Source organism: Lichenostomus cassidix, chromosome 2 (assembly GCF_008360975.1).
Source record: "Lichenostomus cassidix isolate B80296 chromosome 2, HeHo_3.0, whole genome shotgun sequence".
NCBI lineage: Eukaryota > Metazoa > Chordata > Aves > Passeriformes > Meliphagidae > Lichenostomus > Lichenostomus cassidix.
In genome coordinates, this window is record NC_139482.1 from 105,339,403 (window position 1) to 105,483,581 (window position 144,179).

General features: G+C 40.7%; 4 protein-coding genes across 6 annotated transcripts; 3 read left to right on the forward strand and 1 right to left on the reverse strand.

Annotated features, from left to right (window-relative positions):
• Positions 1-5,513: 5,513 nt before the first annotated feature.
• On the reverse strand, positions 5,514-82,154 carry OSBPL1A (oxysterol binding protein like 1A). Its single transcript, XM_085052706.1, has 28 exons — positions 81,725-82,154; positions 76,284-76,406; positions 71,558-71,643; positions 69,831-69,905; positions 68,956-69,067; positions 67,750-67,835; positions 64,429-64,573; positions 63,631-63,698; positions 63,506-63,550; positions 62,392-62,465; positions 62,243-62,306; positions 61,204-61,305; positions 59,636-59,758; positions 57,747-57,828; positions 55,008-55,114; positions 34,935-35,097; positions 27,691-27,847; positions 22,657-22,732; positions 21,004-21,138; positions 18,329-18,426; positions 17,459-17,641; positions 16,863-16,970; positions 16,682-16,771; positions 16,313-16,439; positions 13,023-13,139; positions 12,127-12,250; positions 10,335-10,425; positions 5,514-6,682 (listed from the first exon to the last, which is right to left on the reverse strand). The coding sequence occupies exons 2-28, from the start codon at positions 76,402-76,404 to the stop codon at positions 6,580-6,582; spliced, it is 2,862 nt and encodes a 953-aa protein (XP_084908832.1). The 5' UTR covers positions 76,405-76,406; positions 81,725-82,154; the 3' UTR covers positions 5,514-6,579.
• A 9,657-nt stretch (positions 82,155-91,811) lies between these two features.
• Positions 91,812-103,956, forward strand: IMPACT (impact RWD domain protein). Of its 3 annotated transcripts, none has more exons than XM_085052708.1 (11): positions 91,812-91,965; positions 92,818-92,946; positions 93,679-93,731; positions 94,023-94,085; positions 96,200-96,285; positions 97,915-98,043; positions 98,321-98,415; positions 99,500-99,573; positions 101,148-101,238; positions 103,383-103,517; positions 103,750-103,956. In XM_085052708.1, exons 1-11 carry the CDS (start codon positions 91,930-91,932, stop codon positions 103,819-103,821), a joined length of 963 nt encoding a protein of 320 aa, XP_084908834.1. In that variant the 5' UTR covers positions 91,812-91,929; the 3' UTR covers positions 103,822-103,956. The 3 variants fall into 3 exon arrangements, 2 of the variants coding, with proteins under 2 accessions (XP_084908834.1, XP_084908833.1); XM_085052707.1 differs by lacking the exon at positions 91,812-91,965 and adding an exon at positions 91,999-92,352; XR_014850075.1 differs by lacking the exons at positions 91,812-91,965; positions 101,148-101,238; positions 103,383-103,517; positions 103,750-103,956 and adding an exon at positions 91,990-92,352 and having other exon boundaries at positions 98,259-98,415; positions 99,500-99,554.
• A 135-nt stretch (positions 103,957-104,091) lies between these two features.
• LOC146441915 (histamine H3 receptor-like) lies at positions 104,092-115,808 on the forward strand. Its single transcript, XM_085052709.1, has 3 exons — positions 104,092-107,041; positions 109,493-109,659; positions 112,306-115,808. The coding sequence occupies exons 1-3, from the start codon at positions 106,795-106,797 to the stop codon at positions 113,095-113,097; spliced, it is 1,206 nt and encodes a 401-aa protein (XP_084908835.1). The 5' UTR covers positions 104,092-106,794; the 3' UTR covers positions 113,098-115,808.
• A 2,526-nt stretch (positions 115,809-118,334) lies between these two features.
• Positions 118,335-123,590, forward strand: LOC146441916 (histamine H3 receptor-like). The gene is made up of 3 exons (XM_085052711.1): positions 118,335-118,632; positions 121,243-121,409; positions 122,588-123,590. The coding sequence occupies exons 1-3, from the start codon at positions 118,386-118,388 to the stop codon at positions 123,410-123,412; spliced, it is 1,239 nt and encodes a 412-aa protein (XP_084908837.1). The 5' UTR covers positions 118,335-118,385; the 3' UTR covers positions 123,413-123,590.
• Positions 123,591-144,179: the final 20,589 nt, after the last annotated feature.

Genomic DNA, 144,179 nt, shown 5'->3' on the forward strand with positions numbered 1-144,179 from the left:
ACAGTGGGAACCTTAAAAATACAGCACTGCATGGTGACCTTTTTTGTGCTTGTTTTATTGGAACAGAAAATGACATGCTACTAATGTGTGCTGAGAAGCAAATGTCACCAGCCTCTATCATCTGGGGCAGATGAGGTTTGTTTCAGGGTTTGCCCTTGCAATCAAGGTTCTGTAGTACAAATGAAGCCATTATTAAGGAAAAACCTTGTTCCTCTTGGGGTGTAGCTGCTGTGGCTGAGGAGGTTACAGTTCCCAGCTGCATCCTTTGAGCCCCTGCCAGAGGCCACCAAGGAACATTGCTTCTCAGGTGCTGTATTTTGCAGTTTGTTGGTTTAAAGTCCTTGGGTTTCATATGTCACCTGTCCTAAAAGGCCAGGCTGTAAGCAGGTGATGGGTCTCCACCACAGCTGGCAGAGGGGTGGGATGTGGCCCCATCCTTTCTGCTTTCTTCAGGTTGCAGCATTAGATTGTGTGATGGCATCAACCTGAGGCTGAGGGAAAAGTTACCTTCATCCTGTGCTGGGGAGAAATATCTGCTTTGGCTGCTAGTGAGGAAAAAGAATTTTGGGAAAGGCCGTTCCTGTGGAGGGTTCTGCCTGTGTTGTGCATTAGGCAAGTCAGCGGCAGAAAGCAGATTTCATGGTAGCATGGGAAGGAGAGAAGGCAGCAGCTCATGGGAATGTCTGAATGCCATGGGCAGGTGCAGGACCTTGCACTTGGCCTTGGCTGAACTTCATGAGGTTTGTGTGGGCCCAATCCTCAAACCTGTCCAGAGGTCCCTTTGGATGGCATCCCTTTGCTCTTGTAAATCAACTGCACCACACTCAGCTTGGTGTCATCTGCAAACTTACTTGATCCCGCTGTCATTGAAGAGATCAAATAGTTGTGGTCCCAGTACAGACCCTTGAGGGTCCACTTACTGCTGATTTCCACCCATCTAGCCACTTCCTTACCCATCAAACCCATGTATCTCCAATTTAGCAGCCAGAAAGTTGGAAGGGACTGTTAAAGACCTTGCAGATGTCCAGGTGGATGACATCCATAGCTCATCTCTTGTCCATTAAAGCAGTCACTCCATCATCCAAAGCCACTAGATCAGTCAGGCACAACTTGCCCTTAGAGAAGCTCCAGCTCATGCTGGTGCTGACTGTCTTTAACCGTCTCTCTGTCTTCCTTATGTTTTGATGTGTCTTCCAGGAGAATCTGTACTGTGATCTTACCAGGCACAGAGGTAAGGCTGGCTGGTTGGTGGCTCCCACAGTCCTCCTTATCAGCTTTTCTTAAAAATAGGTGTGACACTCCATTTTTTCCAGTCACTGGGGACTTTACCTGCTATGACTTTTCAAATATGGTGAGTGAGTGGCCGCGCAATTCAGAAATTGTCATCTGAATGCCTGTGTTAAGGAAATGTTCCTGTCTGACCATTCAGGAGGCACACAGGCAGTGACACAGCGCCTGGGCTAGGAGCAAGGTTTCCTCTTGAGTCTCTCCTCCCAGCATGGGATTTGGCACTTGTGTACCAGTGGGGAGCTAACTGAATTTAAAGCTGCAAGGCAGCAATTCCTTTCTGTGGCATTGCCCAATAGTGACAGGTTATAAATGGGTCTGACTTAGCTTGGGCTGGCAGGCAGAATAATGTTTTTTCAGAGAGGATTTAGCTCTGCAATGCTTTAAATAATGTCTCTCATAATTTCTGATGTCATTCAGAAAGCAGCTCAGTGCTGAGCTGTGATGATGTATTGAAGACTTGCCTTCTCTTCTGTTACTGTGCTGGTTTTACAGAGAATTACAGAATGTTAAAGGGCTGGAATTGATCTCAGAGATAGGTAGTCCCAACCCTGCTGCCATGGGCAGGAACACCTCCCACTTGACCTGGTTGTTCAAGGCCTTATCAAATCTGGTTTTGATGACTGCCAGGACTGGGGCATCCATGGCCTCTTTGGGCAACCTGTTGCAGTGTCTAGCCACCCCCTCCCAGTAAAGCATTTCTTCCTAATGTCTAAACTAAATTTCCCATCTTTTAGTTTGTACCTGTGGCCAACACTTGCTAATCATGCTGGAAACCAGACTGATTGGTTGGGGTTTGTTTTGGTTTTTTTTTTTTTTTTTGGTGCTGAGGGTTTTATTAACCATGGGATGGGATGCAGTTTTCATCCCACAGTCTCTTGTGTTCTTCCCTCGAACCCATTTTTTGCTCTGTATCAAAAACTTGTTCATGTCTTACCCTGTTCGTCACTTGGATACTTGTCAGTTCAACTAATCAAGATTCTTGAGGAAGCTAAAATGTCACCATCTCTGCATTTAAAATAGCTTGTATGAATACAGAGTTCTGAGTTGTTGGAAAGAGGAGGCATGGTTGTTTAGCTGACCTGTCTGATGTGCGTAATGTAAAAGGTTTAGTTATAGGATTGTTAACATTGGAAAAGACCTCCAAGGTCACCAATTCCAAATGTCTGCTGTAGTTGGAAAATCAGGGCCCCCAGATGGACAGGCTGATGTCTCAACAAGTGATGTAGCTGAAGCTTTCTCAGTCTCCTTGTGGGAAGAACCATCACCTTTCACCTCCACCATCACCTGCTCCTAAAGATCCATTACAGGTTGTACATTCCTACAATGAAGCTAAAGTTATGTCAACCAGTGATGTGTACCACTGTGTTGGAATGAGCTGATTATGGATGTGGAGGTTCCATCTTTTGTAGAGCAGTTTCTAGAGTAATTCCCTTTGTAGACCAAACAGATTATCTGTTAAAGATGAAGCAGCCATTAAATCAGGCCAGGCCTCAAGTATTACAACCTTCGGGCCATCTGGTAATGATTTAATTACCATCCTGAGAGAAGGGAATCTACAACCCTAGTGGAATCAGCTGAGCAAGTTCATCTTGTCAGGTAAGAAAGTTTGGGCATTTGTATCATCTTCCTGTTCCAGCTTCCAGCTCTACAGCTTCAGCAGTGGCAAGTAAATGGATGATCACTTCTGTCAGTGCAATGCAGGGTTAGAGGTAACTTCTAAGAAACTACTGAACCAACACTCTCTGCCTGGCCCCAGTACATGTATTAGATTTCACTGCCATCTACTCCAAGAGATGTGGCTCACTCTGGGCAGGACTCTGTACTCCTGAGGGCAAAGAGGCAGGTAAGAGTGATGTTGCTGAAAACCTGTATTTTCTGAAGCAGGTATTGGAGACCTGAGGTGTAATCCATGAGTTTTGGAAAAAGAATTTTGGGAAAGTTGGGAAATTTTGGGAAACTTTGGCTTAGGAGGGTGACTAGTTGGAGCCTTAGTTTTGATGGTCCTTGCCTAAAAGATCATTTATTCCAGCAGAGACCTAAGTTTTCCCACTTAGAAAAAAAAAGATGGTGTTTGCCTCTGGTGGACTTGGTGAGTTTCTGCAGCTGGATTGAGTGGGCTAAACACTGGTCATCCTTCCACAAGGAGCAAGAGAGCTGATGCTCATCTTTCTGGGTGAGGCCTCCACCATCATCTCTGCCTTGTGGTGGCATGTGCCCAGCTGGAGAAACCCTCCAGGGTGGAGCTGTCCTGCCCCCACTCTCCCTGGAAAAGCAGAGCCTTTTGTAGAGAAGAGTTGAGCTTAGGTAGATTTATAAATTAGCAGTGCCTTTTTGTAAAAAACCTCAAACTTTTAGGCAAGTTTATTAAAGTTCAGTTTTAGACGTACCAGTCAAAAGAGCCTCTGCTCTGATGATGAACATTTTATTTTTTCTAGGTTGCAGGTGTTTGTCACCCACATAATCAGTGTTTACTGTCCCAGATCCCTTCTGTCTCATGCTTGTTTTTGCTAAGTGTAGGTGTGTTTATTTAAGACATGAGGATACAATGTGACTGGAACTCACTGCTCCCGATTCCAACAATTATATTTGTCTTTTTAGCCACAGCCTCAGGTGGCCAGGGCAGCCACTGCCACATTGCAATGTAGGGACCTTCTCTTGTCTAACGTACTTGAGACAAGGTCAAAAATCACCACAAAGCCTTCCTCCTGCTGCAGGTGGGGTTCCTTATTCCTGGGCAATGCTCAGCCTTTCCAGGGGAAAAGACCAACATGGGGAAATGCTCTGCCTTTTGTTCTAGGGGGCTCTGATGTTCAGAATGCACAGCTCTGGAAGCCTGTTTCTACCCATGCCATCTTTGGATGGCCAGATGCCAGTGCTAGGAGATCCACTACATTCCCAGGTGCCAGGCCACCTGATGAGAAATCACCAAGCCCTGGTTCTACTGCAGATAAAAGCCATGCACAAACTGTTTTCCCAGTTGCCATCCCTCTGGCTGATATGATGTCTACAACAAAATGGTCACCAGCTGGCAGTAGCACACAATAGTCAGTGCTCTGGCAGAAAGTTAAAGTTCTGCAAGGACAGGCTACTGTTACATCAGACCCCACGCCCAGAGCAGGGTCCTGAAGAAGCAAATTTGCTTCTTGCATAGGAACATGCTACTGTTTGGATTTTGCTACTACAAGCTTAATTTAACATTTTTCAAAATAAAATACTGTTTGAAATTATTGGTTAAACTAGTTGTCCTATAAAACCCACTGCCTACCTGTGCTACTCTTTGCAAGTAGCATTAGTCCTGCTCTGGTTTTAGTCTTAAGAAACAAAGTTTTTAATCCCACATTTATATACATCTTTTTGCCTGTAGCTGAATTTACAGCATTTGTGTAATATTCAGAGTATTACATATTTCTGTAATATTCAAGATACCCTCCCCCTGGAGTGCATTTGGGCAGCACTTAATGTTAAGCAAATGCTCAAGCGCCCCCCCCAAAAAAAAAAGCCAGCAATTAGAACTACATTTCAGTGTTGATCATCCCAAATGTTAGCTTTGTGTGAACTTTGCCCACTGACACATCTGCTGGAGATGTTCCAGTGAGGAGCCACCCAGCCTCTCACTGTGTTGACGAGGTGTACAAAAGGCGGGCAGGCAGGAACTAAATGCTTTGCTTTTCATAGCACTGAGTGTTCAGTGCTGTGTGATCTGCACCAACCCAACAGCCAGGCTGCTTTTACAGATCTCAGACTCACCCCTGGAAGTTGCACAGCAGTTAAGACAGATTTCAAGAAGTGCTGGCCAGAGTAGAGGCTTCCTACAGCTAGAACAGGTATTAAACTCCTGCAACTGCAGGGCACTGTGAGAGCTGGGCCCTCACAGGAAAGGCTGCCAAGGAAAAGACTTCCCCTTATCTATGCAAATATGTCTCAGCATCAGGACCTGGGTAATTCGAGTAGTGGCTAGAATAAAAATAGAAAGCATCTCATTGCCTTACTAACAGTTTGAGTAGTCTGCTCATAAAGCTCAAGCTGATGGAAGCTCTCAGTTCACCAGTCCTCTCCACCCCCCAGAAGGAGACTGCTTAGGAGACTGCTTTCTCCTGCTAAGGGAGAAAATAGGTCCCTGGAGCACAGGGAAACACTACCAAAACCCATCATTGAAGCAGGTTTTGGACTAGGCTTGCTCAGAAGGGGCCAGCACTGTTGAACATCACTCACTTTAGACTAGATGCAAGAAGTTTTGAAGCCTTTATTTAGTAGCAATTAAATTATTCAATTAACACTAACCTCCAGACAGCAGTTAAAATATTGTACAAAGAGCAGCTCGCCCTCTAGAAGCTCTGTACACAGTTCAATATAAACAGACTAAGATTGAATGCACCCCACTGAAAAGGGGTAAAGCAGCTGTGCACAGGAGGCCTCACTGAGGTGCTGTACTACCTTTGAAATGCACAAGACTTCCTCCCAGGGAGTTTGCACAGTACAGACACAGTCCTGTCCCCCCTGCCATGTTCCACCAGGTCATTCCTGGACTGATTAGGTTCTTGCAGTGGTGCTGGGCACCAGAACTTCTAGTGCATGAAACAGATTCTTTTAAAACCTGTTACTAGTGTGCAGTTCAAATCAAATCTGTAGATATTTAATGGCTCTTAATTCCTCAAACCATAAGGTTGGTAGCAAAACAGGAGAGCAAAATTCAAAACACACTGCACAAAACATTGAATAAATAACCTCTGAGTAATGTTACCAGCTTAAACAACTGCATTACTGCTTCAGAGATGGGAACACTTCTGGAATCTCCTGAGCAGAGCTCAGGCTTCAAGGGAATTACTTTAGTAAAAGAAAAGTCACTTTATGAAAAATTACATCTTTACAGAAGTGACACACCCTTTTCTTCATTTAAGAATAGAATATTGCAATTACTTTGTGTGCTTTTTAAACATTCCCATGTCACAATAAATAAAACCAGTTTTACTTGTGCCAATGTTATCTACAAAATAAAGTATTCACAGAACAGCTGAAGGTGTTCTATTCCTCATACACCACAACCTAATATAGGTGTACTCAGGGCAGCTTGAAACCACAGCGATTTTGTCCATGCAGGACCCACCATCAGCCAGAGAAATTATTCCCCTACCTTTAGGACTGCAGATCATGTACCACCAGATTTATTGCAGAGATGCTTAATATTCTGTTTGATAACATGTCAGTATTTTCAGGAGATAAGTAGAACAAGGGAAAACATTAAAATGGATTAAGACTTATTTGTATCAGTCAGAGGCTCCTTACTGCATTTTAATAAATATCAGGCAAGTTAAAGTAGTTTCTGTCCCAGTAGTTGCCAGAGTAAAGCCAGTCCTGTGTACCAGTGTGGGGATTGGGGCCTTGGTGGAACCATCTGCAAGGAAACATACAGCATGTTAGTGAAGCTATTAGCATCCACTTGTATACGTTCAGAACTGCTTTGCTGCATCTTCAGCAGTTTATTGCACAAAATAATTATTGCAGGAGTCCTCTTGGTTTTAAATTAATCAGTTTAAAGACATCTTCAGTGACTACATTTCCCCATTTGCTACACTGCTTAAACATCTCTGAGGTGGAATTACTGACACCAATGTTTTGCCATTTAAAGCTGCCATGATTATTACCTAAAAAAAGACAGGTACAGCTTTACTTCAAAGCAGTTGTGAACAACCATTCTGGCATGCACAAGCAGTAAGAGTTTTTGCAAGACATGTAAACACCACAAGCACTGCAGTCCTGAAAAAAACTCCAGAACATTATTTCCCTGGATCTAGGTTACCTCTTGTTTTTAAAGCCTTGTTTTGCAATGCACTTCATCATAGAATCATACAGTGACCTGGGTTGGAAAGCACCTCAAAAATCATCACCTTCCTTGGCCCTTCTTTTCTGGTTAACATAATGTGAAGAAGCCCTTTGTGTTATTTTTTGCATCCCTTGCCAAGTTCCTTACCCCATCCCTACACAACTTATCTCTCTACTCTTTACAGGTGACTTCTCCTTGTTTCCACTGCCTATGCATTTGTTCCCTTCCAGTCTGACCAGCAGTTAACTCAGAAGAGGTGTGCCAGCTACCCTGAGTGTAGATGAAACATGTCTGACAGGCTGCAGGGAAAGTCCTGGATTATTACAATTGAACTATGTTGTGTTGCACTGTTGGCAGCGGGAGACTCATATGAATGCCCAGAAAGCTGATTCCATCTGCATGGAGCTACTGCAAGCTTTTACTAAGCTGGTTATTAATAGAAACACTGAAGTTGAGCACCTGCTTTCTTCCCTTTCTTCTCCCTTCCTGCCTGATATGAGGCATCATATAGCACACAGTGAATACCACTTGCTGTTCGGCCCAGTTACTCAATCTTCTGCCTCAACAGCACACAGTACCAGACCTCAAGCATTTTAACTTCCTTCTTTATTTTGCCAAGCCACATTTATGGCACGAGCCAGCTTGGTAGATGCTGCTTCTGTGGTTAATGTGCTCCACAGTTTCCTTTCACCTCCTCACTGACCACAGAAGCCAGTTGTTTCTTTCTGTGACTCACTGCAGTGACCACACTCACTTAAGTAAATCATCTGTGTGCAAGGCAGCCTGTTTAACTCTGCTGTCTTCTCCTCCAGCACCATAAGATTTCAGAAGAGAAAAAGCACATTCAAACCAAATATGACTTGATCCTTAAAAGGCAAATGCACAAAGGCCACTAGTACTGCAGGGCTATGTTACAAAGCAGGCAAGTTTTGCTTGGATCAAAGGACTTGAGAGATATGTGTTGGAAGAAATGCCTTGTGCTGCCTTCTTGGGAGTAACTGAACAGGTGAACACTCCAGTGCTTCTCCTGCTGTTCTGTTTAAGTGAACTGAAGTCAACAGAAGTCATTCACCCCTAGTACTATACTTAGCTCACTGTACCTCCTGCTTCTCCACACAGGAGTCAGCTCTTCCCAAGTAAGAGGTGTATGGATGGGCTCAGGTGTCCAGTTCACTGGTGACAGCAGCTCATTCCAGAGCTAAAGCCAAATATTTGCTGTGAGACAGGGCTATAAACACAGTGACCTCACCTCTCAGATTAAGGAATTCTACCACCCCACAGCTCACTAGTGTGTCCTCAACTTGCACAGGTCAGGACAGTGTGCCCCTTCACCAGTGTCCACCTACTTCAACAGGAAGAGGAAAGGCAATGGGAAGAACTAAGTTTGAGAGACATGTAAGACCTAAACCAATCAGTGACATGGGAAAGATGGCACAGATTTCACCAAAATCAACAGACCGCTGCTGCATTTTGGAACTGAATTCAGTATTTTTATTCAAGACTTAAGATTACTGGTCAGCATCTAAAATATTAAGTGCTGAACATTATTCACCTTAAGAAACACCAAGACCCCAGTCCACTTCCAAAGTGGATTCAGAATAATATTAAAAATATCACTCGGCACTTTGGAGAACTGTCTTAGGAGGGAGGAATTCTACTAGTAAAAGCAAGAAATCTGTTTTTCTGTGGCAAGGAAATGGCAGTAGTTTAGGTCTGAGTTCATAATGCATTGCAGAATAAGACCTACAGATGACCTGGGAACAGGTAGGAGAGTTTTTCACAGCATGCATTTCTTCCCCCCATAGCACAACTCTCCCTAACACTTAATGTTCATCCTTTATAGGTAGCCACACCTGGTATTCCTACAAAAGAGATCAGACACCAGGAATTTCCTGCTGAAGCTTTAGAAACATCCTGGAAAGCAAAGAGTTCCTGAAGGGTATCCCAGACTTGTGCTGAACAGGTCTACAGAATCTGCACAACAGCAGTTGAAGAACCTTGTGAATGGTGTCTGCACTAATTACATAACCGAAAAACCACAGCTCCATGGGAATTCCCCAATTTTCAATGCCAGCCTCAGTCACTTTGAGCTATATTTAAGCTACTTCAGGAACCTGGAAGAACACAATATAACTATCCTGTCCTTTGAAAACACCTGGTGAGAGCTAGAGCCACTCTGAATTCAGGAAAGGAAGCAAGAGGTGCAAGGCTGTCCAGCACTTAGAAGCTTTACAGAGATTTTATTCTCCATCACTCTATGCAAACAAACCCAAACACTTCAGGAGAGCAGGCACAGGGAAAAGACAAAGGCAGACATGTTCAAACCTGGGATTTTGGGATGATGGGTGACTTCATTAGAAAAAAAAAAGAAAAATGTGATTTATAGTTACAAACATTTTAAAGATATTTAATCCAGTGTCTGCGTATATTAATAATCAAGAAGAGAGGAACCTTTCTTACTTAAAATTTAGCTCTACTCGGTTTTTTTCTGCGAAGACAGTGCCAGTTTATTACTATGCTTTTAAACAGACCTCGTCTGTTCAAACCAGATTCATCTGGTCAGGTTTTCACAGTTTCTTCTTAGCTTGTGTGTAAGAGCTCCCAGCTGACCCCTCATAGTTTAAAGTAAACCCAGAAAAACCCCCAAAACATCCTGGCAGATCCCTTGTATGCTAACTTTTCCCTTAGCTCTTCTCCCTTTTGCAGTTAGGGGCCCCTCCACAAGAAGGCAGTGTCTTGGATAGCTGAGTGATAAACTATGAGAACACAGCAATATCATTATTCACAGAGCCCCTGCGCTGAGAAGTCATGGGCAAGATCACAAGGGGGGAGCATTTCCTTCTCTGCTTGGCCAGGCATGCAAATTTGAGGCAATTATAAATTAAACATCAAACACAGTCCTTAAAAGCAGCCGTCAGAGGCAACATCTTTTTCGTGTCAGAACCAAGAGGTGCTCAGAGAAGATGACACAGCTTGTATTTGGGTATGGGTGTGCAAGTGAGAGGGAAGGAACCGAGAACAAGTCCGACGCTTCCCTCTGGAAGTGCTAAATCCCACCAGGACTGAATCTGCAAACACAACAGCAGCACTGCCAGACCTGCTGCTGTCTGTCTGCTCTTCATTCTGACACAACACTCACTGCATGTCACCAGTGGAGACTGTCACTTAACCTGAATGTTCAAAGCCTTTACATAACTACACACACACACACAGAGGTACCGACCTCGTCTTCCAGTCTTCCTCTGACTTTGAACGATTTTTGCGGGCAGTCCTCTGTTTTTCTTCTAGCCTCTTCTTTTCTTCACTAGCCAGATCTTGAAGGAATAAAAATATACAAAAATACAGAAGATGTTAAAGCATAATATAAAAGACAGGGACATTACTTCATCTGACCCAGAAAATAAAAAGGGAAGTAGTAGAAATTGTCCAGTTAAAAAGCCTTCCACATAACACTGAAGGCTACTGGTTTAGTCTAAGAGTGAAGCCAGGCCACAGGATCAGCCAGTGGCATCCTAGTCTTTAAGACTGCTAAATATATATTTATCCATGGCCTGAGGACCCTGGAAAGGTATCTATGTGACAGCAAATGTGAGCTAAGGGAGGCAGCATACGTAGAATTTATTTCAGTAGGGAAACTGAAGATATACTGGATTTATTTCAGAAGTCTGGCCACCTGCTTCTTGTTGAATTTTGGGTTAAGTTGCTACTGGGGTCTAGTTCCTCATCACCAGAGATTTAGAATATTCATTTCCAAACCACAAAGAATTGTCTTTCTGCAGCATCCCTTCACTTTTTTTGTTAGTGCACTAATGTAGCATCCCAAACAAGCAGAACAGTTCTTCTCTTTGGCAGGAAGGATGATCAGAAGGTCTGAGGAGTAAGTCAGACTCAGAAGCATATTAGATGGAAGTCAATCTCATACCTGAATCCTCAAAAAGCATTTCACACATACACATTCCAAGAATTATTTCCTTAACTATTTCTATCAGCCATTCTCTGTCAGCTACTAACTCACTGTGTATTACTACCTCCTATACAAGCTTCATGCCACTAGTATATCATGAAGGAATATAGTCTGTTGCTAACAGCATAGTTATTTGCAATTTAAATTTAAACACACAAATCACTGGGGATGCTCAGAACCAAATATATCCATCCTCTTGCCCACAGAAGAGTTGTCCAGGCAGGACAGAGTGGCTGTGGGAATTCACTGATCTGCTTTTTTAAATGCCTCAAAGAAATGATTATCAACTTCTGAGAAAAAAAACAAAAGTGCACAACTGCATTGTATTGCACTGTGATACTGGTTTTCATTGCTAGATCTCAGACTATTTATCAGAAGTAGTCACAGTTGTTGCCCTGTTATACATATGAAATGGAATCAGGGTTTCATGACACCCCAATCAATTAGCAATCCAGAGAAAGCAAGAGACCCTATGTTTTTAGTCTGCAAAGCTGGCCATCCTGCTTTAATATTCTAAAAAGCACACAACTTCTACTTACTGGAAGTCTCATTATGTATTTCTAATTCAGTATGCTAGGACAGCAGAAGTGTTCAACTCCCAGTGAAGTATAATTTTGAATCAAGTGTATGATTTAGCACTGCAGTTTCATTTAAATAGTTTTGACTGCATTTCTCAGAACTGGCACATCAAAACACTCCCTCTGCATCAGGCTGATGGAAACAGATGAACTGAAAAGTTCAGAAATATTTCCTTAACACTGTGCAGATACTGTTTATCAACACTGCTTTGCTCACCAATCTAAACCACAGCAGCAGATATGGGCAGCTACGAAGACTAACTCCATCCCAAGCATCCTCTGTACAGGTGGGTGACACCTTTCACCAGGAGCTCAACACAATCTGCAGAAGGTTGTGTTAAAGAGTTGCTGCCAGGCATCATAGAGGAATGCATGGATAGCTACTTACACTAGCTGTTCATGTAACAACTTTTTTTCCAGTCCCCCAGTTTTAAGAAGAAATAAAAACAGCCTTTGCCCATAAGTGAAGTTACCTATTTCTCCATTTTCCATAGCTCTGATATCTGGTCGTAGCCGGCAGTCAGTTTTAGGAATGACACTCTCCATTTCTTTGTCCAGCTCATTCAAAGCCATAGCAAAGCTTGTAAAATTATACATCTGAAATTCAGAGACGAAGATAAAAGGTGACTTTACGATGCCTCTAGCTGTTGTCTTAATACAGAAGGAAACTACTGTCTAAAACAAACATCCAAGTGCTCTTGTATTATTTAATCACTCAATATAGGACTGCTCAAGATACCAGCAAAACTGCACTGTCAGGCAGTGCAGGTGATCCTTGGTGTTTAAGGAGGCCAGCATCCAATTACTCAGTGCACTATTTCTCTCTTATCTTCTTTTTCCAGTCCTGCTGGTATTTTCTGTATCTCTGTAGAAAGATTTCCCCCTTGATTAATGCAGAGAGGGCATCTTTTCTGTGCCAATTCTTTGTCTTCTCAGTTGCACATAATACCCTTGTATTCAGCATAATGGTTCTCCAGCTTCACGTCCCTTCACACACAACTTGTGCCACGCAGGTCTGTCTTTGGAAGTGTCTGGCATCTAATAAAGCCCTTCAGTGAGATTTCTTACCAGGCTGGTGCCTCAGTGGGGAAAGCAGGGTGGAGAGAAGAGATGGGGAAACACCCCATGCCACTATCTACATGAAGCATCCTATTTTTCAGAGAAATTCCAGTAATTCTAGATTCATGCCTGTGGCAGTTATCCTTCCAACCACACATTTTAAAGTTACAGTTGTGGTGGGGAGGCTTGTTGCAATAAACAGGAAAATCCAGACTTGCTAATGACAAAGAAAACAAATGGATGTGCCTTGTGTAAACCATACAGAGTAACAGGATAGCACACACTTTCAATAAGGAGAAGCATAGCTGACCTGTGCTGAATTTGGAGGTCTTGGAGTTATCTTCCATAGCAAAACACTTCCAGGAATAACATACACACTCTCAGAGTCTGGCAATGGCATCTCATCGGATTCCTCAGTATTGCCCACCTAAAGGCAGCACACAAAGAAAAGAGTAGTTCTTTGAAGTCACAAATCATTTACACCTGATCATTCCAATACTGGAACTTACAGAAAATTATTTCCTTGATCAAAGGTGAATAATTTCAGCAAAAAAACTTTTCTGGATGCTTGTCAACAAGGATTGAGGCATTAACATAGCACACATACTCCCAATTCTCTCCCAGTAGAACACTACCAAGTTGCTTGCATCAACATCTTTGTAGATGTAAGCTAGATGTTCAAGCGTTGAAAAATGTCAATTTTTCCACCTCAGAGATGTCCTGTTTCCTCAAGTACAAGCATTTTCATGCCTGATACTTGACTGCATTACTGCTTCATTAAAGGTGAAGAATAGAAGTCACATTCCTCATCCTTCCACAACAAAGAAACGCCAGCACATAACGCAGATGCTGCCCAGTTTGTGCACAACAGAAAACCCTTCTTACTGCTCTGTGCCCAGAGGAACCTTCTTTCCATTAACCACTGCACTACTGAAATGGTAAACTGCAAATGTGAAATGAATATCCTAAATTAGCTACATCTTCTGGGACAGGTATGAAGGCTGACATGTACGGGCCTGAGGCTGCTGTAGCCACAGGACTGTGAAATGCTTTTCCCAGAAAGGAAAAAACTCCACAGAGGGTTACTGGGGCAGTAGAGAGTAACTGGTGATCACAGTGTAGATGTGACCTGAACTGGTTCTAAGCCATTCCCTGTTTTACACACAGCTTTAAAGCAGCTAGGCTGTGATGCTGCTGACATTAATTCCACCACAGAAGCGGATGTTGGAAAATCGAACTAAAGCCAAGCTGGACAATGAGTAAGGCTCTCCCAAGAAAACCTGATGTCACAATCACAGCTAAAAACAGCAGCACGTTTCAGAGATCATCAGAGATTAAAGCCAAACTTAAGGGCAATTAATGCTTTAAATACTTTGGCTACAGGCCAGCAGCTTTAATCCTGCTGCTAATAAGCTTTGCTCTCCCATGGTTTGCTTCAGATATCACCGAAAACATCCAGTACCCAATGTTCACTCAGTTGCCCTCTGACATGATTCACGTGTTACCCTCCCAAGAAAATCAGTAGTAGTAAGATTCTGCTTCACTGAGGAGCCCTTCACTGTGCTTTTAATAATGAACAGTCAGCAGAACAATGCGCAGACCAGGTTCAGCCCCTCAGCTCTCAGACAAAGAATGTTTTTAGTTGACTACATCTGAACTGTGCTGGCAACCTATCATTCTGATCTTTAAATCAATCCTTCAGAAACTGGGAATTTGAAGCAGAACACAACAGTTATCCTTGTATCAAAACAAAGACAATTCAGTATCAGACTGTCAAACTCCAAGCTTTTACAGAAAGGCTACAGTACACAATGCAATTTCTGCCTTGTTGGATAGAAGACCTTAAAACAGCATAATGTTGTCATTATTTTGTCAATATTGCTGTCAATATTGTCAATATTTTATCAATATTGCTGTGAGGATAGTTAACAGACCTGCCAAAGCAAGACCTCTGTAAATGAGGTGTCTGTAAATGAGGCACATGTGAGGGCAGATGCTGTAGCTCGCATTACTCTCTTCCATGTATTTGCACTGAAAAGTCAGCACAAAAGGCTTCATCTTGATTAAAAAACACTCCATTCAAAGCAGAACCACCCTAGTCTACCTGCAGGTCTACTCTAACTCTTCTGATGTTAGTAAAATATCGCCTTTGCACACATGAAGGCTTGTCTAGTTCCCTGAAAAATTATTTTTCCTTGAAGTTTTATTCCTATAAGTAAAGGGATTCAGGGGAAAATCTGCGCTAAGTTGCGAAAGGATTCTCATCTGAGCAAGTTCCCTCAAGGGAGGCAGAAGCATTTCTTGATTAGTAGCAATGCAGCATGAAGTAACTGGTGGAAAACTTCTAATCAGAAGTTTAAAAAGCCATGGACTTTCGTGCCTGAATGAATCCTTCACTACCATGAAGGGACAAACCACATCCAGACATTATACGTGAGACTTGGCTCACCTGAATGCTCCAAAAACATGGAAAATATCAGCTCCTCAGACACAAGAGGCAGTGGGAATACAAACTCAACATAGACTGCCTGCTTCACATCTAGCACTACAAAACCTTCAGTTTTCTACTTTCTTCTTTCTAATAGAAAGAGTTCTGCTAATTAAGTAGGAAAAACATTTCTCTAGAGTCAGAGCAACACTGCAGCTTTAGCTTTATGCAACAGGATGCTCTACTTCAAAGTGAAAACAATTATCATCTTGAGCATTGCTGGAAAATGCAAACATATAGTTAAACAAAGACACAGGGTGTGTTTTTGTTCCTTCTCCCTAGAGCTCTCTGGATCAGACTCCCAGAGAAGCAGCAATCCCCAATGCTTTACTACTCTCCTGATGACAAGCACTGGAGCAACCTCAGCTACAGCAACAATCTGAACCTGCACGGGCACAACTGCTTTCAGAGTTTTCCATCTCTTTTCTTCCTAAGTTTCTTCAAAAACTATCAACACTCAAACAAAAAAAATCTGACTGCAGTCACCAAAGGGGAACAATCTCTGTTTTAAGCTACTATGTGAGTGACTGTTCTTCATCAAGCTCTATGTTGTCACCACTCAGCCTAAACAAAAGGCTTACAGCTGACCAGAAATTTGGAAGAATTATGAACGAGGTTTTTTCACAAAAGAAAAAAAAATCAATTGTGAAGAAAAAATTTAAAAATGCCAGCAGTTCTACAGTTGTGAAAATTTAATAGAAATCAATAAAAAGTTCTGTGTAAAAGCTGGAAAATATGATATTCTATCAAGTAAAGTAACTAATCTGTCCTGCCTCTAAGAATCAAAAACCTCCCGCTAGAATATACATGTTATCATATATGATCAGAAATGGTCCAACTAATGGATATGTTATTTCCTCCATGGAACTTGGGAGGAAGAGGCAGGCAGTGAACTAGACAGTATTTAGACCACACCAAGTTTTGGGAGGTTTGAATACAAATCCAAGAGAAAAAAAACCATTTTATCCCTTAATATTGGTACTCATCCAATCAGTTTTGTATCCTACTACGAAAGAGAAGATAAGGGAAGGAAATCTTAATGCTCTTAAATGCTACTAAAATATTTAGCTGTCTTATCTTTTGAGATCCCACTTCTTTCCATGATTAAATACCTGTTTACTGCTTTTCTTCTCTTCTGTATTTTTCTTGTCATTTTTCTTGTAAGCTTCGAATGTAGCTGGGTCAACACTGTACAAACACTCAGTCCACTTCCCATACAACGCACAAAGCTTCTTTTTGCTGTCAAAAAAAAGACTAAGTTTACAAAGGAGCTTAAAGAGATTTATTTCACCATTTCAGACAAAAATATGCGAAAGAAGAACTTTTGAGGGCAACTTTAAAACTCCTTGGTATTGCAGAATTCATAACCCTGCTGTTGCAGGTTCATGCCCTTGACAGACTCTGTTAAAGGCATTCAGTTCTACAGCTCCCCAAAGAAACAAGGGCAGGCATTTGTTCCCCATTTAGAATTAAGCTGTTACCTTTTGTCCTGAATGTAGCCTTCAACTTTGTGCAACTCCTTCCCAAAGAGGCCGCAGGGCTTGAAGCTTAGTACACATTTCTCACCAGTTCTAAAGGCAGAACAAGAAAGCACTAATTACTTCCAAATGCTTTTCCTTTTCAAACTTGCAGGAAATGAAAGCACTCGGACTTTTAACTTACTTATGGTTAGTTATTTCCACGTTTCCATACTGCTCAATCCAAAGTTTGCCCACAATAATGTTATGCACACAGCATGTAGGATTTGTCCATGTGTAGGCTTCATTATGCCTAAATGAGGGGAATAAAAATTGAAATACTGTATCTTTGTACTGGATGTCACTCATTCAACAAGCCACCATCTATCAATAGTTCCAAGTCTTGAAATGGACCTGGCAATAAATCAGTAAACCCAAGAAATTCATTGCTACTGATTTTATCAATTCCTTAAAACAGTCACCTCAGTGCAGTCACTGTTAGCATGAAAAGACACGATGAAATCCAACAGGACTCAGGCATGCTGGCTTTAGCAGGACTGATATCCAGGCACTTGCACAACATACAGGGCCAGGTCCTCACTGGTGCTATTAGCAGCATGTATGGGGAAACAATGGCAGTGCCTTTCATCTTCCCACCCCCTCCTCCCCACAAAGTGATCTGCCATCAGACTCGGGGCTGTGGGTGTTGGACACGTCCATTCCTAAGCCGTGAGACTTTAATGCACACTAATCATCAAGGATGAGGCACTGTGCCTGTTCAGTTATTACTGGTCAACTTACTCAAGAAGCTCCAAAGTCATCGTTCCTTTTGGTTCTGCTTCCACACTCTTGCCCCAGAATTTGAGTTTAGGATAAATTGATCCATGAAACACAAAATCATTATTTAAACCTTCAGCATAGAAAGCACTGATTGGTGGGTGATGGCTAACTTGCTCTGAGAGAAGTCTAAATCCAAGATCATCTCTGCAAAATAAAGATAACCAAAACCATGTATCTATGTATCAAGTGTAGTGAAACTGCAGTAGTTTTTCCTGAGGTGAAAGGGATAGTTGGACTCATGCATAGTTGCTGTACTCAACGCAAGACTTAGGTAAAAGCCTAGGCTAAACTGAAAGATGAACTAAAACATAGAACATCCTCATTTTAAATAACTAAGGACTTGATACAGAAAAGAAACAAGAACAACCAGATCCGATGAGTAAATATAGTTACTTTTGATACTGATTTTTTTCTCAGATTTCACTTAAACACAGGCCAAAACATTAGCTGAAAGAAAAATCTGCCTTAGGTGCAGCTACAGAAATAGACTCATGTTGCTCATTAGGTACTCTGAACAGTCCTGTACACCTTCCTTATGTACCATGCACATTCTTCATTCATAAGGTTTCGGGCGAAAAAAAATTGCAAATAAAACTTGCTTTTAAACCTGGCAAATTTCATTTGCCTGTTCTGAATTTAAAAGTTAAGCAGTTTCCCTTCGCTGAAAGGTGCATTGGTGAACACCAACACGCATTGCAAGCACCTGCAGCAGCTGCTAGGAGAATGGCTGGAAGCTTATGAGCTGAAGTGCAGTCTGCAAGCCACCTGACAAACCTAATGAAAGATCTCTTACACTGAATATCACCCTCCAGTGCAGCTCCTGTTCATTACCTGATCAATTCATAGGTCTCTCCAAGCAATGGGTTGAATGGCTTTCCTGTACGTTCCCACTGCGAGGCTACAGCAGACACAGCAAATGCAGCAACACACTGTTCAGAAAAGTAAGAGCACACAGTTAATAAACAGCAGCCATGGTGTCACAGAATACCAAAATATTTCCCTAGACAAATGTCCTGGTTTCTGCTGGGATAGAGTGAGTTTTCTTCCTAGTAGTTGGTGTAGTGCTGTTTTGGATTTAGAATGAGAATAATGCTGGTAACTCACTGATGTTTTAGTTGTTGCTAAGCAATGTTTAGCAACAAAGCCAAGGCCTTTTCAGTTTCTTGTACCGCCCCACCAGGCTGGGGGGGAATAAGAAGGTGTGAGGGGACACAGCAAGGAGAGCTGACACATTGATCAAGGGGTTATTCCATGCCATATGACATCATGCTCAGTATGTAACTTTGGGGGAAAGCTGGGGCTGGGCGCTGCTGCTGCTTGGAAACTGCCTGGGCATTGGTCAGTGGGCAGTGAGTGACTACACTGTGCATCACTTGTTTTGTACATTCAAATGATTATTTCCTCCCCACCTCTGCACAGTTCTATCCCCCATCCCATGGAGGAGGTGGGGAGGATTAGGGTAAGTAGCTGTCTGGTATTGAAGCTGCCTGCTGGCTTAAACCATGACAGTCCTGGTTCCAGACAGACTTCCACCACATGGGTCACATGCACCTGACTTAATGTGCATCTCTGGATAATTGCTTGTTGTCCAGGTCATCATAAATCACCTCCAGCAGGGCTATTTCCCCCAGGTACTGACACCTTTCTCCAAGGTGTCCACTTGTCTGGGTGACATAAAACATCTGCCTGGAAGGAATATCTTTCCTTCACACCTGACATGAGTCACCTCCACAGTGACTTGTGTCACTTTTCCAATCACTCTGTCACTGCTCCCTGTCGTAGAAAGGGATCCTACCTACTGGCCCTGCTATTACCCCAACATTGGAGCAGGCTGGTGATGTGTTCACCCGGATGACAGCCAAAATGTTTTGGTGTATCTCACAGCTCAGGGTCGGCTCTTTGGCTCAGCAGCAGTGCCAGTCACAGGAGTTGGAGTAGCTCCAGTGTCTTTTATTTTGCTGTCAGATCCAGAGAACTTCTCTTCCCCTTGAGGGTACTGAATGGTGTTGAACTGGGGCCAAGCCCCAGCACCTTGCAGTGATTTCTGTCACTCTCGAATTGCCAGGGTGACAGCATAATTTTTCCAAACGTTTTATTAATTTTTCAGGATTCTGGACTTGCTTAGGAGTGAAATTCCAAAATGTTGGAGATGCCCACTATCCTAGTACTTGCCCATACTATCCCACACACCCGGCCACTCATAACTATCCAGCCTTGGGGCAGATCTCTGGGTGATATCCATAAACTGCCGTTTTACTGAAAAAAAGACCTGAGACACATTCAGGAGATGCAGCAAAATGAACAAGCAGATTTGAATATCCTGATGCTATTTGAAATTCTCAAGAGCTAATTAGTCTGGAGAAGAAGGGGATGGTGGAAGAAGGTATTTCCCCTGTGGATTTGCTCTCTGATTAGAAAAGGCAAAAAGTGTAACTATGAATAGTTTCCTATAGATGGCTCTCAAAGTATGGCAATGATGGCAATGCTGAGTGGAAATACCAGCTCAGACACACCACCAGGAATTCTATCATATCATATCATAAGACAGTGTTACAAAGTACAACAAAATGCTAACCTTAACCCAACCCCCAGAGGAGATAAACAGGCAGCAGGGAACATATACAGTAAGTCAGATGTTGCATAACACAATTCTGAGAATATTCACAGCAGCTCTGAGAGCAAATATATCAACATTGTGACCAGAGACTATCAAACTAATATCATAAATACTTATAGTGAATTTTATTTATTATGCTCTGGTCAGATCTGTTGTTATCTCAACCCTTCATGCTCTGCTCCTTGTGGGTTGCCATAAAAGATCGTTGTGGTTTAAGCCAGCAGGATAAACACCATACATCTCCTCACTCATCCCCCTCCTCCAACCCAAATGGGACGGGGGATAGACTGGGGGGATAAAATAGGTGTGATCAGTGGGTTGAGAAAAAGGCAGTTTAATAGGGCAGAAAAGCAAGGGAAAATAATAATGATAAAGTAATGGCAACCATCAAAACAAGTAATGCACAGCACAATGGCTCACCACCCACCAACTGATGCCCCATCAGTTCCTGAGCAGCAGCCCTCAGACAGCTTCCTGCTTGGTTTACGTACTGAACACAACACCATATGGTATGGAATATCCCTCTGGAAGCTGGGGTCAGCTGTCCCAGCTCTGTCCCCATCCCAGCTTCTTGTGCCCCCCAGTCTCCTCACAGGTGGGGTGGCACAAGGAGCAGAGTCTTTAACTTACTGCAAACACAGGTTAGGCACAACTAAAACATCTGTGTGCTACCAACATTATTTTCATTCTAAATCCAAAATATAGCACTGTAATAGGAAGAAAATGAGCTCCATCCCTGCTGAAACCAGGACAATAAACAAAACTGGATAATGAATAAGGGAACCCAACATGCAGCAAATTACAGGAGTTTCTCTTACAATGAGACCCAAAGAAAAAGGATTCCATGACATTCACCATGAGCTCACATAAACTAGGAAAACCAACGTACCTGCATTCGCTCGGTTGTGCTGGAAAGCGAGCTGGCTTTGTGGATGAGATATGTGTGCTCCATGTACTCCGTGAGCCGCTGTAGGAAGCTCAGTGGCTCGTTGAATATAACCGGCATTGTGATCTTCGACAGCTCCTGGTGCACAAATGAAATTTGTGTTAAAAGTTGAATGATTAGATACACTGACCTGCAGTAACCCAAGTGTAATTGGCTTATTACAAAAATAAATTATGCTCTTAGTGCTAATGCAATGTGCTTGACCTGGCTCTGCTAATACTGAAAGGACAAAACGCTTATAAGCTCAATAAGCAGAGCTGTGCTGGTGTTGAGGCTACTTTTAAAACAAAAAGAAAACCAAACATCAAACAAACTTCCTATCAATGAACACATTCAGGTGAGATGAAACAATGGAATGAAATATTAAGGAGCCTTTTAAAAATTAAGTTATTTATTATTCCTTAAATAGATACAGACCATCTAATTACTTAAACATTATCTTTTTTTGGAGGCAGGTGGGCAAGCGGGGGTGGGAGGAGAATGAGAAAACAGGGAAACATGGTGGTACAAGAGTAAAAACAGGGATTCTATATTCTGAGGAAAAAAGGGGTTTTGTAATAGGAATAAAAATTTGAAGGAAGCCCTACCGTTTGGATACTCTTTGTTCTCTCCCCATTTTTAAAAAGCATGCCCTCTGCATGCATAACACAGCAGTGGTTTAAACTGCCTGCAGCAGCAAATTAAAAGGGTGAAAGTATGACTGCTGGCCAAGTGTGCGGCAAACAGCACCATCCTCAGCCATAACAGCAGCACCTGACACCAGGAGCCTTGGCAGACGCTTTGGTACAATTCATTACAAGTTCTGCTGTTCCCCACAATTACAACTTCTGTGCAGCAATTGCTGTAAAGCAGAATTAAGACCCCCTTTTCCCCACACACGCCTTATGCAAGACAGGCTTTCAATCTGTTCTTTGTATTTTATAACACTTTTCCACTAAACCCACTGTGAGAAGCCTCAGACACTTCACAACAACTTGGGAGAAGCATTCCCCAGCATTTCCACACCTCATTGTCTGGTGCTGCTCCCAACTATACCGAGGAGGAGAAAACAACAGCAACTAAAACCACAGACCTTCCCTTCTGAAGACTACTGCTAGAGACTGATAGAGGTTTGTCAAAAGCACGTATTTTCAGCCCACTGTAGGATCTAATAGAGAGAAGAACTATTCTCAATTCACACTTAGCTGGAAGTTGATTAGGTGCCAACCAGCTAACTCTGATCTGGCCACCGTCTGGTCAGTAACACCAGGGAAGAGGGAAGACTCAGATACTAAGGGGAAGGGAGAAGAGCAAAATGAAAGTGGTTGGGTTTTTTTGGTTTTTTCACAGTCAAAAAAAAATTGCTACCACAAAGTACTTAGAGGGTTAAAGTCAAGAGAAGATGCTTATACTGAAAGAATATTGCTCTGACCAAGTCTTGCCTTCTCAAGTTGTGAGAGCAAATAAAGTATAAGCAGCAAATTAAAAATAAAGTAAAACAAACAAACCAACTCCATAAACAAACACAAAAGACATCTTCTCCCAAACAAGTTTTCATTTGGGCCTCAAATAAAACAACCACTCCACATTTTTTATCATAGCTTTCTGATTACTTACCATGCCAATGCATTTTCTTAAGATACTCCAGATACTGAAGTCATTTCTGGAAAACATCGGAGATGGCAAGCTTGTTCTGTAGAAAGGAAGAGGGGAAAAAAGCAGAAGTAAGAAAAGTTTTCCAATACTAACCATGACGAAGAATCGCAAATGCTCATTCATGAAACAGTTTCCTGATTTTAAAATTAAAAACCCAGGGAGAATGACTGTGCTACTTTGAAGCACTTAAACTGTTTTACCTGCACAGAAACATGAATTTCTCCAAAATCCATATAACTAATTTTGCATAACACCAGGGGAAGAGAATGTCTATAGCAGTCATCACAACAGTGCTTTCAGAATGGCACCATTAAGATATTGAGTTGTATCTTTGTGAAAAAATAGAAGTTAAATCTGAATAGATATATAAGTATGTTCACTACATCTGAACAGATCTGAGGGTTAAACAATGGGGTTGTTTTGGGGTTTTTTTTGCTAGTCACCTTTATACTGACAATGAAGGGCCACAACATTTATGGCCTATATTAAAATCAGCCCTCAGAAACAACAGAAAAAAGCAGCTTCATTTAAGAAGAGAAAACAGAGCAGCCTGTTCTACAGGGGGCTGACATATGCTGAAACAAGTCATAAGCATATTTTCAAGGACCAACATTTAGGCCGAGAACACAGTGTGTGTTTCTCAGCCTTATGGGAAATCGGGCACAGAGTTTGTTCAGCTTTGTTACAGCTACTGACCAGCTTAACTGTTAATCCAATTTATTTCTAGAAAGGCATAAATATTGGTCAAGTCCTTTGTCCACAATACTAAAATTCACTTTTGGATCATGAAGCCATTGCCAATGAGCAAAATTCACAATTTTTCTGTTCTTATCAGTAGATAAAAATTACCTAGAGCTCACTCAAACTGCATGAACTACTGAAGTTTCAAAGTTTAGTTAACTCTAAATGATTGTGCTGCCCTCCTAACCAAGGCTGTCTTGACTCTGCTCAAGGTAGCTAAAGCAATCTTTTTTAGAGAGTGTGAACAGGCTGTACCTTCCACTTTTCTGATTAACAGAAGCACTGCCAAGAGAAAAAAAAAATACTCAGGCTGAATTGTTTGTTTCAGTAGCCCTACTTGCTGTGCTACCTCCTCTGCTTACCTGCCACTGAAACCTTTACCAGGGCTGATGCTTCAGTCTTCAGAAAGAACAAAACCATAAAATGTTCCTTAAAATAAAACAAACCCCATCCCATCAAAACCCCAGTCATATGTCTGAACTCATGGTAGCAAACTATTGTGTTAGCAAGTAGCTACAAGGCCAACACTGACTTGTTTTACTCAGCTCCCCGGCAGAGGATGAGTGGGTAGGAGAACCAACATATTGTCACTCACTCCCTACTCCAACTTTTCACTGAGACAAAAACGTTTTGTCAAACAGATCACCCTGAATAATATTAATTATAAAATATTTCTGTAGATGCTTTGATACAAATGTCCAGGAGAGGACAGTGTCCACCAACTACTCAGTCTTGTCTTCACTTGTACTGTTTACTTGTTTTTCCTGTGTATTCTTTAATGCAGGCAGTCAGCAGAGTGGATACTGGTGTTTAAGCAAGCCCTTCTGCATGTTAAAAACATTAAACCTTAGTTTGCTGAAGTATACACAAGGATTGCTTTCTTTACATACTAAAACTTACATTTTCATTAAAGTTAACCTGCCCTTTTGTTCAATCCCCTAAAACTTGGAATTCAGTTTCAGCCACTCATCTGTATTTGTTGCCTGTATCAGTCAAACCTGCTATGGGAGTCAGTTCTCTCCTCCCTTGAACACACATACATATACTGAAAAAACAAAGCAGTTTAAAGCTACCAAAGAAAATCCCAGGGACAAGTAAGGACATATGGAAAAATTACAGGCAGCCAAGACTTGAGGCCTACTAACCTTGACATACTCCCTGTGATTAAACAAAAGGGTTTTGAATGCAAAAATTTCCTTCCAGATGTCAATTTTAAAAACAACTCAGGAAGTTAATTTTAGCTTTAAGTGACAAAAAACATCTGCTGGAATTTCTGTGCAGTAGAAAGATGAGATATAATTAGGATCCTTTACATTAATGAAAACACTTGTCCAAAGCATTAGCTATTACAGATCAACTACTACAGGAATTGTGTGGGGAAGGAGACAGATGGAGTGAAAAAGGCATGTATAGCTTGCTCTTCATGCCAGCCTGAACAAACAACCTCCTGGCTCCTATGAAGTTGAGCACCAACATGCTTGCATTCTGAAAGGCCCCCAATGCAGGGACCAAAAGGAAAGCTGACCACAAAACCCAGCAGTAACAGGGAAATAGCATTGACAAATGGATATAAAATGTTGGCACTTATTACAGAACACTTGTGCAATGGAGTTTTTGGCAGTTTGTTTGCAATTTTTTGAGGGGTGGTTTGGGTTTTTTTTGCCCCCCCCTTTTTTTTTTTTTGAGTTTGGCTCAAATTAAAATTTCCTGTAAAAAAAAGTGATATGAATGCTTCCAGATTATTCACTGTACTGTTCTATCTCTCAAATCCTCTTCCAAGAATTGTAACAAAAGTTAAGTCTACACTCAAAACACTCTGTGAACAATCAGTCTGATGCAAACGACATTAAAAAAAAAAACAGAATAAAACCAGAATAAACCAGCAGATTATACGTGGTATTGGCTTCATCTATCTGCATATGTACTTCCCAACACTTTTAATTCCTTGGAACCAACAGATTTATTCCTACATTTCCAAACTCAAAGCATGTATGCTCCCCCCGCCAAGCAAAAACTGACTTCTACGTCTGTGTGGAAAACCAGCAACCACTCAAGTAATATTTGAGGTGCAGATTAGAAGTCAGGTTTTCTGTATGAAGACAGGAAATATTTATACTGAGTTAAGCAGTGTTAGGTACTCTCATATGCAACCTAAAGGCAACTTTACTGATCTGAAGGTATCAGGATTTTAAGGAAAATAAATTAATCTGGTCTATTTTCTAAGTGACTTCTTTCCATGTGGTTAACACAAATGGAAGTTTAAAAAAGCTACAAGCAAATCCAACGGTGTAAGGATGGAATTAAGTGCTGTCAAAACATTGTGAACCCCTCACTTCATGTAGCATCAAGAAGTTACAGTTTTCGCTCTCAAAAGAACACAGATGGCATCACTGACAGTGCCTATACGGCCACATGCATGTTGTTAGAACTAGCCCTGGACAAAAAGAGGTACAAATTGGAGCCAGCAGCTCTAGGCAGGTAACAGAGTTCTGAAGTCACATGAAACAGATGCTGTACTAGGCCAAACATTGCTACTACCAACAGCATCAGAAAAGAGCTAAATATACCACCTGTCTTCCGTCCCTTGAGAAGGTTCTCTTGGAGGTAAAGTTTCAATTGTCTGAGCTTCTAGGGAGAAAAAGTTTGCATCAATGTATTTGGGGACAACTCCCAGTGTGACACTGAAGTGCCTGGTAAAAAAGCCTAACATTACAGCTCAACCTATGATGTTGTTATGCTCATTTAATCCTGTAAAATACAGCCATATATTCTATAGCCATTCAATCACATAAAATATGGCCGTACTTTCTGATCCAAATGCAAAACATATTCAAAAAACTTTCCACTTTTCTTTAGCAGTAAATTATTAGCTGATTTATGCACTCATTTTACTCCAACATCCTGTGCACTCTTTACTACTAAAAAACACACAGCTCAGAGAAAACACCTGATGCAGGCATATTTGTTTACTACTCTTCATAACTCTTTATAAAATCAGGAGATCTGAAGTGCTCCTCCCTGCAGTTCTGACAGCACAGTACAGCATCATGAGAACTTGCCCACTAACTTTTTTTATAGTAAACAGAAGATCAATTCCCGTTAAAACTCCTCAAGACAATGCAAGTCAACGCGCACCATCATTTTCATGTTGATTATGAACTCCATCCTTTCTCCTCATTGTTTCCAGGGCAGTGAAGGCAATTCAGATGTCGACCTTTACCTACTGCTTTTTCCCCCACTCCTGAACTTCCTGCTCTAATTAGGGAAGGCACTTAGCCAAGGCCATAAATACCATCTTGCTAACACCACAAGAGCAAAGCAACATGCTTAGTCAGCTGCTTTATGTTATCTCCCCAAAACACCCATTACTCCACCCAAGCCGTCATCTGCCTTAGTCTTTGCCTAGTATGAGACATGCACAGGTTGACCCTTGAAACATCAGGTCTGACGCTCCCACTCACTTCAACAGTTACTGCAATTTAACTATTTAAGATACCAAGTAATTAAAGCCTATCTTGCTTTCGTCTGTAAAATTAAATATTAGTTTCCTGTTTCTACAGAAATCTGGTGTCCCCATCATCATCCTGCACATCAAAACACTTCCAACATAGTCAAACAGTCTCTTTTAAACATGCTGAAGTCTGGCTTTATCTGTAGCACAAATGTTATATTGCCCTTTCACTGAAACTGGAGAATAGTGGTGTCTGTTACATCTCATTAACTCCAGACCTATTGTCCTCCTTTATCGGCAAGGAAACAAACAAAAATAGATCATTTGACAACACAAAATAAGCACATAAAACATGGATGAGACTTTTAGAATAAGACTCCCTTTGTTCACATTTGAGTTTCTGATGCCAGGCTAGCAATATTTTTCATTCATTCCTGATACCAACAGAAGGATCAAATGACTCGAAATTAAAGAGGCAATAGGAGGTATAGGTCATTAAAGATACATGAAGGAATTAAAATCCACATGGATTTCAATAAGATCTAATAAAAAACAAGTGTGTCCATTTTTAAACAGCACATTATATTTTGTTTTTACTTATTCAGATTGGATCATCAAAAACCAAGATGCAAGGAAGCACATGAGCCTTGGAAAAACATTCTTTATAAAACCACAGCACAACCAATTACTTGTCAATCATCCCTAACAAAGTTTTCAAAGTTTTCTGTTAGCTTTTCAGAGATTCCTGTGGTCTCTTATCATTAATGCATATTATAAAGCTTCAAGAATGGACAACATCCTACCTGTGTTTTTTTATTCCATTTGACAGCGACTCCCCACTGCCACACACCTTTTCTTCAGACATGCTTGAAGGTATTGTATCTTTTGAATCCATGCCGTCCTCTAATGAGTAGGCTGCTGTTGTTTCAAACCCACTTAATGATTTTTCAGATTCCGAATCTGCAAAAGAGCAGGTGCATGTTAATGAATGTACTGCCTGTGCTAGACTTCAGTCACTAACAGATCTCCCCTCCTTGTACAAAACTGAAACCTAAGTAGGCTGCTGTGTCCTGATGACAGCATCCATTTGGTAAGTAACTAGTAGTGCCAGAGACTGCTGCAGCCCAGCATCTAGATAGAAAGAAACTGCACAATAAAGCAAGACCACAATACATTAAAAATCCTCTATCAAACTGAGCCAAAATCTGGCATTTTTATTAAACTGAAGCTATTAGACCTTGCTAAGGACAAGTGCCAGTGCCATATAGATGCCAGTACCCTACCAAACAAACAGGTACCTTGAGTAATGACTCCTTCAGTTAGGTCTAAATTCTTAAGGCACTCAGTGCTGCTCACCAACCTTCATTTCCCAACTCACTGAACAAGTATCAACGAACTGGAGGATGTATCATACAGCTAACAGGAACCACGTAAGTTCCAGCAAAGTCTAGATGATAAACTCACCAATCAACAAGATAAACTTCGTACTGTGGAAGCCAGTTCAATAGGACAATCCACATCACATCTGAAACTAAACACAACACCAACACCTTCTTTCCAGCCAGTGTTTTAGTCAGACACAGCTTGTCCAGCTCTGAAGAACAGACAGTCTTGTCCCCAACCAGAAAGTAAAAATTTCGTGGCAAAGGCTGTATTTTTTGTGTTAGGTTTTCTTTCAAACCTGAAAAGATTGTCAAAGGATTATCCAATTGCAAGTTTCAGGAAGTGATGTAAAAGCTCAAGACACCAACATCTTTCTGATTTGAAAAATCCTTTAGCAGAAACCAGGTATCACACTGAATGGTAAACAGCTTAATGCAAGCCTCACTACTTCTGAAAAAAGTAGACCCAAACTATTGTAGACACTATTCCTGCCATGTACTTTTTCCAGCATATGCTATTGCTCTTGGCTGCAAAATCCCAGAGAAATAATTGCAAAATCAGCCATTCTCTCACACACTCGTTCTAATTCAAAACCAGTAATCAAAACCTGCTGAAGAAGCAGCCCATCTAAAAGAATATTTCACTCACAGCTGTCTACTGCCAGGTGCTTTCTTTTTTCTCTTTAAAAATCTATGCCAGTAGCTTCTCCAGAACATGTAAATTGTATATTGCTTTGCTGATGGGTGTGTGTATATATACACACACACACACACGTATGTATATAGCGACAAGAGAACTTTCTACCACATTCAGATTACAGAAGGGTCAGAAACAGGATAAATCCCGATGAATGGATGGGCTGTGTCAAAATGTCTTCATCCTTTCTAGAGATCTAGAAGCATGAAGATCTTTCATTTAAAACATCTATGCCTATCCTCATCAAGACGATACTGAAATTAAGACAGTTGCTAGGGAATGAAAAGAACTGCCAGCTGGTGCTGAGGATATGTTAAAAAAGTGGACTGGCACTCCAGAGAATCTTCTCACAATTTTCCCCAAATTTGTCAGTCTAGTTCTGTGCCAAATTATGATATAACATATCAAAGCATTAGTTTGGTGGGTACTATATATAACAAGTAGGGTAAGGAAAAGCATTTTCACTTGGGACGAGTCTGTTACATAAAATACAGATTTGTCCAGAGATCCTAAGCCCAGGTAGCCAGGAAAACACAGTTTTCTTGCATATCCAAATATTGTACAGGAAAAGACACTTTAGGAGTGTAACACAACTTGGGCCTCAGCTACCTGATCACACAACAAGTTATAAATCCCCTTCAGGTATGTATTCCATCTCTCCTTTGAAAGAGCTGCTCAACTGTGCTGACAGTTATGATGACTAGAAGAACATGAAGCCAACCCAGTAACATAAAGAATTCTGGCTCCTGTAGGGTCCTTTCATCTCTCGTACCATCCAGGACTGTCTTGCTTTCAGCCAAGAGTCATGATGTGCAAATTCCCTCAGAGCTTCTGCAAGACTTAGGACTCCAGAGGCAGAAAGGAAAGAACAGGTGTCACCAGAACAGCCCATTGCTCATGGATATGCTTCTCAGTACAACAAGGATTTTTAAATACCACACACGTTCAGTTCTCCTCATGCTGGCCTTAGTGCCCAGAGACGATTCTGCTGGACTGAGCTCTGCACCTGCAAACCTCTCCAGAGCTGTAGTCACTGGCCAGACAGCCTTCTCCAGGGCATGTACCTTACCTAATGCAACATGACAATGCTACACAATAAGAAACAGTACAAGAATGAAGCACAACTGTTGTAAGAAATTGCTCTCTAGAGAAACCTCACCCATTTTCCTGAGAAATTGAGAAAGTATGTCAACAGCAGCTGTAGTCAAAGAACTCGGTCTCCAATCCCTGAACCTCGGCTACCTCCTTTAACCGAATGAACTTAGTAAGCCTTGAGAGATTGTTAAGGTGTTACAGTGAATAAGCCTAGTATTGTATTGTGAGCACAGATCAGCAGGCAACTCAAACTGAGCTTTTCCCTGTGCACTTGCAGCGAACTCTTTTCTGAATTAAGATTTGCATACTCCCCCGTCACTGCAAAAAAAGATTTATATTCACAAGTTTCTACAGAGCAGCTGTCAAACAGATGACTAGGAAAAAATGAGGGTTTTTTTATTGAACTTAACGGGTTGTGGGCTGAGGAGGAGGGAGAAGGAATAAGAGTCCCTGTTCAGAAGCCAAAATTTTAAAGTGATCTCTGAGACAAGACCAAGCTGATTAGGAAGCTCTCCAGCTCCTGAAACCTGAAAAATTAACAGTACAAACAGCAGCTACATTCTACAAGAGAGGGGGAGAAAGGGGAAACAGCAGAAGCAAAGACAGAAACTGAACTCAAAGGACCTCATTTCCTATTGCAACAACTGGTAAGTCTTCAGATGCAGATAGAAAAGTTTGGCCAATGTTTTTGATTAATAAATAAATCTGAGAAAGACAGCGTTTAACCATGGGCGCTGTTGGGTTTCAATTCTGACCAGGTGCTTCCCATCCCCCTGAGACACCTGAATTCATTCTTTTAACTCTATTCAAGGCAAGAAGTTATATATATATATATAGGCAGCAGTGTTCTCACAGAGGCTGCAAAGTATTTTTGGTACACATTCAAAAAAAAGCCACTTGACAAACTACGCTAAACATGGAAGGAAGGGCAAGAAAGAAGAGGCTTTTTGTACCATTTTTACTTTTAAGTGATCTGATAACTGCAGACAAACCAGGAGGCAAGCAAAAGCAATGTAGTCTGTTACTTCTTGTATCATTTAGGCGTGTTATTTATAAACACAGCACCCAGCAGTGGTAGATACCAGCAGAAGCTGTATTATGACAGGTTAGCTTCAGTGTATTTAAATGTCCCTGTAGCTAAATAACTGCTTTTGCTGCAAGATTTCATCTATGCAAAATCATCAATAACCCTCTCAACACACACAAAAATCCTGTTTGCAGAAAAAAACCCCACCTCTCAGATAAAAGCTGTTTAAAGAGAAAAATAGAGGCAGATCTAAACTCTTCCCAAATAGGGTGCCAAATTGCATATGAGAATGGAATCTTATCTGCAAGGCAAAAATCAAGTACCATTATCCTTTTATTCTTGCCCTGTTTAGCCACTTTTCAACAATGTGGATGGACTCTGCATTTGTATTCCATTTCTATATACTTCCCAGGTCTGTATTAATCAAAGCTAGTAACTTCTCCAGCTCTCTAGATGGCATTGGTCTTTTTGAAATTTGCTATTTGTTCAGTGCTTCTTCCCTTCCCCAGCGCCCTCCTGCTCCACCCCACCCTGCTTTAAACATAGAAGAGTTTGACACATGTTAAGCATTCAATCCTGAAAGTGAGAGCTGCAGCACTCTGTGTGGTATCGAGTTTAATTACACATTTCCACCACTCCCATGATGAGTGGATCAGCACACTGGGAAGCACTGTTAACTGACCTATGGCTATCAGAGTTCAGATTATTAACACCCTTAACTTTGCTCTTCTTAACACTGGATACCATGCTTTGGTAACACAAACAACTTGCATTTTTCTGTAGGTTCTTCCTTTAATATCTCTCTCATTGCTGGGATTTAGGAACTACTGCAAGTCAAAAAGTACTGACAACACCATATCACTTACATAAAGATGAGATTTTGGAAAATAAACTCCAACTTCACTAAGTTATCTTACCACATTGCAAACATTTTCCTGACCCCAGTTTTGGAAAAGAAAGAGGGTATTTCTGTAACTCTGGCCACAATTTCTACAAACAGAACCACACACCACAGACTTTACAGTGAACAATTCAGTCTGTGCCAACACTAGCAGGTAGCGTGGCTCGGCTGGAGCAGATTTGCAAGTGGAACAGATGGTGCTGAGGACTTGACAGTCGAACCAGATACATTTCTAGTGGTGTTCTCTTCAGATCTGCTCTACTCTGCTGCCATGGACTGAGTGTCCAATAGGAACTGGACTGTATCTTCTGATTCAGCTTCATTCAGGAGCAATTGGATTGCTCTACAACGCGAACCAGAGCATGGCAAATGGGGACAAGTAGCTGCTGCAGTGAATACATGCTTTTTGATACACCTCTTCCTGAAAAACCTGCTTGAAAATTGCTCTGAATTGTACCATTAGTGATACTTCTGTTTAGAGTAAACAAGAAATGTCTTATATACAGACAAAATTCTTTTTAAAAAACAAAACAAAAAAGGAGCAGTGGCATCTTCTTTCAACCTGTCAAGTCAAAACTAACAATTCTTCAGCTCAAAGTACAAGCCTACTTATGCAACACTCTCACTTCTAAACTCACTCCTACAGCAGGAATTTAAAAATTCATAGAACTGCAAGCAGAAAAAGATGGCATCCTGATAGAAAAAAAATACTCCAAGTAGTGGCATTTTCCTACTGACAGACGTTATAACTTGTTATATCACCCTGTTAAAATACACTCAATCTCCTATACAGCCTAGAAATATAATTCATTAATATGGTTATTTGTCCAAAATCAATACAATTTAGCTTAAATGTTATCAGTTTGCAAATCAGGTTAAACAAAAGCTTTGAAGACAGTTGCAGAAATTTAGATTTCCAGAGGAAAAAAATTTTAACTTCTGATGATCAGGCCTAGGCACTGCTCTAAATTATGAAAAATTTATGATCATACCTCCCCTCTCATGAGCCTCAGAAAGAAGACCCACATTCCCAAACTTTGAGCCAGTATCAAATATCCCCAAATTCTCTGCTCTCACTGTATTCTGGTCATACAGAGACAAGAAGCCTTCTAGCTGAGACTCCCTGGACACAGCAGAAAAGCAAGAAGGCTAGAAAGCTTTACCAGGATCCCAGAGATGAATAAAAAACCCTCTCCTCAAACCATACCAACAAAAAACTAATTCCTTTTATGCTTAAAGTGAAAGTAATAATATGCATCCAGCTGTCAGGAAAATACGTCACATTTCCCTTTTTCTAGCCACTTCCCCATCGCCATGCCCTTCAGAAACAGAAAGGACTCTAATCTCTGCAAAGCACTAAATGTGAACAACCTAGAGAAGAGAATCTAACATCAGTCAGATTAAATTGACGGACAGCCAAGAAAGTGAGTCTGTCCCAGAAAATTATTTAAAATGCAATTAGGTTGAATTATGTCAAATAACTTCTCCAAAAGCAGAAAGGAATCATGTAATCATGTGAGGGGTTTTTTTATGTATGTTTGCATATATATGCACTCAGCAAGTTTCACAATTTTACAAATCCACTAGATGCAATTTGTTTGTTGCTTCCAAGGACAAAACCACCACCTCTGACAAGAGAGGTGGCTTTGGCACTTTCATTCAAAAGTACTTAGAGATTGGGTCAGTTATGAGATGTGTTGACTAGCAGCTCTTTTGCTCTCTCATATGCACAAACCAAGCCCAGCTGGAGAGACTACATTCCAACAGCATCAGATAAAGAACTATTTTCTGCTTTGTTGACAATCAAAAGAGCCTGAGGCCTTTCAGCAGAATTGTTCCTTTGGTTCTGGATGAAGAACCTGCTCCTAGTGTTCCTTAATCTATTCTCCTTGAAGGCTTTATAAATTTGCTACTGTGCCAAACAACGAAGTCTGCTTCACAAAGTTGATTCACTGTGTTCCTGGGCATAGACTTCCTTTGCCTGTTTTTTCACTGCTTAAGTTTCTCACTGCAGAACACCTATCAAGGAGTCTGGGAACACTGCTTTTCTCATCTGTCAGAAGCATCAGACAGTTCAGTTCACAGAAAAAAGTAACCCCATACTTGCTACTGAAGTTTGCCATCACAATCCAATTGTCTGCTACAGTTAGAGTACGTTCACCCTCAAGCTTTTCCAGATCCTTCATAGTTGTAGACAGGTGTGTGCTGCTGGATCATCCAGTCAGAGCTACTACTGAACTGCACTATGTACAGTCTCTCTATACAAATGCATGTTGTAATCATCTCAGGCAGTTCAGAATCTTCAAAAAGCACTATTTGCATGTTCTGCGTGTGAAATGACGAAAGATGCTAAACTGAAAGAACTGAAAGAAATTATGAAAGATACTAAACTGAAGAACAGATAGGGAAAAAGACATTCAAGAAATGCATGCAGGATTTTGATTCATCCTTTCACATTTAACACTTCAGTTATACAAAACTGAAATGGAACAAGCCTTTCTTAACACCATTATCCCTCAAAACTAGGGATTTTTATACTCTGATCTTAACAACAGAACAAAGGAGAAAGCACACACCACCACGGACAAAGCAAGTCAGAAGACTACAAGATATAGTTACCTCTACCAAAATAGGAGCCTTATGTTTTGCTGTTTAAGAAAGGGCATAGACACCCAAGCAATCACACCTTTCATTACTGTCCTGTGGTTTCATAACCTTTGGTCACTCTCAGGTGAAACAATACAATTCTACAGGGCAACTCTGGCAAATTTTTAGAGCCCTGCTAATAAAACACATCAAGCATACTCCTAAAATTAGGTCCATGTTAGAAAGGCAGAGATTTCGCTTGAAGTGAGACTGCTCCCACCTTCTTCCCCCTCCCACCCCCAACACATTCACTACACACATGCTGTCTATACACTCACATTCTGGACATCATCACTTACCTGAAACAGCATCATAGAACTGCTCTTCACTGAGGATGCTGAGAGGTGGAGATCCCTTAACCAGAGACTGCTCTAGTTCATGGTGTTCGGTAGCGAGTGTCTCTAATGCTTCTGACAAGATCTTGTTTTTCTCCTGCTCATGCTCCAGTTTCAAATTCCTCACCTATAAGTAGATACATGTATGAATAAAATCTCATCTCTCTGAAGAATGTGTAGCTGGAAGCTATTCAGAAAATAGACCCTAATGAATAAATAACTAGCGAACAGCTGGAGCTGAAACCACATGGATTAATGAGAATATTACAGTGCTTGTCTGATGACAATAAAGTTGTTAGTCAGCATTTTTAGTAGCTGAAAAATCTGGCACAAGATCTGACAGTATCAATCACAATTCCACAAGTGAATTCAAGCGAGATAACTATATCTTAAAAACTTTGGGGAAATATTTACCGCTCTACTTGAATGACCTTAACTATGGAGTCAGTGATCGGTTTCTACATGCACCAAGCTCCTTCTACTAGTCTGCTCCAATTTAGGCCAAGCAGCATCATCTAAATTGAATTACAGAGCAAATGTGAATGCCAGCTACAAATAACTGCAACTGAACTATGAGTCGAAAACATTTAACCCTGAGGATTACAGAAGGAGGTTAAAAAAGAGATTCCTCTGGTAATTGACTTAATGTCAATATAAACAGCCCTCCCTCCACAGTCCCCAAACAGTTTACAGAGGAGCCAGAAGTTGACAAAAAGAGAAGCCCAGCCACCGGATGATGGACCTTTTTTAAAACCCACACATGCAATAGCTCCAGAGCAGATGATGTTATCCATGTTTTGAGTTCAGTACTAGTAATAGGAAAGCAAGATGTCCTTCCTATTTCCTCTTTTTTTTTTTTTTCATTTTGCTGGTGCTTCCCTGCCTCCTCTGTCTGACAGCAGAGGGGAGAGGGCTGTAACTGAAAGCTCAGAAAAGGCCACTTCTCCCAGCCCAGTAAGGTTTCAGTGTGCTACCTCTCCTTCAGTCCCTAAACCATTGAGTCTTTCTCTTTCTCCCTTCCAGTCCCTTTTTAAAAGCATCCCCAACCCCTGCCTCGTCCTCTAGTTCACTCTCAAAGGTCAGTTTACAACACTAATTCCCCCTCCACTAAGAACATGCAAGGACATGACAATTAATCTCTTGGAACAGTTACAGGGACAACTTACACATATACCAACATTACCTTTTTGAATCTAATTTAGGAACTGTTCGTATGTCCTATCTGGTTACAGTTTACATTAAAACTTTACTTTGGAGGCTTCAGTCCCCTCAGTTACAACCCCTTCTCAAATAGTGGACTCAGAACTGGGCACAAAAGAAGCTAGCAAGGAGATATTAAAAGATTTGCCACTTCCAGAGAAGAGCTTCTATGCTGGCAGAAACATATCCTCTGGAGAAAGATTTATAGAAGAAATTTTCACCCCCTCAGTTGTGCCAAATACTAAATCAGCTGGTTTGGCTGCCAGGCTCTGAGTGTTAGGGGGGAATCCAATTAAATTATAATTAAAAGAGTATAAAATTGGGTTGCTAATTGAAAGCAGAAAAACCAGTAAGTCACTTACTGTCTAATAGTTTTACTCTGAATAAAATGAATAAAGTCTGGACTAGTTACTGTCACTTTCATTTAAAGTTCACTCTGACAGTACCAATGAAGCCAATTACTGCAATGCTTCATACAAATCAGACATGCCACTGCAAAAGATCTGTTATTAGGCAGTTTCTCCTAAACAGATTTGGTATGCTACCAAATACTTAAGGAACAACCAGCTTAGAGAAACTGCATCAGTATTTTACTTTCCTGAGACAGGGACAATAGGGGACTGAAAATAAAATGGTACTTTTAATTCTTATTAAAAGCAAAGTAAAACCAGTTGTGAAAATGGTATTTGCAGTAATATTGTTTTTGCAGGACTGAATTAGATGCCATTATGCTCTAATGCTTTGGTTTGGTAAGTCATTTGAGTGATTTAAATCTTTATCTAAAACTTACAGCAAATTGAAGGAAAATTAAAATAATCTAAAAATCCAGATGGACCTTTTTAGCATCCTTTAAAAGCACAGTTGCGTGACTAAAAAAAAAACAACACGTACCGGCCTAAGACACCATGCCTCCTCCAAAGAAGTATTTTCTTGACTTTAAGGTTCCTCTGTCCTGTCATAATGTAGACCTATTCAGAATTGCAGGTGTACTATAAATAAATTCCCCTCTTGTAAAATTAATTTCCAGCTTTACAGTAAGGTTCACTTTTCTGTGTACTGCCAGACTTCCTGGTTGCCAGACTTACTAGTACAGCAATTATACACTAGTAGGTAACAAAAAACCAAAGCTTTTAATCATTTCCATGAGGAACACAATGCTAGCCAGAAGCAAATGAATACAGAAAACCCACTTACGTTTGTTGCCTGCAAACTTTGAGATGCTAATTCATAACTAAATTTACTGGTTTTAGAGCAACCTTATTTCAGTGTTTGGGGGCTTGAGATGAAAAGTTGTAATGCAACATTTTTGTCAACAGTATGGAGCTTATGGGATGGACACACACATTCAGAGAGAGTCCAGAGGTTGCTCAACCAACCTCTGCAGCCTGACACCTCTACACTAGTCACTCCCTAAGGGTTGTTGTCAGGAAATACTCCAACAACTACATCCTTAAGCACGAAACAGTCACACAGTATCAATGTGAGAATGGGAAAAAAATTTAAACGGTTCTACTACCTTTATTTGATTGATCTGACCTGTAGAAAAGCAATGTTGGGAGAGATAAAGCTGGTATAGCCCTGACATACTCAAAAATACAGGAGAAAGAGCCTTGCTTGAAATAAGCAGTTTACTTTTTTTTTTAAACACAAAGCAGCTTTAAGAGAAACCTCCATTTTGTCAATAATAAAAGACAAGGTGATGAGATCCACCTCCTAAAACCTACTTGCAGTAAATTGAATGTGAAGGAAGGATATTGTTGTTTTGCCTTCTCAGAATCACACACTCTCTCCCCAGCTTAACATGAAACACTGGAGGCAGACTGGTGCTGCTTTCAAAGCATAAGTTTATTGAACAATGTAATTGACCGAGTGATAGGTTTTCCCAAAGTGTTAGCAGCAGATTGCCATTATGCATAATTTTGCCATGCTCTATTTCTCATTCACAAGACATGGTCAATGAACAGAATCTGAGGTGAATTAGTCCATCTACCTTGCTACTCCACCACCATTTTTAGAGATGGCATTTCAGCTTTATCCCTTTTAAAAAAGTTGTTTCTTTCTCACTGTCTTTCTTCAGTGTCCCAACACAAAAACATCTGCAAGATCACAGAAGAAACTTCCAGACAAGTTTTAAAAATTGTTATTAACACAAAAACTGTAGGATTCATGTAATAAGCAGGAAGACAAGCACAGAACAACAAAGTTGGGAAGCATTTCAGTCTATTAAACTGGAAGCAGAGCGACCAATATTTTTCAGTGGAGTAACACCTGATTTTGTGAAGTTGCATTAGCTGAATATTAAATCATTTTACAAAGTGACACAAATATTTATATAATGTAGTAAATATCACACCAAAATGATGCAGACACCTGTGTACACGCAGTTCTGGAAATCCAGTCTGAGCATGAGGAATTATTGGAAGAATCATTTTACTGACAGCCTGTGTAAGGCATAGCTTGCAATACAGCCGTGGTTTCTGTAACTTTAGTGGTGGTGCCTGAGCTCAGAAAGAGACAGACGGCAATTCACATCGTACTGGGTTCAGCTCCTCATCTTCCAACTATGGAATGGCTGCCACCTCTTTGATCCCTGTCACTGGTGCCCACAATGCCAGTGTCACCAGCAGCATAAGCTTTCCTCTCAGCTTGACGTAGAAAGTGGCACTGACTGCTCAAGTGAGCCAGCATGAGGCCAGCTGAGTTCTCAAGGCTCAACTGGTCAGGCCTCCTATCTTATCCTTGTCAGGAGCTGTTCTGCACACCAGCAAATCATTATCAAAAAAGCTGGGCTTGCACCTGCATCGTTGGACAATGACACTTTAGATCAATCTTGCTTCCATCTCTAAAGAGAATGGTATTACAGTCAAACTTCAGATTTACTATTTCTGATGGAAACTATCTACCCTTGTTTCACAGAAGTAAACAATCACTCCATCATTATCCTTACAGCTATAGAAACAGTTATAACCTGATACTGAAGTCTTGGTGCTTCTCTGTCAGTGTATCTAGGTCAGTGCAACAATTCATTTTTAAAAACCGGCTGAAGATGTGTGATATCCACGGTCTGGTAACTAGTTTCACTTTTGGTTTAATTTAATGGAAATCTGCTTCCAACAGCTTCCTGTAATATTCCTGTAATGCTCCTGTAACACTTGGTGCTGTGAACACCACATTGTGAGTTTAAATAGTATTAGTGAGTTATTTTAGCAATCAGACATCTCTTTTGTTTGTTAAAGGAAAGTAGCAAACCATTTGCAGACACTCCTACTGCCTTTCCATGTTATCTGAAATCCTGCTAAGCACAAGAGCATGGTTTAAAAGTTAACTTCTTCATCGTGTACTACTGGCAGAAACGTCACATGCTTATTTCAGAACATCAAAAAGCTTATCTGTGTGTAACAAACACTAGCCCCATTCCATTCTGTACCCTCCGTCTTCCTTAGATAGGTGGGAGACCAGTAACACACACCAAACCTCTCTTTTTTCTCTCCTTACTTTTTCTTTTTTAAAGGCTGAAGTCTTAAACTATATCAGCACAGCCTGTAACCAAGGCCTCTCTGTCCATCCTGAAGACATCTTAGTACAATACACAAAATACTTGCTTTGTTTGGTGCTGGATGCTTTTAATTTAAATTAATGCACAACAACAGTGGCACTTTTGTGGGGTAGGAAAGGATCACACCACTCTATGCCCAGCTAATAAATGATCATCTCAGCAACATGCTTTTGCAGCTGCAAATAAATACTAAACCCATCATATAGCAAGGAAGGCATAGAACAAATACAGACACCTCAATAATATGCAGTGCTACTTGCCTTCAACGTTAGAATAGTGAATGAAAAGACAGCATACCTTAGATCTTACTTCTGGACTGAGAGAGAGAGAAAAGACAGACTTCACAATGCCGCAGTGCGATTTAGTTGAATTTTATTTTCAAGCACTCAACTTCACGGTTAGTAACAACTGCCCAAAACATGCAGACTCCGGAGCTGTGCTGAAAGGAAGTACCTTCTCTTTCACAGAGGAGCCAGGAGGGGATCTGAAGGCAGCCTCTGCTGGAATGTCAGAACACTGCGTACCAGCCCTGCTCTGCAGTAAGCTGAGCACGGGAGAGCTGCCCATGACACTGCCTCACCAACGTCTCTGACGACTCAGACAGGAGGTTTTGGTTTTCAAAATGAATGGCTTTGTCCAACTGCCACAGAAACGCCATCATCCCAAAACCGTCATTTCTTATGGTATATTTGCCACAAAGCATAGACATGAGGTGCAAGTTTTCAGTAGGAAGGTAGGGGCTAGTCTAACACCTGGCTGGAAAGTAACACATAACCAAGAATCAGAAAAATGCTCGTATAGTAGAACTGGCATTTTTCTGTGAACATCTCCTGATGCTTTCTGTAATAAAATAAAGCAAATCAAACCTGCCATTTGTTTCACACTACATCTATTCATATGAAACTGATAGTTTCCAGGGTCAGCTACTCCAACAGGACATACTATCCTGGAAGACAGAACTTACAAAGCACTGCATTGTAACACATTACACTACAGAAAACCAGTCACAGAAAGCACTGGGAATCCCAAGTGAGAACTCTGTCCCTTCTTCTGTGACTTTCATACCAAATGAAAACCCCTACCAAAAATCAGAGACTAACCTCAATGCAGAGTTTGATATGTGCACAGTTTGTCTATTCTAACAAGTTCATATAGCTGCAATTTTGCTCTTAGTACAATACAGTACCTATAGTCCCTTCTTGCATAAGCCAGTCTATTGTGATGTCCAGTTTGAACTAGTGCTGGGTAAACCTGTTATTCTTTTACATTTAATGTAGAATGAGAACTAAAAAGTTTCACAAAGAGCCAGGCCTGCCTCCATGTCTTTAACAAAACCTGCCTTTACATTTCATCATGGAAGAAATGTGAAGACTTCAAGTATTTTCCTCTAGGTGTATCTCTCTAGAAATGGAACAGTTGCATATATTTTGCTAGCTAATTCATAACATGCTACCGCAGCACTAGTTCTACAGGATATACTTCTATGAAAAGTGGTGTTAGACTTTTGCTACCTGGAATATTACTGAATTACTCCTTAAGCTGCTACTGAAGTAAAAACTGAAACCAATTGCTCTCAAAGAGAGCTTACTCTGAAAGTTCTCATAGTTTTAATCACACTTGAGCTTCAATACAGGATGCTTTCCAGAAACAAATAAAATTTTAGAAAAGGGTTGATTTTTACCTCTACTCACGGAACTTAACTCTCACTAAGCACACATTAGTATATGATATGAATATGTATAATCCTGCTTTTCTCTTAACCCTCCACCCCCAAAAAGCAGGAGCAGCTCTAGTTTCAGAATGTTTCTTTGCAAGTATGCCTCAGGTATTTGAGGCACTAGACAAAGGAACGAGTGATTTATGAATACTCCTATGGTACATCAAAAAACTGCAAGAGGGACAGCTCACATTAAAGCAACAACGAAGTGCTCCCAGACAGATGCAATCAATTTCATGAACACATCCCTAGATACCTAAAGCATGTAAATATTTTACACAAAATTTTTGGAGTTCTGATCTGTTTACACATAGGACCTTCTACAAAGAAACTCTTGCTGACTCAGTACTCCCCAGCACCATCAAGCACAAGCTACTTGTGACAAATGTCTGCTATGTAAACATATGTTAAAGCCTTGCATCTTAACTCTTCATTTGCTGGAGTAAACTGGCTCTTGTAAATTTCATCACAGCCTTGGCTCACCCCAGGGTACAGAGGGCTGATCCAAAATAGGTCATCTGTTACTTCAGCCGCTGTTTCTTGCTTAGGTTTTCTCTCTCTCTGTGCCATAAGCCTGTCAGTTACCTGGCTTCAAAGATCTATCAGATCTAAACCCAGTGTAGTTAGAAAGCGCAAGTGACTTGAACTACTGCTACTGCAACTACTGCACAGCAAAACAAGGTGTGATCACTTAATCAAGCTGGTAAGCTGAGCTCACTGGTGATAGGCAAAGGGTTATTTACTGTATCACAAGACAGCATCAGCCTTCATCTCCGAAGTCCAGTCAGCTGACACTACAGCATCAGAGTACAACATCTTACTGAGACCATCACATTCAAAAGAGAAAACACTTGGAAGGCAAACGTAACAGCTGGCTTTCTCTCAGACCCATATACAGGAAACATCACCAATACAGTTTCTTTTTGTACAAAGAAAAGACCCACATGCACACCAAACCCCATACATACCAATTTAAAATCCTGGTATTCTATTCTCTTACATCCCAACCCAAAGTCAGTAGAAGAAAGCAAAGACTTTGTAGAACAAGTCATACGACTGCCTCAGTCATTCCCCAGATGAACACAAGAGTTCATTGTTAGTTAACTACGAACATTCACATCAAAAGTTCAAGAGGAGGAGTTTAGCAGGGCTGATTTGGAATGGCTACATTTCATTCTTCTGAGCACAAAGTTGTAGCATTTCCCTATATTTAATTTATTAATATAATTAAATTCTGCTAATGAAGGAAAGGATCAGGTATGATCATAAAACTTAGAAAAATACAGCACAAGCACTAGTAGAAGCAAGAGGCAAGCTATCATCCACACAGAAGAAACTCATATTTTGGCAGGATCATGTCAACTCAGGCAGACATCTAGGCAGTAAGAGAACTGCAATTCAAGAGAAAAGCTGGAGATGCTAAGAGCACACAGCACCCTTCTCCCAGCATACATGTCTAATATAAAAATTCATCATTCAAGACTGCCTGGAATAACAGTTTCTAAACTATCCACATGCTAGGGACAAGGACTGGTTGCCTCCCACCTTTCTCTCCTAAGACACTAACACCTCCTCCTCAACACGGACCTTGTTGCCTTCCTTTCCCTCTCCTGTTTCCACATTTGGCTATGTCAAAGTCTGTTTATTCAGAGGCTGCTGAAGCACTGCAATTTTAACCAGTGGAGAATGTTGCAGTTCTGAGCCAGGAACCTGTCTGAGCAAACTGCATAGACTTAATTTCTGATTGCAGATTAGAAGGCTGGTTTTGCTTAAAAGCTTGGATTTAAGCTTTTCTATCGGAGAAACTGCTTTCTTCAAAGTGTTTCTGCACAGTCAAGACTTAAAAGAGCTTTTCCCGGTTCGCTTCTAAAGTTAAACTCAATGGCAATTCCAAGTCTTCCTTTCAAATGTATTTGTTTTTCACATTTCACTTGAGCAATTTAACTGTTATCTGATAAATCTCATGAAGTCTACTTAGGTTTGAGAGCTGCAGAAGTTGCCAGTTTCCCAAGTGCATTCTGTCCCTACTTGTCTTCCAGTACTATAATACTGATTAGTCAAATATCAGGAGATGAAAGAAAAAGCCTTCTGATTTTGCAATTTTCTGTGAAGTATTGTTTCTATTCTGAGTAATGCTGAAATTAAATATGGCTGCTATTCACTCTTGCCAATACTAATGCCAAAACAAGCTGGGACTCAATGACATCTGCAGTTATGCATACGTTTGGGAAGCACATTTGGAGCTGCAGAGCTACAAGATTACCAGAGAAATACCGCACCCCGAGGATATTTCGCTGCCACAGTGACATTAAGCATTTATGTTCTCAGAGGCATATGCCACAAGTAACCTTACACAAACTAAAGGCCTCATTGAAGCTGATCTATTACACTGATGCCAACAGAACCAGAACAACACACTGGTACATGCTTTCAGATCTGCTAGGGACATTTTTTTTCTTGGTGTGTCTTCTCCCTTTGAGAGACTGGACATCTTTGAAGCTTGCTAGTCTCACAGAGAGACCAGATTTTAAGATGTAAGCGTTCTTAAGAATGCATACAGGAAACATTTCCTTTTCATTCTTAAGGACTGTTTCGAAAATAGATCTTAAGGCAGTTTTGATCTAACTACTTCCCTTAAGTATTCTTCCGTATACACCACTGATTACTTTGATCAACCCCTTTGTAATCTCTCCCCCACACTTCTTCCCTGCTGGAGTATGGCAAACACATGCAATGTTTTCTCTTTTGAAGGAACTGTCATGTTTTTGCCATGTTTTTGTTGGCTCCTACTGGCTTACTAGTGCTGCTGGAGTCAGTTGGTGACTCAGAGTGAAAACAGCTTCCTATTAAAAAAAAAAATTAACACTTCTGAAGCTGTCTCTCTGTTCTACAAGCTCTGCATTGGGAATCTTGTTAATTATTCATTATTCATGAAGACTAACTGACAGGTATTTTTAAAAAGCAATTCCAAAACAAACATGCATGTTGTACAGTTGTTTTGCATTTCTGAAAAACTCAAATACCTCAATTGCATTTGATTTTGGACACTAACCAAATTAATGTCGAAAATGTTACATAGGCCAGAAATCAACAGTGAATTTTACCATGCAATGTTGGAGTTCTAATCTCCAAATGAAATCTACCTTGTAAAGCATTCTTTGCTCTTTCTGCTATAGGCCAGAACAGGCTTTTCCCACATTTCCAATATTAAAGAATCAGACTTCAAAGACTGATACAAATGCAGAAATCCCACTTTTACTTCAGATTTTAGAAGGACTTGGAGCATTAAGAAGATTGCCCCTTCTTAGAGATGATTTTCATCTGAGACACTGTTTTTGTCCTTACTCCTAAGCAGGCAACAGCCAGCAGACACCAGCCAGGCTCTGGGTAGGTTGATAAGACATTTCCTGAAGTTAGAGTATGTCATGCAGCTAGGGCAGACAGATAAATATGCTCTGGAGCATGGAAACACAAAGCAGAACTAGATAATCCCAATATTCTCATTTGGTGGAACAGATCTTTTCTCCTTATGAATGATCTCAAATACTTTTGCCCTTATGTGATAGGGATTTTCTACTGTCACATTTGCTGAGGTTTTTTAAAATTTTTTTCAAGAACACTGAAGAAAAGCTATTCACTGTTAAGTCTCCTATTTATTATTCCCTTATATGCAATCCAGGAGCATCTATAGTTCAGAGGGGGACCCCATATTAAACTTCTAAGAAGCTCTTTTGCAAACTTCTCCAATAAAACTCACTGGCTGCTAAAGGAAAACTTGTAGGTTTGATGAAAATTCTAAGTTCTCCCCACCCTATGCAGAAACAGAATCTGACATCCTAGAATGACACGTCATTATTTAGATTAAATTGATTTTGTATGTGGGAAAAAAGACAATAGTAAAAAAGCACTGACCATACACTATCAGCTGATCTTTGACATGTGGTTCCTTGAAGCTGTCTAACATTACTGTACTGGACTGCCCCTTAAGTATTATTTGGATGCCTAAGGATTGTTCAAACTAGAGAAGAGAGTGCTCAGGGCAAGTCTCATCTATATAAATATCGGAAGGGAAGGTGCAAGGCAACTGGAGCCAGGGTCTTCTCTGTAGTGCCCAGTGGCAGAACAGGAAGGAATAGGCACAAGCTGAAAGGCAGTAAATCCCCTCTGATTGTCAAGAAACAGTTTCTCACTGTGGTGGGGTCAGAGCACTGACACAAGGCTGCCCAGAGAGGCTGTAGTGTCTTTACCCTTGGAGGTAGTGAAAAGTCATCTGGACATGGTCCTAAACAACCAGTTCCAGGTGGCCTTGACTGAGCAGGGAAGGTGCACCACAAGAACTCCAGAGGTTCCTTCCAATCTCAACCATTTGTTCTTCTGTGAAATTAGGGTTTAGGCCTTTTCCCAAAATGTCACTTCAGAGGTGGAGGAGATACAGGTCAAACAAAACTAGACTTCTGCTATCCATAGGCACAGATGCCTGCTGTCTAAGGTTTCAAGCTGTCTGAAAGGCTCAGCCAGCTCATTTTAACCTCAATTTGATTTGTCTGACCTTGCAGCAAGGTGTTTCACTGGAAAAACACACAATCCAATTTGGATGCAAAGCAGAGGATACATCCACAATTAATAATGTTCTTGGCATTTCCAGAAGTGTATGAACTACTGACATACATGGATTACCACATTACCTAGAGGAGCTACACTATTATCTTGACAACTCAAGATTATTCCCCACCACAATGATAAAAGCCCTGTTTGTGGGTGTGCCATTAATTTATGTCTATTGGGTCAAACCCATCAAATTCCTGCAGATGCTTGTCTGCTACTGTAGCCCTGCACAAGGCCTGGAGGCTTATGCTCTGACCAATTACACTGAATATTTCCATACAAGACGAGAGTAGTTTTGCTCTCCCTACCCTTTCTCCTGCCATAGTTCTTGACTCAAAAAAGGGACCTGCAATAGCAACACTATTATATTTCAAGATTAACAAGAAGCTGTATTTCTATTTAAAGGTCAAACATATTTGAACAAGCTTTTGTTATGGAGGCAGTGTAGCTTTGGCAACACAAAACTCTCTGAAGCAGATGAAAAATCTTATAATATACTTCTACACTAAAAAGTACCCCTACATTATAAATGTACACTGCAGACCCCCTTCAAATAGGCATGCTCTAAAGCCATTCTCAAAGTCTCCTAGCATACCTATGGATCCAAGAGTTATTGCATTTATGTCCACGTTTTAACATTAATAATGTAGCACTGACAAGCATGAGAGGAGGGAAAGCATTCCTATTCAAAAACACTCAGTCCACATGTACCTTACAAATGGCTTAACATGAAGCTATGCAAGCAAAGTAAGCACATCACAGGTGCCACTCCCAAACACAAGATACTCAGATGAGGGCTATGCTTAGAAAGCCAAGCATCCTCTTATACTGGACTCATCAGGATATTCACAACAAATGGATACACTTCATTTGTAAGAGGGCCTCTACTTACCATTCTTTGCAGCAACATTCAGTTCACTATAAATGGAGCATAATTTGTTTTGTGTCTGCTAATCAACAATCCTAATAGGATAGCATAGGCCTGTATTTCCCATTTGCACATACCAACAAACACATTCATTATTAAAGTGTATTATTGCTGCATTTCAAGGAGAGTGATGGTAAGAACAATACAAGCAATGTAGAGGAAGAGTTTACTAACATTCCTTTATGAACTGGCATGGCATGTACCTTCAAGGAAAGCTACAATACCAGTGATTTATTCTCAGGGTATAAATACTTTCTAACACAGCCCATTTACCAATTCTAGTGATATCCTCAGTGACTCAGCAGCTAGCATTATACTAAGGCATTTCATCACTGGACAGCAGAGCAAGCAGAGATAACATACTTCTGAATACTAATATTACAACAAATAAAGCTTTTAAAGTCACTGGCTGTCGGGGGGGCGTGGGGAGAGAGAGGCCAACAAGTACACATTTGGTCACAAGATTAAAAAAATCAGACCAGAGGTCAAATTCCACATTTATTTACCTTGATTATAAAAATGGCATCAGTTCTAACGAGTCAGAATGAAAAAAAGTGCAAAAGGCAGTTTCAGTTGAAATGCCATGATTGTGACCTGGTAAAGTTTAGGTTAAAAACAAAAAACACAATGGACAACTCATCCTTCCATAAGCACTAATACTGTCAAAATGGGAAATCATCCATTTTATTCCTCATAGCTAGAAGACCCCTGTATTTCATGGAACCAGAAGCGACTAAAATAAGCCATCTAAAAAATCCAGACAGAACAGCAGAAAAGTAAGTTTAGACCCAGTCAGCCTCCTTTATTCAAGGAAAGGCTACACATGGACAGCCTACTAGCCCGTAAGACAAGAGATCAGGTATTGCTGATGTTTAAGGAAGCCAATAAAACCTACCAAAATCCCACCACATGACAAATTTAAGATGATTTGACAACTGTTAAGTGACACAAAGCCTTAAGTTACTTAACACTGCCCAGAAACACTGCTTTTAAAACAGCTCCACACAAAATACATGCATAAAGAAGAGTTAAATATTCTGTCTCCCTTAAAAGCACATGTTAATATCCAGTAGTGGATAGGCTACATGAAATTTATTTTTCCTATGTGTAGGAATTATTTTTTTTATTATTACTCTAAGGAAATAGCTTTTATCAGACTTACACAGAAAAAAAGCCTTAATTTCTTATAAATCAATTTTTATAAATTAAGTTTCAAGAAAGAGAGGTCAAGAATAATAAGACATCTCCAGAGATGTAAATGTGTGTGACCACAGTAACCAAGTTCAGTGTTGTAATGCTTTATACAGCTGAGATACAAAACCAGACCACGCAGCCAGACTGTGACTGCAGAAAATTATCACACACTTGCACGCAAAATCCCAGCAAAAAATGTTAACAGATAGGGTGCTATGCACAGAGGTTCAGCCTTATATCATGGTTTTTTGCTGCTTCACTTTTTTTCCTGAGGTGTTACCAGTCTTTGGCTGACAACACACTGGCTGGCTGGGAGCTAACAAGTTTCAGAACTCCACTGTCCATCCAGTCTTCCAAAACACATCAGGTACAAATTAAGCCGTAACATGGAAAATAAGCTGATCAGTTTTACGTGCCATGATGACATCATGATGACATCACAGTGACATCAGAAGAGTAGAAGTGTACACCCTTCTAACTCCACTTTGTTTTCCAAGCAAGAAAGGAAAACAACAATATTCTCATAGCACTACGTAGTGAGAACACTTAGAGAAAATATCCATTATACATTCCTTTTTCTGTTCATCTCCATCAGCTTGAAAACTCGCATAATTTTGCAAATACATTCATAGAAAACAGAATTCCTAATTCATATTTGAGAACCTTACTCTATCAAGCACTATTCCATCAAACTCGATTCCTGCTTGGGTTTCTCCCCCTGCAGCCTCAGCTAAGACTGTTTTCTCGATGTTTTTGCATTAAAAATTAAATACTCAAACAAGTGGCAGACAAGACCTTAGAAGCAAACCTCAGAGCAGGAGGAGCTGCAGAAGCACACTAAGGAGGAGTCTCATTTCAAACCAGTATGTTTTTACACTGTGTTTCCCCAGAGGCCCATGAATGGATTCCAGGTTAGTTTACACAAGGCTGCTTAACAACAACTGCCAACAAAACACACATCTACAGGCCAAGCTTTGAAAAAGCATTAACCCACTATGGAAAGTGCAAGAACAGGTTAGCTTCCAGCTTGGCTATACAGTGAGGAGCAGGGAATGCCTTCAGACAAGCTGTCTGACCAGCTTCTATGCAGGCTCTTTGAGCTACAGGTCAGCAAGTTTCCCTGTCACTAGAAGTCAGTATGTCACTTTGTGCACTTCAAAGTTAACCTCTTTCCTTGTAGCTGGTGATATGTTGTATTGGCAATCTTAAAGAAAACAAACAAATAAAAAAACAAAAACCCCCCAAAACCACCAAAAAACTCTCCAGAGTTGGGACCCTGCTGCACTAGAAAGACTAAAAGCACTCGCCTTTTAACCTAGAGTAACACTGGGGCATCCTTTTGTGAGCCAGAACCATGCTTCACCCACAAGCCTTTCCAAGACAGCACTTGACCAAGGATCTTATCAAGTGCTTCAAAACTTATCAAGTGCTTCAAAACAAGCACTCTGTCAACACACATAATACCCTTACATAAAAGAACAGCAGTAATATTTACTTATCTTTTCCCTGAATGGAGACTCAGTATTTCTTATTTTAAAAAGCTTCTGTCTGGGCTGCTGCTTAGCTTCATTGCCCACTCTGGTGACCTATTGAATCTTCGCTGTTCTATAAAAATCTCAGAAAAAAACAGTCATGCTCTTTAACTCCCCTACCTCTGAGATACTTTGGACTTGGTAAACTCCTGCCTTTACTGGCAAGAACATTGTCTTCACAGATCTGTAGTTAGCTTTATTACCTGCAAGGTACAATGGTGGAAAAAAAATGCTTCCAGAGGAAGAACACTCTGCCATCCACTAACATCTCACTATTAAGTTACTCCAACTTTGATATCTTCGCTATAGATCTTTAGTCCAGAAGAAAGACAGCATATACAGCATCCAAAAATTAGCACAGCGAGAATCATCAAGGCACAAGTAGAACTGTCAACCTTCCAGCAGGAGAAACAACCTTCCAAATGACTTTCCTGTCGGTAGCTTTGTTCTCTTATACACCAGGCCTATACAACATTCCACACAACACATTATATCCTGTGCTCCTCTGCATAAGGGAAAAATACTTGTCTTTACCATGGAACCAGTCTGAGTTTAGAGAACCTACCAATGAACTTGTTACTTTCAAACAAGATTCAAGCTGCACTAAATATTTCTAGTACATTTCTACTCATTTGGAGGAGAAGGGAAGAAACAGGATTGTCAGTTACTGACTCAGAGTCAATAAAGACTTGCTTGATGCAGGTACACCGCAATTCTCTCAACACCAAACAGCTCTGCTGTGTTCAGTCCAATCGTCAACTCTCTGAAAGCTGTTCTCCTCGTTTCACAAGTTTACAACCTGAACAGCATTCCAGTTGTTCAGGGCATTGCCTACAGGTCTTGACACACTGAGGTTTTCCCTTGATCTCCACTACTTGCAGCAAGAGCTGAAGAGAATGGACAGAGTAATTCCTCTGTGCTCCAGTGATTGAAAGGAATAAAAACAAAAATTAAAAAACGGGGCTGTCACTCATTTCTAAGCACAAAGAAAAACGTTCAGAGAAACAAAGGCATTGGTTTTATCAACTGAGGGACTACAGACTCTATTGTTCTAGGTCTAGCCCAATAGCCAGCCAATATATGATCCCCTTACCAGATCTAACTCTGGAATCTTATAATTAACCTCTTTCTTAGCTTCTCTGATTTTATTTGAGTCCCTCACCTCTCTTCATCTCTCCCTCCCACACACCAGAAGCTCCCAAGACCTTTTAGAGGTTAATGTAGCTCATGATACTGCCAGGTGGAAGAAAAGGACTGCTGATGGATGCCAGGACTTCCCTAGCAAATTTGCTCAGGGTGCCTTTATCAGCATTTCTCCCCTGACTGCAGAGTGTCATCACTGCTCTCCTCACCTGCACTCCCACAAAGAAGCATGTAACAAAATTCTCATTAAGGAGTCATCTGGACATAGCCTACAGGCACCTTCTTCATTCACAATACAGTAAGCTAGTCAGTAGGTTTAAGTGATAACAGCCATGCTCATACCCGGCTCCCAGAAAACAAATCAGAAATATATTAAAGATAACTATTTGTATGCCAAGAGCATGCAAGCATTCATTCAAAAGCATACACACAGACACATCTAACCTTCAGACATTCAATTATGTTTCCAAGAAATCTGAAATAAACTAAGGCAGCACACTGAAATTCTAGAGATTGGTATTTACCAGTTGAACTCTGTGCACATTTTTTATTTACAGGATGTGCACACAAGAGATAGGACATTACGCCATGGTAAAGATAACTAAGTTCAAGGACTATCACCCACAGTATTTTGATATTAAAAACTTTCTGTAGAAGTGACAAGCTTAATTTGTTATGAAAAATTCTTCATAGCTAAATAGATAACACATTTAACGCAAAAAGTGAAAAAACCTTTCCTGAATTCTTTATCTCATCAGCTAAGGCTTTTCACCAGTTTGTAAACAAGTCCCCTTTTTAAGACAAAAACAAACTAGAAAGCATGACAACACCTGCAAAGGCTGAAGATCAAAGCCACAAAAAGACTACAAATGAAACTAGCATACAACTGCTACCCGTTCTACACGCATGCAATACGAGCTCTTAATTTACTGTTACATATAACCCTTGATGGTAAAAGTGAAACTTAAGAGTCAAGATACTCATCTGCACATTTCATCTAGCAAGGGTTAGTGAAGAAACAAGGCAAAAAAAAGAAAAAAGCTAATTTCTTTAACTAAATAAATTTCTTTCTATCAATTTCACACAGCATCAGCACAGGCAGTTCAAGTACTAGAGATGAATTTTAAACTCATTCAGAAAACCCAGCAGAGAGAATAGCATGCAAAGAACCTTAAGTTCAACTCCTCCTACAACTACATAAAATAACCCAGGACACAAAAAATACTAGAATCAAACTGCTTTAAGAATGTAGGTTCTGATATTTGCTAGAAATAGTGCAAGGCAAGTCCTGCTTTGAAACACTACTTACTAACCTTGTGCCAAAGTCACTGCAGAAAACGTTTCAAGTTGTGCTGGCTGGCTCCGACACCAACGCCCCAGCAAATACTCAGATTAAAGCAACCAAGCTACCTTCCCGTTTGCCCTCCCATGTTTTAACTATTTGGCAAAAAGTATCTGTGCTCGTATCTGCGTGACACTGAAGGGTTCGCCCCAATGTCAAGAAGGAAGCAGAGCCACAAACCAGCAGCCCCCAGCCCATCACGCACGCTACATACCGCGGGACGATTTCGGGCAGGCACGGTTCCGAGAGAAGCCGCCCCGGTTGCAGCAGCAGCAGCAGCGGCGGCAGCACCAGGCGGGCCGGCACACGCCGCGGGCGGCCCCTTCACCTTGCGCCACACGCCCCGGGCTCCGCGGCCGCCCCGGCGCGGCGCAGGGCGGGGCGGGGGAGTCGCGGCCGCCCCGCGCAGCCGGGGCGCGGCTCCGCTCAACGCCGCTCCCGCCGGGTTCCGCCGGGTTCCGCCGGGCGCGGGGCGGCGGCACAGGAGGAGGAGGGAACCAGCCCGAAACGGCAGGGCGGCCACGCCAGCTCCCAGCCCGGCTAAAAATGGCCTGACAGACCGAGCGCGCCCGCCCCTGCCGCGCCCCCGCCCCGCCGCCGGAGCCAGGAGCAGGAGCGCTGCCCAGCGCTCACCGCCGCGGCTCCCGGGGCGGCCCCGCGGGGTGTGCGGCTCCCCGCGCCCTCCGGGGCCGCCCCGCACGGAGCCCCGCCGCAGTGGGTTATTTTTGGAAGCTCCCCCACCCCCCGCTCCCGGCTCTGCGGCGTCACAGCCGCTCTCCCGCCGTGCGGAGCGGGGAGGTCACGCCTTTCCCGGCGCGGGGCCGCGGAGCCCCTCCGCCCGGAGCCACTGGCCGCAGCCCCCGCCCGGCGGGCAGGCACCGGGCCGCGCTCCGAGCGGCCGTGGGGAGCGACCCCGCCGCCACCGCGCACGGCGAGCCCCGCACGGCGGCACCGGGAGAGAGGAGAGCAGCGGACAGATGGAGCGATCGGAGAACACGCTCATGCACCATTTCCAGCGCAAGTGGAAGACGGCTGAAGCTGTCTGTTTTAGTGCTGCACTCGCAGTTTCATCTGCGAACTGCGCGATTATGCTACAATTGCCGAAGCGCAATGATAAGTAACACTAAATAAAGTTTTCTCTAGAGAGCCAAAAGTGCGTTCACTGTGGTGATCCTCACTGAAGTGAGGAGCCTCTCCTCATTAGTCAAGCAGTAGCTTCTGGTATGCTGACAATTTAAATTAGAGGGGAAAAGAATTCTCCTTAAAGAGGCAAGATAAAAAAGCACCAGGCTTGATAAAACGTTCATTCTAGAGATAACCAGATTTCATGGGACATGCACAATACGGTTGCAAGGTTATATATATTGCTTTTGCAATGCCAGCAAAACTACAGTCTAGAAATCAGCACTGAACAGCAAAGAACAGGGCCCTGAGTTACAAAGGATAACAAAGCCAAATGATGTGGGTTTAAGAACAGCAATGATCAATGAATGTAGCTTCTTAGAAAACTGTAAGTCTTAGGAAGAGATTGCAGATGCAATTTTCCCTTATGAATCTTCTGGCATCTTTAAAAGCCTGCACTATGTTCCTGAATTGCAGTAGTTTGAAGTTTAAAAATGTCAAGACAAAAAAACTCTCCAGGATCACATCTTCTCCCTGTCATGACCGACTGATTTCACTAGCTATGGTGGAAAATCACGTTCACACCTCAGCCTATCCCTCTGTGCCCAAATCTATGTGCTTCCAGATTAAAATAAGGCCTCTATTACACCTCCTGAGACTATTCAAGTTCAAGTAAGGTGAAATTACAGTTTCACCATATGCTTAGCCATACTCCACTCTGGAAAGCTATTTTAGTCTGGCTTGAAGCAAGATGCCAACACAATTAAGGAATACTAACTAACACTATACACCCACTGCTGTAACAATTTCCCCCTCATCCGCAAATGAAGCTGGCAACTTTAATATCAGACTTTCTTAAGGAAAAAACTCAATGTAAAAAAAGCAATGCTTGTTCCACTCTGCTAGAACTTAAGTAAGTCCAAAAGACTCGTGACTGGAGACAAAAGGACTTGGAAAGGAATGAAAAAAACCAAACCTAGACAATGGAGCCAGTGTTTGTAGCTCACTGTTAAATAACTGGAAGACTAACAGCACCAACACAAACCTCATTTTGAAACACAGCTTACTGATGACAACAAGAGCATAACCAAAGGATTATAGTTACCACAGTACAGGAAGACAAGTTTATTCCATGGTACTAGGGCATTGTCAAGAGGGAAGAAAAATACCAGCTCTCCTACTCCAGAAACTAGAGAATTTTACCTATATTCCTAAATTGAAGTGTTTGCATTACGTTTAACACTATACAAGATATTTGTTACTGGGAAAGTCGTAAGTTCAACAGATAGCATTTGCACACCCACTAAGCACATGGTCTGAAAAACAAATTCAGAAGCAATATTGTTCAACACTTCAGTTAGCTAGTAAAAAGAAAAAAAAACCCCAAAACCTAATTTTCTCAATATTTTGACCTTCAAATCAGCAAAGCAACAGCCTTATTGAATTCAAGCATTCAGTCTGAACATTGCAACCAGTAGCTTGTAACCAAAATGTCTCTTTTCTGAACACCCAAATACTAACACATCCTTTCTCTAGAAGCACGAATTTTTCATCCCATTCAGTATGCAAAATGACAGCTTACCAACAACATGAAGTTGTATGGGCTTGTGTATTCATTTTTGTAACAGGTAAGCAGGGAACTAGCCAAATATCCTAAGATGTTTCACCCGTTATAGACACAAACAGCACAATACATACCCCTTCTTGCTTTGTGAATAGGTTGAGACACTCAGCCAGAGCCTCACATGTTTCCTGGGATACTTCAGAGACTATATCAACTTTCTGCAGGAGGGGAGATGATATTCCTGAAAGCACAAAAATATTAGTAATGTTAGAGGGACATTGTAAATGACAGGATTATTTTAATTTTTTTCCTCTAAGGAATACAGACGTAACATTTACATTCTACAGGAAGGCTGGTGCATTGCAAGATCTGTGGGAGGGTTTTTTTTTGCATCCTTTCCCTAGTACTGGTATAAGGGGCACATGAATTGATTGAGTTTCTCTTTCAGCAAGGCTTAGAAAGCAGAGGCAGTAAGCCACAGCAGCAACACACTGGAAAAGGGACTAGCAACAAACTCCTTTTAATTACTTGCTAGTTTTTAAAGCTCCAGGTGACAGAACTTATATAAAAAGGATACTGCACTGGTTTAATAGAAATAAAATTGAAAAATGTAGCTTTTTTTGCCTTCTGCCATGTATTATATAGAAGGAAAAAAGCTTACCACAGTGCTCGGTGCAGCTGTAAATTTCGGTTTGAAAAAAAATAGATGGGGCTGTAATTCCAAGCACACTGAACAATTAAGAGGGAAGATCTTATTTTCATAGACTCATGTGTAAGTAGTTCAGCTTGCCACTTCACATCCTGATTTCTATGACCATTTATAGAAGGGAGTGCATGTCAAGAACCAGCAGGAAATCATGGTAACTCAATCAGCTGGTAGAAATTGAGTCAATCTGTGAAGTTTTATGATGTGCAGCAATTCCTTGGAAATCAAGCGAGCCATTTACTCAGGAAGCGTCATTTTTGCAATTAAAATAATTGCAACATTTAGTACCTGTAGACTCCAGAATCAGTTGACACCATTTAATAACACAGGTGCTTCGAGCTGATGTCACACCACTGAAGATTAAGAGACCCATCAGTGACAGTTCCTGAATTTGCTTTTCAACTTATAGTGCTTATGTAGGACAAGATACAGGACATAGCCACACACTAACTGTGGTCTCTGATACCAGAGTTCCCCACTGACTCAAATTGAGTCTTATAGTACCTCTTAAGAACAGCCAGTGTCTCTAGAAGGAGGGGCAGCACATTGAGTGCAGAAGCAGGAGACATCTTTATTTGTAATATACAAGATGCATACATCTCAAAGATAACTGCATTCAGAATAGCATGTTGAAACAGTTATGGAGAGAATTTTAAACATCAGGTGCCAACATAGCCATTTTAATATTACTCAAACATTTTTAGGGAAAACTCCACACAGAAAGGTTTCTAACTCAGAAATTTGCATTCTTCTGGAGCCAGAGGATTCAAATACTTTATAGATAACACAACGATGTGTGAGCTGGGAGAACTGCAGCAGTTGTCTCTGTTACAACCTACAGAAGTTACACTTGAACCCAAAAACAGTTCACTGACCTAGCAAGTTACAATCATTCATTGGAAGGAAAACAGGAACTTACTACTACTATTGGCCAAGACTAGCAGTTCCTAGGAATGAGATAGTATCTGCTTTTTGCTTTACTATGGGTTTTGATGGCTTCAGTTGTATATTTCCTTTTTAAAATTGTTTTTCTTGTTTAAAAAAGAAACTCACTGGTTCTTCAGGTCAGCCCTATGGAACCAGGGAAACTGCATCTCTACCAAATGGAATATATCCACCTTACACTAATTTTCAAACTGGGGTTTTTTGTGAAAAAATCAGTTTTACTGTAATAGTAATTACAAAAGCTTCACAGTATGCTCATATGTATTATGAAATGTCCCTTTTCCTTGTGAAATAAAAATGTGATAAAAATTCAGTTGATGAAAAAGACAGAGTAACATCATAGAGTAACTTACCCCAGTAGCATATGGAGAAAAAGCTGTATTTTAGACTCCTTTTGGAAAGACACAGAGATCAAAGAGGAAGAACTTTTTTCTTCTCAAAACTGGTATTCTACTACATACTAGGGATCTGTGTAGACAAACAACTTGTTCTCTAATTTGAGCTTCATAATTTTAGTCACAATATGTAACTAGGACTCAGGCTCAAAGGACCAAGAGTTAGATGTTCTTACAGAACTACTCTGTGTGTTTAATACATGAACAACTTCTGTACATTTTTAAGGCATTTAATAAAACAAGTAAAAATCTCTAACATCTTGATGCCTGTGATATTTTTTAGCAGTTATGCTGCAAAAGTCCAGGTATGTGTTAAGAATTATAATTTGAAATGAAGCCTGAGAAGTTCAAATCTGGCATAAAAGTAATGACAAAATCTGTGGAATATGTCCCATCATACCATGCCTCCAGTTCTCTGTATAGTTTTGTGATTTCCCTGCTCTTTGTGCCTGTGAGGAGACATTTATGCACTGCAATAAGCTACTAACTACAGATTAAAAAAAAAAAAACTTTGAAAGTGGACCCCTGTGTTATATTTTTATGATACTACTCAATAAGGACTACAGCTAGAGGCAGTTTCACTGCATTTATAGCCACTAATAAAATTTCTTTCAATCAGCATACTTCTTAGCTGTTTCTCCAAATCTGAAATCTTAATTGTTAGCAATTACTATAATGCTACTTTATTTGAATCTTTTTTGATGGGGAAAACAGTCCTGTATTTTCAAGCTCCTGAAAATTTAATTTTGGGGAAATAAAAACGTTCTGTTTGAAAGAAAAAATTAGTTGCTTGGTAACAAACTACATTTTAAATGAGTAAGCTTTACCTTTTGTAGCATCCAAAGATTTAACCATTGCAAGAAAGTCTGAAACCTCTTTACTGAGTCTCTGTTGGCATGCTTGTGCTTTCTGAAAGACAACAAAGATAGCCAGTTCAGAAGTGCCTTGTTCTAAGGAAAGCATATACTTGTTCTCTTAACTATAGTAAAAATATAAAATTTGGACAGCATTAAATCTTAACAAAGGTTCACAGTCCAGAGACTTATATATTAAAACTGAAAAAATGACTTAAATTACCTTCAAAGATACACAAGCAAACAGAATATTCAAAGACACACAAGCAAACAGAACACTTTATCGCTGACCAGATTTTGTTTAATTCAACGTAGTAAATCAACCCCCAACACACTGTTGTATGTACCACTTTTGCTCTTTCCCTCATTCTTTATTGAACAGTTTCAAAATCCAGGAAGAGCAATTGCTTGTTCTTTGAGAAACTTAAGGACAAAATAAACAAATTCATAGGTTAACTGATAAATAGCAAGTACAGTGACACACAGGAACCAACAGCAAGATCATATTTCAAGCCCACATTAAAACCTGGAGACGGTTATCATAGAACCACAGAATGGCTTGAGTTGGAAGGGACCTTAAAGATCATCTAGTTGCAACCCCCTGCCCTGGGCAAGGATACCTTCCACTAGACCAGGTCACTGAGACCCCCATCCAGTCTGGCCTTGAACACCTCCAGGGATGGGGCAACCACAGCTTCTAGCTTCTCTAGGCAAGCTATTCCAGTGCCTCACCACCCTCTGAGTAAATTTCTTCCCAGCATCTAAACTAAATCTCTCCTCTTCCCCCTTATCCTATCTCTACATTTAGTGTGTAATCACTATTACACACTTGGACTGTGTAAAAAGTCACACCCCCTTTTCTATAAAACCCCCGTTAAGAACTGGAAGGTCACAATGAGGTCTCTCTGGAGTCTTCACTTCTCCAGCTCTCTCACCCTATCATCAAAGGAGAGGTATTCATTCATTCCTGGTGATCAGCTTTGTGGCCCTCTTCTGGACCTACTTTAACATGTTGACATTGTTCTTGTGCTGAGGACCCAGAGCTGGATGCAGCACTCCAGGTGGGGTATCATGAAGGCAGAATAGAGGGACAGAATCACCTCCCTTGCCCTGCTGGTCACTCTGCTTTTGATGCAGCCCAGGATGCGATTTGTCATCCAGGTTTCAAGTGCACTGTTATCTATTAAATAATACCATCTTCTGTAGGCTGCTGGGGACTGCCACTGCCAGCTATCCTTCCACCTCTGCACTGCCATGGGCTACTTTAAGTTCTTGTACCAAAAGGAATGGTACAAGCCACTCGGAGCTCAGTCATATGAAGATTTTTGCACTGCAGTATCAACTTTCCCTTAAAATAAAAGGTTTTAGCAGTATATGTATAGCAAAAAGCAAGAATCACAGGCTGAATGCTAGAATTACCAGAGACTCAGGTATGACCAGTCACTGTACAATACAGCTAATGTGATCTGAGATGATAAAAGTTCATTTCTAAAACACTACATTGCCTATTTTATAGTGGCAGAGCTCATTGTGGGTTAGCTTTGGTGACACCAAGACAGAGGATAACAAGTACAGTACACAAGGCTCCCTCTCCTGGCTGAAACTCTCAAGCAGCTTTCTATCGTGCTGCAGTGCTGGCAAAAGTGAAATCACAGCCCTGTAGCTATGATAAACATGCCATTTTAGCCACACAGTCTGAGCAGGAACACATGACAGCAAGCAATGCAAACACAAGCAGCATTTATGCATCCATGGGAGGAATCATCACTTTTAGTCAAAGGTACACCAAAGTATTTTAACACAAAACAGTACTAATTGGCAACTGCCCAGATGCATGAGCCAAGTAAATAGTAAGTACATACTTTCAGAGTGTCCTGGAGGTCTGTAACAGATACTGCATCATCTTCATCATCACTACTCAGCTGTTCCTGTGTGCAGTAATGAGTGCTATATGCAGAGTGGTCTTCTATTGCTTCCAGCCAACTCTGGAAAGGAAAAAACAGAGTTAATAAACATTTCAAAAGTCATCTCCAAAATACAGTATCATATATACAGAACAATCAAATTTTGTCTTGATGTGAAGAAGACACTCATTAGCAAAATGAGACATCTCAACAAACAAGAAATAGATTGTTAGAAAATGTAACATGCATTACAGATGAAATAACTCTGTAGGCAGAGCACCACAGAATTAAATTATTAAACCTTAAGCACAAATGTAACCCACCCCTCAATCTATCTATGGTCATGTAAAAACCTCATTCATTAAAAGACTGTAGGGAATATATTTTGCATCTTTATGTTTCTGTTCAGACACAAAGGTCCCTGTGACAAAGTCTGCCTTTTTATGCATGACAAACTCTGAGTACAAAACCTCAAGCACTATTATAATTAAGAGGCAGATTCTTTTCCTGTTCATCGGATCACGGAGTGGCTGAGGCTGGCAGGGACCTCTGAAGGTCATTCAGTCCAGCCCTTTCTGCTCAAGCAAGGCCACCTAGAGCTAGCTGGCCAAGAACACATACAGATGGCTTTTGAAAATCCCCAAGATTTTCAAAACCGCTCTGGGCAACCTGTGCAGTGCATGGTCACCCTTCCATTTTCACTTATATCCAGAGAGAAAGCCCTGTGCTTCAGTTTGTGCCCATGGCCTCTGGTCCTGTCTCCTGAAAAGAGCCTTGCTCTCTCCCTCTTTGCACCTCTCCTCAGGTATTTAGATATGTAGACAAGCTTCCCTGAGACTCTCCTCCTCCAGACTGAGCAGTCCCAGCTCTCTCAGCTTTTCCTAGTAAAAGTGATGCTCTGGTCCCTTTAATCATCTTAATAGCTCTTTTTTAGGTTCTCTTTAGTATGTTCACATCTCTCTTGTTGTGAGAAGGCCAGAACTGGACACAGCACTCCTTTTGCATCCACCTCAACTTCATCTCTAGTTCGTACACCTGTAGAAGTACAACAGTGAATATACTACAATTAGCCCTAAAAAAAATTCTCTTGTTTCAGACCCACCTTTTAAGAAAATCTAATTTATTAGGTTATCTGGGAGTATGGTTAACAGTAGAATGTACCATTAAATATTCCTTTGTTTGGGATAATGAACTATCAAAGTGCAACAGAATGAAGTTGCAATAGAAATTTACCACATGGAGAAGTTAACAAAAACCAGGAAGTTAGATAACAGGGCATAATACAGGCACAGAGCTGGAAAAGAAGGCAGAACTGATTTTAAAGAAGAGAGAATTACAACTAGTCCATTTTTTGCTGTTTAATCTATAACCATGCTAAAAGATTCAATATCTGCACTTATGCTACTAAGTCCTAACAATCAAGACATGAAACATGCTGCTACTAATGCATCCATAGAGGTAGCATGCAAATTATTCATTACAGAAGTTACTGTATTTTAATGCCTTTGATAAAGAATCATTATTACCTCTCTAGTTTGAGAAGGAAGGCTATTTTTAGGAATCTTGAAACGATGAACAGTGTCATCAAAACATCTCACAGAAAAGAAGCAGCTGTCTGTAGATTTTACCTAGGGCAATGTGGACAAAACACAAAATAAGTATAATGAAGCAGTCAGAAGAAAAATGAAGAGTAAGCAAAGTAGAAAATTACACTTAACTCAGAAGTTTTTGCCTCAGCATTGATCCAAGTAATTGTAATTTCCAAAAATCTTGGTCAGAACAATTTTCCAAAGTGTCTCATAACACCATGAATAGTAATATAGAGGTTCTTTATGTTTAAATATTATATTTGTATTTATTTGCATCACTTGATTCAGACAAAACCTCAGCAATGGTTCAAGATCACCAATATTAAGGAATTTGTAGATACTGAAAAGCAAGAGACACTTTTCCATACAATATGAGTGTACATATAAGTGCAGTTTAACAGGATTGTGGTGCCAAACTAGGATAGGGCAATTATAGAAATATGGAAATTATCTTAAAGGCATTTTTCTTAAACATTTCTTCTTTCTTGGCATTATAAACAACACCTGGCCTTTGTTTTCTCTGTTCACCCCTTCCAAAATGGACTCCCACAAGCATAATGGAAATTAGAGAAGTTACTCCAAAAGTTACAAAATTGATTAGTCTTTCAACTGAGATCAGCTTAAGTTATGCAATCAGTCACAAGTAGCCAGGGACAGCTAAGGAGGAACTGGAGCTTTGGCTATTCTGTATCACATGCTTCAAACCAACCCGGACTGTGACTGCTTTCAGGATGCTTAGTGTGTTTGTCTAAATCTTCAATACTTTAGAAAGCAGTGAGGGAGATTTATGGCCACTTTACATAAAAGAATACTTTGCTTGACAAGAACAAGTGTTTCTTTCAGCAGCACAAGCTTTCTCCCTCTTTTATAACAAAGATCAGGTTACCAATCCAGCGGAAGTTTTCATTAACCAGGAATGAAGTACAACAGAACATAAAAAAACAACTTAGTAGTTACAACACATTGCACTTCCTACCGTGCAGACAGCTTGTGTTAGATGCTTGCATCCCTGACGATGATCATTATTCACTGCATCAGCTCTTTGAAAGAAGAAGAGATTTAGTAAAGTGAAGACAGGAATTATTTAAATTGCTTTTCAGAAATTTAAACACAGAACTGACTTACTGTCTCCGATACCAGGAAAGGACTCCATGTTCCAGAACTATCCAGTAAAGTCTCCAACCAAAAAATCGTGAGCTCTAAGAATTAAAATGGAAAAAAAAAAAAAAAAGGCCAGGTAAGCTTAACAGAATAACAGAATACATTTACTGCAGACAGCTCAGAGTGCAGCTGCAGTGTGAGGCTTCAATCTCAGCAGTTAAATGTCTCTGGTCAAAGAAGTGTGAAGGACAGAGTGACTCCTGCATGGTCAGGCAGAGAAGCTTACTTAACACTTAAAACTTGTAAAAATTACAAAAACCTTTTAGATTCTGCATATCCTGGTGATCACAGCAACCTAACAATATTTTACAATTGCAGCACTACTCTGATTCTTGGAACCACCTAAAGATAAAAGTTGAGCCTGCTATTCATGAGAACTGAAATATTAAAATGCTGCATTTTTTAATATTACAGGAATTGTTGGTCATCACACAATCCTATTTTATAAAATCAAGTGAGAAACAAAACACATTGAGATATCCAACTACAACATTTAATCTTTCTCAAGCTTTAGTACACAGCTCTTGTTTGAGAATAGCTCCTTATATTACAATTGTGACTTAACACATAGGAAAATTTAGACTGAAGAAAACTTTAAAGATTTCATTAAGTAAGATAATTAAGCACTCATGTAGACTTTCTTTTAACAAGAGAAAATAAGAGTCACTTGAGCAACACAGCAAAACAAGCTTTAAACTCTTTGAATGCCATCTTCCCACTGTTTTAAAATTTTCAGAAGATGACGGCAAAATATTAGTCACAGTTTCTTAAAGACAATGTATTAGTCACAGATTATCAAAGTAATTAAGGAAAGAAAGAACAAAAAGCATTTTTCCCACTGCACACACAAGGAAAAAAAACATAGTGAAGCTTTGCCACAAAAATTACCAAGAAATAGAGATTTTAGGGACTGAGGTTAAGATCAGGGGGTGCCATGAATCTAGTAGCCACTCCATCCAGCCAGCCTCTATATATATATATATATATATACACATATATATACTGAAGTAAGGAGAAAGGATATAGTGACATACTTTGAGATCTCACAAGCAATTTTAAAAAGGGAAATAAGACATACCTTCCATAGGAGACCTTCGTATCGTCTCAGGGGTTTGTTGACAACCTGCACAGAAATTAAAGCTCATATAGGAATAGCTTCAGCTAGACAGCCTTGGCATTTTAAATTGATACAAAAGTTCCTACCTTTCCAGTTTTACCTGCCAGTATCAATTTCATTTCTGCACCTTGGGCTAGATCAAGGGGTGTCTGATCTGTTCAGTAACAAGACAAGGTATGAGAAATTGATGCAAATTAACTTAGATGTACTTAAAAATAATTTGACACTTTTTACCCATCAGTTTGGCCCCCAAGCATCTACATTTATTTGGAATTGGGGAACATAAACTCCTCAGGGGCAGAAAACTAAAAAAGGTTTTGAACTTTAAGGCGCTAAACTGCCCATCAGAGATCTAACTACAGAGAGCCCTCTGCCCTTACTGATTTGTTTTTAGCTTCTTGCCATAAAAAATGGTTTAGAACATTCACAAATACCAAGATAGAAGCATCTTTAAGCAGAGGACAAGAACACAGTTTGCCTAACATCTGCATCAAGTTTTCCTCTTTCTGGTTTCATTAGAAGCCTTCTTCTGAGGAGTCTCTTTGTCAGGGCACATTTTCAATCTTACTTTTATTTTTGGTCATCTATGTTCAGTGTTTAGCATCAAGAAAACAAACGCCAGGCACATTACCCTGTTAAGATAGTTAGTAAATTTTCTAGAAACAGGTAAGTTTGAAAACTAAAAGCATATACAGTAAGTATTTTGCTACAGTTCTTCAGCCTCTTGCAATTTAGTCGCTGTTTGCCTTCCTTTATTAGTGATACAAAGCTGGTAAAGCAATTTAAGGTTTTCCCTGAACACTGTGTAGTGAGTAACAGCTCACAGAAGCTGTTGAATTTGTGTCTCCACTTAACATTTCATATACTTTTTATTTGGTACTCACCATTTTTGTTTCTTATTTTAGGATCTGCTCCATTTTTCAGAAGTTTCAGTGCACAGTGCTTATGAGCACGGTATGCTGCACAGTGCAATGGTGTGTTCCCCATCTGATCTGTACAGTTGATATCAGGTGGTTTGCGCTTGTTTAACTGGAAAAAAACAAAGTTCTGCTTACTTATCAGTTTTCCCCCCCTCTCCCAATGCCATGTTCTCTCTTCTGAAAATTAGTTGTTCCTAACTAGGATGCTTCTGTGTAGATCTGGGAACAAAGAGGACATTTAGCAAGTGTTATGACAAGGGCAAGGACTGCAACAATCAAGCATGACATTCAGCTAGAGTCAGGAATTTCAGTGTTTTGTTTGCTATACCCTTCCACCTCTGCTGCACAATATGGACACATTTTTCCTGCTCAATTGCACAGTGCCAGGAAAAGTTGCCCAGTATTGCATTTCAGTCATTTATATTGCTAGAACGGCCCCACCCAATTCTACTGTCAAAAATCTACTGTTCTTCATAGAATACTCCCAGGCACTGCAAGAGTTAGCGCTGGCCAGTGCTAAATCCAGAAAAAAAACTGTGCAGCCACCCTGTTTTAGAGAGTAAGAACTTTGTACTGAAGGGTGGTGGACCTGCCAGTCTCAGTGACAGATATTCCTAGGCCATTTAGAAGCTCCTAGTACAATCTGTTACACAAACAGTTTTGCTGCATTCTGAAGTCTAACTACTAAGATATGAGCAGCTATATAACCAAGGGTAAAAAAACAACCCAAACTGAGTTTTACTTGCACACAATATAAATGTTTTGAGAAACTGACCCCATCAAAGAGAAGGGTCATTAAGCATGATACTGCAAACTACCCGAAAATACCACTACACTTCTACTGAAATATGTGAAATATGGGGGTTGGACTAGATGATCTCCAGAGGTCCCTTCCAGCCCAAACCATTTCATGCAATATCAGCCATTTAAGTTCCCAAGCCAAATGGGAGTGCCTTAATAGAAGCTAAATTACTGATAAGCAGACTTAGGAGACCAGAGTCACAAGAGCATGACAACAATTTTAGAGGAACTCAGTTTAAGCATTCTCATCATCCATATGCTATCTTCAAAAAACTATTCCATGATAACAGAATTCCCATGGCCACAATTTAAGTTAACATCAACAGCAACCACCTTATATGTGTTTCAGAAATAGTACTACTATAGCTGTTGTTTACAGATCAATTGATAAGAGAGCAAAAGTCAAAAAGAGGGAGCTTGTGGAAGTATAACCTCATTAATACTGTGATCAAATACTTGCATTCCAGAGGCTTCCTTAGCTTTAGCTCTTTCCAACCAGCTGTTTTACATCCACCGTATCTCTGTCTCCTGACTTCCTGCCTCCACATCTTTTAAGCCACATGCCTGTACTTTCAGATGCTTATGCCATGTTACAAGGGAGAATTTGGAAGAAAGTTTCATGCATCAACAGAGATAAATATAAGATAATAATAATTGAGATAAAAATCTCTCCAGTCACTTTAGGAAATGTACATTTCCTAAAGTGACTGGAGAACATTCTTGAGAACTCATACTGGCTTGAAAAGAACATACTGGCTTTGCCTCAAGTAGACTAAAAAGCCTGGGTTAAGATTCAGCTGCTGAAGATCTAACTTCTAGTAAATAACATGTTCTGGTGTTAGGCGTCACAGTAAAAGTAGATTTAAGCAGCTAAAGTTTTATGAGTATAACAGTCTGCTAATAAAAAAAATGCACAGTAGGAGCAGAAAGGCCTGAATGATCAGTAGGCAAAGTACGAGGAATTCTGGAGATAAAGGACATTTCTGAAGAGCTACACAAATTCTGCACAGAAGTATTTACCTAAGGGTAGGAAAGTCAAAGAGGTTTACATCACACAGTTGTAAGTGTATTCCAAGGAACACCTGCTAATTTACTCAAAAACTGACTCAAGGTCAAAAATGTGATAAGCACTTTGAACAGGTTTAGGAATCAACATACAGCTGTCCTCACATGTACAGAGCTCAAAGATACCAAATATTTAAAAAATCACTTAGAAATTAAAATGTTCACAGGCAGAGTTACATGCTCACACACAGTTACATGCCACATGAGAGAAAGCAGATTTCTTTAATGACAGATTTCTAAAAGGAGTTGCCTTTTTCTGATTTTTTTTCACATCAGCTTAAGGGTTAGTCAGACGTAACAAGTGTTAAAATTATCTGAATCAAGAACAGACCACTTATGTCAGTGCATTAATTACAATTAGTACAGCCATGCCAGTGTATTAATGCACTGCTCTTCCAAATCTTAAGTGCTGTGTACAGTTCTAGTTCTCTCTCCATTTCAAAGAGGACAACACAAAAACTCCAAATAAGATTTACAAGGATGACCAAAGATTTAACAACAGTTTCCACACAAGCAGTAGGAAATACATAGGCTCTTGACTATAAGAAAAAAATGTAGAGAAGGGAAGTAAATTACGAATAGGTGTTCACTCCAGCTTCTAGGCAGAAAAATAAAGAACATCAAATTTCTCGATATAGAAGTCTTACAATTGTGAATTGTGATGCCTTAACAGGTATTACTAAAGATGCTAAGTAGGTAGAAAATGTTCCATACTGCATGTCTTACTTCCAAGGAAACTCTTCAGGACTCTCAAAAGTTTGAGTTCAAGCACTGGGACTCTGCTTCAAAACCCAGCTAGATTTTGTCCTGGGTACCCTGCTTTAGTTCATTCTGCTCTGCAAACAGGAGCTGGACTAGATCATGTCCAGAGGCACCCTCCAGTGTCAGTTCTGTGATCTGCTTCTCCCACAGCCATACCATGCCACCACATTGCTGAGCTGGCATTACTATGAGTGTGCACACAAACACACATATACAGTTTTCAGTTTCTGTTCAGCATGAAACTGTTATGCAGACAACTGCCCATTAAAAACTACAATGGATGTGAACAACAAAGAGCTTGCTTTCAAGATTAAAGACAGGCCACACTGTGGTGAAAACCTAGGCACCCATGACATTAAGGTACACACAATAACATAATAAGCTTATCCCAGCAGACCACAAATCATTACACTGCTGTTTACAACTAACTAGCTAATTCTTTCTAAAGTATTTAAAAACACAAAAGAAGTTGAAAACCATTGGTTTTGCAACCTCCAACTAAGAGGCTGGAAAATCCTTGAGGGTTCAGCACTTTACCAATATAATATAGTGCACAGCATTAATATTCCAAAGTCACAGCCCTTTGAAATGCAAGGCACAATGTCATATTTTGTTACATTAGCATTATGTCTTGAATCACTTCACTTGAATTCTTACCAAGGCAGTCAGCTTCCCTGTTTCCCCCTCTCTTGCTGCTCCTAAGAGGAGTTCTTCCAGTTTCCTTTCTTGTGTCCTTTCCACTGCTATTAAAAAAAAATAAGTAAAAGCAAGGTCAGTCTCAGTAAAGTATCTATGAAGTACAGCATTGAAAAAAACTATAGCAAAAAAAGCCTGGAGAAGGAAGAGTTTCCAGTATTATTTATCTGGGACAGGTATAAATAGATTATTTACTCAGAAAGTCTGTGCCAGAGCAAAAATATGTTCAAAGCACAAAAAATTTGACAAGATGTGCAAGTTTGTATACACACAGATATTATTAGTATTTTTTCAACACTTAAAACCAAGCCCACTCCCTGCAAAAGGGAAAATGGGAACTATGCAACACCCTCATCTCAGATCTTCCCTATGTTTTCAGCTTCTCTTCTACTCTTCTTATCATCCTACCAAACTTTCATTCTTCAGTAACAATTCAGCAGATGAGCAGGAAATGAATAGCAGGAAATAGCAAGAAATGAGCTATCTGCGTATTCGCATGTAGAACCAGAACAGAGATCACTTCTTACATGCAGTCTGTGGTAGTGGACAGAGCTCCAGCAGTATTTAACAGTAACACACACTAACACCAGGAAGCAACACAGATTTTATTCTTCAAAAGTATAATCAGTGAACTAGGTTAGTGTTCGGACACCATCTGCCTCACCTCTGACACCTGTGAGGCCATGGAGGAAATAAGGGGAAGGGTTTTTATTTTTAATGCCTTTTGATATAATGTCTAAGACTGCAATAGCAAGTCCTAAACCTGATCCATAACGGGGTCACCTTTGCAAACTGTTCAGAATTTTGCTCTCTAATGATTCAGTTGACACAAAGTCACTTGCTATTCCGGACTTGAGTTTGTCCTCTTCCACTAAGCCAAGGCTTTGACTACCATGTACCATTCAAAGCTGTAGCAAGGACTATCCCAGCAGGACTGAAATAGTTACCTGCATAATGCTATTTTCACTTAATTCCCACAGTCACAAAAAAATCCCCACCTGTCAGTACTGCAGATGAGAACCAAAAATTATGACCTTTTTCTTTCAAATGACCAAATTTAAAGAGAAAATTAAACTAAGCTTCTATAACTTGCAGGGGAAAAAAAGCAACTTTTAGAATGCACACGTTAAAAAAACCCCAAAACAAACTATGACCTATTAAAGTTACCTTCCAACATATTCCTTATGTCTTTGTCATGAGTAACTTCTTTTGCAGTCTCTCCACTCCCATTAACAATAGAAGCATCAGCATTATACTGCAAGAGTAACATCACCACCTCCTGAAAAACAATTTGAAAAACATTGCTTATCTGTCTGTGTAACTAAAAGGCCACAATCAGGCTTTCCAGCTATTGACATCCTGTAAGATGAGCTTTGTAACCAACGGCTTCTCGCCACTGCTGGTTTCTTATGAAAACAGGAAGGGATGTTTTAGAGAGATTGAAGAGTGAGACTGACTGCGAACTTTTCTCTCCCACCAGTCTGGCTGAAGGAACCAATAGGAGTTACAGCTGAACAGACTGACCCTGAAAAGCTGGTGTACCTGGTGTGAATGCTGAGTCTGACAGATAAAAATAGTACAATAGAATCTTTTGACCAGACAGTAAGCAGTCACTCCTTCTGAAGGGCCAAGGTATTATCCATAGAGGTAGTACTAGTTTTGGAATGATGGTGGCATTGGCAGGGGAAAAAAAAAATCAAACTGGTCTCACACTACACAAGCCTATAAAAAGCCTTCTAGTTCTAGTTATGTATGAAGAAACAGCACTTCTAGACACCAAATGGGCTTGTGTGTCCTAACTTAGAGATTTTTTCCCCTGCAGAAGCTACTAAGATTAAAACAATGTGGTTTCTCTCTGTGGGTTTTTTTTGGACAGAGTTATACAAGCTAGGCAATGTGCCTAATCCTTCTGAACACACTGTACCAAAACAGACAAAAAGTCATTTTTAGACACTGTAAAAAGATCTTTTTGAAGTGATCTTATTGCTAGCACTTTCTTAGTATTTCTACAAGTGAGACTTAAAAAAGCCAACGTACTTTACCTTACGGCCTGTGAAAGCTGCACGATGGAGTGGAGTGTCCCCCATGTCATTCAGCACATTCACATCTGCACCAGCCTAAACAGCAAGACCAAAAGACATCTGAATGTCCTTCGAACAAGAACTACATAGCTATGCCTTCTGACTGGGGGGAAGGGGAGGACAGGACACTAATGTCCTCCATCCCATACCTTTTATCTGAAAGGAGGAATGTTTGCCACACTGTACAGGCACGGTTCCAAGAAACCAAGAAATCCTATCCTTCTTTCATTAAGTATTTCTTCCATACCACTTTACCTAACCTCTCAAAGGGTCAAAAAGAGGGCAGGGCATACTTAACTTCATCACATATATTTAGATCACATGATTTAGCCAGGCCAGTGCTGCTTGCCTAAAGTTAACTGATGAACCTGACTAGTTCCAGAGCTCTGTTTCTGATAATGCCTCCTTCACTTGCTCTTTGAACACAAAATCTAGGCAGAAGTACACAGACACACTTATACATGCCTACCTTTCACAAGTGCACAGCCTCACTTATTTCTCACCTTATTCTTTAAATAATGCCCTTTCAAGAGCTCTATGAAAGGAACAAAAAGTACAAAGTTACATATACTCTTCCAACTCTTGAAACTGGATGCTTGATAAATGCATAAAGTGATAAAACTTTACCTTTTGCTTTAAGTAGCCTGCTTGAATTGAAACAATTATTTACTGAGCAAGTGTGTAGGCTAGAGAAGAATTTCTCAAAGAAATCTCAAACTTGTTTCCTCCTTTAATGTCTGGATTATGGCTGGCAACTTTTATTCTTAATGAAATTCAAGTTTAGATTAGCTTTGCACTTGAGGCTGTTTATCACACTCCTGCCATCTACAGCAAAATCTTTCAAATATGAAAGAGGGTCTAATATAGTTAAGGTTGGTTGAAGCTACCCTGAGAGCAAAAAAAACCAAACAAAACAACAGTCAGAAACTACATAATCACTGCATTTGCAGTTGTTATGCAAACACATCAGTTTTGATGACAGAAGTCCATAGTTTCAAAATTCATCACACAGTTTACTATTTCAAAGATGTTAGAAAGAAAGCATGAGTCAAACTATGTTAGCCTGTGCCTGAAAAAAATGCATACAAGTTACTTTGCACAAAGTTCTGGGCATACTTCTATGCGCAACATAGAATTAGATAATGCAGGGTTTTTGCATTTGGTTTTTTGCATTATTGCAGATTTTTTGCATTTGAGACACTTTAGACTTTTCTACAGCTCACTAAGTGAAATTGCCTAAACTTAAATACTTTATGTACTACAGTGAACTACATCAAACTGTTGAAGTAATTGCATTACTCGTATCACTTGCTGGCTTATGATGTACAGATACCCACTAAGCTTCAAAAAACCTGAGTTTTCATGAGTGCATACTTATGGACTGCACTCTTTAGTTCCTACATACAGTTACCCACACACCAAGAGAAAACCAGCTAAGTACCAATAATGGTAAAAACTGCTCAGAGTAAGGGCTGTATGCTACTGTATAGACTTCCACTGTCATTGTTTTGGGTCCTTCTAAACCAGGCCTATCTTAATGCCACAAAAATCATTTATCCCTATGTTACATATAGATAAACTGTAGGAGTGGCTCTGCCTCTCTGCAAAGCCTCCTTTCTTCTATCACGAAAACGTGAACAAACACTAACTGCTTCAAGCCTAACACACAGAGGAAAATAGAAATATACCTTCAGCAAATCCTCTACCACAACAGCATGTCCAAAGTAGCAAGCAAGGTGAAGAGGTGTCCAACCCATATTAGATTTACTTCTGCCTAAAAGACAAAACAGGTAAATTAAGTTTTGATCACACAATACAAGAGAGATATTGTCATGTATGTCAAGGCTGGCATGGAAGACCATTCTTCACATTAGCAGAGGAGCAAGGAGGCTGGAAACATCAATACTATTCATATTATTTAAATCAGTAAATCAGGAGGCAGTTTAAGAAAGCTGGATTCAAATCCAAAAAAAGAGCCAACAAAACCCAAAAAATACCCCCTCAACTTTCTGAAAGGAGAAAGTCATGTAGCCCGACTGAGAATAAAACTTTTGTCTGCTTTTTCAACACTATCAAGAAACTTCAGTTTCTTTTATTCACTGTGAAAATGCCACATGCAAGTACACTTTTCTCTTGTTTATCAAAAACTCTTTGGTTTATACAATTTTCTTCACACAAATGAGAAGACAACCCATCTTTCAAACAAAGGATTCAAAATAAAACTAGTGGAACGACTTAATGTTGAGGCTTTTGTGGTCAGTTTTTTGTTGTCTTGTGCTTTACTCAGTTTTAATGAAGACAGCCTCACTTAGTAATGTGCTTTGAAATCTTTATGCGCCTTAGAGCTCATGTACCATGTAGAGCTCTAAGTTGCAGAATGATTAAGCACTGACAGAAAGCAGGCACAGAAGTGACCATACAAAGGAAAATATTATTTATGCTTTAAAAAACATTTAAAACATGACCTGGAGGGCTGGCTGTATGAAATTCAACAAGGGTCCTACAATCACTTCTTTAAAAGCAAGATATTAAAGCATTAGAGATTACTAAAGTTAACAACTCACTTTACTTACCAACTGCAACGTTCAACTGCATTAGGCAAAGGCAACTTGTGCTTTGTTTTTACTAAGCAACAGACCCACAGCATTACAGTGTCACCTAAAAGCTATCATTTTGTACTTTAGAAGAAAAAGGAAAAAAGGCAGTAGATATTTTTTTTAAATTACTGCCACCATTAAGTTTTCCCCTGTCATATACTCTCAAGTCCTGAGGCATGGAACATGCACAACATAAGTTTGCCCCGAGGAAACAAGCCACAAGCACAAGGAAAAACAAATGGTTCATCTTGAAAGTTCATCATCTTTTCTGCTCTCATACTAAAAATTAGCATTAGAATGTGCTTCAGAGCTGAAATATTTTCCCAGTTCTTATAAGTGTTTCCAGCTAACATTCCTGCCCTTTATTGACAATTTCTTTTGTAATTTGATTCTCTTTCTTCTCCACTCCTGGTGTTCACAGCCCCAGATTTAGATCTTTCCCTCGTTACAGCCTGGCCTACAACAAAGCTCCTACCCAATGTCACTGATGGGCCAAAGTATTACAGAAGGTAAATACTTCATGGATCACTAACTCTGGGGCTATTTATGTTGGATAACATACTAAAGGGACATCACTCATGCCTCAGTCCAGTAGGGAATAAGGTTCATTCAAAGAACACAAAAGAGATCTGAATTGCACTGAATTCATACAATTAGTCCAGAACAGCCCTTAGTTACCAGCACTGACAAGATGGTGTTGCTGCCAAGGAATTCAGTCATGAAAAAAAATAACCAGGAACCTGTCCAGATTTGTTGTTCTTACTGAATAAAGTAAGAACAGGCCCTTGTTCTGCATCCACTCTGAATGTTTGCATTTCTGATGTTAGCTGACCGTTTATTTCTCAAGCTTTTGAGGTGTTACTGCTCTTCAAGTGACCACAAGTCACTGGGGAGAATGCAAGGATAGGAGAAATAATGTAATTCAGACAAGAAAACATAACTCCTCTCCCCGTTACACCCAGCTCTTAAAGGCCAATTAACTCTAAGTCTCAAGTGTTACCATTTGTTTAGAGCATGAAGAAGACAAGGTAGGCAGTCATTTTCCAGCTTTGGCCTGCTAGGCCACTGTGCAGTCATTCAAATGTATATTTTGCCATAACAAACTACTGACCATTAGCCTTACTTTACAGATTTTTTACTTTGCAAATTCCTAGATATGCTATTTTCTCATATTTAAGGAGAATGAGCCAACAATAGATGGCCTTAGAAAACATCATCATTTTGGATGAAACCTGGATTTGGTTTTAATGTTTTAATGTAGATACCTTCTTTCCAAACCAGCGAATTGAGGAACCCAAAAAGAGAAGTTCAGATCATTTGGCTGAATTTTCCTCAAGCAAACCCTGCATAACTGCAAGCACTGACTGGGTATAACACAGTCACAACAGAACAAGCACAGGAAGCCTGAATTTATTTTCTCTTCCTTCACTTTGGCTGAAATTGTCATGTTTAGGATCATTGTTGTCAGACTTGACACTTATAAATATACAGCATGCACAGCCTCAGATATAGCTCCACTCTGAAAAGACAAGATGCTGAAAATAGGCTTTGACACCCAGGCACATTTTAACTTGTCAGACTTAACGGCTACCAAGGCACACCCTGCAGAAAGTTTACACCACCTCCAGTACAGCCTTCCACCTGCTCCAGAAGCACTTTATTCCAAGCCAAGTGTCACTGCCTTATCAGATGCAAATCCTGATGGAAGTGCTACAGCACTGAAGGTATTCCCCATACCCTGACTTTCTAGGGACATCTATTATCCAAGGTAATGACAGAAGAACAAGAGGCTGTCAGGAAGAGAAGAAAGACTGAGGGTTGTAAAAGGACAGTTACAGTCTACGGTGTGTATTTTAGTTAGTCAGCAGGTTGTTATGCAATTACTATCTGATAGTACCCAACAGATCAGAACTTGTAGCAACACATAGTGGTTTGGCTAGTGAGGAGGCAGAATGGCAGGGCCAGTTATATAGCAGAGGCTGTTTGGCCTGAATTTGTCATAGACTACTTCCAATAGAATACTCTATGTGACCAGAGTGAAACAAGTCAGTCTCTGAAAACTGACTGCAGAAAAATAGAGATTTAACTCTGAAGTTTCACACAACTAGAGCAGTTCCCCCAGATAACGTTAATTACACTTCTGTGTCCCCTAACATTTAGAAGAATTGAAACTTCAAAAGCAGAGATTTCACTGTGAACAGATTCCAATTCAAAACTACTTTAGGTTAAAAATAATATCACGAGCACATTCCCTCTAGCTTCCCAAACCTCCCATTAGCAAGCATTAACTAGCTGGCATGTACTGCTAAACTAGAAAAAACAGCTAAGCACCATCTTTCCCTTCATTACCTGAGCCTGTCCTATGCTGCAGACTTTCTGACCAGAGACCCATTTATTTGCTTGATATAACAGACTGCAGATAATGCCACTTCTTTATGCTTTCTTGACTTCAGATTATGTGTAAGAACACAACAGAGACACTCTGAAATCTCTTCTAAGCAGAGGAGACTTCAGGAACTTATTTATGGGCACTGTTGCATGAATCTTAAGGTACTTTTATTCCAACTGTTTAGGCACTACATGTCTTGAATATTTACCAAGGACATACTTCTGACGGTGGAGGACTTCAGCTTCATCAAGGTCTGTTTGGTTCCCCTTTAAATTATGAACTAGCTCCCCAAAGAGGACGTAGCAATCACTTGGGTTTCACAACTTGTTTTTCTGAGGTGAGTACATTAACCATTGAGAAAACACAAACACGGCTGAGTAGTCAAACAAAAGGATAAGTAAGCTGATGATTAAGAATGAGACTTGGGAAAACGATAGAGCTTGTTCAGGTAACAGGAATCCCTGCCCTTTAGGGCAAGGTGTTCCCTTCTGTTATGGCTGAGAGAAAGCACAGCTGATCTTTCCCCTCTCCCTCTGTAGCACTTTCTTCTCAATGCTGCTAAACAGTGAAATGTCGAACAATGGAATACCAGTCTGGGTAGAAAGAGTGGCATACACATCCACATTTTGGAAGCAACCAGAAACACACTCGAGTAAATAAAGAGAAATATAAAGCAACTAAAATAATAAAGAAGTAAGGTAGTCTGCAATTGCTAGCAAGCTTGCAAATCCATTCCCAGTTTGAAGTTTTAATGCACAGCAAGCAAGTTGCTGAGCCACACCAGTGTCAGCTACACATAAGCAAAACTTCAGTGTTGGCCAAAGACCGAGACACTGATGAAGAGCAGTTTGAGTTTCTCTTCTCAAGTGGCCTAGTATTCTGCTAATAATAAAAAATATACGTATGTCCCAAACGTTTTTGCAAGTGGAAAGAAATGTAATGCTCCTACTGTGTGATAACAAAACACAGGCTTAAAAATATATAAAAATAAAACAAACTCACACTGAGCAGAGCACAAATGACTGACGTGATCTAATCTTCTCTGCAGCTCTGATGCAGGCTATTTACCTCCTAAACCATACCCCAGGCACCACAGTCTGTTTTGTTCAGTATTCTAAAGCTTCAAAGTTGCAAAGTTGACATAAGCAGAAACACAGGCAAAAACAAGTATTGAATTCTTTGTCTTGTTGACACTTCTAGTGTCTGTGAATTACACTGAGGTTTTCTGTACACTGCAACTATCCATACTCTTTTATTATCTTTCCTCTGTACAAGTATGTCCTTAAGTCACGGGGTAAAAACTGTTTAAGTGGGTTGTTTATTACTCTACTGAACACTCCAAAGAAAGCAAGATTATACTATCATTATCAGTTTCACTACATATGACTTCAACAGCAAGATTACAAACATTTGAGGAAGGCTACTAACCTTTACAGTTGATATCAAAGCTTATTTCTCCTTTGTCCATGGTATCCAACAGCTGTTTAACTTCTTCAGCATTTCCATTTCTAGCATCATGAAGAAGCTGCTGTTCTGCTTCTGTAGTCATCTCTAATAAAAGATATGAAAGAACAAATTTTGCAATCTCTTATACTGCTGTAAGTTATGGCTTAAAATTACGTCACTTTCCCCTGTTATTTAATACCAACCCTGGTAGGAGAAAGATAACTGCTCTCTCTGTGGAACACACTTAATATGTGAGCTGTTGCAACAGTCCAGCACTCAGGCTACTAAGAAGCATTAAAATTCCTCATACAAAGCAGTTAAATAACCAAATACCCATGTTTTCTTGCTTCTCTGTTTTCTAGGTTCTAAAGGTGGCTTGGGAGTTGAAACTCTATGCCACAAACAAGGCAAGCTTTGCTACAAGCATAACCAGTAAGCGTTCGCTTTTTCCTTACAGGGCTTTCACCCTTATCCCTTAAGGTTTCCAAAGGCAACAGGAAAGAAAAAAAAAGTAACTATGTACATCCATTAGCCCAAGTATTAATTAATTGACAGTTATTTTGGCTGCCAACTCTGAGGAATAGAATGTCTTTGCATGGAGGTGTGAGATACACATCAGTGATTAGTACTATCATCTCTAGAGCTTGGGTATCTGAGTCCCTGCAACCTTGACTTGGAGGGGAATCAGGGACTCATGCAACTTTTTAGATTTGATCTTATCTTTAAAAAACATAATAGTACAATACAAGGAAGTTAACACACAACTGTAAAACATCACTAATTAATTCTAATCCTACCATTGCTCTTGAACTACAAAGGAAAAAAATGGTACTTACATCTTTCAAGGAAGGGAGAAAACAAAACCTTTTAACATAACCATTAGACGGGGAGCCTTAGACCTTTGGGCAAGCGATACTGCTACTTACCAGGTCTGTTGAAGAATACAGTTACTAGCGATGCCTAAACCAATCTTTTTCCACACTGAAATCACAATCTGAAGTTGGTTGGCCTTTTTAATTTTTTTAATCCTATTACAACAACTACCAACAATATAAAGTTTAACAAGCGCAAGTGCTGGACTCTGCATCTGGGACAGAGCAACCCTGGATGTGTGTACAGACTGGGGAATGAGATGCTGGAGAGTAACAGTGTGGAAAGGGCCCTGAGGGTCCCAGTCAGTGGCAAATTGAACATGAATCAGTCGAGCCCTGGCAGCCAGGAGGGCCAAACCTGTCCTGAGGTGCATCAGGCACAGCACCACCAGCCAGGCAAGGAAGGGGATTGTCCTGCTCTGCTCTGCTCTGCACTGGGGCAGCCTCACCTTGAGTCCTGGGGACAGTTTTGGGAGCCACAATATAAAAAAGACATTAAGATATTAGAAAGTGTACAAAGAAGGGCAACGAAGATGATGAAATGTCTAGAGGGGAAGCTTTATGAAGTGAGGCTGAGGTCATTTAGTTTGCTCAGCCTGGAGGAGAGGAGACTGAGGGGAGACCTCATTGCAGTCTTCTACATTCTCATGAGGGAAAGCAGAGGGGCAGGTACTAATCTCTTCACTCTCGTGACCAGAGTGAAGAGTGACAGGATTTGAGAAAAAAGCATGAAGCTGAGTCAGGGGAGGTTGAGGTTGGATATCAGGAAAATGTTTTCCACCCAGAGGGTGTCTGAGCACTGGAACAGGTTCCTCAGAGAAGAAGACACAGCACCAAACCTGACAGTTCAAGAAGTGTTTGGACAATGCTCTCAGGCACATGGTGTGACTCTTGGGGCATCCTGCATAGAGCGAGGACCTGGACTCGATGATCCTGATGGGTCCCTTCCAACTCAGGTTATTCTATGATTCTGTCATTCAGCTAGACCTAGATACAGCAATGCCCTATTTAAATACACTGCATTTAAGAGGTGACAAGAAAACAGCTTGTTTAAAAACAGCTTCAAAGGACTGTGCTGCTATAGACAATTTATTGCTGTTGATACAATAGAAAAACAAGAGGCTGTGTCCAAATTTGGTGTATCCAGTCTAGTATGTTCACCTGACATACTAGGTTTACCATATCCTACAGTCAGTTAATGATTACTGGCCTCACATAGTTAGCTTTCCTATACTAGCAGAGGTTCTGATTGGCCCCACAAAATGTTTACACTCTGCTGTTCTGGACAGGCAGCTTGATTGTACCACACACACTCACAGCTTAAATAGATGCAGGGAGCTCTTTGACTACTGTAAGATAAGAAGCCACTCAGCAAGAAAAGAGACAGTGAGAACACCGGGTAAGAAACAAACAGCCTGTAACAGCAACAGATCCTGTAATATTCAAGACTGAGGCAGAAATCTAGAACAGGACAGACTGCCAAAGAGCTAACAATACAGCAAAGAGAGGTTTTCCTACCTTTTTCTCAATCAGCAAAGGGAACAGAGAGAAACCACCTTCAAAGAATTTGATAAAGACAGCTAAGCAAGCCCCTTCTAGCATATTTCCGAAGAACAGACTGGATCAGTCACCTGAGATCTACCACAGACACAGGACACAAATGCCTTCTCCAGAAGTGGTTAGTCACTATTCTTGTTCATGCAGGCTTTTCAGTTCTACCAGAAAACAAAACAAACCAGTACTAGTTCTTCTAGCAGTCCTTCAAGCCCTGAAGCTACTTTCACCTTTAAACAAGAGTCTATCCATTTGTGGACACAACACAGCAGAGTTTATTGTTACTGGAGCAGGTATAATTTTCCTCAGTGAATCAGTTCTACCAGTGTCTACAGAATGAGCAAAATCATTTATGTTAATACTATCTCTGAAGCTGAGTGATACAATTTCAATGGGACACAGAATGCAGAACTGAGAATTGCACAAGCCAAAGCTAAGAGTTAGAGCCATTTTCCTGGCTTAACCACCATGGATTGGGGAGGGAAAGAAAAAAAAGCAAAGCTCATCCTTCATTTTCACCCCCTCCCACACAGTATTGCTTTAGCCATCTCTCAGATGAGAAACACACTCCTATCATTACCCTGTATCATTTGTCAACATCCCACATACTTAGCAGGTACAAATAGCAATGCACTTTCAATGCATTAAGAACGTGCTGTTTCCATTCGATATTGATGAGAAGAAAGGAAGAAAACACAGCTTGGGAAAGAAACCAAGATGCTGATTCAAATAAACAGCTCTTGTATGCAGCAAGGCCTGTTATCTACACAAGCAGAATTTTAAACAGCTCAAGATACACAGAAAGTTGAATCACTACATAAAATTACTCGCACATTTCTTCTACCACCGAATAGTCATAATGTTAAAGTCACTGATTTGTTTGTACTCTTAGAGAAAACATTATCGGTATTTCTACATGCATAGTAACATGGTCTGTCTGCTTCACTGGTTTAGTCCCCAAAGACCTTGCTGTTTAAGCCAGGCCTCCAATTTCAAATACACTTTGTAAGGCTGAAGCACGCAGTGATGCAGAAGAATGACTGTCTGGCTATTAATCATAGTTAGAAGGGTCACTCACGTGAAAATGCTTCTACAACTGGGGCTGGAAATGAATTTGCAAGCCATTACCCATCAGACGAGTGATAAAGAACATAAAGTTTTAGCTAAGGAGCTAAATGACATGCCAGAACGAAGCTGGCAGCAAAGAGACTCTTAACAGAACTTTTTATACTCTTGTAAATCCTGTTTTAAGCAACAGGATTTGCTTTATAATGGAGATTTTTGCTTTATAAGCACCAACAGAAGTTTGAGTGACATTTAGAGTATGGAAACAAATCAATACACAGGCATTCAAGTGCTGTGCACTTGCAGCAGTAGTTTGTATAACCATATTCTCCTGCAGACAGGAGTTTATTTGGTCCCATGACCCATCATAAAGAGAGCTCCAAAATCGCCACCCACCAGTTTTGAGGCATGAAGCCAGGCCATCAGCACTGAGGGAGAAACTTCGTAACTTGGCTTAGAGTTATTAGCCTTAAGATACTACTAGCAAGTTAATGTATATGAATTGTGCTGCCTCAATGCAAATCTACTAGCCACTTAAGAGAGAACACATCTCTTTCAGTCGGTTCTGTTGCTATCATTACCTTATTCCATTAATCAGCTGATACAGGTTAAATTGCCTTTCACAGCCCCTAGTTATGCCTTGTGCCCTTGAAAGGTTTGCAAGGCAGTCTCCACAGTCACTGGCACACCATGACACAACACCACAGAACATTATTCTGCATTTCCTCTGCAGCTGAGATGTGACTGCAAGGCACTTCTGTTGAACTCATTAAGACTACCAGAGCAGTAGTTGACTGCTAATTGAATCTTATCCTTTAAGAAGGTACAAAAAATAGCATTGAGATGCTCCACTTTTATCTTCTTCTATGAGACCTATGCCAGAGTGATCTTGTCACGCTACTACAGGGTCTGTCTTCACACATGGGTTGTTTCCAATACAGAGAGCACACATTCCCATTCTGCCTGCACGCCTGCTTATGGAGTTTTGCAGACTATTTCAACACAAAAGGCCACCTAACTACCAATATACAAACAACCAATTTTACCCAACTGCTATGATAAAGCCCAAGCAAAAAACCCCTGCTTTTCTCAAAGTGGTCTACGAAGATCTAAAGTTCCATCCCTGACTACCAGGCAGCACTATTCATAGGACCCCACTGGCTTTTGCTTTGACTTCTTCTCCTGCTGAATCCTCCAGCCATGTACAGGGCCCAGAACAGTGACAATACACACTAAGTCGAATATGGGTAGGTTTCACTCACATACAGCTAGAAAAGCTGGAGAGGCACTACTAGCACTGGCCAACTTAACATTAAGGCTCTGAGGCAGCAGCCACCGGTTGCATAGGAAGCTTTCTACTCATGACAAACAGTAACGCTGGCAAAAAGCATAACATTGTCTACTATTTCAATAGATCTCCCTCTAGCAATGAAAATTAGATTCCTACAGGAAAGGATGATACTCGCTCAGGAAGATTTCTTACATGTCCCAGCACGCACACATCATGATGATGTGATACTTGAAAAGAAGGCGGACAAAATGCACCAAACCGCACAAACAGACAGAACCTGTCTACAAACCCACACAACACACTATACTGACAGGAGCTGCTCCAAGAGCGACTGTACTAGAAGCACGAGTGATGTTATCTAAAAGTAATTGTTACAATCTTTGGGTAAAGGGTTGTAGAAGTTAGAAATGCTTCTATGACACAGTCTTCCTGTGAAAGCAGAACCTCTCTGAAGTCAATATATTGTTTGTTTAATAGCAATTATCACAGCTGAAATAACACATCTATTCAATACCACTACCGAGACAACACTACATAAACTACTCCTCGTTCTTGGGCATCTCTTGGCTGTCTTCCGCACATATTTTAGTTATGTTACATCAAAGCCTTTCTTTCAGCCCATGCGCTCCGAACAAGCTTACCCACAGCTCGTGCGAGATCTCACCCGGATCAGCAGGCAAGCACAGTCCCAAGCACTCAGAACTTCAGCAGAACCGCCGGAGTTCCCTACGTCCGCCTGGAATCGAGCGGCTCGTTCCGGTCCCGGCAATTAAAACACTTTTTAAGGCCAGTCAGGCTCACGCGTCGCGGCAGCTGCGCTCCTTGCCTGCGGGGAAAGGTGCCTTCAGACCTGCGGGCACCGGCCAGCGCCGCGCCTGTTCCCGGGAGGGGAACAGCGGGAAGAGGAGGAGGAAGAGGCACCCACGCACAGTAGCAAGAGAGCACAGCCCTTCCCAAGGGCCAGAGACCACCCCGGCCCCCGCCTCCGAAGTCTCCTCTGCTTGGTGCCTCGAGCCGAGCCCGGCTTCGGACCGGCCCCTCAGCCCGCACAACGGACTCCTGACGGGGCAACCAGCCACACCCCCACCCGCGAACACGCTGTCGGCGGCTGCGGGGGAGAGGCGGCCACGGCAGCAACAAAGCCAACGCCGCCACGGGAGGGCGGCGCATCCCCCGCCGCGCCGCGTCCCCGCCGCGGAAGGAAACCCGCCCCGGGCGGGCGGGCTAACGCACCATCGGCCTCGCCGCGCCCCGCGAGCTGCCGCCGCCGCCCCGCGCTGTGCTACGCGCACCGGGCGCGGGCACATGTGACCGGCAGCGGCGCCCCGGCGGCCCGGCCGCTCCCCCCCCGCCGCGCAGGGCGGGCGGCGCGGGCTCACGGCGGGGCGGGACGGGACAGGGCTCCGCCTGCCTAGCCGCCGCACCGGCCCCGTGACCAAGACCAGCACTGGGGCCAGCACTGGGACCGGCACCGGGGCCAGCGCGGCGGGCGTCCCACAGGGGCTGGCCGTGGCGGTCATATCTCGCCGCAGCCCGCCTGAAAAGCCGGGAGGGGTGAAACAAGGCCCCGCCGAGGGCGCTGCGCCCGCCTGCCCTCTGAGAGAAACGGGCCCGCACCGGGCGCATCCGGCAGCGGCCGCGCTTCCCAGGGATGGACAGTGACCCCGCTGCGACCGCGGGGCTACGCCGCAGGTACTGCCCTGTGCCCGCTGCAGACTGGTGTCACACTCGTTCCGGTGGTGCCCAGCGACAGCACAAGGAGAAATAGCCATAAACTAAAACATAAGAAGTTCCACATCAGCATGAGCAAGAACATTGCGTTGAGGGTGTCAGAGCACTGGAACAGGTGCCCAGGGAGGTCATGGAGTCTCCCTATCCGGAGACATTCCAAACCCAGCTGGACGTGTTCGTGAGGCACCTGTTAAGCCCTGGATCCTTAGATCCAGGGGTTTAACTCAACGTTCTCGTGCTGTCTCTTAGTGCAAAGAATAAATCCCCACCAGATGTAGTCAAGAGGTGAAATTCACACTAAAGCTTACTGGCAATACTATAAAAATCAAATGCTCAAGAACCAACCATCTTTGGCAACGGGCGCAAGAGAACATATAATTCAACATAAAACCACTTAGCAGTACTCACTGTCAATTTAGCATTTACCTAGCACCAACTTAGCCCAACTGAGATAGAGCTTCAAACTTACGAAATGCTATGTTACCCCAAAGTTCAAGGCAAATAGAAGCAGAAGGAGAGGCAGAGAGGAGGACAGAAGGGGAGAAGAGATCTAGGAAAACACACACAGAGCTACCACCTCCTAGGATTGCAGTGAGGACAAAACAGAAACTCCCTGCAGGCTTCTAGGCTGTGACCATGTGCTGACCTTGTGCTCTGCCTTTTAAGCCCCACAGCCTTCATTTGCCCGTCAGGCAGAGCGGACTGCTGGTTGCATGGCCAGTCAAAGCCAGGGTAAGCACTGAGACCACAAGAGGGCAGTTTATTGCTGGGTACAAGGTACCCAAGCCTATATAGGGGGTCCAGCTCAGAAAGCTTAAAGAACAGAAATGTTGAGACCGTACAGCGATAATCTTGGCAGGCCATATCCAGTGCCAGTTCCTGGAGCTCGAGGCTTTTTAGATCTCCCAACCCTTACCCTAGGTGTAATCACAACACTAGCCCCAGGAAATTACCCAAGCAGAGTACCTGGGTTATCCAGCTCAGAAAGATATAGGAGCAGCAATGTTGGGGCCCTACCATGATACGCTTCTCAGGCCCTTGCCAGCACCAATGTACCTGGAACTCAAGGCTCTATAAATCTCTAAACAATAAACCTAAGTAAAATCCTAATCTAAACCCTAGTTTATTACCCAAGCCCACTACCTGGGTTGTAAAAACTCCGACTGTAATAGGAGCAGCAATGGTGAGGCCCTGCCGTGATGGCATTAGAAGGCTCTTTGCAGTGCAAGTTTGCCTAAAGCACGAGACTCTTTAAATCTCTCAACCCTAAACCTGGGTGGAATCCTAATCAAAACCCTAGTATGTTAGCAGAGATAAAAAACATGGGATGTCCAGCGCTGAAAGAGAGAGGAGCAGCAATGTTGAAATATTATCGCTATGGCCTTAGAAGGCCCTTTCCAGTGCAAATGTATCTGGAGCGCAAGTATTGTTAGATCTCTCAGCACCAACCCTAGGCCCCACCCTTACACTACCGTTAGTTAATTACGCAAACACAGTACCTGGTTCATCCCGTTAAGAAAAATGTTGAAGCAGCAATGTTGGGGCCTTGGCGCGATGGCCTTTGGAGGCTCTTTGCAGCGCCAGTGTGCCTGGAGCTTCAGGCTCTTTAGATCTCTCAACCCTAACCCTAGCTGTAACCATAACATTAACCCTAGTTAATTACCCAAGCACAGGACCTGGTTTCTCCACCTCAGAAAGAGGGAAGAGAAGCAATGATGGGGTCTTTTCAAGATAGCCTTTGTAGGCACATTCCAGCCCCAGTATCACTGGAGCCAGACGCTCTTTAGATTTAACAACCCTAACCCTAGGCGTGTAACCCTAACACTAGTTAACTGGCCAAACCCAATACCTGAGTACCTCTACTCACAAAAATGGGAAAGCAGCAAAGTTAGTGCCTTTCCGCAATCCTCTTGGCAGGCCCTTTCCAGTGCCAGTGTGCCTGCAACTCGAGGCTCTTTAGATCTCTCAACCCTAACCCTAGCTGTAACCCTAACCCTAGCCCTAGCTAATTACTTGAGCAGAGTCCCTGTGTTCTTCAGCTGGGAAAGATGGAGGAGCAGCCATGGTAGGGCCTTCTCGCAATGGCCTTGGAAGGCTAGTGTGCCTGGAGCTGGAGGCTCTTTAGATCTCTCAACCCTAACCCTAGCTGTAACCCTAACCCTAGCCCTAGTTAATTACCTGAGCCCAGGACCTGGGTCGTCCAGCTGAGAAAGATGTACAATTAGCAATATTGATGTTTGTCTCCATGGCCATTGTCAGCCCTTTCCGGCATGAGTGTGCCATAGGTCAATGCGCTTTACATCTGTGAAGTCTATATCTAGTCCTTGATTTCGCCTGGCACTGGGAGAGATAGATGGGGTTATCACTGTAGGCAATACTGTTTAAAAATTGTGGTGTGTGCAATGTAGGTACTATTTAAGCCCTGAATTCTTAGATCCAGGGGTTTTAACTCAACGTTCTCTTGTTCTCTCAGTCTCTTTGTGCAAAGGAGAAATCTCCGGCAGATGCAGTCAAGAGGTGAAAATCATACTAAAGCTTATTGGCATCTTAATCATAATTAAATGCTCAGAACCCAGCCATCTCTGTGTAAAGGACAAAATTCAACATATAATTAAACCTTCAACCACATATTTCTGAGTGTCAGTTTAGCTTTTACTTTGCATCAACTTAGCCCAACTGAGACACAACTTCAAACTTATGAAATTATGTTACCCCAAAGTTCAAGGCAAAGAGAAGTAGGAATAGGAAGAAAGAGAGCAGGGAAGAGAAAAGGAGAGAAGACATCTAGAAAAGCACAGATAGAGCTATCACCTCCTAGGATTGCAGGGGAGGCAGGACAGGAACTCTATGCCAGGTTCTAGGCTCTGACCATGTGCTGACCTCATGCTCCACCCTTTAAGCCCCATGGCCTTCTTGTGCTTGCCCCTTAGGTGGGACTGCTGGTCGCTCAGCCAGTCAGGGCCCACCCTGGTGAGCACCTGAGCCACCACAAGCGTCCATGGCTAACAGCTCAGCCAGGCCCTGGAGTGGCTCTGGAGGTGGAGCAGGGTGCGGCCTCACCTTCAGCAAAGGCCAGCTAGCCCCTCCCAGCAGACACAGGCACTGCCATTCCAAGATGTTTCGAGACATGCAATGTGCAGTGTCCGACAGCATCCAGCTGTCATGCCCTTGCAATGTCTTGCCCCGTGCCAGTGTTCCTGCAGCTGTAGGCTCGACAGCTCTCTGAAGGCTAAGGCCAACACACAGGGCAGCTTGTTGCTGGGGCTGAGGTGCCCGCTGCTATGTCACCTGTGCTGGGTGACCTAGACTTGGCAGGGGGCTTGGGCTAGATGATCTCTAGAGGTTCCTTCCAACTCTTTGTTTCCTGTGAGTGCTGTGGGTGCACAGCCTTGGCTGCACTCTGCCCAGGGAGCGCCCTTGGCGGGGTGGGATGTGACAGAGAAGAGGCGGCAAGGACGCGAAGGCACCGACAGCATTTAGAGAGATGAGGGGACAAACTGGCCTCAAAGAGGACTGTAACACTACGATAATGGTGCACCACCAGAGGGGAAAAAGTGTCTTCTTGGAAATCGCTTTGGTAGTGTATACAACCATGCTGCAGGTGAAAGGAAATTGTGAGTACACACACTGCTTCAAAGAACAGTGTAGACAAAAGCAAACTCCTCTCTCTCAAAGAGAGAGAATTGGGTGGAACCAGGGAGAAAAAGTGAAGTACTCACTTTTTTCAAGGCCTTTGGTCCATCACTCTTTCCCCTCTGTCCTACCCTTATTTATTCTCCACTACACCTTTCACCTGAAGAGCCGGCACTTTGTTTTTTCTGCCTTTAGCACACGAGAGGGGTTTTGCATTTTGAAAACACCCACCTTGCCTTTGAAATCCTGCAAGAATTTATTGAGGGAGAAGGGAAGATTTGCAGTGTTGTGGCATGACCAAATCTGTGTCATATGCAGGAGTACTGAAAAAGCAGGGCAGGAGGCACAGGTGCCATGAGAAACTATCACAGAAGATTAGGATGAAACTTTTCTTCCAAAAATGGGCAAGTTTAAACCTGATCAATTCTTGTGAAACTCTTCAGACATAAAAAATGAGGCAAGCTTCATTTTTCTGTATTGTCTATAGCTACACATATTTTTAATGTTTGAAGAATGATATACCAAAAGAAGAAAAGGATCAGTTCCACACCTGCAGAGATAACACAAATCTATCATGTTCAGACTTCTGCTGCCTTTTGTTACTTTTAATTATTTTATCTTAGTTAAGAGATCTGCTTCCATGGATGCTTTAATAATAACTATATACCATCTGACAGGCTTCAGGGAAGGATCACTTTGACTTTCTTTTCTTAGGACCAGGTCTTCAAGTTGCTGTCCTTCTTTTCAAACCACTAGCTGTATCATTCCCACATACCTTTTCCTTTACTTCTTCCTCTTGCTTCTGACTTTTGAGCCATCTTTCCCAATGCCATAACTGCTTTAAGGAACCTCACAATAAAACATTTTCCTATTTTGCATTGTATTTTGCATACATGAATACAAAATAAAAATGTGTATATTATCACCTCATATTTCTTACAAATTTTATAATGAAATAGAGGTATTGTCACCCTCCTACTCTATAACCCATTGCAATACAACACAGAGTTTACAGTTCTGTTTCACTCTTTGGCCAGTCAGTGCAGGGTTTTTCTCTGAATCTGAGTAAGAAAGCCCTGAAAACAAATAACTTAATAAATTTAATGTTTTTAAAAAACAGAATAAAGAGCAACAGAGATAGCAAGTAAATCAGAAGCCATGATATCCCCATTCCTGCAGCAGTGGATTGACCCTAGATGGACCTCTCCCATGTCAGGCTGCACAGACCCCATCTGTTCAAAGAAGTTCCTCTTTGGTTGAGATATTTTATTTTTTCTTACAAGAAAACAGCTATTCATAAAGGATGTTCACAAGAGAGGTTCACTCCTTGCTATGCTTCTAGTTAAGATCAAGGCCATGCAGGCAGTGGAATTGCCTACACTCTGTGCCAAGGAGCTGATGGGGTTAATCCTGGTTCCAAGGGTTTTGTGCACTACAACCCAGGCCTGGAGGCAGCACAGCACAGACCTGGGCTTGCTCTGGTTAACTGTATTGTAAATCACTGACTCCTGGATGTACAGTGCTCTACTGGCCAGGATCACTCCTGCTTCCACCATCTTCAAAGAGTGTCTATTTTTCACTTATGTTTTGCTTTCTTGCACATCCCAGAGTAATAATGATCCAGTGAATTTTGGACTTCGAAGTGTGGAAATGAGAATGTTGCTGATAAAGGTTTGTTCTAAGTGTCTCTTTTCTCTATTTTTTTCTTCGTGTCTTTGCCTTTTCAGATAACCTGCTTAAATTAGTGATTCAGAAAGCATGAACCATGTCCCATCTTAGGGCTGAACATACTGGCAAACAGCCTTGCACAGAACTCGCAGAACTGCTTTGTCTGTGATTTTCACAGACAAAGCATAGTATTTTTTCATCCTCTCAGATTCTGTGATGGGGCAACCTTTATTGCACTGACACTTTGTGTTCTTCCTCTTCAGACTAGAGCATACTGGTCAAACTTGAGATATATGACTGGGCAAGGGAGTGCACACAGGGAAATGGGAAGTGGAAGTAATAAATTAATACATGAGGGGTTGTATTTTTGTTTTCACGCAGTAACATTTTAAATGACTGCATGCTTGTTAGCTGACCAGCAGTCCTGAAAGTTTGTTCCTTAGCAGTGCAGCAAGCACAGGTCCTTGCCATATTTCTATACTGATGTTATGTGCTAGTCTGGCAAAGACAGACATCGGAGAATTAATTAATGTGCTTGCACTCTCAGATGTGATTTTTTGTGGATCTCTCTGGATTACCAAGAGCAACTGCCAGTGAGTGATCAAAGCAAATATTCATGTTGTTCTGAACTGCCTGCAATAGAAATTCTTGCAGATGTGAGTCTGTTGCTGAAGTTTCTTTCATATTTTGCAGGAAAAAACCATACAACTTAGTGAATTTGTGGATGGTGTGAGCTGGATTGCCTCTGGAAATGAGAAATGCTTTTTGCTGCTCAAAGCAGTGCTGAAGCAAACTCAGGCTGTTTCTTGAGGTATTCTCTAGCAGGAAAAAAAATCCTATAAGACGGAAGAGTTTCTTTTAACATGCCCATTTTTATCTGAATGCAGGTGTGGCAGGAGAAAATTGAGAATTCACTGCTGGTCCTCATCTCCCAGGAGGCTCCTAAAACCTGCTAGTAGTTAGAAAATTTCATTGAAGAGCTTTTGGATTTCTGTAGCTCTACAGAAGGCAATTGTACCCTGCTACAGCCAGCACAAAAATTGGGTCGTGGCTACATGAGAAGAAACATTTTAAACTAAGGTGTTAAGTCACTTCTACTCATGCTTCTCCTTAGTCTTACCAGACATGTAGTTTAAGACCAGGAATTAGGCTTATTTAATACTCTTTCTGTTCTTGTGTCTGAAGCAGTTTGGTTTTAATTCCAAAATGATAAATCAGCTGCATGTGGAGAGTTTATACCTATGAACCTTATAGCTAATTTATGTCACTTTAGACCACAATCTACTAAAATGCATCACTGTGGAACTGAAATCAGTTGAACTACTTTGTGGTCAAATATATGCTCATTATTGGATGGCTCAATTAGGATTTCTACTATAAAATCAGATTTCTATTGAACGTAGAGCAGAACTGGAGCATTAGAGAAAATTTAGTGTTTTGTTGGTAGGTAACTATAGCAAAATGCTCTCCTTGAGCTGTTCTTAAGACACTACTGGAAGAGTCTCAGTAGAAGAAAATCCTGCCCAAAACAGAGTCCAGAACTGAGGGCATTAATCAGTAGTACATAACATGACATTGCCCTTATTTGTTCCCAATCTTCCTCTTTTTTTATTGTAAAAGAGAAGTTGAAAATGCATCATGTTGTTTGAACTGTTGTATGCAAAATAAAGCAGGGCTATGCACATTTTACTCTGACTTTAATTCCTCTGTATTTCTTAGTTCTGTGTTTTTCAGTTATTTGTGATTCAGTCCTGGCTGAATTAGTATTAATTGTATCTCGTTTAAGCTTTTTGTGCTCTTGTATTAGATTCTAGTTGCACAAGGGAATGAGTAATTACCTAGTGTGTTATCTTGCTCTGACAAGACAGAACAAAGAATTTGAATTCAAGGTAGCAATTTTTGCTGCTTCTTGACCTCAGGGTCTTATTTGCCTTAACTGATCTGATTTGTGCTTTAAGTGTTTTTCTTTGCTATCTGTGGTTCACAAAGACTGAACTGATGGATCAAAGGTTAGACTTTGTAATAATTTTAAATATCAAAGTTAATGTATTGTTGTGAGGAGTATAATTTTGGTTGATGCCTCACCATAAAGAACAGTGACGTGCAATTATGAACTAAAAGAATACCCTAAATAGTTTAGTAAACTCTACTGTGCTGCTATCCTTCCTTTGAAAGCTGTGGATATGTATTTCTTATCTGCTTTATTAGAATGTTTGTTTCAGACAAAGACATTAATTATCTGGTAAGTACTCCTGAGCACCATTATCAGTTCAGCTACTCTGTTACTAATTTAGTACATATAAACATGCTGGAGATTCATTAACCACATTTATCTCTATTTGTATTTACTAAGACTTGTCACAAACATAAATGACAATGGAAGGAAATTAGCGAGTCCTCTGAAATCTGTCAGAGATGTCTACAGTCCATACAGTTTTTGTGACTTATTCTTTGTGCCTCCCTATCTGGCACAGTTTCTTCTTGGCCCAATAGTGGATTGCTGAAGTCTTTCAAATCAATGCTTTTATATGACTTATAGACAACAGTCATAAAAAATGGCAATAACATTTCTGAGTTACTTAATAACAAAAAATGTGTATAGTAATGTAAAGTCACTTGTTCAGCTAAGTCAAAACTAGCAACTTATAAAGTGCAAGCACCATACAGAAATTGCTGTCAGAAAGTTTAAGTCTTGTCATAGCTCTCTCTTTAGATTTATAAGGAAATGTAGTATCGGCATGAACAGATGGAGCACCATCTTTTTTAGGTCCTTATGGATTAAAGCTTTCAGTTATGTTTTGGTCAGAAGGCAATTGTTTAAGCAGTAAGCTCTGTCTGTGTGTCCCTCTTTTAAAATTAACTGGAATATGTGACTTTGTCAGATAAAATGTGCATTTCTATCATGTTTAGAGACTGGGTATATTCTTTTTATTATCGTTTTAAAAATAATTAAACCAACTCTGTCCGTGACACTGTAGACAGTCTTCTATTCACTCTCTGAAATAATTCCTGCAGAACTGCAGTGCAACCAGCAGTTCTCCATCCAGTATATGGTTGATAATACAGTGCTAGTTCTGCCTTATTCAGTTGCATCCAGGGTTTTCAAATTTTTTTGTGTGTTGTTAGTTTGTTTTGACTTTTGTTTGTCTCTAGAGCGTCTGTCCTGACTGTCACAATCATTCTGAAGCCTAATCCAGTTCTCCGGAACACTTGCAAATTCTCTGAGTTTTCCGGAAAGGCAACACAAAGCTTACTTTGCATTCTTCCTTACTGTGTCAGGATAAAATCACATTGAAAGAGAACATGAGCTGCAAAAACTGGGAAACCCATGTTTTACATGCAAGCAAGGTCACTTTACTGATCAGTGCTGTCTCTAAAAGAGATGCCTTAAACTTGCCAAAGTTAAATAAAAGAAATGGATTTCTAGAACTCTAATGAAAACTGCTTGGAACACGCGTTACTCTTCTAAGTAATTCTGAAAAGAAATTGCGTAGTCATATCCATCCATCATTCCGAGTGCCATAAATGCAAGGTGAAAACGGCTGTATCAGTAAAGTCCTCATTGAAACAACTGCTTACACACTTTAGTTTAAAAATAGGACGTAAGGAGTAAGGGAAAAGCGTGCAAAACGGATGTAACACAGACTGTGTAGCAAAACGAGACAGCCGCACACGCTCTGCCCTCTCTCTGCGCCTCCACCGGCAGGAAGGGCTGCAGCGTCACCGCCACGGCTGCGCATACGGCCTGGCGCCGGCCTGCTCCCTCTGCTTTGCGTCCTTCTCCTTCCCTTCCTCCTCCTTCCCTGCAGTCCCGATGGCGGCGAGTGACACGGCAAGGGCCCAGCAGCAGGTGATCGGCGGAGGGGAAGAGGGGGGCTGCGGGGAAAGCGGTGACTTCAGAGGGCTCCTGGTGAGCCCCGGCCCCGTGAGCGGCTCCATGGCCGTGGTGGCAGGTTTGCACCGCCGACCCAATTCAGGTGTTTCATTGCCAGCTGAAAGGCACTTCTCCGGCTTTTCTTTATGGGAATTTGCTGAGTATCGGCTCATCCCCAGGAAGAGCTTAGTGCCAAGCCCTCGGGGCCTTTCTTTCCCCTGCGGGGTTCCGACCCAGGCAGGAACAGCGCCGGGTGGGAGCTGCAGGGAACGTGTTGGCTTGTGTTGGCTTGTGCTCCCTGTCACTTTGCTCACGTTGTCACTGCTGAGAGTGACAGGATTATCCACCGTAATTCAAAAGCTGGTGAGTGTGGGTGTGTGAGAACTGAGCAAAGGTTACTTGCAAAATCACAGAGTCAGTTAGGTTGGAAAATACCTCTGAGATCATTGAGTCCAACCTGTGGCCGCACACCACCATGTCAGCTAGACCAGGACACTCACTGAGTGCCACATCCAGGCTTTCCTTACACATCTCCGGGCATGGTGACTCCACCACGTCCCTGGGCAGCCCATTCCAATGTTTAATCACCCTGTCTGTGAAGAAATTCTTCCTAATGTCCAATCTAAACTTCCCTTGGTGTAGCTTAAGTCCTCTGGATCGGGACTGGATCCCCAATACTTATGGCCTTCCATTGCAGTGAATCCTGTCACATCTGTCAGTAAGATATGGAAGAGCAAGACTTCAAAAAAGTGAAGAAATGATTGGCACACAAGGCTGTGTGGGCTTTATGGGGGGGTGTTTACTTTTGCATTTTTTTTTTTTTTTTAGATTGATGAAATTGAAGCCCTTTCATCTATCTATGGTGATGATTGGTGTGTTGTTGATGAAGATGAAAAAATCTATTGCATTAAGATTAGTGATTGTCTAGATCAACCAAAATGGACCCTCTGTTTGCAGGTATAGTGGTAGTAAAGAGTTTGGGACAAAATTTGCAGTTGGACTGATGCAGGTTAAACCCTTCAAATATGCTTTATTATCTGCTCAGATGGATTAAGAAGCTTTAGGATTGGAATCTGTGATAAGACTTTTTAGTAATAGTTCCTGTAACAGTTCAATATGCTTGTGATATGTTCATTAGTTGCATATCCTAATTCCACACCTGACCAAAACATTTCAGTGTATTTCACCAAAGATTAATTTCTGAAGTGTTTCTTAGGTTGATTTTATGTCTCAGTGAATCTGCTGCAGTTGTTTTTAGATTTGCTTTCTGGAAGGTGTGGAGACAAAATGAAATTTGGATCAACTTAATTGATCCAGCTCCTTACTTTATGTTTTCAGAACTGAAAGCAGTAAGTTTCCTTAGTGTAAGAAACACTGAAGTGTCTACTTAGGGAAGTGTGCTACTACTTATTTAAGTCCAGTAAATATTAGTGCAGCTTTATCAATTTTTTTCTGTACTTTATTTTGCATCCTTATCAATTGGCCCATAAAACATAATTGTATGCATTACCATTATTGGAAATTTACGTGCAGATAGTCAGTTGTTCCTGTAATTCTGTAGCAACATACCCAACTGTTTTCCTGATTTGTGACACTAACTGTAGACTTACTGCTTGACATCAGAGTCCTTCAGTAAACCCTGGCTAGCTGAGAGTAGTCCAATCAATGCATATCCTGAATTTCTTCCAGGTGATTTTGCCACCAGGATATCCAGCTGCAGAGCCACCTATTTATCAACTAAAGTACGTAAAGTTCTGTTGCAAACATTTGTGGTTTCTGAATTGCTACTTTAACTGGTTTACCATGTAAGTGGAAGTTTAGTTAAAATACTCATTGAGTTAAAGTATACCAGCAATGGTGGATGTTTCCAGCAAGGATATTCTATTCTTTATCTTGTTTTTTCCAAGATGTTTACAGCTGGAATCTTGATGGTTGGCAAAGTCGTTTTTTCAATGTAATTGTTCATCACATTTATTTGTGAATGGTAGAAGCAGCATATGGCACAATTTTCATTGCATTTCTTTTCATTCTAGTGCCCCTTGGCTTCGAGGACAAGATTATACAGAACTGGCAAATAGCTTGGAAGAAATATATGTGTAAGTTCAAGACTGTGAAATATAGTAAAAGAGACAATGCATTTTCAGTTTCTATCTGTCCTGCACTTGAAAGTTAAAACACAGGATGTGAAAACATTTGACTGTGTCTTAGAGCATAAGTGGCAGAACAGTTTTTCCTAAAAGCTAGGGGATAAGTAGGTTTTAAAATAAACACCTGCAGAATCTATTAACTGGAATCTGGAACACCATGGACTGTTTATTATCACAGTGTGCAGCTAACATCAAGGCAAAACCAGCATTTAGAAATAACAATAACAAACAGCATTTAGAAATACTCAAATTATGTGGTTTTAAATTGCTGTGAAAGTGGGGTAGAAAATGTAGTAATTTTATATGGCTTATTTATTTCTTTCAGATCCCAAAGATAATATAAAATAAATGAAATAAAAGCATGAGGAAGCAGTCATGCCCCAGATAGTGAAATCCAAGCATCTTGCATAAGAAATGTTTTTTTTAATGCCATAAGGAAGACACCACTTAGCTTGCATAAGGGCTTTTTATTTTGACTAACTGGGTTTCTTAGCTAATTAAGCAATGGATCATTTAAGCCAGTAAAATTTTATTTGAAGTATTAAAAATGCACAAGTATTTTAAGTGAAAAGTTCTGTGTGATCATATTCACCACAATTGTTCAGTGGAGCTAAAAGGACACAGGTTGTCTTTAGTGCTGTCCAGCTTCAAAGGATTTGATGGAGTCTCTAGCACAGGCAGAGCTGCTGTAGGTGGTTATTTAAATGACCTGAGCATCTAACACAAGTTGGCATGTTGGAACTCTGAGCATGGTTCTTTTTTGTTTTGCCACCTCTAGACTCCTGTAGGCTGTCAAATTGGGCTGGTTCAGTTCCCTTGCAGCTCCCTTCTGTTGATATCAGCTGCTGGTCAGAGGCCTCGCTGGTCTGCTCTCACTTTTGTTTGTTCAGCACAAAGTGAAAGTATTTGTACTTTAGGCCGTATATGTAATTTTAGACTGTTTAAAAACCTGGAGTAGTTACTGATGTGCACAGTATTTGTGAAAGACTTTTATCTGTTCAATGTCTGAATGGTTGTTAGATGAACAGAGATACTCAGCATCATTTACGTTCTGTTTGACCAGGTTTCTAGTCCCTGGGGATCTAAGTTGTGTAGATCTGCATTCTAAACCAACATGAGCAATACTGTAAATTGCTATGGAAAAAATTGATAATTATAGATTGCGGGTCTGTTCTGGGAGACACAAAGTGTAATTTACAACTATTCAGAAACTGTAAATGGGTGATAGCTGGACAAATTGCTATTTACTTTTGTAAAACAGGGAAATTTTATTCCTTTTCTAATCTGTCATTCCATCACTTAATAAAAGACTTCAGGTATTAAAGCAGTACTTCTGTATGATAAGCTGTGTGAAATCAGGGTGTTGAATTGTTCTGGAATCTGTCTGGATTTTGAAGTCAGAGCTGCAAGTTCATAAAATCCTTATTTTTGCCTGAATATTTTTCTTCTAGTATGTAAGTTTATTTGAATTTGATTGTTTCCAGCAGTAGTGCTCTGCACATTAAGCAAAGTTTAAATATGTAATTTTGTCACTTACCTGGTGCGCAGATGGTGGCAGTAAGAATAAAATTAATGAGAAACCATGAGATATCTATGGCCCTAAATCTTTAGTTTTGTTTTTTAGACAAACATGCACAGTTTATAAACATTATAACCACTTGAAATGTATTTTGATGCTGCACATAAAAGAGGCATTTCTTAATTCCTAACGTGCATATATAGAACATTCATCTCATCCTCCCCCAGTATCTTAATACACACCTGTGCCCCCTGAGTCAAGCCTCCTAGACCTAAATCTTTATCTCCCTGCCCTATAGTACTGCCTGTTATCCAAACTGTGCTGTATCATTCCAATGCTCCACTGACCTACTGTCACAGTCCACTGATATGTGTTTCACCCAGTGAGCTACTGAGAGAGAGCTTTACACAAGCCTGCCTAAGCTCTTTACCTCACTAGCTTAAGTTCGATTTCTGTGTGTCTGAAATCTGTATGTTATTTGATGTACTTTCCAAGTGAAATCTGCAAAAGTGATTCTTCATTTACCATGAATTTTTACTTCCAGACAGAACCTTGGTGAAAGTATACTATATTTGTGGGTGGAGAAGATACGAGAAATTCTGATAGAAAAGGCACAGTCTTCAGATCCAGGTACTTCAGAAAATACCTGAGGTTTTCATTTTCCTTCTTGTTTCATTGCAAAGTAAGATTTCAGTACAAGTGAGTTTATGCTCACTTTTGAATTAGATTTAAATATCAGAAAACAGTCTCCAGTGTCGCAGCTTATTGTTTTACAGTGGTAGCTTCCCTTTTTAAAAAGCAGTAGGGAAAAGAAGGTTGGGGTGGCCTCTCAACTGGAAAAAGGTCTTCAGTTTTCTCAGGATTGAAATTACGTGTATGAAAGGACAGTGCTGCTCACAGGTGCATTATGCATTGTCCTCTGTTTTGCAAAGGTATTATTAATATCAGTAATTAATTTCTGCTGTTTAGTGCACTGTTGGAGGATTTGGATTCAATAGAAAATAAACTTCAGCGGAATATGCAGACAAATATTCAAAATTTATTCAAAATAAAAATTTCATTTTACTGTATTGGAATGAGAAGTACATTATTAGTAGACCTGCAGTGATTCTTCTGCTGTTATTCTTAGAGAGTTTGTACAAATTCACAGCTGTTCTTTCAAAAATGGTGGTGGTGGGAGTGTTTATACATTAAAATGCTAAACTGCTATGAAATGTGTAAGTGACATGCATGCATGCACATATGGGAAAAGGAGACAGAACTACTTTTCTCTGTCAGGGGTGTTATCTTAGTCCTGTGAGGAATAAAAGACTGAAGAGGAAAAAAAGTTATTTTGAGTGTTGTTTCGTGGTAAGGTCTAGTGTTAGTCTTTCAATAAACTGTGCATTTTGTTGCTACATCACAAACATTGAAGAGGTAGTTTTTCATTGATGTGGCTAAAAGAGCGGACACTGAGAAGTGAAAATTTTACTGACAATATTGGAAGTTTGGTTATTTTGACCACAACCTTATGCCTTGCATCTAATGATTTTCTAGACATTTTGAACATGCTTTATCACCCCTCTGTTTTTTAAATGGAAATACATATATTAGGAAAACTGCGTCATAAGCACATCATAGGCCCTCTGAGTAGGAATCAAACTGTGATATATTAATTTGGCTCTAAATTCAGATGCCAGAACACTGTATATTTCCTCCTTTGTTATTGACTATTATTTTTGTATGTTCTGTGAATGTAGAAAAACAGGATTTTGGGAATCCCAGAATACTTGAAGCATGTCAAAAGAGTTGTTTCAAATCTAATGATTTTATGACCTCGTGAAGTAGCAGTGAGCAGCAGCTCTACATTTTTCCCTGAATGACCAATAAATGACTGGAGTTTTTGTGAAGCATCAGCTTAATTTGATCTCTAAATTTAGGTTAAAGGTAGGATTTTAAATGTTTAATGGAAATAGTAAACATTATTGGGTTTTTCTTAGAAATACTTGGTACTGAAACAGAAGATCTTATGCAAGGATCCTATAGCATATCCCATTAATTCCAAATATCCCATTTTTAATTCTCTGGAAGTTTTTAGTTAATACTGGGCTGAGTATTTTTTAGTTTTGTTGTAATTAATGTTATTATTATGCATTTCATAATTTTTTATGTCAAACTGTTTTTAACTGAAAAGCCAGAGACTTTTGAGAAATAGATTTTGAAATTTTGTTTTGTCTTGCAAAAAATGTGTAATAAATTCTACTACTTGTATCTTAATAGAACCAGATATTAAGAAAACCACTGAAGAAGTTGATGAAGATGATGGAGATGATTTTTTCCTAGACTATCAGCCTATTCAGGAAGATCAAATTAAAGTGTTAAATTACGTTACATCTGAGACTCAGGAAGGTAAAAAATATGCTCTTGTTAATTCTGTTAAAATAATTTAAAAGAGACCTGAAGATTCTGCTTTTCTACTCAGCCTCAGAGTAAAATTAGTAACAATAAAACTATAATAAAGTTTAAAAAATGCAACGTATTTTTGATGGGTTTGTTTGTAATTTCCTGTACTTCTCTTTAACAAGTCCCTTTTTTTAAAGCTGAGACATTCTTTACTTTTGTAGCCATATGCATTGTTTCTGTACTCCTAAAAGAAAAGAAACACTCCCTTGTTTGTGACCCATAGATGAAGAACTGCCACCCATACATCATGGAAACCCAATCACAGATCGAAGAAGCACTTTCCAGGCACATCTGGCTCCAGTGGTGACAGCCAGACAGGTTAGTAGAGATCAGTTCTCTTTTTGCCAGTACTTTGAGCTTGAAAAAATATTATGGAAATACTTGGTATTTGCCAAATATGTTGGTCTATCTTTCTGCCTTTGCATCTTTCTGTGCTAATGTTTTCTGAGATATCTTTTATTTGAGGTTATTTTTGTCAGTTGAATTTCTTCAAGAAGAATTGGAAATAGGACAGTATAGCTAAGGCAGATATTAAATATATCTATTGATTACTCCTCAGAGACATTATTTTTAATGGAAGGCAATTTGCTTGCCAGACATGTTTTCTCAAGCTTTCTCAACTTCAGTAATGTTTTGTATTATGTACTAAAAGTGTGTCTTAATCAAAAGCTCTTCTTTTTGCTAGACTCGTGGTAAGGGTTGAACAATTGCTAGCTTGTTTATTTAGAGAAACATATGCTGAACTGATACTGGTAAATGTTTTGGATTTGGTACTTCTTAAGAGCAAAGAGATAGACATAATGGGAATATCTGTTTTCTGGGAAATACTGACACTTTCAGACCTCTAATAGGACATTTTCTTTTTTTACTGTTCTTTCTGTCAAGTGGAAACTGTGAAAAAAAGCATGTTTGAGGGAAAAGGAAAAACTTGGAATGTAGCAGGCCTTTCTAAACATGACGTTTTTGTGAAATAGGTGAAAAGCAGCATGTAATGGGAAAATGTATGTCATGCTGTTTTCTATTCCATCTTAATTTTGCAGTTGGAAAAGTATGCAGGTGTAAGTGATACTTAATACTGATAAAAAATATTTTCTGGATCTCACTGTTTCCCATATAATAAAGCAATTTGACGCTTCTGCATCTGGAGCATGAATAACGTGAATGTACACAATTCAAGGGACAAGCTGTTTTCATTATGCCAGAAAAATTGTTTAACCCAAGCATGAGGGTACAGAAAAGGTGCTTCTTGGGTTATCACACTGAATATTTAGTTTATTTGATGTCAAAGTGTAAAATTGTTTCATTGTAGTGCTAAGAAGATGCTTGTTTAGCAGTGATATTGAGAGGGTATGTTTGAAATCCCTGTTTTAAAAGGAAGGGGTTTTTCTTTTGTTTTTTATAGGTAAAAAGAGTTCTTGAAAAATTATATGAGAACAAGAAAATTGCAAGTGCTACCCACAACATATACGCATACAGGTGAGACACAAATAGTGATTTTTTTGTTTTGTTTGTTTGCTTGGGTTTTTTTGTTTTGGTTTTTTTTTGTGCTCCTTGACAAATTAATGCAGGACATGCGAAAGAAATTCCTTCCTATTAAATTCTTTGCTAATAAAAGAAATTCCTTGCTCTTAAAACTTTAAGGGAGTAGGTTTCTTTTTTGTAGGGTAAATGTCACAGGTGTTATTTTGAATTTGAGGTCAAGAAAATAGAACATACGGCAAGAAATAAGGTAGTGAAGCAGCATTAGGAATAGAAAAAAAAGGTAGATTTGAACATGTGTTGGAATACTTGGTTTATTAATTCTGAGCATGGAAATGCTACATCATCCTGAATTAAATGTGTTTTTACTTGGGTGAAGTAACTTCTTCCCCACCCCCACCTTATATTTAGAAATAGCTGAAAATATTCAGTTGAAATAAGAGTCAAATCTGAAAGCCTGATGCAGACATCTGGCATATGAAGTTTCAGCTGAAATATGAGAAACTTCAGGGATTATGAGAAACAGGTAAAAATTAGTTTGGCTGTCATCTGCCTCTGGCAACTTTTGTGAATATAGCTTATGTGAAATGAATTGGTTTCAGTCCAGATAGCAGTGTAGGTTTTCTGAGGAATGTAAGTGACAGTAAAAGGGACCCCTTTCATTCCTCGAGAAACCAGTCACGTGAAAAAGCACATACAGATGCTGATCCATTCATGCCCATCCTGGTGTGATCCCAATGAAACATGAAATGAGAGAAAGTGAAACTTTATTTTACCAAAAATTAAAAGCTTCTTCCTAAGTAAAAAGTTTCTGTGAAGGGCATATCTGTTTTTACAGATGATGATCTTGGTTCTTTCACTCATATTATCCATGTCCACTTAAAAAAAAACCCAACATACCTCCTGCATCTTCTTTGTCCTCTACTACTAGAAGCCTCTTTCTCATTGTGTCACCTGTAACTAAGTTCAGAAGTTACAAAAAAAAGTTGGTAACAAGCAGTAGTCCTCTGAGCATTACTTCTGGAAAATTAGACCTGGGCAGCTGTCCTTTCTATGAAACAACACACCCAAAAGTTTACTGCAGTGCCCCCTGAGGAAGGAGATAACATGGAAAATCCAAAGGCAAATTTCAGTAATAGTTTCATGTTGCTGATGAAATACAGACCTAACTAATTGTTCATAATGTTTTTGTCCAAGTTCTTCTGACTTCTAGATTTATACCATAATTTGGATCTATATCTGATAGAGTTGGTTTCAGTTAGATGTAATTATTAGGCTAAAAACCTGGGTATTTTTCTGTTTAAGGACTTTAAAATGGCAATGACTCTGAAGTTAACTACAGTAGCTGAAGTAGCTAAAGTCTGTGTAAAAGCGTCTCAAAACTTGTTTTACTGTACAGATAAATATTTGTGGTTTACCCTAGGCCTCATCCTGTTTTCATGTAAATCTTCTTAGTAGAGAATTGATACACATGTGTATGAAAGATCTCTGAGACTTTATTAATTATGTAGAAATGTTAGTTGATGGACATTTTTAAAATCTACTTTATGTTATTTTCTTTTCTTTTAAAGAATATACTGTGAAGATAAGCAGACATTCCTACAGGATTGTGAAGATGATGGGGAGACAGCAGCAGGTGGTCGTCTTCTTCATCTTATGCAGGTTGTAGAAATTAATCTTTTACTTCTGGAAGTCTTGAATTTGAATTGATTTTAAAAATCACCACAATATAAATAAAGTTGTAGATTATTTTAATTTTTGCTCTGCTAGCGGCCAGACAGATGATTGCTTACTCAAGGTAAGGAATAACACTGACTGTAGCAATTTTTAAGTCTTGGATCATAGGAACAAGTGATGTTTCATAGGTGGCAGTAATGGTTTGGATGGTTTAAAAGATAACTAAGTTTAAATTGCTATGCTTCCTGTGTGGTGTAAGGTACACAGAAAATGAAGACTGGGAGAAGCTGACTGTCAGAGTATGACAGCTGATCTGTGCACAGCCTTTCATGTGGTTTCCTTGAGTAGGTGTAATAAAAAGACACCTAAATATAAACTTGCAGAGTAGAACTTCAAATACAAATGTAGTGGGAGTGAAGGAGTTAAGTTGTTCTGATCACTTAGTCTGTTTTGTTGTGTTTCCTGGTCTGGGTCCTTAGCCCTCATACTCATATATTTTAGTCTTCAAGTGTTGAAATAATATTTGGCAAAGGTGCTACTAAATGTGAGTTGAGATTGATAAATTTTGGTTCATGATGGTAAAACCATAGTTAAAATAGCACAACTACTGGGGACAGCTGGGTACTTCTTAATGCTGTGCCTCAAGTCACTTAGCTGTGTGAGCAGACAAAACATTTTTTAATTTTATTTTTAGATTGCTATCCCCTTCACAAAGGAGTTTTGTTTTCCTGTCCTTTTCTTGCTTGAACATGCTGTTGCTTAATGTGTTGCACTCTTATTCCTGGAGACTTTTTTTCCCTCCCAAACTTCCTTTTTTTTTTTTTTTTCCTGAAAAGAAATATAATTGATGGAAACATTTTGACATTTTAATTTTGAACTTTTTCAAACTTTCTAAATAACTCAAACCAGGCTTGGGAAGCTTAAATAAGTAAACAAACTTAATAATATAAGTATACTTTTTCTTATAAATAAGTAAACTTTTTAATATATGCAAGTATATGTGCTAAGTGTGAAAACATTATGTTATGAAAATAATGCAAAGAAACAATTTGGCAGTTACTGTACCTCAGTTTGTTCTGAGTTTATCAGCTTTTTCTCAGCATGTTAATATATACTTTTGAAAGTAGTCTAAGATTTCATGCAAATCCAGTTTGGAAAGTGACATGAAGTGTCGTCGTTGAAATGTGAATGTGTGTAAATTAGATGGATCATCTTTCTCCGTCTGTAGTCCTAGTTACTGGGAATATTTCTGTTTTGGAAGAATAAGTAAGATAGGGATCGGAAGAGTTCAATTTTTAGCCATAGGAAAAGATAAAAGTAGTTTATGAGCTGATTTCTAGATAATCATAGATTTGCAGGTTTTTTAGCTCCTAAAACATATGGGTATGAATATTGGGTAATCTAAAACATTTATTATTGATGAAATTACAGGGTTTTTTTTTTGTTTGGTTGCTTTTTGAGGAGGGGGGTGGGTTTGTTCACTTGTTTGTTTTTTGGGGTTTTTTGGGTTTTTTTTTGCAATAGAAATTAATCTTGTTTCAGATAAGCCCACCATTTCAAGATAGCACTTCCTGGTTACAAGAAACTGTATTTAGATTAGTACCATCCTGTTTAGTGTCCACAGTAGTTGAGCATCAACTTTATGGCTGATTCATAAATGTAGAGTAGAAAATGCCTGTCACAGAACATGCCCCAAACCTTTTTTTTTCCTTCATGATAATTTGATTTTAAAATTCTAAGAATATTTCTGTTTTCACAAATAATGATAGACTCTTCAAATAGTATTGTTTAAATTAGTCAGAAATCTGTTTTTTCTCCTTAACAGAGATGATTAATGGTTGTTGACATGTGTGTGCTAACAGTACTAAGCTTATAGCATTTTATGTATCCATATGTATAATGCCTGTGCCCTGGCTGTTATTAGCCTCATCCACCAACGCTTCCAAAAATGTGAATAGACAATCTGCTTAGTGACTGAGTAATAATTGATCATATCAAAGAATAAGATGTGTAACTCAGTAATTTTTTTAAAATACAAGATAGTAGACCTTTTTTATGTTTCACATTGGTGTGAACAGTAGACCAGGTTCAATTAAAAGATAACTTTTATTGCTTTATTTTTTTCACAGATTTTGAATGTCCACAATGTGTTAGTTGTGGTGTCCCGCTGGTACGGAGGTATTCTTTTGGGACCAGATCGTTTCAAACATATAAACAATTGTGCAAGAAATGTACTTGTGGAATACAACTATGTACCATCAACGGTATGTTTGTGCCCTTTAGAATGAAAGCATTTGCACATGAACTTGTATGAATTTTCAGTTAGACAAAGCCAGAAGGAAAGTAATACAACCTGTGTGAATGGATAAATATTACACAAATCAAAATTTTCATGAATTCCAGTGAACTATGAACACTGTTTATATTAAAAATAATTGTTATGGGTGACCTTGGAGAATACTTGTGGTTTACAAGAATATTTGTTTTTCATTTCAGGAAGAATCATCTAGACAATCCGGAAAGAGCAAAAAGATAAGGAAGGACAATAAGAAGAGAACAGAACACTAATTTATTTTCTAAAAACTTTAAGAGAATATTTTGCACATATTTATACAAAGAAAACTTGAACCTTGTTGCCTTATTTGACAGAATGGACATATTGTATTCAGAAGAGAATTCAGTAAAGCCATAGATATATTTTCATCTTGTTTTGTGATTTCTTCTGCTATTCTGAAATAGAGCTTAGACCCAAGTTTTCTGTTTCTTATACCTTTGAGCTCTTTGTTACGAGGGCAGGGCAGCATCTTGAACTGCTATTCCACCCCACCCCTTCCCACCAAACAACAGCTGACTAATTGGAAATGTGGATTTCTCATCTTCTTCATTCCTGGATTCAAATACCTGTCTTGTATTAGTAGTTGAATTCTCTAGTTTGTTGTATTGAGAGTGGGACTACCATCACTCATACAGCAGGTAATTTACAAAGTTTTAGATACTCTTTTGTGAAAGGAAAACATGGGGTCGAGTGTTGTGTTTGGAGTGCCTGGTCCTGCCTGTGCCAGTTCCTGATGAGATGGGGACTGCTTGATATAAGAAAGACTAAACATGGGCACTGAACCAAGAAATGTGATGAAACTGCTACAGAATTTCTTTGAGAATTTTTCTGTGACGGTCAGCACTTCAGGAGCCTGTGGAAAAGATGAGAATTTAGTGTTGCATAATTAAAGAAACCAGTGAAATAGACCTTACACGTCATCCACTAAGTGAGCAAAATGAATCCCCTATCCTTTAAAATATCTGGAAACGGCCCATCACAGTGGAAATGCATTTGTATTTTCGCGTAATTTCTTTCAGAGCATGAAGTGCTGTCTCTAACTGTCTTGCAGACACTTTCGGTTAGAGAAGTTACATTCTCTTCCTATTTTTGTTTGCACGCATTTCCTAAGTTTAAACTTCCTTTATTCTAAGAAGAAGATCCAGCAAGAGAAAGAGATTGCAAAAATGTCTGACAACAACTCTTTAACTTTTTAAATTCTGCTAGGACATTATTTTTAATGTTAAACCGAAGCAGCAATTTTAACCATTTTTATTACTGAATACACTAAGATTTTTAAAACATACTGCCTACTTGTGGAAGAGTTAGAAATTTCATTATCTGGCAAAAGAAAAAAGGGATTATAGAGTGAATTTATACCTAAAATACAGTTGCCTGTCATGAAAATATGTCAATGAAAAGTCACATTGCCAGGTAAATGTGGATTGTGGCTTTCATTTTGTCTTGGCCATTCTGTTGTCTTATCTTTTTATTTTACTGTTTTTGCTTTGTTGTTCATATAAATGAATGGGGAGTACCACTGAAAACAGGTTAGCCTTTTAGTGTGTTCTTCTGTGCTATGCATTTATTGCCTGCATGTCTATTTCAGTAAAAGATGAAAGCAGTTTACTACCTGCTTTAATACTTTTCTAGCTAGATGTGTTCTAGACTCATGTAATCATAGTCATAGCCACACACACAAAAAAACTCTGCTAAAAGCTCATAAAGTGGATCTCCTATCAAACTTCACTTTGAATGGATGCCTTGCAACACACAGGCTTTTCAAGCATGGCGTGGAAGAATTGGACATTTAAGATTTCAAGAAAGCAAGTTAGATCTACGATCCAGTAAGGAATTTTGAGGGAGGGAGAGGGAATACAATTAGGTAGCTATATACTGGTGGAAAGCACTCCAAGATTTAAGCCATGTGGCAAGGTCAGCTGGTTCTCGTGAGAAACAGTGAAACTCTGAATTTCCTCTTGAGGCATCAGCACAGCTGACAGATGAAAAGCTACTGGTATTACTTAGTAATTGTGCCATATTGTGTTTTCTGCAGTACCTGGACATGAAATAAAGCTTAAACTAGTAATGGGCATACATACTGTGAAGATATTTGTACGGATAATAAAGTTTTGCTTTTTTGTACTGCTGCCATTCAAACATTTAGTAAAAGCACTTGGCAAACGCTAATGAATTTGTTCCCACAACAGAGGCAAACACATGACAGCCAACGTTTTTCAAATTTAAGTATCTAAAATTAGACACCAAAGTGTTTTTACAACCCATAATGAAAATGATTGAATTTTTACAACTGTAGAATACTCACAGCTCTCTGCAAGTGGCTTCATTACTCATACGAAATACAAGCATTTGTGGAAGACACACAGTTTTTCCCACCAGTGTGGAAAGGGGAGCTTCATCCTGTTAATTACCAAGCTCTCATTCTCATTCAGGGAGTCCATATTTGGTTCCTTGGTTCTGGGGCAACAGCAGCTGATGCTGTGTCACTGAGGCTGCTGGTAAGATTTTTGAAACTGATTTCAGTGAGAATTTTGAACCGATCTTTGAGGGTTGGACCATTACAGGTTAACTGCTCTGGTAAGTAATTGTATTTATGCTTATATACATTGTATCAGTTTTCAGCCCCAGAGTCCGAAAAAAGCTGAAGAGCAACAGAAGAACAAAGTTGATCATGCCTTTGGTCAGCAAAAAATGTAACAGTAGAGAGAGACTATAGGCTTGCTGAATTGCTATGATGTCAGGTAAACAAAAATGAAATTAGATAGTTTAAATTCTCATTAAGATATATGTACACAGGATTAAGAAAAAAAATTAGAAAAATGTTGTACATAATGCTAGCAAGCAAAACACATCAGGAAGGGAGGGAAGAAAGCCAGAGGGAACCTCAAATCAACCCTCCTGACCTCCACAGATAAGAATCAGGTTGCTTAAAGAAGAACTTGCATTTTAAAAGATGAGCTTGAAAAAACGGCATATTTCCTAATCAGAACTGTACTAGAGTTATACATGCATTAAAGAATCTTAAGAAAACTAGATTTATCTAGCATCAAAAGCTTTAATTTTTTTACCCTTCTGAGACAATTTTTTTTTTTATGCTCATTGGATTTTTGACCCATCCTATTTTAGCTGTTAATGAATCTCAACATTTTGGATAACTTTGCCAGATACAGCTTCCTTCCCAGACTGACCTGACCTGGATACCCAACATGCTCAACAGCACTGCCGAAACTCCACATGCAGCTGCAACATGTAACAAGACTTGGCCCACGCAGGCACCGAGCTCTGAGTTCTCACTGGGTGTGTTGGTGCTGCTGGCTTTCCTCATGGTGTTGCTGTCTCTGGTGACCATCCTTGGAAACATCCTGGTGATCCTCGCTTTCATTATGGACAGAAACCTCAGGCATCGGAGTAACTATTTCTTCCTGAATCTTGCAGTTTCTGACTTTGCAGTGGGTAAGTGAAGAGCTGTGGAGCCATGTGCTAATTGTGTGCTAGGACTCTTAGGAGCAGCAATGGTGTTTATTTTGTGTGTGTTTTCTTCCCAGCTGTGTCTAGGGGAAGAATGAGGAATGGTGGAAGCTGCATGATGTGTTTTAAGAGCCTATGATTTTTCAGAAAAAAAAGGGATGCTTTTTAGGTAAACAGATAATGTTTAATGTCACTGCTTCAGGATAAAATACTGCTGTGTGTGAATTTTATGGAATAATGAAGAATGGGAGTTGTTTGTGAAGAGTTTTCGCTGAAGTCTAGATAGTCAAATCAAACACGGCCTGTATCGTCTGACAGATCTTGCATACATGGTTGATACCTCCTGTTGCAGTCTGCTATCACACAGTACAAATCATCACCTGAAGTTTGTGACTAAATAGCAACAAATAGTATTTTTAAACATTTTGCTGTATATGCTCCAGATTAATTCCTTAGGAATATGTGTTTTTATAGGTAAATAAAAACTACAAATCAAGCAATTTCTAAGAAGTTTGATGCTACATGTATATTTATACATAGGCACCCTTTTAGTTTTGAAACTCGCACTGAGAAAAAGTACAATTAAAACAAAAGTGTGATGCTCAGGTGGAGACTGATGTATTGCAATACATTTCATGAAATCTGTATTCTGACTTGTCATGTCACAGCAAAATATTTTAAAGGTTTTTTATTCACCTATGCATTTAAGATGTATCCTCAAAGAACAGAAGAAACTTTCCTTCAAATTTATTGCCAGTGCCAGAAATGCTGTCAGGGGCACAGCGTCTAATAGTCCTGTCCTTGTGATGTCCAGATGTCTTTGTATAATGTTTTCATACCTTCCTCTATATGCTTGATGTCTTTTTCCAGCTTTTATGTGCTTTGTCATGCTGCAGAGGTCTTGCTGCCTGCTGTCCAGTTACAGTACACAGGAAAAAACTACAGCAGTGAGATGAAAACCAGTGGACAACGTGATGTTCTGTCATCTGACTCACAATCTAGCACTATACTGAACAAATATATAGCTGAGAAGTATGAAGTAAATAGTGTTCTCTGTCAAAGAAGGAAGTAAAGCTTCCTTGGCATTACCTAATTTCCATAATTTTTTTTCCCATTAAATTATGTTTACCTGAATGTCTAGTTTTTAATTATAAATTTGGTTAAAAGCTTTGCCTTTGCCTTAGTTTGACTTTAGAGTCAAACTGATTTGTATTTTTGTAGCTACATAATTTAGATTCAGGGTATGCCTAAATTATCCTTACTTTCTGCTTGATCTAAATTGCTAAAAGTTTGCAGAATCATTTGCTTATTCTTTTAAGATATCTACCTGATTTTGACATTCAGCAAATTTTGCTTTGTCTCTGTGCTTCTGGACCTATGGCGGGATTTGAATAGAGATGTCTTGATTCTTAGTAGAGGGACAATAACAGGAACTGTAAGATTTTTATGAAAATGGGAACTCTCAAGATACTTTTCAGTACCTGTTGCAGGAGTACACACTATTATGTAGTAAATCTAAAGTTGAAACCACAGCTTTTTTCCCCATGTGAATGTTAAAATCTGTAATGTTTTGATCAAAAGACCAAGTGTCAGTTGCTCTGTAAAAGCAGTGATTCCATTTATAGTGGCGTCGATGCTGTTCGCTACTTTTCTGCATCCCAGCTGAAACTGCACCGTTATCTCTTCAGCCTCCCAAGGCTGTGTTGTGACTCTTTGTAGGGTGGTCATGTCAAAATCTATTAAGATGAGGTCATACTGGCAGTTTCACAACATTTGGATTTAGCAGCTTAAATTTAGATAGTCATGGGTGTGGGTGGGTCACTCATGTGAGTTCCCATAGTTCTATCAACTCACCACTGAAAAGTGGTTATTATCAAGATGAATGATAAGAAATGTTAGGCTGCGTGTATTTAAGTAACTATTTAAGTGCAGTTCTTGTCAGCCTTTTGATCATATAGTTTTGAAAATTAGTGGGAAACTCATATTTCTATAAAAAGTTACTTCTGGAACACTTTCAGACTCATATGCTTCTAAGAAGATAGAAGCATGGCAATTGGATAATTTGTTGTAGAAAACAGTGAATTACATTGGGGGAAAGATGTTTTTGTTTGTTTTAATTTCAGCAGATAATACAGAATAGTGTTTACTTCAGCAGGTAAAACAGTCAACTGCTCCTTCCTTTAGCAGGTGATGTTAGTTGGAGAAGTAACAATGATACATAATAAACACAATACACCTTTCAGAGAGGTATTAATTATGAGAATGTTATTAGTACCAAGTTTGTAGTAGAGGTTCTTTGGTTGCAGGATAATACAAAGCCTTCCGTGTGGCAATTCCAGTCAGTATTGGTCATGCTTTTATCAGATACTGCAGACATGTTTCTCTGCTCTCATGCAGTGCAGTGCTGACTGACGTGTGTTTGACTTCTTTTCATAGGTGTGTTCTGTATGCCGTTGTACATCCCTTATGCCCTGACAGGGACATGGCACTTGGGAAGAAGCCTGTGCAAGATCTGGCTTGTGGTGGACTATCTCGTGTGCTCAGCTTCAGTATTTAACATCGTCCTTATCAGCTACGACCGTTTCCTGTCAGTTACAAAAGCTGTAAGAATAACATTTCTCTTTATTGCTTTATATATATTGATTATATTATTTTGATTATTGATTATATATATATTGATAATATATATATAATATATATATTTCTATAAAATTCAGAGAGTTTCCCAATTAACACTTTAAGCTAAATGGTGCTTTGTTATTGGTAACATTTTTAAATGGAGAAACAATGATGCTTTAATGTTGCATTGGGACTTAGAGATAGGATATTGCCTTGCCTATGATTTCAATGTTACCCTCCTGTCACCTGCACCAGAAGTTATTCAATTACACTGCACAGGAGGTGGGAAGGTCAATGTGGGAAACGGACAGCAGGCATGTGGACAGCTTGGACTTTGGCCATTAGAAGTGGTGGTGGTGATGAAAATTACGTTGAGTCAAGGATGTTCTTAGGCTTGGATAAATTTTGTAAGAAGAGGGTATGGAGAGACATATGAGATGGACTAAATGAAGACCAGATGAGGATCTGAATTACCACAGGGGGTGATTGACATGTGCTGACAATGAGCATTTGAATGGAAACTGATCCCTTGAAGCAAAAAGAAAGAATCAAAATATGTGGACAGGTAATAAATGTTTCTTGAGTGTTGCCATTCTTCTGTTTCAGAAGATATCCAAGGAATCAAGTAATAAATATTATCATTCACTATTTCTAAGCTCTACTTGGTGTTTGGTTGTAGAATCATGGAATGGCTTGGATTGGAAGAGACCTTAAAGATTATGTGGTTCCAATCCTCTGCCATGGGCAGGGACACCTTCCACTGGGCCAGGTTGCTCAGAGCCCCATCCAACCTGGCCTTGAACACTTCCAGGGATGGGACAGCCTCAACATCTCTGTGCAACCTGCTCCAGTGCCTCACCACCCTCACAACAAAGAATTTCTTGCTAATATCTGATCTAAACCTATTATCTTCTGGTTTAAAGCCATTGCCCCTTGTCCTATCTCTACATGCCCTTCAGGTCCCAGAAGACTGCAATCAGGTCACCCCAAAGCCTTCTCTTCTCAAGGCTGATGAGTCTGCTTGCTTGAATGACATGAGTCGTGTTAGATTGGGAGGTTCTTATCTGTGAAGTGCTGATATGATGCCTACTCTCTTTCTGTCCTTCCCCAGTGGTGTGGTTTTACAGTTGGTTTTTGCTGGTTTGTTGGGTTTTTTTTTTTTTTTTTAAGCTAAACAGTAAAGTATAAAAATTAATGTATTTCAGATATTAATGAAGTTGCAGAACTCAGAATGTGAAAAATATAAATTAAAAGGGCCCCTGTAACCCAGCTGAGATCCATGTTCTTATGCAATTGCTCATGGTCTTAATTTACATGATCGCATTCTGGTTTTCTACTTTAGGTTAGGATGGAGTGAGTCCAGGAATGTGTAACAGGCCTGTTATCCAATAAAAAGAAACCATGCTTCCTCACAGACTTGGTATCCACCTCTGCCTTTGTGGCAAACCTAACCTATGACCAGGGTCCAGTCACTCCAGACTTAACAATTTGTGAAGCTGTGCCCAGCTTCCTGTTTTCTGCCTCTAAATTGAGCTGCTTGTGGTCTTGCAAAGGGTGGCAAATCCATTACTGCAGACATGGAGCTGTGCACATAGCTAATATGATGTTTCAACACGTAGAGGAGTCTGAATCTTCAGGCTACAGATATTTAAAACAGAGAATCCAAACCAATGTGTATAACCCTGCACTACTGCTCTGATACTTGCTGATGAAATAGGGACAATGCCCTTTGTGTGGTGTGTGGCTGTGAAGGTGCCATTCATTAATATTTGTGTACCATGCAGGTGCTCTTCTAATGAACAGCATAGGAAGCTGATGAGAGAGGCCAGAATTTGAGGAAAACCTGAGATGTCAAATGTTGAACAGAGGAAATGAAATTATCCATCTTTTCAATAACTTACCTTCTTGTGCTATAAAAGATGCAGGGGACCAAGAGGATGTGTTGTACATGCTGGCTGAGCTGTTACAGGGTGGCCTTAGCTCTTGTATTTCCAAACTTTGGATGATATTATTTTAATTCTTACTATGCTGTCTGGGTAGACATAAAAGCATCAAGATTTTCAGTAATGGAATGAGCTGTTTACAAGGTAAAGTTAATGTTAAAATAGAGTGTTTCAATGAAGCAAGGGATGTTGTAGTATATGTCTGGGATAGATTTTTCTGCTATGGCAAGAGGAAACTATGAAAAATTACATTGTCTGGTGTTTGCAGTCTCACATGGCAATATAGAAGGCTTCTACTTTTGCTGTGCATATAGGAACACCTACAGATGCTTTCACTCTCTGCTGAGCCTGGGCTGATGAATCATGAACCCGTTCCTTACCAATTCCTTATTGCAGCTTTACTGTGTGGTGGAAACAAGCTATGTCTTTTCATATCTGGAAGCCAAATGGTAGTTTAGCCATCATAATTTCTGCTACTCTCCTATTGCCAGTATTAAAATAAATCACAGAGCTACAGTGTATGGAGAACAAGACTAGCAGTTTTTCAGAACCTTACATGGTGAAGATGTTCTAGGTGTCTGGGGAAATACAAAACAAATATTACATTTGGCTTGATTACGTATGTTTTTTTGACATAATTTTTCCAAAATGTTGTCTGAATATGTGACACGCCCTCTTTCCTTGCAGGTATCATACAGAGCCCAGCAGGGAATAATGTCCAACCCTGCCATCAAGATGGTGGCCATCTGGGTCTTTGCATTTCTCCTGTACTGCCCAGCCATCCTGTTTTGGGAGCATGTGGCTGGACACAGCGTGGTAGCAGCAGATCAGTGCTATGCTGAGTTCTTCAACAACTGGTACTTCCTCCTGTGTGCATCCACCCTGGAATTCTTTGTGCCTCTGCTCTTGGTGACCTATTTCAACATGCACATCTTCCACAACATCCAGAGGCGCCAGCGGCGTGGCAGCATGCAGGACTGTGTGCATCCAAGGAGCAGCAGCCTGTCCTGGAGGTTTTGTGGCTTGCCAAGGCCAGGGGCATCATCTCCTCCATCTGAAGCAGAGGACAGTGTCTCATCACTAACTGCATGGAGACCAGCAGTGATGGCTAATGGTCCATCTCGAACAGAAACCAGTTCTACAGCTCTCAAAAGGAACTTTTCTGTTTCTTTCTGTTCAAAGACTGGGTCAAAACTGCAGCGGGACAAGAAGATAGCAAAGTCTCTTGCCATAATTGTATGTGTGTTTGCCATTTGCTGGGCCCCATACTCTTTATTAATGATTATTCGCGGGGCCTGCCAAGGAAAGTGCATCCATAAGTCCTTGTATGAAGTGACCTTTTGGCTTTTGTGGATCAATTCCTCTTTGAACCCATTTCTTTACCCTCTCTGTCATATGAGGTTTCGAATGGCTTTTCTGAAAATATTATGTCCCAAAAAGTTTGCAACATTGAGATCTAGTAACACACCTTCTGTTTAGAGAGATAAAAGAAATGTCTTACAGATAAGGTTCCTCTGTTATTTAGTGATATCTTTTCATATGTATCATCAGCATAAACAGAGGAAAAAAACACTTGTTTGCTAAATGACATTGGTTAAAAGCGCAGCAGAGTTGTGTATTTGCCTTGATATTGCTAATTTTTGGGATCTTGATTTTGGTTTTGCTGGTATGATGCCAGATTAATTACCATCTAGTACATTTAAAAGAATAACAAATTTCACTGGATGTTCTCTTTGGTTGTGGGTGTGAGGTACATTTTTTCCCTTCTTTTTTTTTCCTTTGTTTAATATATAGAGCTGTCACTGTGGAGAAACTATCGCTATCTTTTTCGAGATTCACTTTAAGGAGATACCTGCTCATGTATGTCTTGAAGTAAAATTTATGTCCTATTTGTGAACCTAAAGATATCAGTGAAGAAGCAATTCTGCTACATTTTTGAAAAGTTATAAAAATACTCACAGAAACAGTATATTTTCATTTTATAAACTATTGTGTGCTTGTTATAATCCCCATAGTGAGCAATATCCAAGTGAATGGACTGCCTAATCTGCCATATCTGTCCTTTTCAAATTTTAATGTAGTTCATACCTGGCATTGCAGGACACAGTACTTGTAAGTTAGTAATTCTGAATAATTTTCAGAGAATTTAATTTTCCACGGTAAGAGAATTTTGAGATGAGTTATCAAAATTGTCACAGACAGAAATGGTCTTTTCACCCGTACTGTTTTTTCCCCTGACAATGGCTGCCTCTTTGGTCACGCTTAAATGATATGTAGTGCCAGATCTGTGCACTATGTGATTGCCTAAAGGATAGGCCAGGCTTGGGCACATGGTCACATTCCTGTTGAATTAGCAGAGCAAGCAAGGCTAAGTTCATACTGGATTTATGATTTTGGCTGGCTGTGCGAGAATAGACAATAGTCCCTCTGGTGTAAAGCTTTGCATGTGCAAAGATATTCCATCAAAATGTCTGGAACAAATTTGATCTGACAGAGTGATTTTTATACTACATCAGTTCTTTGTGTCCTGTTACTGTGACATTATATGGATTTTCTCTGCCACAGAATAAGTATCAAACTGGATTTTTTCTATCAGGGAGCAAAGGCCGTATTCACTGCTTGAGAACGGGGTTTACAGATGTCTGGAAGCTGACACACAGATGTCTTAACCAGCTCTTAACAAACAAAGCAGTTGAATGTGCAGTGCTGAAAGGAGTGAGTAGATGTGTTGGAGAAGGCAATGGAGCTTGATTATACCCCATTCCATGTGCCAAACTTTCTTACCATGTGTTGAGTGTTGCAACTCACCCAGAAGGCTTTCACGGATGGGTAAGTGAGAGCCACTGGCTAAATTTCTTTTTTTATCGTTTTATGTAATTTTATTCCTCTTCGCTTATAAATACAGAAATTTATAAAATATGGAAAGAGAAATCATGCACAGAACAATGAACAGCAGTAGTCAATTTAAATAGTTTTTCATCTAATTTGAACTTGGCTGTAGAAGTGTTGCTTAACAGAGTACTCCTTTGCAAACACAATACAAATGAATGGAAGCAGCTTAATTATAGCACAAAAGTTGATGGCTTTGAAGAGCTAGATGTCTTTCTGTTCCGAGGTCTGGAACTGAAGTCTTCTCTTGCCAGTTTTCACGCTGGTGGAAGTTTATCTTTCACCATTCATTCTCGCTGTGCTTCCTTGCCTCACACAGATAGTGTTATGGATTGCGAGACGGATTGCTAAAAGAGATGCAGCTTCAGGAGGAGGTCATGGATTCAGCACAGCTGTTTTTACTGTCATGAGCTGTGGTGCTGGCATAGATTTTGTGGGGTTTGTTTTTCTGTGATGCTCAAAAATGTAAACACACACAGAGAATTAAAATATTTAGTGAATAGCTGGTGTATTAAACATCTGTTAAATAGAGCAATTGAAGATAGGCCCAAGATGGAAATGTATTTTAGTTGTCTGCTTTTCTATCCCTATGCTTTTAGTATAAAAAATAAGTTTGCCTTTTGTACTTAAAGAATGTGTTGTTTATTTTGGAAAAAAACCTCACAAAATTATTAACTAGGTAAACTGGGTCCACCTTTTGCAGTGCTGGAAAACTAGTTTGTCAGGGAGTTTGCCAGACAGCACAATCTGCAGCGAATTTGAAACAAAACAGCGTGGTGAAGTTCAGTGTTTTTAAGTTTCCATTTTATACACAGTGTTCAAACTGTCTTCTCACACCACTCCTATATATTAGGAGAATTTGTTATATTTTTCTAAACACTGAAAATTTTGCTTAGTGCTCCCAGGGTAAGTCAAGCACTGGGTTGCTGTGCCCACAGCTTAAAATGTCTTGGTCAAGGTGGTATCATAAATCTTCTCCCTTGTAAATCATAAATAAGATGTTTTTTAGGTTTATGGTAAGATACTTAGTCAGCATTCTTTCTTATGCCCTGACTCAAATGGACTTTGCTTGCCAAAGAGTTTTCTAACCCAAGTCTCTCTGACCAGTCACTCATCCAATTCAACATTTCACGTCCTTGAATTTTCTTCTTTGCAGAAGTTCAATAGGCCTTGTAAATACATGGTGACAGTAGATACATGATTTTGTGGGCTTCAACTCAAACCACACCAGTGTTTTTCTCACCTGGCCCTCTCAGCTTTTTAAAAAAGCCCAACAAATAAAACATACATGTTGGAAGAAATTGTGTTATCTTTTGTTTGTTTATTTCTGGAATAAGTATGAAACCCTAGTGATTCTCCTAATGTCTGTGTCCTTTATTTCCCAAAGGAAATACCATATAGATTTTTTTTTCCCTCAGCCCCATGAAGGACTATGACTAAAATTTAAAAATTTGATTTATTACCTAATTTTAAAAGCAAAGGACTGCTTTTCCCTTGTCCACTAATCTAGTATCAAAGAATTTTGTCAAAAAAGAAAACCAAGTTGTTCAGGCATGATTTAACCTTGGCAAGTCCATGCTGACTGTTCCCAGTCACATCTTCCTCCCCCAGGTCCTCAGAAATACCTGCCAAGAGGACTCACTCCATGATTATCCCAAGTACTAAAGAGAATTTGACCTCTTGTGCAGCATTTGAAGTTGGTTGCAACATTTGCCTTTCTTCCATTGTTGGAAATCTCCCTTCATCACCATGACCATTTTAAGAGGGTAGAAAGTAGCCAAGCAAAGGTGGTAGCTGGTTCTCTTGACAGCCTTGAGTGCAGCCCAGTGGGCCCCATGGACTCTTATGGGTCAAGTCCCCTCAAGTAATGCTGTTTTACACTCAGCTGATCCTGACAGGCCTCATCCTTGAACTCATTTGCCAAGAATGGAGGAAAGGGAGACCTAGTTAGTGAGGAATGAATCAAAGAAAGCACTGGGTACCTCAGCCTTATCTGCACCTGCTGTCATTGGAGAACTGGTCCCATTCAGCAAAGCAACTACTTTTTTCTTGTTTAGCATTTTGCTGTTAATGTGGTGGCTGAAGTTGCCACGCTGCCTTTTTGCGCTGTAGTCTCCCTCGTTAGCCTCTGTCCTGATGCATCTGCTTTTTTTCTTGAGAATGGGGATAGGCTATTCTTGTGCATGGAGACTGCTGTCCCTGAGCTCTTTTGCACCTTCCCTGAGTTCCTTTGCTTTCAGATCTTCCTCCCATGGGACCCCACTACCACTTTCCTAAATTGAAGTCTGCTCACCTGAAGTCCATGGTCTGCACTGCTACTCTCCATCCCTGTTTCATTTAGGATCTTGAGTTCCACTACGTCATCCTCACTACAGCCAGGTCTGGCACTGATTACACATCCCCAAGTAGCCCCCCTTTACCAGTGAGCAGCTGATCCAGCTATGCATCACCCCCATTGGCCTAGCAGGACTTGTATCTGCAAGTTCCCCTGACAGCCTCCAGTAACCTTTTACTGCTTGTACCTGCTGAGTTGCACTTCCAGCAGATGCCATGAGCGCTAAAGCCTTACACACGAATCCGGTCCTGTATCCAGAAGCTTCCTTGAGTTGCTTGAAGAAGACTTTATCACCTCCCTCACCCTGAGCTTTGCAATGTGCTCTCACCACAATGTCCCCCATGTCACCCATGTCAAGTGTGGCTTTGTGACTGCACAGGAAGCTCTAGTACCTCCCCTGTGCTTCCTAGGCTGCAGCTGTGCACACACACCTAAGGTAGCTGTGTCTCTTTGCCACATTATGCCGTTCCTGACATCTCTTCTGTTCCTGTTGCCCTACACATTTTGCTTTAATGGCTCTTTACAACACAATTCTCTTTGTTCCTCAATATGGTATCAGAGCACTGCATTTTTCCTCCCCACATCTTGCCCACCCTCTCTTTCCTTGTTTCTTGCCCTACATCTTCCCAAGCATCCAGCATTATGGCTGCAGTTTGAAATGCTGGTCACAGGGTGTGCCATGGAACTACAGAGCCAAGTGAGCATCAGCCACAGAGATAGCCTGCCAGATTCTTTGCACTCGTACCAAAATAAATGGAATTGTCATGAAGAAGGGATATTTTTTCTCACACCTTCAAGGGCTAAGGGCTTGGTACCTCATGGAGTGAAAGCTTATCTAGGATTACTTGGGAGGGGCAGGATTAGATGGGCCACACTGTAGAGACCTCCAAAGTCCAAGTATTTTGTTTGTTCTGCCCAGAGCTAGGCTTGCTTCTGATTAGGATGAGCTGAAAAGGTACTGGTGATGCTTCTGCTACATGTAACGACAATATAAATGCTCTGTAACCAGCAACATTAGGAAATACCTGCCATTAACTACAGAATTTAAAAAGGGGCATAGCAGCAAGTGCAAAAGTGTCTAAATTTTACTATAAGGGAAATGGAATTGTAATAATTAAAATCCTGTTCACCACTGTGGAGGTGAAAATGAGACGTGGTTTTAGCTTCAGCACAATTCAATCTGTAAAACCGCTTAGACATTGCTAATATGGAAACTGCTTGACTGTGAAAAGAGTTGCTTTCAGACAGCCTTTTTTGACCTCAGTAGATAAGGATCCGTGTTCAGGAAAGAAACAGATAATTTACTTTAATGTGTGCACTTATTACTGCTTATGAGCTGTCTTTTTTCAGGCCAATAGGTGCATTCAGATCAAGAAACGAGTCCAGGTCTTGAAGTCTCGTGTTCCATTTTTTTGATATTGTATATCTTTTCTTTTTATGTGTCAGTATTCAGCCCAGCCTGTTAATAGACTTGTCATAACCTTTTGGATAACTTTGCCAGATACGACTTCCTTCCCAGACTGACCTGACCTGGATACCCAACATGCTCAACAGCACTGCTGAAACTCCACATGCAGCTGCAACATGTAACAAGACTTGGTCCACGCAGGCACCGAGCTCTGAGTTCTCACTGGGTGTGTTGGTGCTGCTGGCTTTCCTCATGGTGTTGCTGTCTCTGGTGACCATCCTTGGAAACATCCTGGTGATCCTTGCTTTCATTATGGACAGAAACCTCAGGCATCGGAGTAACTATTTCTTCCTGAATCTTGCGGTTTCTGACTTTGCAGTGGGTAAGTGAAGAGCTGTGGAGCCATGTGCTAATTGTGTGCTAGGACTCTTAGGAGCAGCAATGGTGTTTATTTTGTGTGTGTTTTCTTCTGAGAGAGCTATTTCCCAGCTGTGTCTAGGGGAAGAATGAGGAATGGTGGAAGCTGCATGATGTGTTTTAAGAGCCTAAAATGTCTCAAAATATGTTATAATGAAAAATGTATCCTTTTTCATATAAGTACTTTTAATGTTGCTTCAAGAAAAAGGAGCAACTATTATATGTGATTACTAATTGAAGTAAATAAGTTTTCTGCAACAGTTTTTTATTTACCCTTGCCTCTCCTGTAAGACTGTTCATCACACACTTCAGAACATCCTTATATTTGACAGCTATATGGGATACATCCAGGTAAATGAATCACTTCTCTACACAGCACTAATGGTTTATGGATGTATAACACTGCAGCAAAACACTCTACCACCAGGACATTTTATTGGCTTCAGCTTAACACAGGCTACTGATTCAATGGGTTATTTGATACCAGTAACACCCTGCTGGCATCTGTCATCTCTATTTCTTATTGGTCCCCTCTTCCCATAGTGTCACTGCAGAACTCCAGGAGAGTTTGTTGCTGGGACTGCTGTGGATCCAGTCCTGGCTGGTGATGCCAAGTGATGGAGTGGGGGTGTGAATGCCTTATGCAGCACCCCTCCATGGCTGGAGCCAGGGAAACAGCCCATGCAGCAGAGAAAGCCTGACAAACCATGGTCCCATGGCAGATATGCCAGCAAAGGTCTTGACTTGAGGCTGGCAAGGAGGTACTTCTGCACACAAGTGCTTTCTCTTCGAGATGGTCACAGAGACCAGTATTCACCGAATCATGAGAAAGGAAATTGCAGCCACACGCCTTCTGTACTTCTGTCCCCCCAAATGCTCTTCCTTTGTCAGTTCTGTGTAGTGAAGTGTATCAGTTTAGCCTTTAAGGTTTTCCTTTATTTATGCCATTTATAATGTGTTACCTTGTTCTGGGGCTTGCCCCATGGGGCAGAAACCAAACAATGTGTACGTTGAAGCCTTTGCTTTCCTACCAAGGCAGAAAATTTGCTGGAGCTGCTATTTCATTGCTCAGGTCTTCTGCAAAAGTCTGTTTCTCCTCATGTCTCATATTTTAGCCAAGAGAGTTAAATATCTACCTTCTGCATCAGTTTTTTGTGGCTGGTGCCTCATACATTCTTAAATCAGCCAAGAGGAAATGATTGCCATCAGTACTACATTGGTTTATATAGACTGTGTAAATATAAGATTTTGTCTCTGCTATTGGTCAGGAAATACTTTATTTTCTGAAATTGCTGTTGGGTTGTCCTTTTTTTTTAGATTTATTAAAAGTTTGAAATCTTTCCAGAGATGTGACTCATGTCTTTTGCGCCCACTAATTAATAAAATTAAGAATAGCTTCAAATATCAATGCCCAAAACCTGCGGTTTGCCTCTATATATGTATAGCTAAAAGCAGTCACTTGTTTGACATGGTGCCAAACATTGATCTCACTGAAGTTCATGAGAAGAGTAGCTGTCATCAGCAACTACGAAAAATGAGTATTTAGTACAAAAGTGATGCTGCTTGTATTTAAGGTATGTGTTAAAACAAGCCATCAATATTGAAAGTGCTGTGAGCATTTCCCTGTTGATAACACTCTGTCAGTTCATTGCCTAGAGTTTTATTGTCAGTGGACCACATCACCGTGGATATGCTTAGTAACTTCTAAGATCTTGATGGACATGCTAAGAAAAGAATAATCTGGATGTGGAAGCTGCGTATAATTTTCTATTTGTCTCTGGTAGGTCAGCATTTTCAGGAATGTAGGAAGCACCAGCTATTGCACCACACTTTTGAAAGAATATTAGTGTTGAAATGAAGAAGTTGCTGGTTTAAAAATAAAATGCAAACATGATTTTCTTAATTGAGTGCTTCAGTGGTAAGTCATTTGCACAAAAACCAAATTTAACAAACCAAAAAGTAATTCTGGAGGTATTGTCACATGGAGAACAAGCATGAGATTAAAAAACTCCTTAGAAAAAAAGGAGTTTCATACTTCTGCTCTGTCTGCTCTATCTCTGGTAGAAGAGATTTGCAAACACCACAGAGACTGCCCAGTATATTGTCTTTAGCTTACAATTGCTGACCAATCTTACAGTAATAATTGCCTTTGGCAACATCTGTAGATGTGTTTGGGGGAAAATTCTAATACAGATGAAAGAATAGAGGAAATACAATGATGAGGTTACATGTCAGAATGCAACCATAGTGCATATATGCTCCAGCACTAATTATATACCTTTAGAGAGTCTAAGTTGGTTAGACTTACGTTTTCTTCTTCAGTACTTCCTTCTTTGCTGATTTGCTTTGAGTTTATTCCCAACAATCAGCTTAAATAAATCACACTAAGATCTAAGACATAGAAAATCACCATTAGATTTCATGAGAATTTAAGAATTTCCATATATAAATTACATATTCACCTTCATAGATTTGTTGATTTCTTTACCCAATTACTAGAAAATTGTGACTTTCTGCTTCTAGGAGTTTGCAATCCATATGAACCACGAGGTGTCTTTGTGGTTGTTTTCCATAGGTGTGTTCTGCATGCCTCTCTACATCCCTTATGCCCTGACAGGGAAATGGCACTTGGGAAGAGGTGTCTGCAAGCTCTGGCTGGTTATGGACTATCTCCTGTGCACAGCTTCAGTATTTAACATTGTTCTTATCAGCTATGACCGTTTCCTGTCAGTTACTAAAGCTGTAAGTACTCTGTGTATAGCGTCTCTGATTTTTTTGCTTGGAGGATTATATTCACTGACCTTTGCCATGTTGATGAGTATAAGCCCAAATTTAATCAAGATAATACCCCTCAAAAATATACCAGCATGTGGAGATTACTAGCTATTTTGCAGCTAGATGAGGTGAATATTCTGCATTGATCATGCTTCAGTGCAAAGCTGCTCGACCAGGACTTTTCTCACAATTTCTGCTGTAAGTTCCTGTTGTGCTCCTCCCTGATGAAAAGCAGGCTAAGGGGTAAAAAGGGTAAGGCAACAGATTGGGAAAAAAGGAGCAGAGAAAGAGGAAATTCATAGTAAATTGGATTTGGGTTTGGACCTAAAATCAGTCATGGAAGGAAAAGATAGTGGGGCTAGGGCAGTGAAATAAAGGACACTGGGGAGGGTGTCTGGACCCGAGATGTGGTCACAAATGATCCTGGAGAAGACTGGAAGCAAGAGTAAACAGGCAGAGTGGGACAAGGGTCAGACTGCAAGCACTGCCAGTAGATATGCAGCAATAAACTTCTCTTGGTGTCTGGAGTAGAACCCCAAACTTAAGACACATTCTGCCTCTGCTCTGTACAGAGAATCCTTCACACCTGGTGTGTGCTTTATGTCCTGGGCCATGCTAGGCGTGGAGACCAGCATTTCTCACCAGCCACACTGTTAGCTCAAGTGGAAGGGAATGTCAGGGAGAACTAAAGGTTCTAGCTCTTTCCTGATGTATGATCATGTGATAGAATTTCAGTCTTATTTTTGTTAATGATAATTTATTTAACTTACTATAATTTCCTTTTTACTAAAGTATATTATTTTACTTCATTTCAATTAAAGAAAAAATCTGGGAAATCAACCACCAAAACTTTTGGCATGTAAGAAACCTTATCTGGCAAGCCAAAGACTCAGAATTTATAAAGTGCAAAATTCAGAGCACCTGCACAAATGCAATTAAGACCTATGGACATTTGTATGATATTTCTAGTGACAGGTCAAGCTTCTGTTATCATTGAGCTAAACATACTTGGGTGAGCTTCAGCTGATCAGCACAGCCACAGTTCTGTATTACCAAGCAGCTCATGAGTACCTCTCCTGCTACTTCCTTTAGTCCCAAAATGTGTCTCTACAAGTCTGAACATTTTATGTTCTTTTCCCTCACAGGTATCCTACAGAGCCCAGCAGGGAATAACATCCAACCCTGTCATCGAGATGGTGGCCATCTGGGTCTTTGCATTTCTCCTGTACTGCCCAGCCATCCTGTTTTGGGAACATGTGGCTGGACACAGCGTGGTAGCAGCAGATCAGTGCTATGCTGAGTTCTTCAACAACTGGTACTTCCTCCTGTGTGCATCCACCCTGGAATTCTTTGTGCCTCTGCTCTTGGTGACCTATTTCAACATGCACATCTTCCACAACATCCAGAGGCGCCAGCGGCGTGGCAGCATGCAGGACTGTGTGCATCCAAGGAGCAGCAGCCTGTCCTGGAGGTTTTGTGGCTTGCCAAGGCCAGGGGCATCATCTCCTCCATCTGAAGCAGAGGACATTGTTTCTTCTTCCATGAGACCAAAGAAAGAGTCTTTGGTAGCTGACTGCTCATCTCCATCCAGAGACAATTCTGTAACCCCAGAAAATGACTTTTCTGTTTCCTTCTGTGCAAAGACCAGATCAAAACTGCAGCAGGACAAGAAAAGAGCGAAGTCTCTTGCCATAATTGTATGTGTGTTTGCCATTTGCTGGGCCCCATACTCTTTATTGATGATTATTCGTGGGGCCTGCCAGGGCAAGTGCATCCATAAGTCCTTGTATGAAGCAACCTTTTGGCTTTTGTGGATCAACTCCTCTTTGAACCCCTTTCTTTACCCTCTTTGCCATGCTAAATTTCGAATGGCTTTTCTGAAAATATTATGTCCCAAAAGGTTTGCAACATTGAGGTTAAGTTCTGTTCAGAAGGAAGAAGAAAAAGAAGGTCCACGAGGAGCTGGATGAGGGATGTAAGTAGCTACTGCTTGAAATTATAGGTAGTCTTTTCCAGGAGATTAAACTGGTTGGAAAGTCTTAATAAGCCTTCTGTGAAATGTCCCCCTGCAGACAAATGTGCATGTCCATGGTTTGTGTACTTTTCCCAGCTACTTTAATTGGCCCATTAAAAACTATTGACTCTCTCTGACTGCCTAGTTGTCTATGCACATTATAATTCTGATTGTTGAAGATGTTATCGTCAATTGCAATACAGCTTCTATTTGTGTTCACAGGTGATATTAGTTAAAAATACAATAAAATTGTGTATTACTCATGGAGTCAATAGTATTCTGAAGTTGCTTACACACTGTATAAGGCTGTGTTTGTTTTTCTGCATGAGCCAGGAAAATGGCTGACCTTGATGGCTGCCTGTAGTATTGTGGTGACAGCTGAGACAGCATGGAGGTGATCTTTCAGTACACACTTTCCATACTCTTAAGGGTTATTTAGTTGCATGGCTCCGGAATTACCAGGTACTAACTTCCTTACTAAATAAACAGGTGCAACTTAAAAATATAAATAATTTCTTTTCATCACACAGGCAGTAAGTATAAGGCTAGGAAATAAGTGGAAGAATTAAAACTAAAGAAAAGTGAGAGGTATTTGGTGTCCATTTTATCTTCTGGTTTTATTTGGTGTATATTCATATAGTATATTAGTATATTTTACTTAACAGCCTTCTGAATGTTCTTCTAGGCTGAACTACTGTTCAGTTATATGTTTTACTATACTATATGATAATTTATACTCTTCTACTTATACAAATTACACATGTACTCAGCAATGTAAGAAGTATTGTCTCTCAAATATGACATGAGAGCAATAATATTCAATAAAAATTACTGTGAAGACCTGTTTTTGGCATTTGTTACAGGATCTTGGCCAATGAGTTTGGTTTGTAATTACTGCTAAAAGTCAGCAGATATATATATCCAAAGTATGTCAGAACACAAAACACAAGAGCCACTACACCCACCTGTTTACTTTAAGTAAAGCATGTACCAGTCTTCTACCTGCAAAGGTTTTGTCATTTTTTTAAAAATGCAACTTGTAGAGTCAGTAGTGTTGAATATATTCAAACAGATCCTTCTGTGTCAGCTTTTAGAGCAAATCCTGCTTAACATATATAAGACATGCTTTTGACAGTGTCAGCAATGCAGAGTTAAATATTTCATTCTGGTTAGCTTATCAAAAAGATATCTTTGAAATTTAGCTATTGCCATGTGTAGATAAGGACACATACTCTTATATCTATGATGTTACACTATTTTCTGTTCTTCCTCTTCCTTGCTAACATCTTTTGCTTGCTTCTCATACCATTCTGGTCTCTGCCAAAACTCATTGGTACAGGCCAGAAGAGCTGAGTGCTGGCATCTACAGGGACCTATTTATAAGCCATTTGACGCTTTGTGAATTCTGCAGCAATGCCCTGTACAAAGCCAAGGAAAAGCAAATTGAGGTTAGTTGATACAAGATATGGAGGACAGGCTTAGGTGCTCTGAGGGGCAGTGAAACACCTAATGCTGCCTCCATTTGGGATGACTTGACAGGTTAAAAGTTGTCAGAATAAACTCAAACTGGACAGTGCTTCTTGGTGCAAACTCGGTTTTAGAGGCATGGGCAGACATTTCAGTAGTACCTCTGGCTTATTTTTGTCAGCCTTTGCAACTGTACTGGGAAATAAGTTGTGAATCTAGTTGGTCTTATCTCCCTTACTTTTCCTGAGATATTGTTAGTAGGATAGAGGAGTAAGAAAAAAGCTGCTGGGCAAGAAAAATGGACTTGTTTAGGCGAGGGGCTAGATTAGTCTCTTTATTCTTCTGATGTATAAATTATTTCCAGCAGAGAAAGGCCCAGAACCCTGTTAGGCTCTTTCAAAGTCTCCCTGGAGCATTCACTTCTTCAGGCTGAACAACCCCAACTCTCTCAGCCTGTCTTCATAGGAAAGGTGTTCCAGTCCTCTGATCATCTTTGTATCCCTTCTGTAGACCTGCTTCAACAGGTCAATATCCTTTGTATGTTGGGGACCTCAGAACTGAATGCTGAACTCCTGGTGGTGTCTCACAAGATCTCTGCACATTGTACACCTTATCTTTCAGTCAGGCTATGGAAACACTTGGAACTGTCGGGGGGAGTTTAGACCAAGAAGACTCTTGTGGACAGTGAGTCCTTGTGGAAGTTGCACAAGTCAGCTGCATTACTGACCTAAGTAGTGCAATTTTTCCAGCACTTGCTCTGAACCCATGGTCAGTGCAGACCCTGCAAGCCATGGCTTGGGATCCATGCTGATGAAAGGCATCAGAAACGCTGATGGTTAGAGGGAAAATCTGATACCACTGTCAGATGCAGATTTCACTTCTCACTTGGACAGACAGAACCATAAAACAAACCAACATTCAAATGTGCATCTAAGACCAAAATCCAAAGATGAATGAAAGACTGCACCATGCTTTTTAGGAGTAATTTGTCTAGACCTTGGAGAGGTGGCTTTTCAGTTTCATTACTGAACAACAGTTAGTCCTTCATAAAAATTCTTCTTTGGGCTCTAACAAAAAGGACTGATGCAGGATTGGTTGCTGAGAAACCTTAATCAAGAGCAATTAAGTCTTTTTGCTATTTGTGTGAGGGCCTTGTGGGCACCCAATAGGACTTAATTGCCATGACTTGACCTGCCCTGGACTTCCACTCCTTGCATCAGCCTTGGGCCTAGGAGCATCATTAAACTGGGGTGGTCCTGGCCTGAGATACATGAGGACCTGTAGGCTGCTCTGAGTTCTGTTTTCTGCTTTTTTCTTTTGAGGCTTTAACTTCTGAGATTGGCCTTGGACCCAGCTTGTCAGCTCATGTTTTGTCATGTTCTGCCCCAGCCATACCTGGGCAACTGAAGTCACCCACAGCAGCATAGTCCATGATATCACTTGTCTCTCAGAAAGAAATCACACCAGTGGGTCAAATCCAATCTGATCAAGGACTCCCCCAGCAGGTTCTTAATTCTGGCTGAAAAGGACCTCTTGCCTTCTTCCCCCTCAAACAATTCCAGATCTCACTCTACCTTTTTTCTTTTTTTCCCCAGTGCTATCCTAATACCTCATCATTACATCAACCTTCCGTTCAATTGTGTCCTTCAATGGTGCATTTTTTTCCTTGCAGACTCATGACATTTCTTGTATTCCTGTATTAGCAGGTTTCCCATTTTGCATCAGGTAGTTCCTGTTCCTCCACTCTGTTATTATGTCTATAGATTTGCCGTGCCACATATTTCTCTGTGCTTTGCTTAACAGTTCCCCAGTTATATTGGTACAGTTTTTCACTAAACATAAAAGACATTTTAAGCCAAGAAACACAACAAATGAACCCAGAGCAGAAAAATCCATTTTTCCTTGAAGTCTGGTTTTCTACCTGCATGCATTTATTTTAAATTTTAAACACAATGATTTAGCAGCAGTGTTAATGTGTATTAAAAGCATATTAGACATTAATTAGAAACTAGCTTTCCTAGTGTAAATACGGTAAACTAGTATAAAATGGAGTGGTTAGATTTTTGCATGGTAAAAGTGGAACAGCATCATGTAATGAGACAACATGGAGGCGAAATTCAATTTTTTACAGTGCAAAAGGGGAAGTAGAAAAAGCAGACTGTTTCTCACATCACTGGTAATGACTAGGTATTGTCCTCTCAAGACTTTTCCCCTCTAGTAATTTTTTTCAGGATCTGGCTACTATACTCCAAGCTGGATCAAACTTCCTTGCCTTTAAATGTTGGCACAGTGCTCTGATCATCACTTGTGTGTATACTTGTTCACTTACTTTCTCTCCTTGCTAAACAACTCTACCCAAAATTTTTATCTTAAATATGCCTGGGTAGGCTTGTGAAGGCAGGCACTGTGAGTACATCAGACAGCTTTCCCTACAATAGCTTCTTACAGAAGCCTCATTTTGGCATTTTTCCTGTCGCTGTTCCAACCAGCATGTTCCTGCAGATGTCACTGGTGCTACACGGTATTTTTAAACCTTGCAAATCCGTGGGTTTTTCAAAAGGTGCCATTTATATGTACAATCCTACATGATATGACACCAGCACCTTTCTGCTAAAACTGCCACCAGATCTGTTGTATTACATCTAATATTTACTCTGCTGCGGGAAAGATTAGGGGAAGGGCTTATTACCATGGCAAAGAAAGAAAGACTTTAGTCACACAGATAATCATAAGTCACCCCAGAACTTCTTCCTAAGTTGCTCTGCATAGAAATTTTCCTGTGCTCAGAATTTAAAGCAGAGCCTTATGTCACCCATGGAAAAGGATAGAAAGCCATAGGAAGCTGAGAGCAGATTGGCTTGTTAGAAAAAAAAAAAGCCCTCTCTTCTGATATAGAAGTTTTTTTCTCATTAAGCTATTTAAGCTATTCTACTTGTGGGCTGCTGCTGAAGAAGTCCATCTCTCCTACCCTTCTTGCTGCCCTTTGTCAGCAGCTTTCTTTTGGCTTAGCTTCAACTACCAGTAAAGCTGCAGCTTTGGATATGAGTACTTTGATATGTTTCTCAGTCATTTTCTATGGGTCAGGCCTTTAGCTTTGCTAAAGTCACTGGGGGTTTACCAAGACAGCCAAGTTGTGCCAAACTAGAGTGGTGTGGGACTTTGCTTGACTGTACAGTGGACAACTTCAAGGGGATCTGCTCAGCAGAGCTTTTGGGGATAGAGGATTTCACCAGTAAGACAGGTCTTGGTTGTCATGCTTTCCCTGGCATGCTAAGGATCTGAGCAACTTTAACTCTGTCTTGAACCCTTTGTCCATAGGAAACTGTAACTGTTAAAATTTGTGGAGTTCCCCACTGGGACTTTTACATTCAACTGGCTCTGCTGCTTTTGGCGAATGACTACAAGTAGAGTCAATCTTCAAGTATATACAAAGAAAATATGTCAGTGCAAATGCCTTCTTTATGGAATATGAGCCAAATTAGTTTCTGGAAAAAAGCCAAGGAAGTTAATAGGTATATCCTCTGAAGTTTAAAGGTTTATGTTATTGGTATTCTACTTCTGTAATGATTTCTGGTGTATGCAGATCGATCAGTTTTCAGCTTGTTCTACTAATGCCGTCTGAGGTTAACTCACCACCTGACTTTTGCGGTATTATACTGACACACTGTTTTTTTCTATTGTCTATTGCTGGGTTGTTCACACTAGTTAATGTCACAATATAATTTTTTCATTATTATACATCAGGTATAAGGAGAGCAAACTGCACTGGCTTCTGACTCTTCTCCTCTTCAGCCTTGCACCTGGTGTTGTATCCCTCCTCTTTACCATGCTGGAAAAACTGGAATTGGAGTGCTTTGAGAACCTGCATGGAAATGTTTGTAAGTTTTTTTTTTGATAAAGAGTGGCAGTATTATATTTTTTAATATTCTTCCCATCTAGCATGCAGGTTTATGTCTTCCTTGCTACTTGAATCTGTGCATATAAGAGACTGAAGAAAGAAGAGTTTAAACCAAAACTGAAGCAAAGTGGTGATTTCATATCTTTCTAAGATTCTTCCCATGTCCAGAGCTTGGGCCCGTGCCCCTGTGTGAATAATTTCTTGTGAAGTCAGAAGATTTGTTGCTCCTCGGTAACATGGGATGGCATATCTGCACTGGTAGAAAATTTGAACCAAATGGGGGATGTGAGGGTGAGTAGTTACTTTCCTGCTAAGACAGCAAACAGACAAAATACACCTCTGGTTTTGGTAAAGACCTTGAGCCATATTTGACTGTCTCATCTCACATAGATTAGATGTTAGAAAGGATCTTAGTGAATCAATTACCATAGAGAGATGTAGCAGATTTCTTTGGATGTATTTTTCATGAGAAAGGGAACTAGCGGAGGGACAGGTGCGATTCAGTGCTATGCTATAGCCAGTTCTAGGCTGGAAAAGCTCTGAGAGTTTAAATAGAGCTTTTCTTTCTTTCTTTTCCCCTCCAAATTTGCTGGATCCTTTCAAATAGGATTCTAGTAACATGGGTATAGTTTACTAGGTTGCCCATTAAAAAAAATGGGCTTTTTTCCTTGTTTTTGACATGTCAGCTTCCCAGAGAGGGAAAAGTGTGAACTGAACTTTTGCACTGCTGATAATGTCACAGATTTCTGGCCAGGTCGGGGAGAGGGGACTACCTCACCCACAGTGGACCAACTTGAAGTCTCTCTGTAGTGATTAGTATTCCTGAAGTGTGTTTGTTTATTCCTTGGACTTGAAGCTGTTGCCTCCTCTCCTTCTTTCCCCTGATCCTCCCAAAGCAAAAATAACCATTCTAAGAGTTCTTGTGGGTGCTTTCTGGCAGACCTTTCTATTAAGATCTTTTCATCTTGGATTGTCTTTCTTTCTTGCTTCAGGCCATTAGCCTTTGCCTTGTCCCCTCTGAGTGCCCTGCGTAATTCCTGCCTCTCCATGACTCTTCCCAGTTTAGATTTATTAATTGAAAGGGAAGCTGCCACTGTGACACCTGAAGGGCTTCTGGCTGAGCCTGAGGTGGGGCAGCAGCCTGCAAAGGGAAGTGGCTGCCTGGTGGCTCTTGCCATCAGCTGTGCTTTGCTGACAGTCAGGGCACTTAGCCTCCAATTTAGCCTTTCTAAGAGGCAAAAAGCTCCACAGCTCCACAGCTGTGAGGCCAATTTGAAAGCTGTGCCCTGCCCCAGAGAGAGGAGTGCAGAGGTGTGAGGTGGGCAAAGGAGAACCAAAGGAAGCACCTTTCCAGAACTGGGTACCCTGAGCACAGGCACCGGGATAGCCCAGCCTGCAGGGTCTCCAATTCTAAATTATCTTTGCGTATAATGATAAACATCAAGGGCAGGTTTATCTAACTTATGATTTTCCTTGGGCTTTTGTGCTCCAAGCTGGGCAAGGTCTTCAGATTCTTTTTTTTGTCTCTAAATGTCAGGCTTTGGAAAAAAAAATTCACCTGAAAACTTTTGCTTCATTCTTGCTCCAATTTATTGCCAAAAGGTATTTATTCCTCTTAAATACCTCAAATTAAGCTATGGTTCTTGTCACAGGAGCTTTCCAGACTATAATTTGTTTATTTACTGATCAAGAGTTAATGTGATCGAGGTGCTTGCTGGAAGGGTGAAGCAGAGATGAGGGCCAGCATGGAAGACCTTTGTCTGAGCATGGACTTTGGCTGGGTCCTTAGGCTGCCCCATCACCCCTATGTTTGTGGGATATGTGAAGGTGCTGCAGCCCATTTTCTCTGCTGAGCCATAAATTCTCTCTGTACTGTAATGTTCAAGGCTCCAGTAACAGGAGCTAGTCCTTTAAAGCCTCTTTTCTTTCCTTTTTTTTATTACTCTCATCTTTAACTGCCCTGGACACCTCTTCAGTCCTGGAGAAAGCAAATTTCTCTTTCCATCTGTGTGGATTCGTTAAGGGAACAGAAAGAAAAAGCAAAACTACCCTTTATTTACAACAAAAGATGTGATAGAAGGAAGTAAAAGACTACTTAACACTGAGTAGGGAAAGTTAAGTTTCTCTGGAAATGAGGGAAGAGAAAAGGAGGCTGAGGGGAGAGCTTATTGGTCTTACAACTACCTGAAGGAAGGCAGTAGCAAGGTGGGTGTTTGCCTCTTTTTCCAAGAAACTAATAATGGAACAGGAAGAAATTACCTCAATTTGCACCAGGGGAGGTTCAGGCTAGATATTAGGAAAAAATTCTTCACTGAAAGAGGGATTAAATGTGGTGAGAGGTTCACCAGAGAGGTGGTGGAGTCACCATCCCTGGAAGTGTTCCAAAAAATGGATAGATGTGGCACTTTGTGACACTTCCTTTAGTGGGCATGGTCATGCTCAGTCAAAGGTTGTATGTAACGATCTTGGAGGTCTGTTCAAATCTTAATGATTCTATAAGATCTGAAAAATAAATCAAAAGACAAGCTGCAAGCCTGTTTGTGTTTCACAATATTGTGATTATTGTGCAATGTACAACTAAAACCCCATTGAAAGACAACAAAAGGATAGAGTGCAGTTATCCATACAAACTTCAAATACTGTGGGATGCATTCCTTAGTCATACAGATAAAATTGGTAGGGTATTGTTTGATTATTCCTTATTATAGTGGCTGCCTACCCCATAAATGATAAAGAGGGGCCCTCAAATTGGAGGGATGTATGCAATAGAGAGAATAAACTATCTCTGAAGCTTGAATGTTCACATTAATGCAGGCTACCTTTGCAAAGTTGGCTGAGAGCCACATTTAGTCATGACAGTTCTCAAACCTCACAACTTTTTAATAATATGAAGTTTAGGTTTTTATCTGCATAAGTTTAGCAAATATTGATCAGATTAACGCTTGATACAGTGATACAGGCAGCTTAAGTTCTTCTATTTTAAGATCTTAGGTGAGCTAAGAGTTTAAGATGATTTAAGGATTTTAGATCAGTAGAAAATAATAAATGGTCTTTAAACCTTTAGCACAGCTTAGTTGCAGATTTGCAGGCCATCCCTCAGACATTTAAAAAAATTTAAGCTTCCCTCATTCAGCAGAGTTTGTGTCAAATCCAGCAAGTTTCAAAGCTGACTTAGTTACACATTATGTCCCTCTCAAAGTGCTCAATGCCACTGAAATTAAAGTTTATTTTTCCCCCTGAAGCTTTCATGGGTTTAGGGATACTGTGAGCAGTTTTCTTATGGCTTGGTCTTGCAGTGTCACCCTTGTAGGTAGACTGTACCTGGCACTGAATGAAGCCTTTCTGCCCCACACTCTTTCCAGCTTCCATGAGAGGGGTCAGCTGGGAGAAGAGGCTGACAAGGCCTGTAGCACCACTTCATGGAACTGCAGAATAATTTTGTTTGGAGGGGACTTGTGAAGGTAATTTAGTTAAAGAGAGAACACTTAAAATATGTAAACAAGTTTAAAAGTTTCGCTGTTTTTTTTTTTAGTAATTTCTTTCTGTTAATCAGTTCTGATTCTCCAAGGAAGTGAAAGCAGAGGAAGTAGAGTGCTACAATCCACCATTGTTTTTCTGTGTGAAAGACTTCTAAAGCAAGACAGATTTTAAATGGAGTGGAGTACTTCTGAGGCAACAAAATGGTGTCCACCAGAGTGGGGCACTTCCCTCCCCATCACATCCTGCCCCACCAGAGCGAGACACGGGCTTTCAATGGCCATGGGGATCCTGTCAGCAGCCAGCAGCCACTCCTGCCACTAGCAAAATTAATGGCAATGCTAGTTTTGTGCTAGTTTCTTAACATTAACTACTTTGAATAATTTGATTTGAAAGTAAATTCAGAGCATGTGTTTTAAGTAAAACCATAGGAATTGTCTCATTGAGTGGGAGCTAAGGAAATCTTCATTGAGAGTCTTCAAAGTGACTCTCTGGGTCACTTTGTTGGGCCATCCTTTCTCACATACCTGCAGCTCAGTCTGAGTTGTAGTTAGCGTTCTGTGCCACAACTCTAGTTGGAAACCTTTGTTTGAGCTACAAAGCTCTTGCAGCTTGTTTTCCTTCCAGCCTGAATTTACTTTTGACCACTTTGTATGTATTATGTTCCGTGCTAGTGCTTTTTATTTTAGCTAGGTCTCTTTTCCCCAGGCTGCTTCTCGCAGACACGTCCCCAGTCAGACACCCTTTGTTAGGCTGAACAGCCAGACATCTCACATCCATTTTCCTAACCTTCCCACTGACCTCTCTGTGCCTCTTCCAGCTGGAAGGTATCTCCCTGAAACATGGGTGACTAGGATTGTAGCAGTTTTCCATATGGTATCACCTGGGCCTCGTACAAAGACATGAATGCTTCCCTATTTTTACTAGAAATACCTCCCCTGCTGCCCTCATAGTTCCCTTTTCAAAAAAGGAAATTAAGTGAGTCTGGCAAGGTCTACCTTTAGTAAACCCATGTTGCATTTTATCCCATATTGCTTTTACCTCTGCATCATTAATTAGACTCCCCACAGAATGCTATTTTAAAGCCTAGCAAGCTATTCAAGTGGCTCTAATAGACCTGTAAATATGGGTCAATTTTTTCACCTTCTTAATTGGAGGTCAAACCCTTGTTCCCCAGTCCTATGGCACTGTCCACAACCTTATTACTTTTCAAAGAGACTTGCTAACAGACTTGAAAAATCTTGTGGCAAAGCTTTTCTAATTTAAGGCAGGATATTATCTCATCCTTCCTATTCTAGCATGCTGGTCAGCTTTGTCTTAGGGAAGCTGAACATTTTCTTTATATTGAATATTTAGTTTGGCTGACTTACCTGCACTTTTGTTCTTTCAAATTAATGACTTAAATTATAATACTTTTTTCCTGTGTTTCTCATTTAATTTCAGCTGAGCCAGTTTGTAATAACTCCTTAAAAGATTTTTTTTTAAATCATCTTTTATAGTGCCTCACATATGAACCAGATCCAGTCCAGACTGTGATCTTCTCGTGTCTTGCAGAATGAAGGTTACTGAGGATGAAACTACTTGTTGGTCACCTCAGTTAATGATACTGTCAGACCATATTACCATTGTTTGCTAACCCACATCTAGAGTGTGATAGTTTGCAATAATGACATTTCTGACAGCACTTAGTGAGATTGTTGGGCATAACCAAATCTGGTGGTGAAATTTAGTGTCTGATTATTGGAAAATGCCTTTGGCTCCCAAAAATGTAGTTTGTTTTTGGTTGTTTTTTTTTTTTTGTCCTCAATATATTCTTGTATATTGGTGCCATCATTTTTTATGATTATAGCTTTCTTTCTACTCATGTTACTGCTTCCTGAAGTCCAGGGTATTTTTATAGATTTCATGGCAAAATTTGGTGGTCTCAAGAACAAAAAGAAAAACCCAAACTGTATTCGTCTCAGAAATAATATTGCACTCTTTAAAATATGCCCTTGCTGTGGATTTTGGAAAAATCAATGATGCCAAATGTATTGTATCAACTTACTTAGAAGTGTTCTCAGTTGTCAAAGTGGGTTTCTTTAATTTATGGCTTTGATTAGCTTTTTTTCAGTTTGGGGACATAGGGAAAATTTGGGAAGAGTGTGAGCCCATAATGAATGGCCAGGAGAACACATTTTTCTAAAACAAAAAAGCCTCTAACCAGACTATTCTATAAGCAAATGTGCCCAATGGAGATAGTCCAGACAACTGCACCTGGACACCACCTGGATATAATTAAGGTCCCAGAATGGAAGATGTGTTAAAATAGATGCCAGGAAATTTAACACTCTCCCTTCTTTATTCATCTGCTGCAAAGGGATGGCATAGATAGTACAGTACAATGGACCCATAGGACTCTGGATATCACTGAGGAAGACTTTTGTTTTTTTTAAGTTCTGCCAGTGTCTATATGCATTGGATTTTTGCTGCTTCTTGACCCTGCAAGGTGCAACCACACACCAAGGGTATTTCTATAGCTTACATTAGCTGTGCAAGAAGGAATTATTTTGGGTCTCTCCCATGCTCATATCCACAGGCCACACACAGCCCCCATGGGTTTCCTATTCTCCTTGAAAGTGTTAATTCTTCTTAAAATAGCACTCACTCTGTCATTTCTTTCAGCCATTACTGATCATGTTATTTGTTTTCCATTGGGTTGTTCAGCACTGAGTTTCAGAAACAGCTTTCATGTGCTGCTTTATTATCCCTAGGTGAAGAAAAAGCAAGCAAGTTTGCAGATACTTAAATCTGGTCTATTCAGAGACTAACTTGGTTTAAATGAAATGTAATGCTTTGCCTGAAAAAAAGCAAAGGGGAAAAATAAAGTTCAGCTATGCAGAATACAATAATCAGTTGGTTAAAATCTAACATAATGCCTTCATTAAAGTTAAAAATCTCTGTTGAAACAGTATTAGCACAGCAGGGTTGTGAAGAGCCAGAGATAAATAATGACTCAGAGCAAATAGGCCTCAGCAGGAGAAAAGAGGTGTTTCACCTTATTGTGATCAGAAACTGTCCTTATATATGTTCTAAATTACCCTTAATCTCATTATTACTATCATTACATGTGCCCTTGCTAAGTTTCTATTGTAAGAATAAATGGGTAAAAAAGGCAGTCTGAGTGAAGACTTTCTAGATATTATCATATTATATTAATTTTGTACAGGAACTTGGGGTAGGAGTCTGTTGCAATAGACAACGCACAGGGTGACTTGGTCCCTGATTGACTTTCTCATATTGGAAGCCTCAAGGGAGGGAAAAATGAAGAAGCATGCAATCAGATATGATTTGCATAACAGGAGGGTGACAGACAAGCTTGACAGAGACTTATCTATGCTAGGTGCTTTATAATCACAGAATGATCTGGTCCTTGCCTGAAAAAGATTTACAGCCTTGATGTGCCATAGAATGAAATGAAATTAATTTAGTACCTCAAGAGCATCTCAGCCCTATGCGCCTCCTTATCAGCCTTCAGAGATTCTGGAAGAAGTGAGTCTTGAAGAGGGATCTAGGATGGTGTATCACACCTATCTTATCTGTCTGTTGTTGGATCCAGTATTGTTTCTCATTAACAGAATTTACGGTAATAAGTAATTCTATGGTGGTACATATATAAGGGCAATAGCAATGCTAAAATCCCAGCCCAACATGCAGGGCCTTCTAGTGCTTTGCTCTCCTTTGGGGCTTGAATTTCCATGATGCCATGATTTTGGTGATTCATCTTTGGTGGAGGAGTTGGGAACAGCTTGGGGACACGGTGAGTGACCAGTGTTGTGGTGGGGACATTATGGTCCAGGAGGAGAGATCAGCACAGAAGAAGGTGTGAAAAGGGAAGAGGAGGGAGCAGTAGATTCATCTGCTTCTTGTAGCTTGAATGGGAAGTGAAGCAGACAGAGGAGCGGGGCCTTTGGGAAGACAGGAACAGGCAGAAGGGGTCTGCAGTTTGGGGAGCCTGGCCCTGGCACAGCAAAGGACTGTAAGGCAGGAGGTGAATTTGGAATGGGGATCAGTGTAAGAGAAAAGGTAGACAGCTAGAAAGGTGTCATGAAATCTGTTTTGAATACACACAAGAAGTAATGTGTATCTTGGATTTTATCTCAGAGAAAAACTACTGTACTCTATATAAGTGATGATGATGAACTCACCCCTACAGAGTTGTTTGTGTTTTAAAATAAGGTTGAAGTGACTTTAGATATAGACAAAGACTATAGGACAGGAAAGAGGGTGGTGGTGTTTCCCATCATAAGAGATAAATGCTGAGAATCTTCACACAAAAGATGCCTGTGTAAAAAAGGGAACCCATCTTCTTTCTTTGTGTGGAATCATGGATCTACTCCCAGCCAAATGTGCATGGTACAAATGAAGTTAGAATAAAAGAATATCAAATCAACCACAGAAAAAGAGCACAGGCAAAAATAAGTCTTGAAATGTATATATTTGGGCAGAATATGAATGTTTAAAGGATATTAATATACCCTCTGAGAGATGAGGAAAGGTTCTGCCATCTCCTATTATCTGGCTTAGTAGGCTGAATAAGTGAATAATTCAGAGAGCAAAGTTTCTCCAATGAATGAGTCACCTAGACTCCAAACTATTAGCATGCAGCCAAGGCACATTGAAAAAGCAGAGTTCATCCACACTGGTTTTAGTAACTGCTCCACTCAGTGGGGAAATAAATCAGTTTTTCCTCAGTTAACACAAGATCTGAATAACCATCAATTCCCTCCACAGTATCTGCAGCACAAATGGTATCACAGATGCTTGATTGTAGGTATAAATTAGCATATTATGCCCATAGGGGGAGGCTGGATGATGATGGCTTAGTAGCTGAAGCCTGCTGGCCTCTGGGAAAGTGCAAATGTAATGTCAGATGATTCAGTCCGCCAGGTGAGCAAGAGAAGCTGTGCCTCCACAAAACAAAAAGGTGAAAAATGAAGACATATTGTGGAGTAGTATCTGTGGTCATAGACACAGTGCTACCTGACATCCACACTTACTGATATTTAGAAGCAAGGAAAAGCACCTTATATCAGATCACTGATACAAAGGAAGGATTGAGGAGTACCTGGATAAAATATCACTGCTTGGGTCTTTCCTCTTACCTACTGGCCCTTCCTGGAGGAAGGGAAATGACAACTACTTGGAAGTCTTACAAGTTAAAAGGAATTGTAGGGACTGTCTGTGCAAATTCACACCTCCATGGGAAGGCAGTATTCATGACTGAAGATCCTGACATAGTTTAAAAGCAAAAGAGGGGACCAAACTCACCACACCAGCCTGGTTGGGCCATTGACTTCTTTCCTGTCAGTTTATTCCTCTGGCATTTCCTCACAGCAGGTTTTCCTCCCTGTCTTTTTTTTTGTTTTGTTTTCTCTCATCCTTTTTGCTCTTACCGCCCACATTTTTTCTCTTTTACAAAGAAGGGTTGGATTCCTATAAATCTTCCAACGCTCAGCACCTCTCTCCTGGTGGCCTGTTGTTCATGAGGCAGCATCTGCACAGTGCCAGGTGGGATCCTTTGTCAGGAATTGACAGGAGATGCTGCTGGTAGCTATTACACACATGAAAAAGAAGGCAATGCTGAAACAAGTTTGTTAGAGAACCATGAGGCTCTTTCCTCACGTTGGGAAGACAAGTATACAGATTTCTCCTTCACTGCTGCCTGCCAGCATGCAGCTGTCAATTATTGCCTGTGCTTTGACACCCGAGCAGCAGCCTGGCCTCTTCCTCCTCGGCCATCCCTGCCTCCTGTGCTGCGCAGAGCTGCCTCTCCAGGTTAATGAGGTGCTGGTGTAATTTTGGCACCCACCTCTTGTGCTGACAGCTGTACCCCAGCTCCAGGAGTCCTGGCACATTACCACCACTGTTGCTGACCTGGGCCCCTCACTGGAGCTGCTGCATATCTAGCAGCAGCTGGTTTCCCATGGGTTTTTTCCTGTTAAGCTTGGGGATGCAAGACAGCAGCAGTAGCCAACACTGTTAAACAAGCAACTTGTGTGAGAAGGTTTTTCTTACAGGCTGGATCAGTCCACATTTTACTGCAGCTGCTAAGTGAGGGGTGGAAAAGCAGAGTCTGTTCTCCTTCTCCTTAGCCTCCACACACAGAACTGTGGGTGCTCTGCAGTAATGGTAGTAGCTCCCTGATGATGTCAGGGAGCACATCCCTTTGCCTGCCTGCCAGGGCAGCCTGCAGTGGTAACTATGACAGTGGCAAAAAGTCATTTTATCATCATGAGATCAGAGGCATGTATTCCATGAAAGGAGAGGTGCACACACAGACATGCCTCTGGGAGAGGCACCTGTGCAGGCTGTCCTGGTCCTGTCTCATCCAAGATAGGACCAGCTCTGCCCATGTGCTCACAGCATCCCCAAAATATTCACTGCTGGTGAGGAAACCACTACCAAAACTTCTAGAAAGAAAATGATTCTTAGGAGGCACGAGCAGGGCTGGAGCAATGCTGGAGCAGGGCTGGAGCATGGAGGAGCTCTAGCAGAGACCTGCAGGGTTTCTGTCCTTGCTCAGATCTACCATGCAGAGGTGGTCATTCTGAAGTCCTGTCAATGTCTTAAACCAGCCTGAGGGACTGAAATTTTACAAGAAGAGGGTTCCCCTTCTGTGGCTTGAGGTTGCAGGGGATGACCTGTAACAGCAAATGTTTACTTCTCGATTAGTTATTGATTTTTTTTTTCTAACTCACTGACAGTCCTGAATGTCCCTGGAGGAACTGGGAAAGCTAGAAATAAAGCTATTATTTACCTTAATTAATTATCTGGGTCTTTTTTCTCTCGGGGACCAAGAAACCACTCCTCAACATTCATGGGTCATGGATTCCTCTCTCAGCATCCATGTAACTAATTTAAATGTTAGAGCTTTGATATCTACAGTGCAGCCAAGGATAATGAATTTGGGAAGTGGCTTCCCATGTAGTTACTCCAGTACTTCATCTTTAATGCACAAGGAATGACTCAGGTGCACAGAGCCCTTCTCCCTCCTTTATGATGGCATTTTTCCACCCACTGAGTATTTTTTACTATTATAGATCTTATGAGAGGAAAGATTGGTGTAGGAGTTGTGGCAAATTACCTTCCAGCACTTGTAATCAGTACTATTGCCAGCAAATGCATATTCTTGGAAATACTGGGCTGTTGCTGTGTAAGGGGTCTTAGAGGCAAGGGTGATGATGAAGGGTCTCTTTGTAGCAGGAGAGCTGAGCTGGCGCAGCCGCAGAGTCCACCAGCACAGTCACAGCTCAAGGGCTGAGGTTCAGAGGGAGGAGGGTCAGGAGGAAAGGCCACTGAGGCTGAGCTAGGGCTGCCCCAGGCACTGCTAGCGAGTGGAGATTACTGCCTGTTAACTCGTCTGCCATCACTCCTTCACAGGAACTTTTGCTAGTACAGCTAATCCTGCTCTAGGGATTTACCAGGAATAAAAAACAGGAATAAAAATGTCACTGCTTAAACCAATGTGGTTCCACAGATAGAGGTTTCCAGTGCAGACTTAGCCTCAGGTCAGTTTTTTAAGGGTAGCTCTTGTCATCATTTACACTAAAGCTGGACTGTTGGGGGAAAAAAGTCAGAGAGGTTGCAGCACCACTGACCCTTTGATTTTGCCTGTTTCCCTGTACTCACTATTTTGGAGCCGAGGTTTCAGTGATGGGCAGATATCAGGAGAATCACAGCATCTGCTTTTTTTTTTTTTTTTGCTTTTTTTTTTTTTTTGAGTCTCTTGACTGCAGCTGGAAGATTTACAGGCACAGTTGTGAGGTTTGAAACGAGGAGATGGAAAAACAACACCAGGACAATTTCACTCATGTGAGGTTACTTCCCATCTCTTTTGTGGTTTTGGGGCGCTAGTGGCAAGAGGCATAGAATGACATTCCCCTTCAGAAATACTGTCTCCTCCTCATGAAAGTGTTCTGCCCTCATTCTCTGGGCAGTTTCTGCTTTCCCCTGTCTGACCTGCGACTCTCCAGCTGCCTTCAGGAGTGCACAGGTTTGCTGCCGGAGAGTGAGCCCCGCAAGTCCCTTAGGGCTGCGCTCTCACCAGCCCGGCAGTTCTCTGCAAGAAGAAGAGAACTTTTTTTATGGCTTTCTTTCCTTAACGAAGGCAGAGCATCTGTAATGCACCCGAGTCGTGCCTCAGGAATCCCACGGCTGGGCCGGGTGGATGCGGCCACTGGATGTCACTGTTGTTCCGCGGAAGCCCTCCGAAAGCCACAGTGGAGGAGCGGTGGTGGCTATGGGGTGGCAGAGCAGGGATTTTCACACCCACTGCGGGATCTGCTGCTTCGAGTGGCTCCGAGCAGCCCCGTCTCACGCAAAGGGTCCATATGGATTCTGGGAGGCTGAGGTATGGATGCTATGGGTGTCGGTGCTGTGCATTGCTTGTAATAGTTACTTATTGATGATGGAAGTAAACAGTGATGAAATTAGCAGGCTCTACCAGCAGTAGCTTTATTTACATTGTCTTGGACATTTCCTGTGGCCGCTCACTTCATGGACTCATAGAATCATGGAATGGTAGCTGGAACAAACTTTAAGATAATCAAGTTCCAACACCCTGCCATGGGCAGGGACACCTTCCACTGGATCAAGTTGCTCAAAGCCCCATCCAACTTGGTCTTCAACACTTCCAGGGATGGAGCACCCACAACTTCTCAGGGCAATCTCTTCCAGTGTCTCAACCCCCGCACAGTAATGAGTTAATCTTTTCTCTGTGTGCAAAGGTCTGAGGGCAGTGGGAGTCCAGCCAGGATGAGAAGGCTGCATCTCATGGACCTGCGGAGCATCAGGGCTGAGCTGCAGGATGCCAGGAAGGGAGCCAGGAAAAGCACATCATCCCCAGCCTGCACTCACTTCCTGGAGCAAACAAGGCATGTGGAAAGCAGCATGTGGCTGGTCTTGCCCAGATGAGCAGCTGGGCTGCAACTGGGCTGCCCAGTTAGGGAGCTGGGAAGTGTCCTCATGTGCTCCCAGTGAAGACATTTGACAAACACCAGTGAGCCCAGAGCCGTGGGTCTGTCCAGAGAGGATGATTGCAGCCACTACAATATTAGGCAAACCTGTGAATACTTCTGCTTTGTCTAGAGCATTTAGGCTGCAGCAAGCAGAGAGAGAAATTAATTTTTCTTCTCTTTCCCTCCTCTCCAATACCTGTGCTGAACAGAAGCTCCTCACAGATGAAGACTGTTTCCTAGATCTGAGAGTTCAAAAAAAGAGCTGTTGACCATTTGTGTTTTAGGGAAAGTTTTTTCTCCCAGTTGTCAGTCTGGCTTTAGATTAGCTCTGTAGGGATGTCAAGATTTGTCTTCTGTGAAATGTGCTACCTAAGATATAAAGTGGGCACCTGTTGTTTTCCTACTAAATCTTCATTGATTAAACTTCCAAAAGTGTTTCTAGAAAAAATTTAGTCGAATGGTAAGAAAGTACATATGTATAATTAATTACTTAAATAAAACCTCAGGAAGTCATAGACTTTCCCAGAAAAAATATTCTGATAAATAAGGTAAAAAGTTGCAAATCAACATTTTTCCTTAGGAGATATTTATTTTTATCACATCCCCTTTCACTGAAGCCTTGACTCAGTAAGATATCTGCATATGTGACTAAGTCATTTGGATCTAATTCCCTTGGGTATCTGCAAACAAAGGACAGTCCCAGGAGTGACACTCTGAAGTGATCTTGATTGTATTTTAAGAGTAGCAGTATTAAAAGAAGAGAGGGAGATGCCAAAGAAGAGTAAGGAGACAAAACTTAGGACTGAAAATTGAAGCTGGCTACAAAACAATGAATGAAAACATCCAGCACCCAGCAGATGACCTAGTATGTCTGGTTAAGTGGTCATCTATGCAGAGCACAGGCATCCTCCAGTTAGTGTTAATCCCCCAGAGAAGTTCCTATGGCGTAATAAGGCAGTCAGGATATCCCAGCTCAGGTTTAGAAGCAGCAGAGCCATTCTTCAGTGTGTGCTGCAAATGCCTTTGGAGGAAGAGTGACCTTCATGGATCCCATGTCTCTGTGCTCAGCCAGAATGGGATCCTGGCTAGGAGGTGCCCAGAAGCTTGTGCTAGTGCTGCACTGCCCACAGGCCCTGCCGAGAATCTTGGAAATAATTGGTACTAATCTTGCTACTTGGCCTGTGGGTGAGGTCTGACTCTCTTCTAAATGGCTGCGAGAGAAGCGAGACCTGCCTGTGTGGATTTGCCCTACAGATGCTCTCTCTCACCTGGGGGCCTCTGTCCCCAGAGAAATGTGCTTTGCCCCATAATTTTTGTAACCCAGGAGACTGCTTGAATCATGATGGGCCACTCTAATAGAAGGAAATACCCAGACTAGTGACTTCTTAAGCTTTTTTCTCCTTTGATCTTTTCTTCCTGGAGGCATTTATTTGATCTTGGAAGGACCTTAGGGCTACAGTCTGCCCTAGCATAGATATGACAGAGAGCAGAGGAAAGATTTTGAGTCTTTTCTTCTGACTATTCCCACACATAACACAGGCAAAATATTGACATGTTTCTCCCAGGAGCATATGGGCAAGATGTAGCAAATCAGAGTGGAGATAAACAAAGTGAAATTTCCAGGATAAAAACAATAGGAAAAGGTTATGGCTTTGAGAGGAAGGATACTCTTCTAGAAAGTACTGTTTGGGTCTCAGGAGGCTTGGATCCAGGTGTGAAACTATCTAAAGGCCAGCTGATTGCTTTGTTACTCAGGTCTCCAGTGTGAAATATCCCCTGCCCCTTCTCTGTTTTAGCCTTAGTGGGACTGTGGCTTTTCCAACCAATGCAGCAGTTGACCAAAGGGCTCTCACTTTCTGTTGGAGCCACTAGATGGGACCAGAGTAAAACAATGAAAATAGTTTCGATGTATAGGCCAATAAAGACATGTTATCTTTGACCTTTAAATTTAGTCTCAGGATTCAATCCAAATGCCAGTTTAGGCTTCCAGAGTTCCCTGCTAAAAATTAATCATTTCTCTGCTTCTTCTTTTTTCCTTCTCTGAAGAAAGCTTCATCTACATAGCTGGCATTTGCACTGCCTTGTTATAGGAACCAAATGGTATCCATCTGTAGACATGAAATATGGAGGGGCCATTTGAGCTGTTGAAGTGCTTCCCTTCCCTCACCACACTCATTCCTGAAAGCCCTGAGAGCAGCGTTAAATACCAGAGGGAGGTGAGATGCAGACACCAGTGGAGAAAAGCCGGGGAAAGTAAAATGAAGCACATCGTCATGCTTCCCTCCCCACAGGCTGTGGCGAGAAAAATAAAGCAAAATGAGGACTCCAAAATCCAATAACTGAAAGATAGGCAGGAGCAAGGTCTGCAGTCTTTTCCCTGTTACTTTGCCCATCCCATTACTCCATTCCTCACTGCCCACCAATTTGCCATAGGCAGTGAGGATGAGCCAGGCTGGGCAGGGTCCCTTTCCCCCACCCTCTGGGGAGGGAAGCGCACTGGCAGTGCTGCTGTTGTAGCAGCATCTTCTAATCCACATCGCTGACAATCAGTCAGAGACTGAAGGTAAACAACCTATTTACATGTATTTTAAACACAGCTCGGTGCCCGGCAGCCCGATTATTTTGAAGAAGAGGTTAAAGCAGACACTGTAAGGCAAGGACCTTACATACCAAGCTCCAGCCCTTGGTGCATTAGTATGGCTGAGTGGAGATACTAACATAACCTTACCTGTAATGGCATGAACACACCACTGTAATAATTCATTTAGAATGATGACACCTGAGACCTAATTTAAAACTCCTAGATGAATACTGTTCTCACATTCAAACCCCAAGGCTGCTGCAAACATACCTAAGAAATCCTAAGAACTATAGTGAGCCTA

What these genes read in the sequence shown, in the direction of transcription:
- OSBPL1A (XM_085052706.1), bottom strand. Translation starts at nt 76,404, where the DNA reads ATGACTACAGAAGCAGAACAGCAGCTTCTTCATGATGCTAGAAATGGA. An exon ending in AGAAGAAAAGCAGTAAACAG is followed by an intron (nt 13,140 to 16,312) that starts GTATTTAATCAT and finishes TGCTGCCTTTAG; the next exon opens with GTGGGCAATACTGAGGAATC. An exon ending in GACCTCCAAATTCAGCACAG is followed by an intron (nt 12,251 to 13,022) that starts GTCAGCTATGCT and finishes TCTGAATTTCAG; the next exon opens with ATGTATAATTTTACAAGCTT.
- LOC146441915 (XM_085052709.1), top strand. Translation starts at nt 106,795, where the DNA reads ATGCTCAACAGCACTGCCGAAACTCCACATGCAGCTGCAACATGTAAC. An exon ending in AGTTTCTGACTTTGCAGTGG is followed by an intron (nt 107,042 to 109,492) that starts GTAAGTGAAGAG and finishes TTCTTTTCATAG; the next exon opens with GTGTGTTCTGTATGCCGTTG. An exon ending in TCCTGTCAGTTACAAAAGCT is followed by an intron (nt 109,660 to 112,305) that starts GTAAGAATAACA and finishes CTTTCCTTGCAG; the next exon opens with GTATCATACAGAGCCCAGCA.
- IMPACT (XM_085052707.1), top strand. Translation starts at nt 92,053, where the DNA reads ATGGCCGTGGTGGCAGGTTTGCACCGCCGACCCAATTCAGGTGTTTCA. An exon ending in CAGTGGTGACAGCCAGACAG is followed by an intron (nt 98,416 to 99,499) that starts GTTAGTAGAGAT and finishes TGTTTTTTATAG; the next exon opens with GTAAAAAGAGTTCTTGAAAA. An exon ending in CACAACATATACGCATACAG is followed by an intron (nt 99,574 to 101,147) that starts GTGAGACACAAA and finishes TTTCTTTTAAAG; the next exon opens with AATATACTGTGAAGATAAGC.
- LOC146441916 (XM_085052711.1), top strand. Translation starts at nt 118,386, where the DNA reads ATGCTCAACAGCACTGCTGAAACTCCACATGCAGCTGCAACATGTAAC. An exon ending in GGTTTCTGACTTTGCAGTGG is followed by an intron (nt 118,633 to 121,242) that starts GTAAGTGAAGAG and finishes TGTTTTCCATAG; the next exon opens with GTGTGTTCTGCATGCCTCTC. An exon ending in TCCTGTCAGTTACTAAAGCT is followed by an intron (nt 121,410 to 122,587) that starts GTAAGTACTCTG and finishes TTTCCCTCACAG; the next exon opens with GTATCCTACAGAGCCCAGCA.